Below are 144,179 nucleotides of genomic sequence, written 5' to 3' on the forward strand. Positions count from 1 at the left end.
GTGGATTAACACGGCTGAATAATATTTATATCTGCGTTGACAATACAAGTTTATATTAAAGGATTTCGTTTCAATCTAAAATCAAGTTCGAGGTGAAAATTACAATATAATGTTAATAACCTTATTTTCGTTTTATTTCATCATACACTTATGATAGAAGAAAGAATGGTGGTCTTTCTCAGTTAGCTGCTTAATTCAAGATATTTATTTACCTGAAAATAAAAATCCCTATATTAATAAAATAAAAAATGTGTGACACTAAATATTTTTGAGCAAGTAGCTCGAAAAGTAAAAAAGTATACAAAGCACAAAATTAAGCATACAAAAGAATCAAAATTACATTCAAGATAATTTGCATAACAGGGAGGCTTGCGTACCAAGCCGAGAGTTGGGAGACAGTGCGGGGTGTGGAAGGAAGGGTGAGATAGGGGAGGCAAACTTGGAGGTAAATCAACTTTAAAAGTTAATGCAATGATTTAAATCATTCAATTAGATGCGTAGCTAAATATAGTTCGCTTCTTGTTGAGAGCATTTCTTACAGAGGGGAGATAAATTTTTTGATTCAACTTAATTTGGTTACACTGTGTTTGGCTAATTGTTTAGGTGTTAGCTGAATCTGTTCTCCATAAGGGAGATCATAATCTCCTTTGAGATCGTTAACAATGAGAAAATTAATTTTTGTGAAGAAGAGGAAACGTGTCTCTTTGCAGGGATCGTCGGAGAGAGAAAATTTGCGTCTCAGAAATGTTCTCTCTTCGGTGATTTAATTCAATCGATTGTATAAAGAGGGCTTACAGGAGACTTAAATTGTTCTACTTTTCGGTGGATTCGAATAAAAGAACAATCGTAAGGCTAGGATGTGATTTTGACCGTGGTTGCATTTGGTTACACCCTGGCTAATGACAAAAGTTTCTAAGACGCTCGAGAAAGCGGTTAGAGCTACAAGAATCACTTACATGATTCATATAAGCTCTAATCACTTTTCTCCGTGAAAACACTAACTATGTAGCCCAAAACATCAAATGGCGAAGCGCCAACACTTTCAGGTGAGGTTTGAATATGTGAAAATTCGAACTTCACGTCAAAATGACCCATTCAAACAGAAAAAATCTTAAAATCTATTCAAAAGGGGGGAACTAACACAAAACAAGAAGAATCATAACTTGCTTTAACCACTTAAAGTTTAGAGCATAGGTGTTTGAAACGGAAATGAATAAATGTGCTTATTTGCTCCATTAAATAATTTCTTTAATCGCGTTTACGAGGGTCTCCAATGCTTTTCATGCGTGCGCATAGAATTTTAATTTTTTTAACCTCTCTCTGAAAAAATATCTCCCACGATAAATACCGCTCAGCACATTTAGCCACGCTCTTACTCGAACTCTGCATACCAAAGAAACCCCTACATTATTAGGATCCAAATTAGCTTTTGACTCGCGTTGAATTCCTGGTAAAATCATTTTTTTCCTATTGACGCATAGTCCATGATTAAAGTTTCATTTTTTGGGCGTCTTATACAAATTGTATCAAATCGAAAAAAATAAATTTACTAATTTTTGTAATAAGGATTTTAGATCGTTAGGTGGAACTGATTTCAAAATTATTTTTTTTCCTTCAGTAATTCTATCGTCGTCTGCATTTGACTTGAAAGTGTGTAACGGTAGAGATAAAACAATTCTAAATCTGTGAGATTGAAAAACATTAATTATATATTAGTATTAGTCTACCTATCAGGGTTGGTGAACCCAGAATTATGACTGGGACAAAACCGAGATTTCTTAGGGATGAGAAATTCTACGCTTACAGTTGTATATAGATGAATAAGCCCCTGTATAAGCCCCACCCAGAACTAAACTACACCCGAGGAGTTAACGTTACGATAAACGATTTTTCATCACCTTATACTTTCTACAAGCCTCTATTCCTCCCATGATGCATAAAACTTTTCTCCCTCTACCACGCTTTCCCAACATTCTCCCATCTAAAATTAACACAGCATCTCCCCTTTCTCAACATCTGCCCTCAAATTAATTTTCCTGCCGTCTTAGAATTTCATCCAACAACCTTCCCTTTTCCCTTTCTACCATGTCTTGCACTTCATTCGCTTTCCTTTCCGTCATTACAAATTTTGTTCGTTCATCTCCTGAAAATCTCATCTAAATATCCTCTAATATACTTTGGGATGATTCCCTCAGTTTTTAAAACCATACAGCACTAAGCTATGTATAAAAATCATTATCATTCTGTTCTTTAGGGCTTGAGTTAAAATTTCTTCAAAACTTAGGCTTAAGTTAAATTTGTTAGGTATTATTGAAAATAAGCATAGCTATTTTAAATTCGGGAAATTGATGGTCAAGCCACGATGTCGACCAAGTGGATTTAACCATGAGGGAAATCAGAGGATACCATTCATCTATATATAATACCGTACAAGACACCATTAAGATGTGCAAGCAAGGATTATCAGGTCCCAATAAATGAATTGCATTCCGAAAGTTCGAATTGTCTTGCTTTATGGCTGCGTAGGTTTTCGCGGCGGTGGTTTGAAGTACTCTGCATTGTCGGGTTTCACCGCGTACCACCGTTGTCTGAATCAAACAACGACGCGGTAAAACCCGACAATGCAGAGTACTTGTCTTGCTTTATGTTTCTTACTGTTGTAACCTCCGAATTGTGAGATTTTGAGGTGATTAGGGTAGGAAAACAAACTTTGCATTTCCATATTAAGATTTAATACTTCACACGACCATGGTTTCGATGTTGACCATCCTCATCAGGTGGCATACGTACTCATGTCAGTATGTCAGACGATGCGCAGCATCGAAACCATGGTCATGTGAAGTATTAAATCTTTATGTGGAAGTGCAAAATTTCTTTTTCTACCCTCATCATGTAGGAATTCCACAAAGTTAAACCTGAAACTGTTAAGTTTACATAAGATTTTGAAGTGTTTTCCATCAGAGTAGGCAGAGTAACAAGAATATTAAAAGGAGAATTTAATTGGCTAAAGACGCTTTACGAAGATGTGGGAGTTTCTGAAAGGCACCATACAGGTATGTAAGAACGTAAAGAAAGGACAAGTAAAAACTTTAATTTGGAAGATAGTTTTGTGTGAACCGAAACCGGATGTTAGTTAGGGCTTAGAATTATTACAGTGCTATTTTGTACTAGATTTCATGTAAAATCTACCAAAAGCCGGTAGATTCCTACTAATAAGAATAATAAGGAAACCAATCGTTTCGGCAATCAAGTTTCCGTGATTTTTCGTCGTGCTTTCCCTCGCCAATGTAAACATAAGAAGAGTGATGCCCTGGCACTGCCGCCACGTGCCCTTGAGGGGACCTGCGATGTATATTGTAGCTGTAAGTAACTTTGGTGTTGCATTTTTTTTGTGTGAAAACACCCCCTGCCTCATTTCCTGGCGGTTGTTTGAAGGGATCGTGTACATGTAGACGCATCATTTTTAAATTTCGATTAAAGATCCTCCTCGGAAGGGTTCAAAACCCTCGTCCCGTTTTCTTAATTTAATAATTTGAAAATTGATGTATTCAGCTATATATATATATATATATATATATATATATATATATATATATATATATATATATATATACATACATAGGTGCCTGTATAGTCGTGCAGTTGACTTCGGATGTCGGTCGCTTCTTAACCGATTCCACGCCAATCCAATTCACTTCTTTTCCTTCTACAATTATCGCAAATACCATTCAGCTTCAAATCCAAGTTTCTGTAAGTCATTAGTCTCAAATAAATATGTCAAATTATTCAAATTATGGATAACATGTCAAGTACAGGCACTATGGTGAACGCATGCAAAACGAGCAGCTAGTAACAAGAACTAAAATAAAATAAAGGTCACATGAAATAATGAGATAATACTAGGCTACTTGAGAATGAGAAAAGAAAATTAATTTTCCATCTAGTACGTTCTTTTACAGTTCAATTTACTCATATTATACACGAAACGAAAGTTATAAAGCGATGTTCTACGTCTACGCCGTACCACGCAAGTCGCCAAGGAGGCGTGTGACAGGGTTGCCCTCCTTCGGTAACTGAATGGATAAGTGGGGTATAAGGTTAGCGGTTCGCAGCAAGGTTCATCGGCCACATATCATTCGTTCTTTATCCTTGTCTTTGCTGTGATCGTACTTTATACGTGGACAGAGGGAGCCTCTCATCTTTTAAATGAATATTTCCTCAGATGCTCGTATTCAACATTAAACATCGCCATATTAATAATCTTCAAACAGATAAAAATATTCGATTTAACACAAGTTTTTTTAACCCAAAAAATAATAAAATTTCTCTTATTTATAAATACACATTCATTTTATCATTTCACTACCCCCATTTCCAGAATTTTCACAAAAAATGAATTATTATTCAGAATATAATTGCAGCTTTATATTGAGAACGTGAATGCTTCTGAATAATCATGTAGGTGCTGCAGAATATCCATTTATTTAACCAGAATTGTCGAATCTGCGGATTAAATGAGGGGTCAAGGTGGTTCATACAATGTCATATATTAAATCGATGTCCTGTTTCATTCTAATAGCCTTCCTTAGTCTCGCCTCCTCCTTTTGTCTTGGAATTCCATCCGAATCTCCTCTATTAGCCATGTGAATCGCGATGCTAAAATTATTCCTCCGTTTTGCTTCACCTTTCAACTCGAATGATATGTGCAACTTTATCTTGTAGTCAAAAGTCGTACACGTAATCTTCGCTCTCCCCATTGCCTTCAAGACCCAGACCATTCCAATGATAACGCGGTTCCTTCTGTTCTTTCATCACGACGTGGGTTGCCATTGAGTGCGGGACCTCATCGCGGCTGACCTGTTTCTAGGGCGGAAGTTGGCTCAAAACCCCGGCGCACAGCCCGGCAATACGTTCGTTTTCCTTCGGGCAAACGGCTTTTCGTCCCGAGAGATATAAATTCCTCCCTGGGAGTCGAAAGTGAACTGCCCTGCATTCGCCTTGCAAGGATGGAGAGCGGCGGGCGATGGGGAAACACCTTCGGTGACTGGCCGTGCTTCGTGGCCGGGGATGGCGAGCATTCCTTTCCCCCAACCAGTGTCCCCCAACTTGCAAGTTGTGCGGACGAGGAGTGCAAGATGATCCTCAACCACCCCGAAAACTTCCACGAAGGGGATGTGGCAGAGGATGCCAGTTCACCAGTAATGATGTGAAGGACAATTGGTTATTGGTGGCACTCCGCATTATTTTATTTCTGCTTCCCGAATATTATGCCTGCCGATTTTTGTAAGTATTGTTAATATTTACTTATACGCTGTAATCGCGAATATGATAACACATACGATGTAAACTTTTAGATGAATAACAAGTTATTCAAAGTTTATGCAGACACGAAAGGAAAATCCTGAGCGCTCTATTACATGGACAGGCGAGACCACTCGGTGAGAAAGGTAAGGAGAAGTTTACTGCAGTATCATTCTTATTAAGCACAGTTTGAGATCACATCAGGAGAAAAGATGGCATACGACACCATGAAACTAATTCATTTGAATTTTTCACAAATATTTATTGATAGCTTAAACTCAATTTTTGATACTGCACACCTGGCGTTGAACCACCCCATTTATTACAATCCAGCAGGGACAAATGATCATAAAATGAGAAATTCCACAAGTTAATTATATATTGTGGCTTAGGTTTCGTTTATTACAGCATAATCAGGTAAGTACAGCATATTTTCACCAGAAGCAATAGAGTAGTGTTTGGAATGAGAGGAAGGGGGAGTGGATTGTCATTAATGGTCGACGGAAGGGTGACCACCAATGACAACAATATTCAACCAAAGGAAATCCACCTTCAAATCTCACCCTTCCTCTCATTTGCAACATTTCACAATGTATATTCTGGTGAATACATGCCATACTTACTTGATGACGTTTTAAATTTCGAATCTTTGGTCTAACCTCTAGTAAAGGTCTAAACTTAGCGTTAACTTTCGAAGCGAACGGCTACGTCGCTTCGAAATCATCCTGTCCATTTCATGAATTTGGCCTTTCTGTAGAGGGTCCCAAACACCCTACGAGTATTTCTGACATGGTCTAATGAACAAGAAATTGCAAAATGTGTTTAAATTTTTTATCTGAATAATTTCCCTTAACGTTATCATTTAAGAAAGGTATAATACAGTTCGTGTACTATATTGGAATTTAGAAAGGTACAGGACACTTGCGTTTTTCTTACCATACCAAAGGAACTGGTATGGCACCGCATTGTGTTGGTGGATCAACTATAGAGATGAAATAAGAAAGATAGACGCCGTCACCGACAGATACAAATACTCGTTTTATCCTAGCACGATACATAATCTATGGAAATCGAACCCAAGCACCCGAATATACTAACTTAAAAGAAAAATTTATTAAATGATTTTTTCATCTATTGCATTGTGTGTGCATATTAGTGTATATATATATATGTGTGTATATATATATATATATATATATATATAAATAGAAATTATATATATATATAGAAATAGAAATTATATATATATATATATATATATATATATATATATATAATAAATTGGACAGCAACAAACAATATAGAAACACATAAAAAGATCACTCACACGTTATTTCTTGATCATTTCGACGGAATTCTGCCCCGTCTTCATTGGAAGATATATATGTGTTTCTATATTGCTTGTTGCTGTCCAATTTATTATTCAACACTTCCGTGTTACGTCAACGAAATCATCTATATATATACACACACACACATATATATATATTATATATATATATATATATATATATATATATATATATATATATATATATATATATATATATAAACACGGATGTAGATTTGTAGAATATAGAGACACAAAGAAAGGACACTCACAATATGTTATTTGACGTTTCGACAGCTCGGCTGTCGTCTTCAGAATCAGCCGAGCCTTCTGAAGACGACAGCGGAGCTGTCGAAACGTCAAATAACATATTGTGAGTGTCCTTTCTTTGTGTCTCTATATTCTACAAATCTACATCCGTGTTTTTATATATTTGTGCGTCGCCGAAGAGCGTTCCATTTCGAAGATATACATATACATACATATATATATATATATATATATATATATATATATATATATATATATATATATATATATATATATATATATATATTCATATATATGATTTTATACCATATATGTTTATATATATATATACACATATATGATTATATACCATATATGTATGTATATATATATATATATAATTATAAAATATGTATTGTTTTTTAATGGCATTTGGCATTGATATTAGTATTTGCATACATGTATGAGCATGTTTGTGCGTACATGGCTGCTGTCCTAGAACCCGTCGCCTCACGCACTTGCGGTGAATTGAGGGTATGATGCAGGTATTTGATAAACACCTTTTTTCAAATACCGCTTCGCACACGTTCCTGTTTAACACTTTTAAGGTTTTATGTTGACTTTATTCCTAGTTATTTTACTTGGTCCGCATTTCTACCCCTACGAATCTGTTGGTGTAAGCGAGTAAATATTTCCTCTCCGAGAATTTAGGCACATTTTAAAGATTTTAATGGACACCCAATCCACCAAGCACCCACTAATACTGTTTATTTCGTTAGAAATTTTTCGAATTCTTAACTCTGTAGATAACCGCATCAATCCGCAAATAATACGAATTCCCTGACAATTACACAATGAATACGATTTATGAACGGATCTATCATTTATGTGAAGACTTGAAAAAGCCGTTTACCATAGATGAGAAACTTGAAATCATGCATCAAAGCACAAGAATATATTTTTACTTAAAGATAAGAGTTTACTGATTTAGTTAATTTTTGCATGATTTCCACTTGCTTCTATATTTACATATGTACGTTTTTTTGTACGCGAGGTACAAAAGGTTATGTACTTGTGTCCAAATACATGCACGAACTAATATCGTATTTGAGCATTTCTGGTACTTCTCCTAGCAACCCCCGCCACTCGCCCTTGCGACAACTTGCTGTGTATTCTGTAGACGTAAATATAGGTGTAGAAATGTGTTTGGGTCTTAAAAGAAGTTTTCAGGAATTCGCATCTTTTATCTTCACTCCTCTGCTTCTTCCGGTAATAACTGGTTTAATTCTAGGTCGTGGAAATTCAAGAACCGTTCTCGAGCTTTAGATAAATATGTCACGGTAAGTGAATTTTTTGTCACTAAACACCCTTAGTGTTTCACATTTTTCACTTGCACTCCTAAAACAAAATATAGTATATCAATGTGTACAAAATATTTTCAGCTTGCGTAACCGAACGTTAAAATTTTATTAGTCCAACATAAAGAATCAAAAAACCATTATTGTATACTCACAGAACTTGAGCAATCATGCTTTCTCTATGCACAGAAATTTCAATCGAACTTTAAGGTTTAGGTAATGTTTGCGTCACCGAAAAAGGTATTAAAAAATAATTTTCAAGAGAAAAAATACTTTTCCAGAGAGAGAAATTATCATGAAATGAAACATTTTTTTACTTATAGGGAACAATATTATGATTATTAACGTCATAGACACTCTTTGGCAACCGCATTAAAACTACGTATTCAATGCCAACATGGTCTCTTAAGGTGCAAAAATCAAATAGAATACAGATAGATCTACATGATCTTGGCACATTTTGTTTTCTGAGAGATCTGAAATTTAATGATACATCAAAATAAACAGTTCTCGAACTTGGGTGAAAATTAAATTTATATTTTTAAAAATAATTAATGGATTATTAGAAAGACTTGAAAATATTGTCCCTAGACTATCATCGTCTGTTTGGATCCAGGGAAACAAGTTGAAAAAATAACGTAATTTTTCAATCATAAAATCCATGCTACCATAAAGTAAAGAAATTTCATTACTCTTATTATGCCACTCTTTCATTCTCATTATTTCCTCTCTCTCTCTCCAACGGTCGTCCAAATCTACACAATACTCCGCAAGCAACCTAAAGGCCATGTGGCGGTGGATCGTTAGGAACCAGTCTTCCATGACAACTATTAGTTCAAGCATACCTTTGAATACGAGGGTGGTCTGAAAAGTTTCCGACCTCAGGAAATTTCAGAAAAAATGTCTTGTATCTTTGTTAGGTACTGAACTTAAGGTATGACTGATAGATACTTTGTTAGGTTAGGTGTAATGAACATAAACACTCGTACACACACGCATATACAAGAATACATATATATATATATATATATATATATATATATATATATATATATATATATATATGGTTTCGTCGACGTAACACGGAAGTGCCGAATAATAAATTAGACAGCAACAAACAATATAGAAACACAAAAAAAGATCACTCACGCGTTATTTCTTGATCATTTCGACGGAATTCTGCTCCGTGTTCTTCGGAAGAGAGAGAAGTAATGCTGTAAAAATGCTTTACTTCTCTATCTTCCGATGAAGACGGAACAGAATTCCGACGAAATGATCAAGAAATAACGTGTGAGTGATCTTTTTTTGTGTTTTTATATTGTTTGTTGCTGTGTAATTTATATATATATATATATTTATATTTATATATATATATATATATATATATATATATATATATATATATATATATCATGCATTACTTGTGTAAATTTGTTTCAATTGACTATTCATATACATGAATATGCTATTTTGAAAATTCTATAATTTTTCGTTCATCATGAGAGACCCTTGGAATACCTTCACCCACAGATTCCTCGATCAATCACCTACTCTCCCTCAAACCATATATCTCTTCTCAGTTTGGTCATTCGACTCTCATCCATTCACTCAGCATTACCAAACGAGCGTTACCCACTTCTTTTCATGCTGTTTATGAAAAAAAAACACATTACTGCTCAGAGAATCATTCAACCATTGCGTCACTCATTGCATGCCGCTCTAGTCTAAAACGAGTAAAAAAAATAGCTCCGTAATAAATATCCTCATTATTTACCAATCGAAACAGTCGAACTGCAGAGGAATTCCTGCGATCTTCCCCCCTCCCCCTCCCTCTCTCTCTCTCTTTTACCCTTCTTGCTCAAATGGACTAGAAAGACTGCACCATCGGCCTCCATCGATCATCAGTTCCCACGCACTGAGACGTATATGTAGCGCAAGAAATTGCTTATAAATCACAGAAGGGTGAATTATGAAACTAAAGAGTTCCAGTAGAAAGGTCGCTGTGCTCCTCTCTGTGGATTTCCATTCAACCGAATGAGTGAGAACGTGGATTGTTGCAAACACCAAACGTATCCAATTCTCATCAACTTCGAAGTTTTTGAAACGTAAATAACAATTGACTTCGACTGATGGGTTCGAGGTCTACATTACATTATTCGAATGAGTCTATTTTATCCTTTTCGTTTGCCATTGAAGCCAGGATAACAACTAGCATCTGACCATAAAAAAATGATTGTTAGACAAATATTTCGAAAACGAGGAGCGTTATCAGCCATTATCGCATTTTTAGCAATTTTATTGCATATGCAAAACTTATCTACATCCATACAATGCCGCGTAAACTTCCAACAAAGAAAGTGGCAGGGGGTGTCAGGGCACCAGTTACACGTGCACTACTGTTAGTCCATAAATGCATTCGAAAATACAATAGTTGATATCTTAAAATACTCGTACACGCAGGTGTATACATGCACGTAATAATTGACTTACGCATTGATAATATACTTCTAAGTAAATATATTCGTGTGCTTTGGATAGATGTTATTATTATGAGGTACCGCGTCATCAAGGAGCTCCTGACATAATACCTCCATTCGGCTATCTCTCATCTCGTGTCAATCTTTAAAAAAAATCTGTCGGAATATCTCGAAACATTATGCCATTCCTAAATTAAAGTTTTCTTCCCTAGATCCCAAATATATTCACATTACCTTTCACATTAATATATATAATATTTTCATAATGCCCATTACTGCGTTTTGCCATCATCAGGACCACTGACTAAAGAGTAAGTTAGGAGTTATCAGTCACTACGTGCGTTCAAGTTCTAAAATCACCCAATTTATTTTCTTGGGGTTGGAAGTAGATAGATTTTGTAGGGTTTAAAATACATTGGTACTATTTTTAATTATAAAAAAACGACTGCATCGTAGGATTCACGGGGTTTGCATAGCTACCGAGAGATTGAGAAGCGTTTTCAGCACTTTAAATGGGGTCATTGTGGCGTACAAGAACAGAATGTAATCAACCGTTTTCTCCGCTTGAGTCGTTTGTAATACCCATCGAAAATCATCTTCAATTGAGTAAGACATGCTGTAGTGGGGTTAGGGATGTGTATTAAATGTGGGTGACAGTTCAAAGCAGGTCGAACATCGTGGCGTGACAATAAACCCAAGAGACCTCGATCACGGCACCAAACAAGAATATGATGCACACTAGGAGAAATACATACATGTACCATATTCGTATATTCTTGCATGACTGGCTTCTTTAATCCATATACTTCCTGAATCACTTTTGCCGAACCGAACTCAAACGCCCAAAAAAATTAAGTTAAATACTGGAATTATAATGAATTAATGAAGCAACTTATAAATGTTACGTGATGTATATTGGAATGTATGTCTGTATATGCACGAGTGTTTTTGTATATTAGCTAATTTATGTATTCAAATCATGAATGAACTAATATTTCTGCATGTATGACTGGTTTTCTGACATACCCCCCCACATACCCTTGCAGGGGCTGAGGCATATTGAATAGATGTAGTCAAACAAGTTGGAATTAACAAATATATGTAATACCCATTACATTAATATTGATTGATACTTCATACTCTTTCGAAATAATTAATCCATTTCCTTTTTGTAAAAAAAAGGACCACATCGCACGTTATTTCTATTCGTGGCGCCTGTTCGTTACCTGATGGTTTTAGCACGGAAAATATTGAGCAGAAAGCTTAAGCACGGTTTTCGTAAAAAATAAAACCACCATAAGTTACACGAAGGCGTGTTGGATACTCAATCGACATCAACAATTCCTCGAACTAAAAGGGCGTGAATCTGTGAAGTTCAAATAGACTTTTGCATATTTTAAAATCTCTTCAAAAATGAATCGTCATCCATGGGAAACGGCATCGCGAGAATTCGGAAATCTGTTCATTCGATGGAAGAGAAGAAGAAATTTTAAAAAAAATGGGGACGGTTTATTCGGTGACACATTGCAGGGTTGGAGATCTCTCTGAATTCCATTAATTTAAAATGGCACAGATATCACGGGTGTTGATCTGCGACTACAGAATACCCCGAGGGTCACCTCAATGGCGTGAGGCTGGGGAAGCAATACATGCACAACTATCAGTGCATACATTAATTTGAATACATAAATTATCTAATATACAAAAACACCCGTACATGCATATACACACATACATTCCAATAAACATCATACATTGTGTTGTGTGTGAGTTAAAAATACAGAAAAAATTTCACATGAATATATTCTGCTGTGTGGGTTTGTTTTGAATTTAGTTGTATTCCATGTTACGGATGGTGTCCAAATACCCCGCGCCACGCGCTAATGCGGCGGCCTGTGGGATACTGTGTAGATGTAGTCTAGCGGGCGTCTTATAAAACGCCTGAAGAACGAATTCATTATTTTCAAACAAATTTCTGGTCCTTCTCGAATAACAGATTAGGTCATACTTTACACGAAGGGGAAACATGGGCAAAACAGCTCCTGGTAAGAGTAGAAGGGGAGATTGGTTCGAGGGAGGGTGGAAGGCATCCTCCCCTTCTCACGAATAGGCTAGTCTGCTTTCGTCTGAATTCGAATGCGTACCTCTGCGATATGCACTCCCCTCTACAAAGTAGCATTCTACTAAAGTTGGACTCGCCCGAAACAACAATCACTCAATCCACATGACGTATCTGCACAGACAGCCCTCAAAATATATCCCCTCCCGCCCTCCTTCCTCCTTTCACTCCATTTCTCTAGCTCGCGTCACTTCATGGGCTTCATGTTACCGCGCAGGGTCCCGAGGTGCAGTCAAAACTCGAAACCGTGGTCAGTCAATAATAAATTTGCTACAGAAAATTGCAAATTTCATTTAAATATGAGATGTTTCCACCAAAGAGGTATTGACTGAAATGACTTATTCACTGATAGCAAATTTGAGCGGCTCCCCCCCCCCCCAGGCACTTAAAAAAATATATGGACCGACCGAGGACGAAAAAAAAATTAATATTCCTAAGGGTTGCAAACTCATGGGGTCGTCCTTCGACGACTGTTCGACTAAACACTTAGGCACGTGCTCTCATGTGATTTCATCTTCGTCGAACAACTCAACCTTTCCGCCCGCGATTCGAAAAATCGCACGCATTTGAGTTACATTTCCAACCTCTTTCCCACTCTCCCTATCCGCCGTGATCGCCTGACGGGACAGCGAACCGGTGAGCTAAGAAACAATGACTAGAACTCTCCCCTTCCTCCCCCTCGCTCCGCACATATCCATCCCTTCGATTGTTGCGCAACGCGAAAGGCGCTTGGAGCGCAAGTGAATGCGGCGTGGGAGAGGGAACGGGGGTAAGGGGGGGGTGGGGTGGGTCAAACCAGAGCAGGGGTTGATGTGGGCGAGGGAAGGGCACGACGACCGCTCTCGAGACCTCGCCTAGAGAGAGAAGTCGTGGGTGGGTTGCCCACCCTAACGAGGGGAAGGGGTTGAGGATTTAAGGGGGTGTGGGAAGGGAGGGAGAGAAGGAGAGAAAGGAAGAGGAGAGGGTGACGGGGTGAGGCCACGTGAACGCAAAAACGGTCGCGGGAAAGGTGGAGAAATAATAATAAGAAAAAGGAAACGGACGTTGAGCAATGCCTTTCGAGATTTTGTTAAGTTCTCTTTTCCCGGGCGATTTTCTGGTCACTCCTTGAAACTGATGCGACAGCCGTCCGGAGAATTGGAGCTGACTCGGCTCTGAACCCTTCCCTTCCCGGATTTCGTGACGTGAATGCGCCGACCCACACACAGCCCGAGAATGCGCGCGACTACCTCATCACGTCCACACCGTCAACGTGAAAGCTGGTCCGTTTTCAGATGGCGCGAAAGACATGACTGAAAATGTCCTATCCTCTTCCGCAGCTTGGGCCATAACTGGAGAATGAGATAGAATGACAGTGGATCACAGATATATATAGGTCGGTTTTGACAATCAATCATCGATCCTCGATCATTTGATCGGCAATCAGAATTATCAATAATGAACCAAAGGCCATTGTTATAATTACGGCGTAATTACCAAAGCTTTTTTACTACACTTTGGCTTCATTAAATTACAGTGTGGTACACACCCTTAATTTTGTTAGCCTAACGGAGAGTCCAGCAGAACCAAGAAATAGATTTCCGCATAGAAGAGAGTCCGGGGACTTAGAAAATGAGGCCAACGTCCTGACGTCGTAAGTCTCCTGACGCTTTTGTTGTATTCTAGTTCTTCATTTGTTATTAACGATTAGTAACAATAGTCAATTAATTGTGAATACTCATTAATGTGACAATTAGGCGACTGAATACTGTTAAATGCCATTGATGAAAGGAAAACAATGATTAAATCTGGAACTGATTGGTGTTAATAGCACTAATTAGACACGAATATGGAATCAACCAAAAATTTCTTGATATCTAGATTTGTGCTGAAACCTGAGCCTTAATGTATGGCATGTGTGAAATAAAGTTGAGAAAACTCCAATGAATAAATGGCGACCAACGTGCAAAATATGTACCAACTACCAAATGCAGCACCTATGCCGCAGTGCCGCAGTTGTAAAGTGCTCCTATCTCCAAAATTGTAGTATGGGTTTGGATATATCATTGGTTCATCCAATTGATTTTGCCAAAACTAGATCGTAAAGAGAGAGGAAAGAGAGAAAATTTTCCGCAAATGAATCGGCGTCAAGTTAGAAAAACTTCCCGGATATGTAGAATATATCGCATATAGGTCTTATTCTGGACACTGATCATTAACTTCATTTAGGTCATAACCCATTCTCAGATTCTTACATCTACGTTTTTCATGGTTATCAGATGCGTCGGTCACATTTAATTTAATTTCCATGAATTTCGCCTGATTATCATTTTTCCTAACAAACTTACCATGGAAATTGGCTCAAAAGGACTACTAAGGAATGCAGAGAGGGTGGATAGGAGCAGGATGATTTGGAGGGTTGCTAAAAACCAATTCTGTGAGTGATCCCATGAATTAATTCAAACTTAATTTTTCTTCTCCTTGTTGAATTCGGGTAGGAAAACACCCTCCCCCCCCCCCCCCCCCCCCCCAACCGAGACGCTATCATTAGGCAGCTTTCAGGGCATGTTCAGGACGTAATTGTCGAATGGTTTGGAAACTATCAGGTCTAAATGAGTTAAATTACACTTTGTGTTTCCGTATAAAAACGCGGAATGTGTAGAAACTAAAAGTGTTATTCCACCTATTTAGAATCTTTAGGAAGTTCCACAACGGGCAGTTACTTGCATGACCCTCACATACTATTCAAGTTATATATATATATATATATATATATATATATATATATATATATATATATATATATATATATATGTATATATATGTATGTATATATATATATATGTATATATATATATGTATATATATATGTATATATATATATGTATATATATATGTATATATATATATATGTATATATATATAATATATAAACTGTGGTTCTCCCGCTGTTAAAGCTACACAATTAATATTGGAATCCTTTGCATAAAAAATAGGCAGGAATAAATTATTTACGAGCAAATAAAATGCCTATGCTCACAATCAATTACACTGATGCCCACATTTACAGAATTGTCGACGAAAATTGGCAAAATACCACCAAAAGAGAGATACCCCTAAAATGAATCAAACACGTACTAGGAACTCAATAAGGGCTTACGATTTAAGATAATTATCGCTCCATCCCAATTCTTCTGCGTATAATAATAAATAGCCCTGACATTTTTTCCCATACTTAATGACTCAATAATCAATAAATGGGGATTAACACTTAATATAGATAAATGTGCAGTTTTGAAATTTTGGAATAAAGGAAGCGAGGAAGAGGATATAAAATACAAAATAGAGGGTTCAGTATTGACTACGGCAAATCAAGTAAAATATTTGGGGGTTGTTCTAACACCACACCTTTCATGGGGAGCACATATCAGGACAATATGCGGATCAGCTTTAAAGAAACTTGGCTTCATAAAACGGGTGGTGGAAAATGTAATGAAAAAGTTAAAGAGAGGTGTTATTTGGCTCTAGTTAGACCTCATTTGGAATATGCCGCAAGTATTTGGGATCCGGGGGAGAAAATTTGGCAAAAAGAATTAGATAAAGTCCAGAGAAAATCCGCTAGATTCGTTAAAAATTGTTATGATAAAAACACAAGTGTGACAGGTCTCTTAGGGGATTTAGGCTGGGAACCACTTGAAGTGCGGAGAGAACAAGCGAGGCTCAGACTTTTAGAAAGGTTCAGAACAAACGAGTTTAAATATGACACTGAAGGAATTATAATGGCCCCACACTACTTAGGTAGATCAGACCACAAAGATAAACTAAGGGAGATAGATTCCAAGACAGATAGGTACAAATACTCATTCTTTCCCCGAACAATCAGTAATTATAATAGCAAGAAACCGAAGTCACTTTAGAAATATTAAAAACGTTGAATTTACAAGTCGGAACAAAATTAAACACTATAGAGATGTTAGGTATACTATCAGGTGCATGTGTATGTTAGTTGGTAGTTTGAGTGTTTGCATGTGTGTGGGGTGTAAATGTTCATGCATGAATGTATGCCATTTTTTTTTATATATGATTTTGTCGTTATTGCATGCGGTTTTTTTTTTCTTTTTCTTTTCTAAATTACGGGTGGTGTCCTAGCACCCCCCGCCACACGCCCTTGCGGCGGCTTGCGGGGTATTAAGTAGATGTAGATGTAGATGACTAGGTAATCCATGTTTACAGCAAAACATAGACGCACCAAAAATTATCAAGGGATTTCAAAATGTTCTGTTTTTATATCGATGTCAACATTCACCGGTTCTTTATCGTTAAATGTTTATTTTATGACAAAAATAAATGTTTGTAGAAAGTGAAAAGACCAGTATCTACCAAGTTACCTCATGTCATATATAAAATTTTCAGCGAGCTGCTATGTTACTTCAACATTTAGAAGCTCCATTACCAGCCAGGGCTTTCCAATCTCTCTGCGATTTTTAAAGTATTTTTCCGACACTAGACTTAAAGTAACCTCAGGACTTATATTAAAAAATATGCATCTTCAATCAGGGCAATATTGGTCGTGGAGGAAATGAACGAAAGACTTTTAAATCTATAACAGTATACACTCCAATATAAATATCCTTTAGGTCCAGTGCCTTCTAGTGTGTGCTTGAAGCTATAACGTAATCTGGATGGGAACTTGTTTCTTGCCAGAGCGTTTTAGCGCCCCTTAATGCTGAGGGACAGAGAGACGAACCCGACGACTCTAAAGATGTGTTAAGGTCTGAAGGATTTACCAGATAATAATGAGATTAATTAGGAAACTTCTACATCTACTTAATACCCCGCAAGCCGCCGCAAGGGTTCGTGGCGGGAGGTGTCAGTGTACCACCCGTAATTAAGAAAAAAACCGCATGCAAAAACCACAACTTTATATAGCCCACAAACAAAACATGGTATACATTCATGCAAAAATCCTTACACCCCACACACATGCAAACACACAAACTATCAACTAACATACACATTCACCTACAAATATACCAGATATCTTTGCAAATGTTTAATTTTGTTCCGAATTGTAAATTAAATGTTTCTAATATTTCTAAAGTGATTTCGGTTTCTAACTATTATGATTCCTGATTATTCGGGGAAAGAATGAGTATTTGTATCTATTTGTACTGGAAAAAGTATAACTTTGTCAAGTTCATCGGAAATGACATTACATAGTAGTCCCTCATGCAGTTATCACTCCGGCAAATGATTGACACAAGGGTTATCGTGTAAAATCGTTTTCTCGTCCCTTTTCAATTTTCATTGTTTCAAAGCCACTCCGTTGATGGGAAGTCGTCTGGTCACAGGTAATCACATTTTATCATCAGTTGGTTCCACTCGCCGCTGAATCCAAGTGGAGCGATCAGCAGAATAAAGCTCGGACACTTCTTTGAAAAAAAATTCCCCGTTTCGCAACCGACAATAAGGAAGAGAAATTTAAGACGCAATTGTAGTGTACGACAAAAGTTAACAAAAGTATCCGTTCTGAAATGAAATAGAGGCGGTGAAAAAGTAATCGCCATAAAATCCCAACATGTTTCACAGTAGGTCGGGTCACTTTGTTGTTTACGACCCTTTCTGTAGAATTTAAATTATGGTCTGCCACGTGAATATCGAGAAGAGAGAGAAAAAAAACCCCACTCGCATTACTCACACTCTATTTGGGGATGGTCGGTCGAAAGTGTGAGATATAGTATCATCATTATTATTAACATCCACGCTTTAGTAAGCAAGCCGCAGGATAATGTTTGCCACACCACGGGTCGTCATTCCTTCCCGCACTCGCTGTGAATTATTTCAACGCCACTTGGTGGGAGGGGCGGAGGATAAAACCTATTGACCTAATTTCCTTCGTGACCAAAAGTTAGAATGAAGCGGAACGGGGCCCCAGTGGGACCCTGTTCCCTTTGAGGGGAAACGGGGGGAAGTCCCAAGGCCGGGTGACGCGTCCACACAGCACACACACACACTTCTTCCCCCGATTCACATCTAGGGCCTAGCCTCGCTCCGGCCAAGATCAGAAGCCGCGACTAGTATTATTCTTGAGGAAATGTCCCGGGGTGCCGATGGCCTACTTGCGCGCAAGATGCATTCCACGGATGATGATGAGTTGTGCGATATCCGTTATCCGATATTGACAGTCGACAAAAAAATATCGAACGTCGACGAGGATGTAGTAATGATGTAACATGTAGGAATGTAAATCTGTAGTTTCAGTAAGATGACAATCAACGGGTAATATAGCAAATCCTCGGTTATTTTTAATTCATATGTTAATGCAGTAACTACTGCTATTTTAACATTTTTGAATGCACTTAATGGAAGGAAAAGTGCCGCTTTTTTCTTTAAAAAAATTCGGAATGTCAGCGGAAATGCAAGTTTTGAGGTCCAGTGAATACGTTTTGGATCGTATCTTTTAATGTTGCCTGTTTACGCGTACGTGGTAATTTCTTTGTTGCTAGGATAAATAAGAAAACTATTAACTCGAAATTTAATATTTTTATCAATAGGAAATGGATTGATTGGAATTGGACCAAAATCGTTACCCCTGGAAGCGATCTTTTCGGCTTGTTCAATCGTGTGACGATTGTCCACCAAAAAATACAATTAACAGAGTAAGAGATCAGAAAACTATTTCTTTGAAGACTGCTAAGCCTAACAGAGGCACAAAGGCAAAATTTAAGAGATCACAGCAATGCAAAATATTAAGGTGAAAGGATGAAATAATCTCCTGGTCTTTGGTTGTAAAAAGAAAAATTGTTCCTATGGAAACATGAAAAACATAGTGCGCTGGATGAATAAGATTTTTTAAGTCCCAGGTTTCCGGCGTCATGCTATTCAGGTACACTGATAGAAAATTATTATATCCTGTGGAATACCCTTCGAATATTTTAAGAGAATATTCCGAGTTTGTGAAACCAAAAGTATGTAAAAATAATTTCTGAATATGACTTGTAACTATTAAAAAATCACATCCTATTTATTTTAATACTCAATAAAAACCGTGGCGAAATAAGTGCGCAGACAAAGACAGAGCCGAGTGTAAGACATTAACAGAGGGAGACAATTCTAACTTGTTTTTAACGAAAACCAAATTTTTCGTATCACTGCCTATTCCGAAAAAGGAATGCTGTGATTTTATTCGAATGCCTGAATACTTGCACGAGGTGTAAAGTTCTAATAATCACCCACTTTTGTTCATCACAGTTAGGAGTAGATGGAAGGATTTGGTTAAGTAAGCGAGCATTCGTTTTGGGCGCAGTAAATAGATTATGGCTACACAGTACAGCTGCGAAGCGTAATCGATGCTTTAAATGGCGTATTTTAGTGTTGAGAACAAGAGTGTGAAGCCTGTTTACTCCATAACTGAATGAGGTGTTCTCATTTATAGATTTGAAAATTAGCGCTCGTGAGTGTGACCGTTTAAAGGACGATCGTCTTATGACAACCAAACCAAGAATCCTCGACCACGAACTATTTTCTATTGTGCAAAAGAGACCCTATGCATAATGGTCCTCGGAGGCCCCGAAATCATGGCGTCGACGTTATGCAAAAATGTGTACTAATATAGGAGGATTGCCTTGATAATAAACAGAATTTACAACTTTCTGAGCCAAGTAATTTGGCAGAAACGAATTGTAAGACCTCAGAATTAGAATTCATCTGGTGAGTTTACGTAGATGTTTACACAAGTAGGTACACATTATGTATGCGTGAGTTTATTGAACTCGTAATTCATAGTTTCATTCGCTCGTTCGTTATGAATTCGACCTAAAGTACTTACTCTACGCAAGCATTGCCTTAGTTTCGAACTTTAATCAGCAACGGAGACAAAAGACAGATGAAATCCGATTGATCCATTTTACTCCAAAAATATCGTCACTCTAAACTTGATCCGAGGTCCACGTACCGTCTTTTGAAATCACTCTTCCTTGGGGACAAGCGAAATGGGAACAGACTTAACTTCATTTGATGAATCACATTTGTCAAACTTCTTAACAATCTCCTGGCTTCATAACTCCATTCCGCTTCCAAAATCAGCTCCTAAAACTACGTCAGACTCGAGCGCAAATGTTAATTCATGCTAATTTACCATCCAGAGAAATCTAATGCAAAATGATTGGTGGAAGGACCCTTAAGACTTCTTGTAAACCCTTAAATTAGGGACCTCGCCCTGGCGGATAGGTTGGCGGAGAAATATGGGAACATACCCGAGGCCAGCCGAATGTTGACGTCAGTTCGCTAACTCGTGGCTTAGAAAACGCGAATAACACCCCTCGATTAAAAGAGTTTCCTTATTTGGAAGGTAATTAAGCAGTAATCTGCAGTATTTCAGAATCCTATAATAATGAATTATGGGTAAGAGAAAACTGGAAAAGGGCATATTGATTTTTTTTCCATTTCCAATGTCCTTTTTGCACAATCTCAGTCCAATTTATTTGAGGTTACAGAAATGTAAAGGTTTTCCAGTATTTTCTCATATAACAAGAACAAAGGTTAATTTTACAAATTTCATCCATTCATAAAGTAAATTGTGTAATGCCGGGTTATTGTTTTTTATTCTGGATAGTAAAGTCCAACTTTTTGCATGATTTCGAGTTCATAACTAGAGAGTATTTTCACAAGTTTAGGAAAAACAACTTGACCACGCCATCTTTCATTGGAAAGAGATTTAGTCAGTGAATGGTGCCGGATTTGCATAGTCCCAAAGAGATTTTACAGATAGGACGATTTTTGTCCCTGCTATATAGGAAATTGTGCATTTTTTGGGCGTTGAAATAACGTTTAGACATTTTGTTAGGCGAGGTGTGTTTCAGTTTTAGGAGTTCGTAGTTTATTTTGGCCAAACACCAAAAAGTTGAAACTTCTGTTTCTAATTAACAAAATGACACATAGACACGTGTTGTTTACACGTCGACGCCATGGTTCCGTATCCGTCGATATCACTTCAGTAGAATAAGTCCTTTCGCCCACTGGAAAAAGTAGCTGATCTGTGACCGAGGCTAATTGGATTCGTTGTCACGTTTAACCACGTTCGGCCTTCTTCGAACTGTCTAAAACCCACACGAACGCGCATTTTACGCATATGTCTTACTCAATAGAGGATGAATTTCGATGGGCCACGTATGTTGAGAAATTGAAAAAAACCACACGCTATTGTTTTACTTTCAATGATGCAATTCTAAGCATTGAAAAAGCTTCTCTATCAAGCGGTAGCTATACAATCCCTTTGCACTGTACAGTGCAGCCATCTATGTCTTGCATTTATAAAGAGTTTCCGCGTATTGTTGGCGAAACCACACCTTTCTATCTTTTCCTAGTCCAGAGGACAAAATGTGGGTCACCTCTGAACTTGAATATAATTCCTGCTTAGTACATAGATCAACAAAAGGAATCACCGAAAAGAATAAATATTGAGCTTTTTATATTTTTATATTGGGTTGAATTTAGTGCCAGGGTAAGTGCATTCTTTACTGATCAATTTTAATGTAAGATTTGTCCCTTTTTTTGTAAATTTAGGCATGAAATTACAATCTGAGAAGCTTATTTCAAGAGTTCACTATTTTTATCCGGCAACACTTTGGCATATGCAGTGGACAGAGTAACAAAATTTAATTGCTATTGGATATTCTCGACCGTGAGAACAGTTCTTGAAGTTGTGACTTTTAAAAAAAAGTTAATTTGGCCCAAAAAATTCCATTTGAGACAGCTTTAACTAATCAGAGAGGCTAATTTAGATAAATTTTCGAATTAATATTCATATAAAAAACATATTTGTTGTTTACCATAAGGACCGACGCCGTATAGAACTCAGAAACACTTTATGAGCCAATCATTAATTTAAATGCATTTCTGTTCTGGATTTCAATCGAGTCTAATGCTTTTAAACAATGTTTCGTCGGCGTAAAGTCCGCTTTTTTATAACATTACTTAGAGCTAACAAACTTCGCCTTTATTTTATTATTATGTACTTTTCTTGCTACTGAAACAAAATTGTACAGAGTAGGTCTACTTAGGACAGTATCATCAACCCTTATTATAAAAATGGCACATTCACTAATGTTGGTGGTCAGTTACTGTGGGTATCAGGTACCTACTGCGCTCCCTTTATATTGACTGCACATACCTCTCACGTGGACACATCGCCCTCATTCTTCGGGGTCATCCATCACTTTCCTGCCCCTTCTTCCTATCCTTGGCTTTCAATTTGTTACCACGTGCTTTCGAGTTTTGAGATCTTGTATATTTTCCTGACTAACTACTTGAATCAGAGAGTTGTAACTTCTGTTACCTCTTAAATTAATCTCCCAGTTGACGTATCCGCACGTTATTATACTATGGCCGCCGAGGGCGCGCTTAAGCGCAGTACCTTTTACCCACTGGAAAAACAAGCTGATCCGTGAGGCTTACTGGATTCCTTTCCATACGACTTTTGAGGATTATTTGAACCGTGGCACCCATGAACGCCCATTTTCACACATCTATTACACCATTACATCACTCAATTGACGATGAATACTTGTGAGTGGTTGTATGAAATCACTTAAATGGAGAAAATGGATGATTACAAGCTTTTCTTGTACACTAAAATACGCCATTTTTAAGAATTGAAATTACATTTTTGTAGCTGGACAACTGTACCATTACAACTTCTCCGGTCATTCTGATTTTTACATAGATATACATTTCCTTTTTCTTATGATTTCCCAACATTAACTCCATTGAACTCATTTACTAATTTCAAATATATATTGTTCTCGTTCTTTTTCTGGACGATTTATCATTTTATGTAAATTATTCTAGAATATAATAGATACCTACCACAATATACGAGATACCTACCAAAATTGGTTTGAATTTTTTTATGAAATACATGATTCATTTTACCCATCATACTAATATTATACGGTAGGTATAAATATTAAGTAAATATATATACAAATATTATTTATTAATTTATTATTTTAATTTCACAATAGGATTAAATAAACACGTATTGATCATGTGCTAAATACTGAACCTCATCCTTGATTTTTTAACGCAATTAAAATATACGTGCGTTATACTTGTATTGTGATCAATGGATTTATACGGGGAAAACATTTATAACAGTTTCGCCTCATTGGGTTCAAAATGTGAAGTAGTTTTTTTTCAGCTGACTTTCAGATATTCAATGAACGTGGAACTTTGCATGCAAACGAAGGTAGCATTTCAACACTTCATCAAATTTACGTTGAGCCCATTTCTTATCCCAACCCAACGTCTCCCTCTCTAACCCGTAAATCCGGATAAACCCGGCAATATCGCCAGAAAACCACGATGACATGAGTATGGATCCAAAGGTTTTAGTGCTGGGAGTTCATACCTTAGTTGATTCTCCACGGTATCTTAAACTAAATTTTCACAATGTCACAAATGAAATATTTTCTGGCGCTGACTAAGAAAGGCTACCGTTGAAAGCATTATTATTATTATTTTGTAATAAACTTCTGAAATCAAGTTTTTTTTATCATCCTATCTATGATCCAGTAATACAGAGTATATTCTCCGATTAAAACGCAGTTAGCATCCTCTCACAACACTAATTGATAATTATTTTTGGCCATTGAATAGAAATCGTATGCACTTTAGTACAGTTTGAATTAAGGTTGTGTTTTAAGTAACTATTTTTTTATAATTCTTTCCTGCACTTATAGTGAAATAAATGTGCTCTCATTACAATACCACTATCTTCTTCTTATAAAATAAATCGAGAGCACCCCTCCCGGGACATTAAAGGGGGATTTGAATTTATCCAAATGCGCCATCGGGTTTCCTCTAGCTCAGCATCCCTGAAATCGGGATATGGCCATCTTCTGAAGAGACATGAAGACGCAAGTGTCAGAGAAAAACGGATTTCGGGCAATAAAAGAGTCCCGAGGAGAATTGGTAGTTGCCAATCTTTCGTTCATTCCGAATATCCGTCGAACAGATAAAAAATTCGGTATCCATCATTTTTTTTCGCTTGTTTACGCATTTAATGGGAAAAAGACTTGGGCGGAGAGAAAAAGAGAGCCGCGTTGACGCGCTGAGAGATGGAGCAGCACTTTCCAATAAATCAAGCAATCCATGCGCACAGCTTTTATAAGCAGTTGATGAAAAATCCCCTTCTCCCTTCACACCCCTCCTGCGGAACAGAGAGGGAAGGAGAAAAACGAACAAGAAGGGGGGTCGGGCGAAAGCGGTGTCGGAGCATTTATCCTAGTATTCTCATCCCTTCGCGCGGAAGACGTCATTCTTGTTTTTTTTTGGAAAGATATGAGAATGTAGTCTGGGGCAGACGGTGGCGCTGTGGGAATGTGCTCAAAAAAACGTTCGGGTGGAAAAAAATAGAAGTACGAATAGCGATATTGCGAATGTCTTTTTGGCGATGGGATGAAAAAAATAATCACAAAAAAAACAAACACAAACACATCACCAATCGCTTCAGTTTCTCATCTCCCTTGGCAACGTAAACGCTTTGCGAAAACGTATTTTCGTCACTTGATAATCGCCTGAACTCTAGATAAAGATTTCTTCTCGTTTTCCTGCAGGAAAAAAATGAAATAAACGATCATTCACCATTCGCGCGGGAATAAACAGGACGGATTCATTTTATTTTTTTGCCTGTGTTTGCTCAGAAGCCGTAACCGACTCTGGGAAAAAATAGAAAGATTTGTTATCCTTGCTAAAAGGGTTTGGAGACGGCTATGAAAAAAAATACCTCTTCATTTCACGACTGCAAGTTTTTGGTGTTTTTTTCCATCTGACGCGAAACCTTATTTTCCGAACAACTCGTAATGTATATTCAAAATTTTTTTCCGCTCCTAAAACGAATCACTTTTTCCCTCAAGCGAGCGACATGTAATCAAATAAGAGTCCCTGAATTATTAAAAAAAGGTTTTAACATTTACTAAGGGCGCTTCCCCATGGAAAAAATGCAAATACTCTCATTCTCACATTTAAATAAAGTTTTCATTAATTGAACGAGAGGAAAGAAAAGCAGAAATAGTTTCTTCGTGTTGTAGTTCATTCTTAAAAAAATCGTTCCTTTACAAATCGGAAATATATTTAAAGGAAGAATTCCTCTAAAGACCATTTTGTTTCAAAGAGAGACATGTTATCATATTTGCAATGGGATGTGAACATGTTAAATTCACATGTCTATAAAATTCCTAATTTTCATTTTTGACCTGAATGTTTTAAAATAAATAATTCCAAGAAACTGCGGGAGATGCCTCAACAGTAACTTATAACGGAATTATCCGCTAATATGCATTTCAATGCAAAAATTTCAGAGTGTAAAAATCCCGGGCAAGGCGAATGATTTTTACACTCTGAAATTGTAGCATTGAAAATAAGTAATATTACATAGTTTAACTCCTTGATACTTTCTTGCAAGCTAGCATGAATTACAGAGGCCTAAGGACCGTACTTTGAAGAATTTTAAGTGTTTGCGCAAATCTATTCAATAAATTACTTTTTAAAAAAATTACTTTTCGAACGCACCATTTATATGCTACGAAACACGGCATGTACTTATGATTCATGCGTAGCTCTTAATTGAGAAGTCTGAAATCGGTTGATTTTTATTATCCATCGAAAATCGATAAAATATTTTCCCGTTTCTAAGACCACATTTATCTAAATGTTTCAGCAAATTTCTTTAACTCAAAATCGGACTTGAACTGCCTAATTTCTTGACCGGAGGGAAAAAATTGATTAACTTGAAAAATAATTCCTTTCTAAAATGGTCAAAAACTGAATGTATAAAAGTTGCTGCTGAAGAAAAGTTCTATTTCAGAACATCTTCTAAATTAGATCGATATTTTCATATCCAGCTGTTATCTGCAAATCCGTAGCGAAATATATTTTCCCTCAAAGAAGAAATCACCGATAGATAATTACATTTGCAAGGTAGAACCTCCGTTGATCTTAACATTGCACAATAAATAGGAAGTTCGTCCGTCCCAAATTAATTTGGAAAAATATAATCATATTCAATTCATATAAATGCATCTTTAAACATTTTTAACTTAAGCACTAAAATTCTTATCGATTTTTGTGACATTGTATCAGCTTAAATTAAGTAATTAAGATTTATGACGAGCAAATAAATGCGATGAAATTGACATTACTGAAATCAAATTTAAATGAATCTGATTAAAATGCTCACTTTCAAATTTCATTACGTACGAAAGATATTGAAAAAAAAAGATATCATATTCTCTCTTGTATGAATATTTATGATAAGAAGTAAATAATGTTTAAATATTTGTATTTTATTTTAATTTAATAAAATTTTATTAATTATTATTGATTGTTTCCTCCGTAAGATTCCATCAAAATGATTATTTTCAAGTACTTGCGTTAAAGGAAAACGAGGAGGTTTAGGTTTATTTTTCAAAATGTGAAACAAAAGATAATATTTCCAAATATCTCAACAACAAGTTTGGTGAAACAAACGCATTATTTTTAAAACAGATTCAAGACCTTAAAAGACAACGATAGCTATAAAAGCGAATCTGCAGAGTAGCGTGTCTTTTACGCGTCACTTATTTCGACCTAAAAATGGATAAGTAAATAATATTCAGAAGATCGAATGATCTTTGAATTTTGAATTGCTCTAATGGTCGTTTTTCATTCTTTGAAAAAAAAGTCATCGTTATTAATCGATCAAAACCTAGGTCCTTAATATTTTGGTCTGGACTTAATTTCAACTAACCTTCCCACAGCCATTAAGGATATTTATAACTCGCAAGCATATAATATTTATCACAATTTTTGTATAGATATTATTTTTGAGTAATCATCGTCCTCCATGTTATCTAATTTGATCATCTAATTTGATCACAGGGTAGTTTTACACACGTGATAATATTTGATTGGCGAATGCAAATTCTTTTTTTTTTTGCTCACCGCTGCTTCAACCCCTTTACAAATGGTTAAGCCAAAACCAAATGATGATTTTTTGGTACTGTTTTGATTGCTGAAAGTTAGCAATGAAACCGTGGATTGCAAATTAATCAAATATACCTGTACATAGTAGAACGGTACCAAGGTTTTTCATTAACGCGCATCAATACTTCAACAGTCGATCCTTCCCTTTCATCTCTGAATAATAATTCGCGACGCTCATTAAGTTAAGCATGAAGACTGAAACATAACTGAAAGTTAAGCCTCCGCTCCAACAGCTAATGAAAATATTCCACTTGGAAATGATTATTCTTGACAATTCCTTTACGCCCCACTTTGAAGTCCAAAACAGTCATTTTGTTATAAAGAACTGGTGCAAAAGTCTAAAAACACTATTTATAGGTAAACCGTATTTTGTATGGTAGCTTATTCCGCACTCCAAGCGAAAGAAAGTTCCGACTTCCCGCCATCGTCTAAGGAAGTCGTCTCTTACTCTCAAAAGAAGTTTTGACTCAATTACCAGTTAACCAATGTGAGGTAGTGAGAGATTGCCGCATGAAAAAACTCTTAAAAGCCCGTCAACTCTTTGTAAAGTCTTTCTTTATTCCTTATTCTTTTTCTAAAGCCGAAGTACAACAGTAAAAAAGCTATTTATTCCTTTTATCAACAACCCTTGCTTATTCTTTATTTCCTACATCGAAGTAAAAAAATCAATATAAATGTCTATATAGTCTGTGTGTACGTGTAATTATATTATTATTATTATTAGTTAATCTATCGATTAAGGCAGGTTTTTGGATAGACACAGCTCCTAAATAAATATTTTGTGACTCCTAGAAAAACATCTACATCCAGCATCCTACCCCACATCAGGTCGCTCTTCAGCTCTGAGTACTTTCTTTCCTCCCTTCATCCCGTCCATTATTCCTATCCTGTTCCTTCCCTTTCCTCTTTTGCCCAACATTCTCCTTAAATATATTTCCATGTGAATGAATATTTGTTCGCCGTATGGCGGGTTTTCGTGTTTGAATGTGTATAATGTGATTGTAATGATGTGTGTGAATGTAATAATGTGTTGGAAATTCAGCGCGACAGGTATGGGATGAGAATCAATATTGATAAAACAAAGGTCATGCGATTTTCTAGAAAGAAAAAGGCTAAGCTTAACATTAAAATAAGAGGGCAAAAACTAGAGCAGATAGAACAGTTTACGTATCTCGGAAGTTATTCTCTATTACCGTCTTCAACATCCAACTGCCGGTCAATACCCCCTTCATCCACCTCTCCTGCCTCCTGCCTAGGATTTCTCTCAACAAACCCCTCTCTTCGCCCACAATACCAAGTACTTCCTCATTTGTTTTCTTCTCTGTCCATTTCACCTATATATATATAATATATATATATATTATTATTATTATTATTAGGTAATCTACCGGTTAAGGTTGGATTTTGGATGGAAACAATCACTAATTCAACAATTTGTAACCCCCAGCAAAACATAACATCCCACTCTACATCAGGTCCCTCTTCATCTCTAAGTACTTTCCTCCTCCCTTCATCCCGTCCAACATCCCTATCCTGTTCCTTCCCTTTCCTCTTTTGCTCAACATTCTACCCTCTATCACAGTCTTCAACATCCCGCTGCCGGTCAATACCCCCTTCAGCCACTTTTCCTGCCTCCATAAGATTGCTCCCAAGAAACCCCTCTCTTTGCCCACCATACCAAGTACTTCCTCATTTGTTTTCTTCTCAGTCCATTTCACCTTCTCCATTCTTCTCCACACCCACATTTCAAAAGCCTCCAGTCTACGTCTATCCTCCTGTTTCAAGGACCACGTTTCCGCGCCGTACATAACTATGATCCATATCAAATTTTTTACGAGTCTTTTCTTAACATCCTTACTCAACGTCCCTGTCATCACCTCCCTCCTCCTTGTGAAAGCCTCTTTGCCTAGCGCAATTCTTCTCCTTACGTCCCTACTACTTTGACCGTGTTGGTCCAAAACACTTCCGAGATACGTAAACTGTTCTATCTGCTCTAGTTTTTGCCCTCCTATTTTAATATTAAGCTTAGCCTTTTTCTTTCTAGAAAATCGCGTGACCTTTGTTTTATCAATATTGATTCTCATCCCATACCTGTCGCACTAAATTCCCAACACATTATTACATTCACACACGTCATTACAATCATATTATACACATTCAAACACGAAAACCCGCCATACGGCGAACAAATATTCATTCGCATGGAAATATATTTAAGGAAAGAGATAGAAATACATATAAAGGACGAACGCAGTAGATGTGTGGAAGGCTGAATCGAGCAGATCACAAGTGTAAAAATGTTTCCTTGGCCGGGACTCGAACCACTGAAGTGGTAAGAGCATCGGCCCGGCAATTCGAAAGATCCGTAGTTCAAGTCCCGGTCAAGTAAATATTTTTACACTAGCGATCTGCTCGATTCCGCCTTCCCCACCTCTCCTATGTTCGTCTATTATATGTGCGCCTATCAAAATATCAAAACTCCAAAAGAGAAAAACATTTACTTTTCTGTGGTATAACCGCCTTTCTCACCGGAAGGAAGAAGACTGAAAGCTTAAGAAAAAGGTGGTAATACCACAGAAATGTTAAAAAAAACAAAGCATTGTGTTTTTGAGATGATTGTTTTTTGTATTTTTTTGCATGTGAATACATTTATCCTTACCTAAACATTTTGACGTGAACGTTTATCCATTATTCACCAACATTCATGTTCATAAGAAAAATTGCTTCCTACATGTAAACATTACAGTTACGCCACTGCTACCAACAAAGAATGTGAAAAGAAATGAGTACTACCGAATTATAATTAGTTGAGTACTTAAAGTTCTTGATCCTATCAATGAAAACATTTGGGATTACAGCGTTTTTACATGGATCTATGTACTTAATCTAGAGTCATTCATACAATTGCAGGTTTCCCTTCAAAAATAATTACATTTTATTCTTTTATACTATTATTTTATATGAATGCAAAAAAATAATAATTGGCAAATATTTTGACCGTTGAATCACGAGGGTCAACAAAGACTACGCTTTTTTGCAAAAAGTGCACGGCGGCCAAATCTATGAAAAATTTATTACTCACTATTTAAATGATGAGGGTCGTCATCAGTTTGAACGCCATGACATCTTCTCCCCTATTTTAATTGAATGGGGCATTTAAAGCTGTTGGATTTCTCCCCCTCAATGTTGATGTTGTCTCTCATCTCACCTACCCAATGTTCTCCCCTCTATGTAGCACTACCATATTTTCAACTTCCTACTCCCAATCAAAACGCTCTCCGTCCATCTTTCCTGCCTCTTTTGAATTTCTCCCAACAATCCACTCTCCTCAACCACCATGTCTAGCACTTCCTCGTTTGCTAGCCTTTCTGTCCATTTCATTGGCCATTCTTTTTCACACTTACAAATCTCAAAAGACTTCAAACCTTCGCCTAATAACTTTTCTCAATGGCCATGCTTCCGCGCAGTACATAACTACGCTCCGCATAAAAATTTTTAACGAGCCTTTTCTTAACATCCTTGCTCTCAACACTCCCGCCATCATTTCCCTCCTCGCGAAAACTTCATTGCCCAACGCAATTCGGTCTCATACGACCCTATTACAGGGTCTGACCCAAAAAATAAGTCGAATGATTTTTCCCTCATAAACGATGATTCCTAAGTGAAAATGATGATACTTGCCTCTCAGGCACAAAAAGTGAACAGCAAGTTGTAAATGAAAGTCCTCGAAAGGCTAAGGAAAAGAGTGGTTTCGCGTCATGAAGGAGATCTTTGCCAACTGGAGGATGCAATATGCTTCTTTTTTCTTCCCGAGAATAAAAAGGAGCTTGAAAGGCAACCATTTTGGAACACTGGATACGGTCAAAAAAGCCGTGACGAGGTGCCGGAACGAAGTTTCCTGCGACGTATTCCAGAAAGCATACCGTGACACGCAGAGACGCAGGCATCGGTGTGCCGAAGCACAAGGGTGCTAGTATTTTGAAGAATCAAAATCAAAAGGCGGGACACGTATTCATAGACACCTGTGACTTGAGGTTCACCAATTCTCCTGGAAATTTGTAGTTATTCTAGAACGTACAACTCACGTCTGTTTCTAGTATAATGTAAAATTTTCGAATTGAAATCACTGCTGTAGCGTGGGGGTTTTTCTTGCAAAATTGTTTTTAAGCTCACGATCATTGTTAAAAGCGCTAAACCATTTTTTTAGTCTTTGCATTAAAGCTTCTGGCAGTCTTTCCGACAAATGCCCCTTCACAAATGCCGCACATCAGTTTATAAATTCCACTCTTTTCTCGGAATCCACAGCGTCTTTGCACTTAAAAAAGAGTCAACTTAATGTGTTTTGTGAAAATTTTCTCATTAATAAATTGCAATCGATAACGATGAAGTTTTAAAGTAGCGAGTTTTACTTCCTGATGGAGATAGTGTCTTTGAATAATGATGATGATGTAAAAGTTTTCAAGTGATTAAATAGTCCCAAGATATAAATGGATCCAAGAAACGACAGTTGTAAGAATAGGGGATGAGTGAGGCGCAAAAGGACTACCGAGAATCGGAGTGAAAATTCCACTCCAACTTTAAACTCAAACGCTTGTGTTAAGGCGGTCTGTCTTGTGAGTGAGAGGAATATTCCCAATATATTTTATTGAAGCACTCCCAAAGAGTATACTTCGTCCTTTGTAATAATAATTAATTAAGCTTCCCACTCTATTTTTATTCATAAAATTTCCTTTAAGTGAGTATCGCTAACACGGGTTCTAATGAGCAGTTATTACATTTCATCGAAACAACTGTTATTTATTCAAGAATACTCACGTATCCTCAAAAATATTAAACAAAATGAAGTGGTATTATCGTCTTTGTTAACTTTGGGGATATTAATGTTTTTCGAACTCTTCGTAGAGGAAACGAAAATGGCGACGTGAGTGAAATACGTTGGGGATTATTGGTGCGTTTTTGTGTCAAAATTTAAAGCGATATGTTCGCTACCAGCTATCATAGAAGCACATTATTGATATTTTAATTACATAAATAAAAAAAATAGAATACATTTTCTGCCATAAGTTCCTTGTTATATAAAATAATTTATGATTTCTACGATGAAAAATATTTTGGTATATTCACGAAATGCTGCCATAGTAAACATGACTCAATCTTCACAATACGTATACCATCAACTGAACGGTATTTTATACAATATATTTCATCAGCATATGCAGTTTCTTTGATAAGAATAATACAAAATATATTAATTAAACATTTTAATATTACATATCAATTTCATTTATAAACACAAAGTCATTGAAAAAGGGTATTTATATTCCGAAAGCACTTAAAGGGAAGGGTTTGTACTTCGGTGAAAAAGTATAATTTAAAGATTTTCAATCATGTTATGAATTGATTGGGTGTGATTATCCAATTAAAGCATTTTCTGTTGACGCACGTTTGTACTTCAGATTTTCAAACTATTATGGCCAGTTGATGAGTGTTAACTTTAAAAATATATGTCCTATTAAAATTTTTATCGCATTAATTTACTTATGAAAAAGTAATTAGTGCTCACCCGTCCTCTTTACATCGCATTTAGATGGAGGAGCCACTGAAATAAGTTAGAAAAATGATCCAATTTACAACTTCTGTAAGTAAGGAACTTTGGACAAAAATACTTAATGATTAAGTTATGTATGAAATTTCGCCAGGCCAATATTAATTTAAATTATCGCCACAGAAATTCAACACTCCACAAAAATGTTCTCAAGGTACCTCAAAATTTACATTTACGTAGAACGCCCATAATAGAATTTTTTCCATAAAAGCGATACTTTCCCCTAAAAGTTCTGACGTCCAAAAGGAAAAAGTATAAAAGCTGACGTGACCCTTAAAAGTTATTCACATTACGGCGCGTCGATGTTGAGACAATATGTAAAGGCGATTTTTCAAACCTGTGCCATATCGTTTTCAAAAGCAAGCTCGTGCGTGTTGTAGGAATATAGCTGGTACTGTACTATTTGGAGTCTCATTAATGACGCCATAACATTGCGATATACATCAGCAAGTTGGCTATTTAACCTTCCCATGGCCTGCGACGTCAGGTAATTCCCAACGCTGGTCTATTTTGCGTACTAACTTGCATGCGATACCCTTACTTACAGAAGGTGCTATCTCTCACTGGAACGGACGTGTATATCGGTCGCATCCGCTGGAGTGGTTTTGAATAAATAGCCCCGTGGAACCAGAGATAAGTTTCGGATAATCATTTTTCTCGGCGATAGAAACAACGCTCTTTATCGAGTGCAACGCAAATGAAGCGGACCGAAGTTATTGTATAATGATACGGCATAACTTAGTAGAGTGTGTGTGTGTATATATATATATATATGTATATATATATACATATTATATATATATATACATATTATATATATATATATATATATACATATTATATATAAATATATATATATATACACACACAAACACACGATATTTCACTAAATTTTCGTAAATTAAAAAAACCTAAAAACGATATTATTTTTGTGTTCCCAAAAATTTTGGTTCCACCACTCGGATCGTAGAAACGAGTTGAGAAAGTCCGCGCGTAAATAATCTCAGAAAAAGCACTTGTTGGGAAAACTATCATTATGAGAAGGTGAAAGACACGATCCCTCTGAACGTTGATATATGCATTCGATGAACGATGAATAAGGTAATGGGGTTAAGGAACTACAGGCCAACTGAGAGGTGGGTGCTTGGGTGCAGTAGGTTTCCCGTTAGTGGGATTTATCAAAGTTTAAAATGGCCCACACTTGGGACTCTTGTGGAAGTGTTCAATTTCGAAAATATCATAATTGGCAGAGTTCTTTTTGAGTCGGTGAGGGTTCAGAATATAAATATGCATAAAGACTACATTAAAATGTTTTTTGGCAATGCAAAACAGCTCTCTGCGGTGGAAAGGACCATTCAATAGAGAAGAAATTCGAGACCACCAGTTAAGAGGTCCGTTGAAATTATAAGATTACACAATTCTTTTCTCAGAGTTGGGAGTAGATAGAGAGTATGGTTTAGAGCGTGGTTGAGAAATATAAACATAGATGGCTGCATCGTACTGTGCACAGGGTTCTTATAATTGCCACTAGACTGCGAAGCGTTTTCAATTCAGTTCAGTGTTACAACAGTCGTTTGCTATCGTCCGTTCACTCTGCTTATCTGGTTTAACACCCTTTGAAATTCACCACCAATTGAAAAAGGTAATGGTGTTATGGATGAACGCAAAATGTGAGATAACGGACAATTCAAAAGAGGCCGAGCATCGTGTGGGTACGAATCCAAGATGACGCAATCACGGAGCTGGAGCAATTTTCCAGTGTTCAAAATGGACCCGAAGCAGAATAGTACACGATAGCTTTGGCATCAAACCGCAAAGTTATGTCTACAGGGAGATTCTTTTGAGAATTTCAACTTTTGGGTCGAAGCAGCTTACGAGGACAAATATTTTGAGATCTCAGAATTTGAACGCAGCACGTAAGAGAGTAAATAAGCAAATTATTACATCATTTTTTCATGCATACGTCAATTGATTTATTACGATAGGAAGATATCTGGTTTTGGAAGAAGGGTTAAGACAAAACACGAATTATTTCGCTCTTAAAAATATGCCAAAGGTTAAATTTCAGTAGAAATGTGCCAAATATAGTTAGAAATATGCCAAAGGTTAAGGATATGTTTCTTAGCTGGTTTACTGTTAACTGCATCCGAAAATGTTTGTTACACGCTAATCAGGTAGTTACGAAAATTTAAAAGATAAAATTCACCTCGTGGAATCAATGAAAAAAACGGTGTTTTCAGCGTATAAAGCCGATTCACCGCGTTACATTAGCGAACTTAAATCCCTTAAGCCAGCGTTCCATCACGATGCCAAAAGGAAAGGGATTATACCTTATCTATGATGTGAAGTTTTGCCTAAGACAGCAAAAAGACAGCGAATATAGTGAACTAACTCCTTTCCACATTGTTCAAAGGAAATAAAACTTGGGTATGTGCCAGATTAAACGAAAATGACGACTAAATGTGATGGGTGTATGGCGTATTCAAGGAGCGCTTGTCCTTAAAATAGGATGAATTCAGTGAATAATTCGAGAAAGAGAAAAGTCTGGGCCGAGAAATTTAATGGGTGAATGCAGTCAAATAGACTCGCGACGAGTAATATTAGAAGTCTCTGCGAAATGATGAGGGTTGCTAAAATAATCATATATTTCAAACAATCTCTCCGAGCAGTGTGCTAATTCCTACTTACAGGAAACCAATCCCTCCTAATAGATCAACAATTCCTACCAACTGTCCAACGGTCCCTACCAATAAAGTAAAAACCCCACCTAACTGAACCAAACCTTCCTAATTGAGCCAATCCCTCCTATTAGAGCTACAATTCCTTCCAATAGTCCAACATAGGTCCCTAATAATCATACAACTCCCTCTAATCTTTAACCAATCCATCTTTTAGCCAATAGAGATGGATTGGTTCACTGCTACCATACAGCTCACAGTGAACTATACCCCTAACATGATGTAAGAGAATTGATACTTGAGTTGAGACGTTTTCTGGAAAGGTAAAAGGACTCGATAGCCATAGGGTTCAATTAAACTCACCGATTGATAGAACAATATTACGCCCCAGCCAACAATAAAATGCATGCACGGAAATGACCCGAAAAAACAAATCGTCCAAGGATTCGCCACAGGATAAAAATCATCTCAATCTTGAGGAGAACGATATAAATCCCGTAGGAAAAAAATTTCAAGTGATTATCACAACACGGGTTTCAATTTTTCCGCTCCCGATCGTCCGCCGATAAGCCCGCGCAGGTACATCATACGTATCATTCCCCCAAGGAGGAGTACCTACTTATTAAGGATAAGGCTTTCAGGGAAGCCCTGTGGGAGAAGAGGAAAGGGATCGATGAATCCTCTCGAGAAATTACGAGTGACAGCGCGGAAAATGGAGGGGAGAGAGACGAATTAAGATTGGACGAGAAAAGAGATGTCCTCGAGGAAATAAATCTGGAGTGTGATGGGGGTAGGAGACTGAAGAGGGGGGAAGGCGCGCATACAAAAGGTCAGAGGGCGTGGGATATTTGAAGTGGAAGTCAAGGGATAAGGAGGCGAAAGGGTGGGGAGAGAGAAGAGGAGCCATGATGGATTTAATTAGGCGCGCGATCAAGAGAACACAATGCATAAATAGAGAGAGAGAGAGAGATAAGGCACGTGGTGGCTGCGGCTCGTTAAAGTATTTTCGCGGGAAATTAGATGACAATCACGCGGACGCAAACCAAGAGAGCGCGGCTTTAATGTGGTTCTGGCGCCAAGTGGAGTTACCGCAGACATCGTGAAAATTTCACCTTCAGAAAGGAAGTTTCATCCATTGGAGGCGCTTCCTGCTTTAGTTTTTCTGCAATTCTTCCTTAGAAATACGAGATTCCTTCCTCAATGCGCACCCTTATGGATGAAGATTTAGTCTTAGAGCACTGGTCGCAATGACAGTTATAAAGTAAAGAGTAATTAGCTATTGGTAAAGAGTAATATTTTCGCATTCGTGAGGAAATAGAACATTATAAACTGAGTCACGTACCAAAATCATTAGAGGGTTTAGGTTGGAAATTACTCACGGAGCGAGGGTTAAATTACAGATTTAATCTCTTGCATCAAGTGAAGGGATATCTCTTAAGCAATGATGATGAAAATGTTTCATTAGCCTCATTGTACTACGGTAAGGGAGATATTTTAAATAACATGAAAGGGATTAAGAGTAGACCAGATGGATTTAAGATCTCATTTTTCTTTATTTTTCGACATAATTGGGGCGAGAGCGGGCATTTTTCGCACGAGCAATAAGGAATCAGAATACGGTTATCTGCCCGCGCTAGGGGGAAAAATATTTTTGGTCAAAAATAGTCGGGCTCGTAATCAGCCCCTGCCACACACCCTATCTGTGACATGCAGGGTATCATATGCGTATGTATTTAGAAAGTATAACTCCAAGGAAGTAACGTTAGAAGCCCTATTACTTTCGAATTACTAATCTCATTGAGGAGGAAATGACGATTTGACTAAAATATGATTGTCAATTGTTAATGCGATCATCAGTTTAAAGTAAACAAAAATGTTGATGACTATCTTACAAAAAGCAATTTTAATACTTTTATAATTAATTAAACGAAACTGTATTTTTTAGTACAAACTTAAGTCAAACAACATATATTTATGCAACTAAATATTCATTAGTAATTGACTTTTTACAAGCAATCAGTATCTCCAATTTCTTCTCAAAACATTAAAACTTCCTTGGCTACGCAATGTCAAGTTCCACAATACGCCATCAATATACGCGATTTCATGCTTACATTTCATTCTTTCATTAGTATGTTTGATAACGTTTATTGTTATCATTATAAACACACTACTGCAACTTTTAATGACAATAAATGAATTTAAATTGTATGTGTATATATATATATATATATATACACTTATATATATATAAGTATATTACATTACATATAATATATATAGAAATAACGTGTGAGTGATCTTTTATGTGTTCTTATATTGTTTTTTGCTGTCCAAGTTATATATATATATATATATATATATATATACACACACACATATATATATATATATATATGCATATATATATATACATATATCTTCCGCGTGGGACCTTCCTCGCCTCTAAAACAACTCCCACCCGAATTTCCACCTCTCTTTCTTTAAAACCGGATCTTGTCACCCTTTGCAGCCTACTCTATCCTCCGTGCAAAACCCCCGTTTTCCCCTAATGTCAACCAAAAGAACTACCACTCCAGCACCCCATACCTAAAGCCAAAAACGAAGTAGTGAACCTTTTGTCCTTGCCTCTAGGAAAAAACAAGTGCTCGCCACTAAGCGAAGGCCTATCCTTCTGCCCCACCCCTAGAACCAACCACGTTGACATCGTCACCGATACTTCAAACTTCTGCCGCAATTTATGCTGGCAGTCTCATTGGAAATCGGAGCCGTTCCCTCCGAACCATTAGACCATTAATTCAGCACTTACCCGATTCCGTCCAGCCTAAAAAAATAAACCCAAACCACTCCTATTCAACCATCCAAAAGAAATCTTTATCAACCTCCTTCATACAAAGATTTTTGATAAAAAATGCAGCTCCACCCAAGCTACGTGATTTTTCCGGTACCAGATCTTCCTAGGACACCATAACCGGCACAGAGAAAGGAACTGCCCCCCTGCCCTGATGTGTGAATTTCACACGCCGTCGAGCTTAGTACTGGGTGAACTCTACCATCACCTACTAAACCGACCTTCGGGTTGATTACTGTGTTTATGGTTATGGTTATATATATATATATATATATATATATATATATATATATATATATATATATATACATACATACATACACACAGTTCAAACAATACACTCGTATCTTTAGAGAATCACGTATAAGTCCGAAAAAGCGTTTCAATATTCTCCCTTCCGAAATGTTTCACGTTCAGGAATGCTTATGCCTACAAAAAACAGTTTAAAAGTATTAGTTAGCACACGGCATTCTCCCTCGACGTAAAATAAAATTCCACGCGTGGGTAAATGAAAAACTTCGTAAGCACACCGTGGCATACGATTTCATTATGACAGATTGTTCGAAATCCCTCGGCGTCAAGTTGGAAATTAAGTAGCTTGAAGATGCAGTTTATTCATGCTTCTTTAATTTTTGAGCGCTCGAGAGCCCTCTTTCCATGGGGGAAGACGTGCTTAAGAAAATGCATGCTTTCTTTTCTTCGTAACTTCTTAACAGTAAATTGCCCACCATCCCATCTCTGCAGGTCATTTATTCATCCTGCTTTTAAAGTGTTGTAATTATAATTCACATACTTTGAACAGCTGCGAGGACCAGTTTATTATGGTGAAAAAATGTAAACTATTTTTCGAGAAGAGAGATACCGAATTTCAAGAGTTGCGTTATGGCAATAGAAACATAAGTACCCAATTAAAACCCAAAAATACCTTCACTTGAAACTAGACATTTTGTACATGTCGCATTTCCCAAATAGAAGACCATCGGCGGACCATTAATTAGTTTTTTAATTAACATAACATTAATGCAAACGTAGCGGCAACTTAACTATTAGTAAATATTAGAAAAATAAATTAGATTATATCAGAAAAAAATAAAAACATACGAAGAAGGGCCTTTTGTACGGTAATTACATTTTAATTTGACAAACTAGGATACATTTTCCCAAATAAAATCACACAGGACCTTTTTCTGGTGGTATTATTTCAAAATTCCAAGAAAATATAAAACTTTCAATAATAGGTGCAAACGCCAGGGGTTACCACAGCGAGTAAGTTACTTATTTAACTATACCATGAAGGACTTTGGTAAGGGTTGTGGTCGAAGAAAAAGAAATTCACCCAAAAGATTCTAGGGGAAAGAATATCTGATTACTGTCACAGCATCTGCCTAATTGAAGTGGTCGAAGGATATTGTTTACTAATTATCATATTTCACATTTGCACATACAAACATTATTTATATCTTTGATCATAAGCCTATAGGTTGAAATACTAAAATAATGCCGCTACGTACAATTAACCTTAAGTTTAACAATTTTTAATTCATTCAAAGAATGACCAAATGTAATTGTAAAAATATTAGATAAATAATATGAATGAATCTGAGGATTTTTTTATCAGAGTGGATTGGTTTTATGGAGTGATTTTTCGGGGGTAAGTACCCCTGCAAAAACTCATCATCATGTTCAAAAGAGAATGATGATGGGAGAGACAATTATATTTGACCGCATTAGACCATATTGGATTCTATTGGAACCCTTTAGACAATATTGGACCCTATTAGACCATTTTAGAATAAATTCGACTCCATATGCGTGGGACATAGATATTTTCTATTTGCCAAATTCTTACAATTCCGAATACGTAATCTCCGCGGGTATAATTAAAATTGCAAGCGAAGCAATTATTCCCCTTATTTCGTCTAAATATACCCATCTCCCACTACTCATGGAAATTGCTCCACAAATAACAACCTTGGAACCCATTACAACGCTATTCTAACAACAGTTCCGGTCCACGAAGATTGCTGGAGCACCCTTAGTTTTCATGGCAACAACAACATTATAAGAATTTATTAAGACACATAGCAGCAATGTGCTTAAAGGTGACTTTTTCGAATTATGGCCATTATTTGTCCGTTTTTTTCCATTTCTGGGTATGAGAAAAAGGCAAAATTTTACTTCCATTCAACTCGAATTGGCTTCATACTTCTTTCCTTACAGTCGGAGATATCCTCCTGAGAAAGAATGAAACACGTATCTTTTTGCCCGGCGAGGCCACTTATTGCATCCTTCTTGGGATTTCCACTCCTATCTGTGCTTTTATTGTGTCACTACCGAGAGCCCGAAAACTTTCGTACATTTAGCATTGCTAGATACTAGATGGTGATGACGATTAACGGATTTAAGGGATATACAAATTTAACCTAGTACAATATTTATTCCATCATTCAAAGGAATATAGTATACCGAATAAAGGGGGGGATCGAGATGGTGCGGGGGCTAACGTACTGGCTTCCCACCCTGAGGGCGCGGGTTCAAATCCCGGCGGTGTTGAATATTTTTCAGAGGTATCTCGATCCCTACTTGAGGTGTTTTGTGGAGGGCACTTTGAGTGAGTACGCCGTCCGTCGGACGGGACGTTAAGCCGCGGACCCCTTGGCGCCTTTCGTAAAGAGTAGGCTAATGCCGACGCCGGGTTTCTCTCCACCCTTCATCCTTTCCTGTCCTTCCCCTATGGCGCAAATGACCTTAGCTGTCGGTCGCCTCCCCTCAAAACTACTACTACTACCGAATATAGGGGACCAACCGAATAAAGTCGAATGCTAAGGAGAATAAAATTTGCAGGCTTGATGGGGTTAATCGATAGAATAACAAAGTGATAAGCTGAGACAAACTAATTTTAAGTTAATGATCATGATAATTTATCCCGACTATCATAGAAAGGCGTAACTCACTCATGAAAATTAAATAAGGTTTCAACTTCAGGTCGAGATATTCTGAAGATTTCATCTAAGGTATCTACATACATAGCTATAATCCATTGGAACTTGCGATGAACACTTTCTCTGCGGTGATCAAATGACTACGTTCAGCATGGAATCTTAAAATTGACGCCGATGCATTCAACAAAACTTCTTTTTGATGAAAATATAACCCATTCTTTGTAAAAAAAAATACAACACAGATTTTTGTTACACTTTCATTTGAGTGAAAAAAACTCGCCTTCTCACGCTCCCTCAGGATATGTGTTTATGAACTCTCAATGTTTCCGAAATACTCGTCATAGATGAGGGAAATGTCGACTCGACCCAAATTCGTTTGAAAATTGTTGATACGTTTCTCAGTTTGAATTTAAACCAAACTGATAGCTAGTATGTAACAAAGAACTATTACAGATGTTGACAAGCTTAAAAACGTAAAAGATGTAGATTTTTAGGGGTGCCTTTTTCGTGTATCAATAAATTATAATAGATTTGATGTTTATTACTCAAAACTGATCAGGATTAACGATATTACAGATCTTGATCAAAGATAATTCATAAGATGGATGAAGTAGATATCCTACTTTGAAACTCGGGAAGACGGCCACTGAGACCCTCGATATGATCAAGCAGGCTTATGGGGACACTGCCTTAAGCCGTTCCACAGTATTTGAGAGGCACAAGTTGTTTAAAGAGGGTAGGGAGCTCGTTGAAGACGACCATCGCCCCGGACGGCCGTCGACGGCAAGAACCGACACGAATGTGGACAGAGTGAGGACACTGCTAAACGCAGGCCGACGCTTAACCAGTGAAGAAATTGCAGACCAGTTGGGTCTGTCTGCATCCAACGTCCAACGCATTATTTCACAGTATTTGGCCATGCGCAAGGTGTGCGCCAAGATGGTGCCGAAAATTCTGCCATGGCGCGCTCGTCGTCAGACAGCTCCTGGCCAAATACGGCGTTGCCACGTTGCCGCACCCGCCCTATTCTCCCGATCTGGCACCACCGGACTTCTTCTTCTTCCCCCTGATGAAAAGACAGCTCAAGGGACGACGTTTTGACTCGATAAAGGCCGTTCAAGAGGCTTCGACGAGGGTCATCAACGGCATCCCCAAAGAAAATTTCCAGCGGGCGTACGGGGAATGGGAGCAACGTTATACTAAGTGTGTAGCAGCTCAAGGAGCATACTTTGAAGATTATTAAGTCGATGTAAGTATATCGTCAATAAAATTCTTGTAAAAAAATCAGTCCTGCCACTTTTGGGTACGACCCTGTAGGTCCTAGTTCCATGAAAACTGCTTATGCAATGACCAAGTATTGGGCCACTTCTGGGGTGCTGAATTCTATCTCAGCTATTTTGTTATGAGCACCTAATTCCTCTTCAGGTGAGACAGTCTGACCTGAAGAAGGCCTCAGAGAAGGTCGAAAGCGTAAACTTTCTGAAATGTGAGTGCCCTTTTACGCATTATCTATTCATATTTTTGCGTTCTATTGTGACGTCCAAATGTTTCCCTGCAGGAACACACGCGATCATGTCCTCTAACTGATCGTATATCCTATCGACCTCTTCCTCCGTATGGTTTCTCGGTGGCATGTATACCTGAATAATAACCAAGTTCGTCGGTTCTGCTTTTATCTCTACTAGTAGTTTTCTATCCATTGCCTGTTCTATGTTGAATACGCTTCTTCCTACCCCTTTATTTAATACTATAGCAACCCCTCGTTGGCTCTCATCCCCGCCGCTGTATATTATTCTATAATTATCACTCCAGTAATCCCCGCTATCCTTCCATCTCACCTCTCATAGACCTAAAATATATTTACAAATAGTATACAAATTATATTTCCCCTTTCCATCTCTCGCTTAATATTCTACAATTTTCCAGCCCTCATCATTGTCCTAACATTCCACTTTCCTATTCTAACTTATTTGGTCTTCTTCTCCTGCGTCTTCTGTCCTGCTGCTGCCGGTTTCCCCTTGCAAGGGTTTCGTGGGATGACGACCGCGGAAGCCTTGCCTCCCCCGCTGCCGGGCACGGCAAACGGTCGATTGGGCCGAGCCCCGTAGTTGCCAGGACTCAAAATCTCTGTATAGTCCATCATGTTAATCTTAGGAATGATAATTGAGGTGGTTTCCCGTTGCCTTCTTCAATAGTGTTTTTAACGTGACACCATCATTTATTGGCCGCCCCACTGGGGTAAGACGCAATTGCAGCCGCCTGACTGAGGAACAGACGCTGCGTGGACTACCTTTCGTCTGGCTCCTAACCTTCGACCTATCTGGCATGGGTGACCCTACCAGGAGCAATTACTATTACTCCCGCCGAACAGCTCTAGGGGTCATCGGAACGCACAAGCCCTTCCAACACGTCAAGTTTATAGTCCGGGGAGGGATATATATATATATATATACATATCTATATATATTTATATATGCATATATATATATATACATCCATATCCCTCCTCGATATATATATATATATATATATATATAAAGAGAGAGAGAGAAAGAATCACTATCGTTAAGCACTTCCTTATTCCATAACTCGCATGACGATAACACACGTCCACTCCTACGGATTTCGAAAGCGTGTTTTAGGAAGATCAAGCAAAAAATATAACTGACTTTGGGTGGAAGGGGAATGCAGAGAGGGAAGACCTGAATGGGATCGATCCTTCTCGCCCCTCCCTGCATCCATTTACTACCCGTCTTCAAAAGGGGATGAAGTGAAATGAGATCGAGAGTGGGGAAAGAAAAGAGTTCCCCCCTATCGACCAAACCGAACTCACCACTCCCCATTTACATTCCCCCCTGCCGCCACCCAGACTCACTCTCCAAAGTACATGCACCATCTCCGCTGGTGATCTCAGCTCCTTCTTTGGTGATGCGCCAATTTTTTTCTTTTTGCCGTGAGGTCAACACTCCCAAGGATGGACTGTCTTAGTCGCTTTCACGCACATTTCCCAGTCCTAATGCTGCACTCTGAGGATTATTGCAGGGGATGTTAGATGACCAGTAATTTACAGAAAACTCGTGAGTTAATCAATAGTTTCAGGAAGCATTTCCAAAATTTTATGTCGCGTATGACATATTACACGAAAACTTTGTTATCTAGCGTTGTGACCAAGAGGTAGAGGTGAGAGAGGGCAAAAAGGATCCATTTAATCTGTCTTAAGAAAACAGATAACCTACTTGAGTAGATAGATTCTTAAGGTTCTTAAATTAGGTTCTGTAGTGCTTACCTAGGTAAGTATCTTCCCAGAGGAATATGTGGACAAGCTAACAAAAAATTAGGATTTTTTTTAGGGTAATCTACCGGTTAAGGTAGGTTTTTGGATGGACACAACTACCAAACAAACATTTTATTACTCCTAACAAAACACAAAATCCATCATCCTACTCTATATCAGGTCCCTCTTCATCTCTGAGTACTTTCTTCCTCCCTTCATCCCGTCCAACATCCCTATCCTTTTCCTTCCCTTTCCTCCTTTGCCTAACATTCTCCCCTCTAAATAAGTCTTCAACATCCCACTGCCGGTAAATAACCCCTTCATCCACTTTTCCTGCCTCCATAGGATTTCTCCCAACAAACCCCTCTCTTCGCCCACCATACCAAGTACTTCCTCATTTGTTTTCTTCTTTGTCCATTTCACCTTATCCGTCCTTCTCCACACCCACATTTCAAAAGCCTCAGTCTACGTCTATCCTCCTGCTTCAATTACCACGTTTCCGCGCCGTGAATAGCTACGCTCCATTTCAAAGTTTTTACGAGTCTTTTCTTAATGTCCTTACTCAACGTCCCTGTCATCAACTCCCTCCTACTTGTGAAAGCCTCTTTGCCTAGCGCAATTCGTCTCCTTACGTCCCTACTACTTTGTCCGTGTTGGTCCAAAACACTACCGAGATACGTAAACTGTTCTACCCGCTCTAGTTTTTGCCCTCCTAATTTAATGTTAAGGTTAGCCTTTTTCTTTCTAGAAAATCGCATAACCTTTGTTTTATTAATATTGATTCTCATCCCATACCTGTCGCACCGAATTTCCAATCCACTCAGCAATGCTTGCAACCCCTTGGCTGACTGACAAACTAAAGCCTGGAATTAGGATTTATAAACCGGATTAAAAATAAAACCATAAACATAGTAATCAACCCGAAGGTCGGTTTAGTAGGTGATGGTAGAGATCACCCAGTACTAAGCCCTATACGGCGTGTGAAAATTCACACATGAGGGTAGGGGGGCCAGTTCCTTTCCCTGTGCCGGTTATGGTTTCCCAGGAAGACCTGGTACCCGAAAAATCACTTTAGCTTGATAAACCGGATATATATATATATATATATATATATATATATATATATATATATATATATATATATAAATACATATATCCGGTATGTATGTATGTGTGTCCGGTATGTGTGTGTATAGTATGTATGTGGGTATATATATTATATGTGTTCTTGTATACTTACAATAATTTTACCAAATTTTATAAAAAACAGTGCTGTACACAACCACTTCACAAGAAGTTCTGATGACCTTCATATCCCATATGTACGCACTACAAGTTCATTGTGTGGTCCAAACTCAATGGGTTTAAAACTTTAGAACGTATTACCCAATGAGTTAAAGGGTATCAATAGTTTTTCCGTTTTTAAATCCAAAATTAAAGCAATGTTACTCCAGAAAATGTATTACAAGGTTGTGGATTTCATTAATGATTGAGTGTAATCAATATTTTTATAGTGTGCTCTGTTCTAGTAATTTGTATATTATTCTACCATCTTCTGACTTGCCCTATATCATGTACTTGATCGCTGGACCAATAACATTATCATTATTTTTATTATATCCGGTATGTATGTATGTATATGTATACATATTTATTTATATATATATATATATATATATATATATATATATATATATATATATATATATATATATAATTATGTATACATATACATACATACATACCGGATATAATAAAAATAATGTATATATATATATATATATATATATATATATATATATATATATATACATAAGAGTGTTGAGAAATGTGATGAAAAGGTTAAAGAAAAATGTTATCTTTCGCTCGTTAGACCTCATTTAGAATATGCTGCAAGTATATGGAATTCTCATGAAGTTGGATTGATTGCCGAATTGGATAGCGTGCAGCGTAGAGGAGCTAGATTTGTAAAACGTTTTTATGACAAACTGAGCAGCGTATCAAAATTATTAGAGGAGCTAGGCTGAATCACTCACGGAGCGAAGGCTAAATTACAGATTAAATCTCTTGCTTAAATTGGATGTCTCTTTAGCGATCATGTGGAAAATTCGTTGTTGGCCCCATCGTTTTACGGTAGGAGAGATAATGTCAATAAAATTAGAGAGATAAAGTGCAGAACAGATAGATTAAAAATTTCATTTTTCCCACGAACTATAAGGGATCAGAATAAAATAACGTTTGTCTGACCGCGCTACGAGGGAAAGGTGTTTTGGGTCTAGGGTAATCTGGTGTGTAAGCACACCCTAGTGGTTGATTTACACAGGGATTATCTTGCAAAATTTTTGTTGTTGTCCTCTGAAATCTTAGAGATTTTTGTTGATTTCCTCAATGGGTTTGGCAAATAAACTTTACTTTGCTTTTCGTAGATTCTTCAGTACCCACCGGATTTCTTGGACTTGATTTGGAAAAACGAAATAGCCAAGGCCGTGAACTTGATTGTCACGGGGTTTTTTTAGGTTGTAGGTAAAAACAAGGTGATAACTTAGGGGAAATTGAAAATCACACATTCAGGTCACTTGGGCGTGTTTGGAAAACAGTGGACCTCAATCAGATACAAATAATACAAATATAAATAAAAGGAAACATACTCACAACCACTATATTACCAACCCTCCAACACAAACCGAGTGCCAATCAAGTTTACGGCCTTGGCTATTTCGTTTTTCCATTATTTCACAGCCGTAGGTACGGTCGTTTTACGTTTGCATGTGCTCGGTGTATTTTAGTGCGGAACTTGACCGAAAGTTAAAATAAAAATATTAAGGAAACTCTTCAAAGTAAACATTTGCTATTTCTGTGTTTGTTGAGGAGACCAGTATGGTGAGGTGGCTATTGCACTGACTCCACCCCGAGGATTCGGGTCCGAATCCTGGAGTTGTTAGAATTTTTGCAGTGGTGTCCCGATCCCTCCTCGGGGCACTGTGTGGAGAATACTTCGAGTGGAATACGCTTACGGTCGGATGGGACGTAAAACTGTGAGCCATTTGACGCCTTTAGTTAAGAGTAGGCTAAGGCCGACACTGGGTTTCTCTCCACCCTACCCCAATTCCCTGATCATCCAACCTCTACCAAATGTTCCTCCTCTCTCTTATGGTAAAAATGATCTCAGCTGTCGGTCGTCTCCTAAAATAAATACTATTACGTATTTTTGCCTAGTTTGAGAGAGAAAAGGTAACGCTACACACATTAAACGCCGTACACCTGGGCTCAGGGAAATGAAATAGCCTCCGAAACCTCAGTCCCAGCTGCGTGTGGATTCCACACACAGCTGGGTTAAAGTATTAAATAAGCTCTATCACCACCAGATATCATGAACTCCTTTTACCATCCAACTGCTCTCAAATACGAATGTACAATGAGAAGCAGATAAAAATAAATGTACGAGAAAACATCGATGAGGTATTTAAGACAATGGCGAGGAACAGGACAGTTTGTAGAACTGCTACAAACTATTCCTCTAATTGAAAACCCATTATAATGACAACCCGAAGCGTCTACCAATCCCACCCAAACACGTGGGTCGTTTACTGCTGTTTAAACGGTACTCGGTAGTGATCCGAAACTCTGCTGAAATAATCCAATCTAATTGACCCTAAAATGTGCCCTATTCGTTGTCCTCAGTTTTCCGCGCAGCCAACAAACGACCCAGCGAGAGGTGAAAGAGCCCCCACTCTTTAAATAGGTAAAGGATCTAATTATAAGGGTATCGAGCGTAACCCTCCGACGAACCTCAGCGCCAGAGGGCTACCCCTCGTTAGCCCTCCAAACCCGATAGGAAAGGGAGGCTCACTTGCCGAGTGAAGAACTTTAACGCCCTCGATAAAAATTCAAAACAGGGACTTTTGAAAAACGCTGTAAAATTTCCTTCTCTATCGGTAACCGAATCAAGGTTTTGCCAAGGGATAGCCTCTTCCAACTAGAAGCGTTAATCCTATCTGCAACACATAATTGAACGCCGCAGTTGATTTCGGCGATGAAGTCCTGCCTTCGATTGGATTTAGAGGAAAGGTTTGTTTCCAAATCTTATACGTATTCATAATACAAACAACATGAGTATCAATGAATGGGGCGTTAAATTCAGAGTCAACTATTGGGAATGCCTGTAATAGTGATATCCTCTTTAAATATAAGATTTAATAGAGTCAGAAGATATGCACTGGAAATCAAATAGAGAATTTCAATCTGCAAAAAAAAATAATCACCATGATCGGGATTCGAACTCGGATGCATCGGTAGATAAACCGAAAATCGAGTGATCTGGCTTCGCGGATAAAATATTTTTTTAAAGAAATATGTCTCTGTATGCTTAGTTGTCATCTACGGGAATATGTTGATGAGGAGCCAAAGTATGAGCGGTTGGTACGTGTTTTTCAAGGCCAGCCAATACACACAATGTTTTCCGCAAGCAGATATCTGCACGCCGAGTTTTAAGGAAAGGTGGCAACAAACTTTATGTTGGCAACAAATGGTTAGCAGGTGCTCCGACTTCTCAGAACGACGTCAAGCTATCACTACCCAAGTTCCCGCCAATCTTTGAATGCCAACATAACAAACCTTTTCCTCTTACCCCGGTTCTCGGGCAACTGACTCACACCTACATGCTTTTGTAAATGATACTGTCATCAGGATGACGCTAGGTGTCGAAAATAGTCGTAAATGAACAGCATATTTTTAAACAGTGAAAAGTCCCTAAAAAATTTGCCTTTCAGATTTTTCTGTCCATGAAATGATTTGAAATGACTTTCAAGATCGATTCACACTACTTCAAGAAATAAACACTTTGTGTTGGTAGTCGGACTAACGAGAATGGTGGCAACGTGCCAAGATAGAAGAGAAAAAACCAGACACTTAACATCACAGAAAGAAATCGCTGTCCATAAAATTTGTTCTTGGCGAGGAGGCAAGCTTAGAGGACTAGTATGATAAAGGTTAATGAGGATAAGTCGGCTGCTTTCATTTCCTCGTAGTTGGTTCACGCTTAGGGGATTAACCCTCCTAAGTGTGTGCAGCTGACCCCAATCCTTTACGGTCTTCGGATCGAGAAAAAACTAGTCAGTTTACCCATATTTACACGGCCATCGATTTTCTGACTGTAATGAATGTTAAATATGACTATTTTACTTGGTTGTTGACATCACCATGGCGAGTAACCATGCGGTTGTTTGGGGGATTGTTGTGGGGGAGGACATATTGGAGAGATGTATCTGTATGAAGCTGATATCCATATTTTGTGAAGAAATTGTTTTTTATTCGAATTTTGTTTTCCCGATGAATCCCTAGGTATCTTAATTATTGACAATTATTTTATTAAGTGGGATTCCTTAAAGTTTACAAGAGGAAAATTGGAACAAGTTTTGGAATAAGGGAACGAAATGCAGTTGTCAATAGGAGCTGTAGTGGACACAAACTCAGCAGGTGTGGCGATAGTAAAGGAAGGTATGGAATTTAAATTACTTTCTGTTGGAAAATAAATAAATTAAATCGCAGATAAATGTTCAGGAGCATATACTATTTCATATAGAAGCCAAATATAAGTTTATAAGGGAGTTCAATGAGCAGTGACACGCAATTTTTCGAAGAATACCTCGAGGGAAAATAATTTTGAGAATCAATACGTTCCGAAAGATGAGGTGGATGGGACGGCATTCATTTAACGCTCATGACTGGGGATCACACCACTGACGCACCACGACGGAAGCGTTTTTTCCTCGCCCCATACGGCTCAAATAACTTAGAGGTTATAATCGATGGTTTCAGGCGTTATTTTATGGAATCGGTTCATTCTTAAGCGGATAAAATAATACTTTGTAATTCCACAGATTTATTTCACAAACACACGACCCGGGTTTCGACGTACAACGTCACCTGAAGATGACGTTGTACGTCGAAACCCGGGTCGTGTGTTTGTGAAATAAATCTGTGGAATTACAAAGTATTATTTTATCCGCTTAAGAACTTAGAGGTTGTTCTAATTAATTTTTTGCTACGATTAACACCCTCATAGCATCTATATTTAAGGCGTGGTGCGTCAGTCAACAAATTGAAACTTTCGCGCATATTGTGTTTTCCCCCCCCACATTGCTTCTGGTGCGAAGTGCGCGAATGCTCTCCATTCATCCTCTCTCCCAGGCATCCCTCTCCCCGAAGCCACCCTTTTCACCGGCTTAAAATGACGCGGGGCTTTGCGAGACCCGAATGGGGAGCGAGAAAGGGCGAGCGAAGTGAGAGTGAAAGTGGAAGCAACGAGTCTCTTTCCCCCACCCCACCCCCTTACTCCATTAATCCACCAACCAGCGTCAACATACCGGCACTCCCCTTTAAAAAAAATACCCACCTTTATCCACCCCCGCACTCGCCGCGCTGCTACAATTCTATCTCTCGGTAGGGAGGGGTGAGTGTGAGGTGATGTAGTCCAAACAACACTCACTCCCTCACATCCCCCATGGGTTTAGAGTCGAGTATTTTTAAGGCAATTCCTCGTAGTTTTGAAAATAATCAAACGAACAATTAAAAATACCACTCACGACTAAACAAAGCAACTGGCCAAGATTCTTCATAAATATGACGCGCACGCCGGCTGATCTAATATGTTGCTGGGGCAACTAACACAAACCATAAATAACAGACTGAGACTAAAAAAAAGAGGCTAACAAACTGTGTCTAACAAACTGCGACTAACAAACTGTGACTAACAAACTGTGACTAACAAACTGCGATTAAACATCCGCGACTAAAAAACCACGGATGGCCAGCTGCGCATGTCAAACTGCAATTCACAAATTGCAATTAAACAAACTGTGACTGACTAAATGCAAAAAACTAACTACAATACTCCCTGGCAACACAATCCATTCCCATATGAATTACAATCCGTCGACTCCAAAAATCCATGTAAGGTATACTCATTCAGAATACTGAGCAACTGCGGAGAAGTGCCAAATTTAGGCAAAGACCAAAGGGGCACTGCAAAGCAACAGTTAGACTCTTATTTGAGCGAGTAAATGTGGAGACGAGGGAAACAGGATGTTTTCAACGGGACTATTAAGGTAATAATTGTGACGTTCTCTCCTAAACAAGATGAAATAGCTATATTTTTAGTTCTTTATATTCGAACTTTTTAGGGTGAGTATGGCCGATTAAAAGTCAAGTAAAAACAAAACCGAACGTTGCAAACTACAGTAAACAAACTAAAAATGAAAAACTCGTCCATCACTCTTCAAATAAATATCCACAACAAACAAACTAAAACTAGCAAATATTGGAAAATTGGTCGATTTCTGTCTGCATTCTGTTTCTTTAAATCTTCAAATTATGAATAGGAATTCCACAGCGTGGAAACCATTCATCCCCAACCTCTGAGACTGTCATGTTTCAAATCTATACTATTATAAATACTATAGACTTAAGAGTACATTGGCCACTGAAAACTATCACCAAGTTCGAGAATAATTCAATTTATTATTTATCATTTTGATTCAGATCCTAAATATAATGTCAACCAAAATGTAATATACTGTAAATCAAGTTAGACCATGCTATAATTCACAATCCAACATTACATTCCTTTAATATTGTGAATTACCTCTCCTTAAATGCGGCAGAAATTACTTTTTATGTTGAAACTCCAACAAACCATTTTTTTCAGTTTTCATAACAGAATAGTTAATATCTTTTAACAATTTACATTAATTTTCATCTAATAACAATGCCACGGATGTTAGAACGCAAAACTGAATTCTATCTGTCACACTGTGTGTTGTTCTCTAGGAAATTTTGTTTTAACTATTAAGATTTGTCCAATTGCGAGAAAACTATCTCTTATGGACATGCCACATCGTGTGGATCTCACACAACTAATCAGAAATAAAAGGAAAGATTATTTTTTATAACATATTATGTGTGGACTATGAGAGAATGTGAACCGGATGCAGCGGCGATAGAAAAAGTTGGAGGTAGGTGTGTCACGCTGGCTCTTGGCCACGGTAAAAGAGAATGGAAGAAAAGTCCAATCGACAACCAGGAAAACATAACGGAAAGTACGGACGGGGTGAATGGTTTGGCAGATAGGAAGGGGTGGACCGAGGCTGTCATGTGCGAATGTGATGTGTCTAAGGGACGAGAGATGTTAGAAGTATCATAATCAGAAGATCGTGTATGCAAAAATGGCAACTATTTTAGAGTTCCAGATTAACATTATGGCGGGTTTCAGAAAAGGCATTTCGTATACATGCATATTTAAATTATCAAGTGATGTGAAATTAAACGTATACAAACTTCCCATAAATTCGGTTAATTCGTTTCATTTGGGGAATGAAAGTTGTTTATCCATTTACAAATCCTTTTTCCGAAATGACTAGAATTGCTACCAGGCATATCCATGGCAACCATGTCAACAAATATACGATTCCAAATAAACAAGATGGCCTGTTTCAGGAACGGCATTTTCTATATATTTATGGATGTTACTGAGGCTAATCTAAATGTACTACCCCCGGTATCTGTTGCATGGACCTGTGGCCGGGAATATTATGTCATCAGCCATACTAATTCTTCACCACCACTTCCACATTCGGTATAGTAGAATATATATAATGATACTATTTCATGCTATTACTTATATTGCTGGAATTAAATGAACAAAATGAGGCCAAATTGAGGGCGTATATTAAAAATTAACTCGCCATTGCTAAGATAGCTATCGGTTTAATGGATTAAAAGCAGCATTCACAGATCTTACAAATAAATTCCAAAATATATTTTATTGATGTAGGGGAAAAGAAGTCTTAAACTATGTACCTTCTGCTTATATAATTGTGAAAATACACAATGATTATTTGTCAGCTAATAACTAGCAGAGCATTTTAATTTTATACTGAGAAAAGCACCAAAATCCTCCCAGCAAATTTAGAGCAAGGCGCGATTTTCCTATTTGTGAGACGATCAATTCGAAAGTATTTGTATTTTTTTTTAAATTAACCTGCCGGTTAAGATAGATTTTGGATGGATATAACTGCCAAATAAATAATTGGTGACACCTAACAAAACACAAACCACCAACCTACTCTACCTCAGGTCCCTCTTCATCTCTGAGTACTTTCTTCCTCCCTTCATCCCGTCCAACACCTCTATCCTGTTCCTTCCCTTTCCTCGTTTGCCTAACATTCTCCCCTCTAATACAGTCTTCAACATCCCACTGCCGGTCAATACCCCCTTCATTCATTTTTCCTGCCTCCTTAGGATTTTTCCCAACAAACCCCTCTCTTCGCCCATCATACCAAGTACTTCCTCATCTGTTTTCCTTTCGGTCCATTTCACCTTCTCCATCCTTCTCCACACCCACATTTCAAAAGCCTCCAATCTACTTCTATCATCCTGCTTTAGTGACTACGTTTCTGCGCCGTACATAACTACGCTCCATATCACAGTTTTAACAAGTCATATTAGTAATATAGTCATTTTTATCTCTCGAGATAGCTTATGGGAACATGCATAATTTTCCAGGAAAAAGAAAATATTACAATAAATTTTTTTAATATTAATTTTCAAAACAAACATGGACTTTATTATATGTCGAAGATGTCAGCATTTCTCATAACGAGTCAATACTAAACATCCTATCTAGAAGCATAAATAAACGGATATCTAGCATGGTAAGGTGCCAGATATGAAAACATTTCATGGATAAGAGCTGCCTTCAGTGATGCTACGGTGAAATGTACAGAATATTTTTGGGTTATTCGACGTGAAAACAGGACCTCATATAAGACTTTCATGCTCCGTCTCCCCCCCCCCTCTATGTTAGAGGGGGAGAAGAGTGAGGGTCTCGGAAGGCTAGGGTGGCGGAACAGAGGGATGGGCGAACTGGGCAGGAGAATGGGAAGAGGGTCGGGGGTGGAGGGGGGAGAAATTGTATCGCGGATCGATGCGGGGGACACGCGCTCCCTCGCGAAGCGGAACACCGCAAAATAGAAAAGGAAACAAGAAAAAACAGCACGAAGCACCGCCGCTACCGAAGGAGTCAGAACTAATCAATTGCATGGTGATGGTTGGGGGAGTGGAAAGTGCAGAAAGGACGAAAGTAGGGGTGTACATAGGTGGAAGGGGAATACAGCGATTCAAAAGTGGCCGTTTTGCGCGACCATCCCCTCACATCCCCACCCCTCTGGCAGGAGCACCCGAAATGTGAGGTACGGGGAAGGGAGAGATAGGGTAAGGGGAGAGGACCCTCAAAACTTTCGGTCAACAGCGATTACGTTGGAGAGAGATACTCGCTATCACCGTTCCACGTATGCAACATGCCTCACGGAAGTCGCGCCCGCCAGGATGGACACGCGGGATAACCATTCGCGTTTCATTCGGGGATCAAACAGTAAAATTATTTATTTTTTCCTTTCGCCTGCCTGTCAACTGCCCGTCTCCGGATATGATAGTTAGGTCGTGGCAAAAAATGATGCCAATGTGCACACGTATGTGTATGAATATATATATATATATATCTATATATATATATATATATATATATATATATATATATATATATATATATATATATATGTGTGTGTGTGTATTTATATTTTATGTTCACATACGTATACGTATATACACGTGTGTGTATACATATATATATATATATATATATATATATATATGTATACACAAATACATACTTATAAATATTAATTTTTATTTATATGATATACGTATGTGTGTGTGTTTGTGCATGCGTGTGTAAAATGTAGCACTAATAAATGGAAGAGACAAATAAAAAAGGCATTCATATATTTCCACGTTTCGGTGAACATGCTCTAATGACCAAGTTCGTTGGTTCAGCTTTTCCTTCTCCTAATAATATTCTATCAATCGGTTTCTTGCAATGTTTACCACATTGCGTCTCACATTTTTGTTCAGTACTACCCCCACTAATCGCTTGCTCTTTTCCCTTTACTGTGTAACTATTACTCCAGTCGTCCTCACATGAACCTAAGATATCTATATCTCCCCTGTCCATCTCCCGGTATATATTTTCTAATTTTTTGTCCTCAACGTCTAATTTCAATATTCTCAACATCGCCATAAAATTCTTGATCCCATTGTAACTAGTTCAGGACCTATCTGTGTCTTCTCTACTGCTGCTGTCAATTGTCGCTTTGAGAGTACTTCGTGAGATGACGTCCGTGCAAGCCTTGCCTCTCCCGCTGCCGGGCAAGGCACACGGTCCATAGGGCAGAGTCTCTTAGTTGTCAGGACTCATTCCAATAATTTTGTGCACCACATTTTCTTGGCATACTGTTGTTAAATTGAGGTTTTTCCCGTAGCCTTCCTCATTAGTGTTTTTAGCACGGCACCATCACTTAAATGGCCGCCCCATTTGAGTAACTATTTTGTAGCCACCTAACCGAGGAACTGACGCTGAGCGAACTACGCTCCCACCTCTCTGAGTATGAGTAATTATCATTGCTCCCGCCAGAACAGATGAATGGGTCATCATAATGAACAAGTCCTTCCACCACGTCAATATTGTAGTCCATGGCGAGGGTTAAAAATTATGGCCTCAGCTCACTTGTAATTATCAGGATGTTGATAACAGGGAGTGAATTCCGTTTTCCGGTAACGAAAAGCGATGCAATGATGTCCCAATATATACATTTTGAAATCGTGAAAATAATCGTTACTTTTTGTTTAGTAAATAAACAAACATAGGAATGGCATTGTTGTGTTGCTATTCTGAGTATATTTGCAGGTTTTGAAAAAGATGGTGATGATTAAAGAAAATTTAGGAGCGCATATTCTTCTGGGTACCAGAAATGGGGGACGCCCAGCGAAACATCGAATTTTCAAATTTAAACAAAAGAACACGGCCTAGCGTTTGGAGAAGAACTACTCGAACAATTGAATGTGGAATACTCAATGGGTATGCATGCATATTAAAGAGCAGCATCAATGCATATGCCTTTCACTTGGATGGAGAAAGCATCGTAAATCTAATCCCCTAATACAATGATGCACAACCTTATTTCGAGTGTCCTTTTTTTTGAGGCAATCCTTTCGCTAATTTTTTTCCCCTAGGGACCGGTGGAGGACCAGCTTTTTTTCATCGGCTGCTAAAAATCTCTCCCTTAAAGAACTCAGCAGACTGGAAAAACGACGCAATCTGTTCATACATAACGAAAGTGGCTTTATTGCTCGATGAAGCACGCCCGATTAATGACGAAACGACCGACAAATGTATCATATTATGACAACGCACGAGAAGACCGATACCGACCCTTTCTATTCTCTCTATTTTCCGCCTTTCCACTTGGTATACTAAAGGAGAACACGCAGAAATTTTATTTTTTTCAATTCTTCCTCTCGTGATCAATCCACCAGGCCTTGGACTCCTTTCTCTTCTATTTCCCCAATTTTAAATGCTTATATCTCGTCATTATGTATTTTATTATCCCACCTATGTTCACTCACGAAAGTATTACAACGCAATAATTTCAAAGTGAAAAAAATCATTCGCCTCGATCGGGATTCGAACCCAGATCCCTCGATGTCCAGCCGAGGGCTTTAGCCAGCTAAGCTGTTGAGAGCTCTTACACTCCGAAATTTTTGAGGCTTTTAAAGGAACATGATGTTGTGACGAAATACCGTTCATACAATGTCACAGGCAGTCGTAGTCGTGTGCGATGTGCCATAGTCCACGAGGCTAAAGCCAACTTTAAACACTAAGGGTGTTTCACCTTTGACAAATTCCAAGAAACTGCGGGAAATACCGCGACAGTAAGTTTGGACGAAGTCATCCGCTACATTTTCATTACAATTCAACAATTTCAGAGTGTAAAAATCATTAGCCTTGACCGAGATTCGAACCTGGATCCTTCGATGTCCGGCCGGGCTTCGATGTCCGGGAGTGCTGGGATAGTAGCCAGTTAAGCTATCGCGGCGTCCTCTTACACTCCGAAATTTTTGGGGTTTTGAAGGAACAAGATTTTGTATCTTAAGCACTTGGCCGGATATCGAGGGATCCGGGTTCGATTTAAGGTGAATGATTTTACACTATGAAATGGTTGCATTGTAATGCACATGTAGCGGATAACTCCGTCAAAAGTTACTGTCACGGCATCTCCCGCAGTTTCTTGAAATATTCAACGGACTCTGACAAATATCAACGATGTGGTACAAGTATGTTGTTCTGATTTTATTGCTTGAGATTCAAGGGACATTCATGCAATTTTAATTTGTTTAATACAAGTATATTCATTTCAAGTATACTACCTAGAGTAATAGTAGATCAAGTAGATCGGCAACCCTTATCAGTCGGGGATCTTTCTAAAACATTTTTCTTCAAGATTCATCATGACAAAGTTGATGCTGCGTGCGACTCCTTATTCGATCTAACTGTTTTTGCAACCACCAAAAAGAGCAATGCACTATAACTTTCAAAGATACAGTTTGTATACACATGGGTTTTGTTGAGTGACGTCATTTTCGGCCTGAAGATATATTTGGCCAATTATGGCATCGCTCATTACGTTTACTGTGCTTCCTCATCTGGAGCTTTTATTATATACAGGCACATCTTTTTCGGATTAGGAATCCCCGAAAGATCATCATTATAATAACAGGAAAATTATGTGTATTTACTCCATTTTCCTAGTTCCCTCCATACCGCCCTCTCTTTGCTGAATTCATACGCATGTCAAATTCATACTTATGGATATTTTTTCATTTTTCACTGTGGCTAAATAATTGTAGTTGAGGTACTGATCTGATAGCAGGATAATTTGACGGGCACCCGATTTTTTATCGCTTTATGTACGTGATAGCAAGAGAGGCATTTTTTTCAGTGGCACACACGATACTTGGTTTTCTGTTATCTTACTTCCGCCATATCTTTCTAATTCTTTCGCAATGTGACTTGGAAGACCAAATGAGGGACCAGATCATTCGGCTGGTGGCTGGAGGTAACGGTTTGAAATACGCGTGATGCCCATAAGGCTTCTCTCAAAATCAACTGAAATGCGCGCGCAAGGAAAAGAACTTTACGGAACATAGCTGGCGGAACGAGGAAAAGAACTGGAGCTGGATACTCTCCTGGATGCGTTAATTTCTCTCGCCGTCAGGCTTAGTAAAAGGTGATCTCCAATCTCGCCCTTCCGGGTTTATGGATGTCGGTTCGTTCTTCAATCATATTCTCTCCCTTCTCTTGCTCCCTTCCAAATGCAAATGTCCTTTCCAATCTACCTGTTACCCCGCTTCTGTAACCATAAGTATCCTGACGCAACCACTATCAATATACGCGAATTTAATCCTGATTTCTGCATCAGATTTTGCGATTGAAAAAATGCGATACGACTTCACAGCGAAGAAAATGAAAGAAAGCAATATTTCAATCGGATGAAACGTTCTTCTATGAGGTATGGAAATTTATAATGGTCTTACCGTCACTCACCCGCAGTTTCGTATCAACCGATTAATTTTTTCCACTGTAAATTAATGAACAAGCCGTAGAAATTAAGGAATTTAAGGATGGGTTTGCTTATTCAGCAGATTCGTCAAACTTTGCATCTAAAAAAGTCACCGAGGATTACTTAGGTCCTGCATGAATTCTATTCCTACTTCCATTCGAGATGAAAAAAAAACAAGAAAACTAAAAATTTAATTCTTCCAAGTTTGTTTGTGGAAAAATATTCGAGCGTACCAAGGGGACGATTAAGGCTATAAATAGTCAAGATTTTGCATAGAAGTTGACTGGCGGTTTCACCATACAACGCAGAGCACATACGATTAATCTTTCCAATGAATTGAAACGGAAACCTCTGCTCTAAGGAAATAATGGTAACTGTTGCACCATGGCAATGGCGTATTCGTGACAACACAGCCTCGACAAAGATCAATTATTGCAAAGAAACATCGGATGATGATCGGATGGTCTTCGTCATTGTCGACAGCTTATAAATTTCCGAGTCTTTCGGGAATAAACAACCCCTCTCGGAGGAGGGCGACGCGATAGAACCCTGACCCGAAGGTCGCGGGTTGAAATCGTCCTTCGGGCAAGGAGGAATATTTACAAAGAACTCGTGTTTACGTTGCTTAAATGGGCACATCCTCGATCTGAGCTCCTTAAAAACCGGAATGCACGCCATTACAAACTTTCCCCTTCCCGTGTGCTCAAATACGTGAACTTTGGCCCCTTAGAGAGAGAACTTGTGAGTGTCATTTTTCGCCAAGGTCCGCAGTATATCAACGCCGGGACTTCCACAATCTCAGGTTATTACGGTAAAGACCACCTGTGCGAAATTCCAAGGACTAGTTCACATTCAACCGCATGTATCATTCGGAGGTGGGTCCGAGAGAGGGGTTGATTAGCATTGTGAAGGAGGAGAGAGGATTATTAGGAAAAATTCTAAAAAAGAAGGGAAAATATATACTGGACATGTTCCAAATCTGCATCCATGCAATATTCCATTGTCGCAAAGGCGTGTGGCAGGAAATGTTAGGTCACCGGCCTTTCAGGTATAAATACTCAATTATTCATCAATAAAAATACACATTTGCTCATACGCATACGCCCACATTTAGTGGTGGCGGCGGTCGTTTTAAGACTGTCATTGAGAATATAATGTTGGGTAAGTAAGTTAGACGGAGGAATAGAAGTATGTTAGACGGTCTGATGGCATTGAAATTATTGAATACAAATAATAGTTTATTGTAATGTAGGGTGTTAGCGGTATTTGATGTAATGCTGAGAAGACCTTATAAATATAGCAATGAAAAAAAGGCTTCTAAACAGACTTTTGGAATGGTAGACGTGACTAGAATTTTCCTACGACTTCGGGGGAATTATTATGGCCCCAGAATATATTGAAAAATTATACTAAAGGGATGAAACAAGCGAGAGAGACAAGGTCATCGATAGAATCACAAGTCTTAGACTCCCCTCGCACGATACGTAATCATAAAAACCAAATCATACCAAAGTACTTGAATATAATGGGTGCGGCAGCATAACTTGTTGATTTGAATGACAAATGCTATGCGAATCAGGAAAATTATGTTTCCGTATCCTGTATTTACTTCAAGGCAAACATTTTAGGATTCAGTTAATTATTGTACGATGTATAAAGTAAAATGTACGATGGCTGTCCAGAAAGTAGAGAGTCAAAACGAACAATACAATTGAAATTCCCACCAAATGTTACGTTCGTTCAGTGATAAAGTTTTTAATGGTAAATAAATTTCAAACCTGCTGATATTCATCGGGAAATCTGTGCTCTGTTCGGACCAAATGTGATGAGTAAAAACAGTCGTGGTTCAGTGTGGTAGTTCGTTTAAGAGTGAACATAAATGTCCATTGATGATGATGATGACAGAAGTGACCGCCCCCGTCTGTGGTGAACGATGAACTGCACCGGAAAATTGACGAAAAAGTTCGTGAAAACCGGCGTTTTACGATACCTGAAATCTTTAGAAAGTTTTCCGAAAAATTCTACGACTCTGTTGCATGGAAAAACGACTGAAAAGTTAGGCTGCTGCATGCTTTGTGCTCGTCTCGAGGAGGAACTTCAAGATGATGACGTTGTCGGTTGGCTGCGATCTCAGGCGGCAGAATTTTATGCTGAAGAAATTTTAACACTAGTTCAGAGATATAATAAATTTTTAAATCCGTGTGGCGAATGTGTATAAAAAAGTAGAAATGTGTAGTTTTAAGATGAAAATAATAAATTTTCCGTACCTATTCCAGTGTACCGGAGGTTCCAGTGTAACGGAGGTTACTTTCAGAGCAGCCCTCGTATTTGTATAGGTGTGCAAGTGTTTCTCTGCATGAACCAATGAATATTCAAAAGATTGTATGGACTAATAGTAGCTTCGCATGTAAGGCTAGTACCCTACCATCCCCCGCCACAGGACACCTTTTCGCGACTCGCGGGGTATGATGTAGATTCCCCAGGGCTCATTAAAAACCAACAATGGCCTGCAATTCACACACAGTTAATGAGAAACGACCTTCAAAATGCTTAATAAAATCTACGATGTGGTTTTGAGGGATTGGCGAATCAAAGTTCGCGAAATACACGAATATTATTCTATTTATTTTTTAATTAGGAAATACAATTATTTTAACAAATATTTCGAGTCACTTCTTCCCACTCGTGATTAGTGATTAACCCCCTCATTCTTCCAAAATCAAAATTTTCTGGAAGCAAGGAAACGACGTCGTTTTTAAATTTCTGAGGCATTTCATTCATTCCTTCACAGATCCCTTTGTATCCAACGTATGTAAACAGACCCATATAGTGGCCAAAGCACCAAAAACCACTCATCAGTCTTTGTCATTCGAATTACGCAAATAAACGCGACAACTATGATTTTCCTTTCAACGGATTCGTTGCCACTAATCTCTCTCTCTCTCTCCTTCCCTTCTTCTTTTTTCGGAAACCCATAAGTCAGCATCCGTCATTCGCCCAATTCGAAAATAACCCCAAAAAAATAATGACTTTTCCGAAAAAGCACTTTCTACCGCAAGAGCTATTCTGTGCTCCGCGCCGAGCGCATGAGAATTTTCTGGAACCAGCAATTTCCAAAAATCCGGAGAAAATTCAAGCGAAAGTTTAAATGATTGATGGAATAACTCCGTTTAGACCGAAACCTAGTCACGGATGTCCCACCGGGAAATTGAATAATATCCAGTCTGGATCGCATAGCACCGAATTTTGAAAGTTAAAAAAAAGAAATAATAGCATATGTTGGTTTAAATCCATCGCTGTCACACTTGTTACGCCCCTTCGGGAACAATGCGTTCGACTCTCAAGGTCTTTGTTACGTAAACTCACCTAGTTGATGATGCATCCGCGAGTTGGAAATAAAAAAAGTGAAGGCCGCTCCCCGCATCTCTATGGGAACGGCGATATCGCGCCGTAATTCTTAACGGAAAACATTTCCTAAGATATCAGAAAGCACAACCCACAACTCGTCCCTCCGGAAATAAGTCAATGTCCGAGTTTCAGGCACGGAAAAATCGGCCTGCGATCAGAGCAATATTCTCGCGCGTCGCAGCCAACTCAAGGCCTTTTCAAAAATTCTCTCCAGATTCGATGTAATTTTAGGCACTTTCAAAAATATTAGCCAGCATTAAAGTGAGACACATAACTTGAACTCAAATTCTGCCTGTCATTGAAACTCTAACAAAGCAAAACTATTTCTTTCTGTCTGACCTTTTCGGTATGTTCCTCTTTTAAAAGTGAACAGCTCAAAGTTTCCTGCAGGTAAGGAATCGCTGTAATGCGCCATTCATGTGCTTGTAGATAAATCTATCCTCGTTTCATACGGACTGATATGGATCCGGTAACCGGATTGTTTCGAGATTTTGATAGTGACAACATTGTTTCATGCGTGATGGCAAAGTATTATTAATATATTTTTTGTCTTAACTGATCAAATTATAAAGTAAGCAAAATTAGTTTTGAATGTAGATTATAAGGTGCAACGTGCTTCAGATTCGTGAGTACGTTCAGGAAATCTCCTATATACAATACACCAAATACTATATGTTTACTTCGCCTTTAAAACAAAAAACAACTTTTATTTTTCGTGTATTCGTCTAATTGGCTTTTATATTTTCAGTTAGGTAGTTGTTTAATTATTTATTCATTACTCTTATACGAGGTCTCTAACATGTTTCAAATGATAATAAAATTCTGTATTTAAGAATATGTCAAATTGTTCTATGCGCTATTAATCCTCTGCTAAACCTAATTAAATGAATTCATTAAAAAATTATGTTGAAAAATATCTTCCTTCCTTATTCTTCAGTTAATTTTAAAATAATTCAAATTAAGAGTGGTATACTTTAATAAAACCTATGACAATAAACTCATGCAGTCCCTCTTCATTCCTCGCAATTTTCATTTCCTTCCAGAGACCTATTCCGCTGTGCACGAAATTATATTTATTTAATGATTAATCCACGCGTGTGTTTCTTTAGAATTCATACCCGGCTGAATATGTATTGTAACAGATATATCATTGATCGGAAAAGTTAAAAACAGGTATTCGTCTCCCTCCCTTGACGTCTCGTCGGTTTATCTCCCTACAAGAATTATTCCGAACGACGCCCATTTAATCGGAACTTGAGAATTTACGTGGAAAACGTTAATTATCACTATCTTCTAAAGGTAGAACATTTTCGTTGCCGCCCTATGGCTATCCTTATTGCCGTTCTTTTCAATTTCAGATAAGCTGTAACGACGATAATTCTATTTAAGTCACACAGGAATTTTTTTCTGTGATTTCCCCTTCCATTACTTCTAAATTCTTTTTCTTCAATTATATTTCCTAAAATGGTTTTCTGCTCCAGAAAATGTCAGACAAATTTGATTTTCTTTTCCTCCAAGGCTTCTAACAAATTTCTCCCCTTTTAAAATTCCCTTAGAGTTTCTATGTTGATTTTCTTATCTCTCCATCTTCTTCTTTCTTTTCTTTCACAAATCCATCCCACCATTTCTTCCAATCGAGACTTTTTTCACCTTTCAAAGTGTCCAAGTTTTACTTTTCCGTATCATAGCGTTTGAGATATGGGCGTATTGAAGTATGCAGAAGGTAAAATGGACGGAAAGGGGAGCAAATGAAGGAGTACTAGGCATAGGGGAGATGGAGAGAGAATTTGCGGGGAGATTCAAAACGTTAAGGGAAGATGAATGCAGGGCATTTTGATTGAGAATGGGATGTTGAAGCCTGTGATAAAGGGGAGAATGTTTGGAAAGCGAGGAAGGGTAGAAGGTTGTTGGACGAAATGAAGGGAAGAAGGTAGTATTTTGGAAGGGTTAATTGCAGTGTACGGTGTAAATTTGTCTTATTTAGTTAGACGGAGCTAGGAAATGTATCGATGTTCAGTCTATGTCCACCCTAAACCTTACCTTTAGCGGTAGACCGCCGATAAATGAAAATGAAGATTTATTTTAAATAAAGTTTTTTGTGAATGATTTTGTAATTTTCAAGTTCTTATTCGTGTTTCCGAAAACATCTTTTTACTGTCAAACGCGCCTTCTTTGCCAGAGCTATCCATTTCTCTGAACATCTTGTATGTCTTGTAATTTCGCTCCCCAAATAGAAGTATCCTTCTATTTGACTTATCCCTGATTCTCCTATCATTTCATCGACTCCATCGATTTCATGTGGTACGTTCTTCTTTCTTGGAACTACCATAGCTTTGGTTTGTTTCCAATGTATTCTCGATTCCCATTTGCCCACAGCTGTTGAAAAATTTATGAGAATTCTATTGATATCTTCAGCTGATTCTGCCAGGGTGACATTATCTTCTGCCATCTAAATGCAATTCCTTCCGTTTATATTTATGTCATTTATCTTCTCCTTCATTTTGCCCCAAAGCTTCTTCAATATATATAAAGTAAAATAGGTACGTTAAGTGGTAATGAAAGTTAAAAATCCAATTTTTTAAGTAACTTTCTACGATTGAAATGTGATGAAATAATTGACTTTGTAATTCCACATCACATTTCAATATGTTATGCAAATTCCACAAAGTTACGCCTGAGACAACAAACTTTCTACGAATTAATTTATTTTTCCGTTAATTTTGTTTCCGTTTGCTTCATTAGATAAAACTTAGGCATAAACTGAGATTTAAAAAACTGAAACTTGACATTCACACACACGGAGATCTTATTAAGAATACAAATACGAGATAATAGGAGCAAAAATGGGAAGGCTTCACAACAGGGTGCTTCTAACTATTTTTTTAGAGAAAAGCAAACAAAGTATCTATAATAATTCATTTTTCTTTGCGAAATGGTCACATTTTTTTTACAAGAGTTTTCGCGGGAGGTAAAAAAATATGTTTCTCAAATGTTCTCGATGACTGACTAAATTTAATTCTGATTTACATTAATTTTATCGTGCTATAAAGTTTAAATTAATCCGGTTTAAAAACATGTGGCAATTAACTTAATATGAGCTTAATTTTACAGCTAAGTCCCCGAGGTCGGATCAAATTTTTCTCTAAGCCTCTTTAATTTCATCAAATTAAAATTTACTCTGTTCGTAATCGCTCATCCGAGTGATGCTGCATAGTAACTGCAACCTCAGATATGATACTGAAAGAACACATTATTGCATACTATTTTAAAGGGCTTAACTTTGACATAATTTTACCTTAACTTCGACTCAACTCTACCTTCGACTGCTACAAGTCTGATTTAACGTCTCCCAATGGCACTCTATTGATTTCTTCAATTGATTGAAGTGCCCCCTTGATTGGTAATTGCAATCGCTCTTTGGAGTGACACAGCCCGACGGCCGCAAGCCCAACCAAGCCCGGCACCACGCAATTGCGATACTCCTGACTTCGATTTCCGCCCGTTCTCGTGGCTGCCACCATCCGCCACGTGGGGACCAACTGGGGTGAAATTTCCTCGTGTCTAAAACCTCCTTGCTTGCTCCCATCCCCCTTCCCCCAAATCCACCGTTTGTGGGGGAGAGGACGGGGCGGGGGGGGGGGTACGATCAGATGAGTAATCGCTCTGTCCCGAGCGGTTGACCTTGCGCGATTCGACGATCGTTGCTCCCCCCCAGACCGTCGGGTTATTGCACGATACGCAAGAGGCAATTGACCAGATCACGTTTCTCGATGTGGAGGATTATCCGGTCAAAAACCAATTGCTCCATCTGACCCAATTTCCCCCAACGTCAAGATATCTTCAATCTTTTACGTAATGACCAACCGTCGTTACGTTAACGCGCTTGCCGTACTTAAAGGACGACAGAGAAGTAGAAGTTGATCTAAAAAAAACATCTAAAGGGGGTTTCATTTACATATGTATGGACAGAAAGTTTTATTACATTTTTTCTAAAACTTAAATCGAAAGCTAGGTGAAATTTGAAACTACAGTCATTTAGAGAGCGCAGTAGATAAAATTTCATCAGGTCAGAATATGTATTCAAAATTAGTTTCGGGCATATTTTTGAAAAATTCATTTCATTCAAGGAGCTTAACCGATACAAAGATAAATTTTTGGATATTCCTTTGCCATTATCCTCCTATTTATTCATGATCATCATCATTAGTGTATTATTCGAGCATCTATTGCTTGAATTCTGGATTCGACATGCATTTAGCAGTCGTCGTGTCCGATTCCATCCATAGTTCTGACGAGAAAACGTCTGTGGCATTCGATACAATGCTAATTGCCAAACGTTTACAATAACCAAGACGAAAAAGAGAAATCTGGGCGAGGAATTGATACCGCAGAGGAACGTTGAGAAGTTGTGCGGGACTTTCGGCGATGTTGCGCAATAAACAACTGAATTAAGATATTGGCGGTTACAAGTTATTTGCGAATGTCCCCCAACTGTAGTAAAATTGTGTGATATTTAAACCTTCGCGAGGCTTCTTGTTTCAAGAGCATATTTTTACCGACTGATCACGAAAACTGGCTTCCAAAAAAAAACAATGTGGATTCAAGTCCTAAAAATCGGCAGTCGAAAAATCGAAACAACGCCCCTGTTCATACGTGATTGGTTGTTGGGTTCAAGAATCAAATGTAAAATGAAAGTTGTACTCATTTCTCTTTTCAGAATTGCGAATCGATTTTAACTCGCTCATCGATTACGTTTCCCCTATTAAAAACGATACGATTTTGAGTATCCTGAATTCGGTACTGAAAAAAGCATCGAGTAAGTTCACCTTTGGAGTTAGATGTATTTAAAGTTTTAATTGAAGGGAAAATTCTGGGTAATCTGGACAGGGAAAGGAAATAAATAAGCTTTTACGACGACAAGAAGGTGGGTAGAAAGTGTGAAACACTGAAGAAGACAGTAAAATAGGACAACAACAAGAAGATAACACGATATGTAGTTAGTATATGTTAGTAATCGAGAACCGTTCGAAACCCACCTTCAATGGGTAGAACACCAACGATTGAATTGATCACTAGTTACCGCCCAAACACAGGAACGACCGAACTGAAACCCATAGCGAGCCGTAATAGTTTACGAGCTCGCTGTTAAGTACCCTTGATCCAGTTCCATCGACAGAAAAAAACACTATTCATTTGCAACAAAAAAATTCCGCGAATACACTCGAGCTGCGCTTCGAACGTCACCCCGAAACAAATGACAGTCGCGCATAACATCTACGTTCATTCTATCGCTCTTCTGTTTCTTTTTTCCCAACTTCCCTGAGAGACAATTGTTGGGAAAAACTTAAGCGAGCATTAATCCCACACGGATGAAAACGACCTCCATGATGTGCATTGCATTCGCGAGTCGCGGAACTGGTTCCCTAGACTCACGTAATGACAAGGAGGTGGAGTAGAGGACGAAATGGGGGATGGGGGCTCTGATTTCACCGCAATAGCGGAACGAACGAGGTACAGGAATCGCCTACTGTTCGTCCTTTTCCGCACAGAATAAGCAACGTTAACAATTTTTCCTTTGATAAAAAATATCGACATAAGAATTGAGGCATGCTTTATGCATGGCCGCTGATGCTTACGTGTAACTTCTCCTGGTGAGGTAACAATTCCGATGTTCCCAAACTGGCATATCTTAACGTAATGTACTTCTCATTGTGATGCATAGCAGAGTCTCAGTACGTACGTGATGACCTGGCAAATTTTCTAGAGCAAGCACGTATTACCTCTAGGCGACAAAGCAAGGACCGTACTTCGTACTTCTTACGTAAAAACCTAGGTCCGCTGATATAATTTTAAAATTAATTGAAAAAATTCCGTTCCTACAAGACGCCATCTTGTTGATCTTCAACACTTTAAATGTTTTTGCAGTCACTATGGATACAACTGGGAGCTATTATAAGCAATTGAAGATTTAGTTTTGAAGAAACAGCTTCAAAACATTTATGAAAAAAAGAGGAAAACGAATTGTTGAATTAAATTATGGATTTCAACGAAAAAAGATCGCTTTATCTTTTTCCCGAGTAAGATGACCTAAAAATTCTAAGACTTTCACATTTCAAAAACACCTTAATCTAAGTTAATTTTACTTACCTAAAAATCAAGGGTTCGAATGTGTAGAAAAAATATAAAAAAATAGAATACGTTCAGGTGCATAGAAAATGATTATCTGGTAATTTTCTTCAAAGTAGTCATGAGCTTTATCTTTAACGAGATGTGACTCCCTTCGATAAAACGTTCGTTGTGTGAAGCAGTAAAACAAAATGCTGATATTTAATTAAACAGATGACGTTTCTCCCATCAACTATAATGGGGAGGAAATGAAATGCAGACATCTATCTATTGCGAGAGAATCGTCTACAAAAAAAAAGAAAATATTCCCTAATCGATAAAAAATTTTAATCCCATCTATTCATTATTAATAAACGGCTTAGATATAGAAAAAATTATAATGTCAATCCAACTTGAGGAAGAATCCTTCATTTTAAGAATTCCCTAGCCTTTATGTAGCATATAATATTGAATACTATGTTTTAAGCTATCGACTGTTCAACGTAAAAATATCGTTGGCTCAGTCACCTTTGAAACACGATATTTATGCTTGAGAAAGGCCAAATCGCACTTCGATTTACATTACCACAATGGGAGAACGATTACTTCGTATCATATATTGTTTTCTTGAGTGTGGCCCAACAAAATCTGTTCAAAAAGTAGTGTTAATTAAATTAGATGTCAGAGCATAAAATATATTTTTGTCGCCTGGGATATTTGGCATCATTACTTAGTTATTAAAGTTTAAAAAGCACATTTAAGGCGTATGCTTTGAGTCACTCGGTCGCCATGATGTGATAAATATGACAGCGTAGCCATAATATGATATCTTGAAGAGAAAATGTGAAGAGATGCTGGGGTGGGATCGTGTATTTTAATTCTTTAAGTGTTTTCAGATATTCAAGTCTTGAGTTTTTCAAATGGGTATTTTAACAATATTGCGTGAACGTGGACGTTTTCCATCACAGCCGCAGTGTACGGTGATCGTGGAGTAACTTATTTGCTCATTCACAAATTATTTTTTTCCCAATGTTACTCACGGTTGTAAACATTTTTTTTGGCACTCTTTTTGTGCTGGGTGATCGAAAAATGAAATTATTCTATCACAACCCTGAACCATTTCGCGATCTCTCGTACAGCATCCTAACTATAGCTAGCTAGGTATAATACAATATACACTAGATATAATTTCGATGCACACTAAATGTTAGTATACATATATAATGTACGAGGCGAATTAAAGCGAATACAATGAATGGAAGACGATTAAATCAATTCCATAAAATAGTACTAATAGATATTTAAAAAAAAACATGGTTGACGATAGTCGGATTATTTTGTTTGTTTACACGACGCTGTTGCCAGGAGTTTTTCCAATAACTGTAACCTATAATATAGTTCATATGGACCATGAATATATGTTTTTATATTTTTTCAACTTTTAAAAACTACTAAAACCTTTTTACCTGTACTTTATAATTCTTTTCATAAAATTTGACCGATCTAGCAATGAATACTGGATTCAACAAAACTATTACTTGATGAAAGGTACTAAAATTCATATTAAACATATATTTTATAAAATGTTACCAAAAATATCATTTTTTTAAGTATTAATCAAATATAAAAGGCAACAATAAACATTATTACATTCATTATTAGGAATAATGCAACAAACTTATCGTATATCGTTCATTGTCATCAGACATATATGATCCGCATTATCATAGAGTGCGCCAACAATAATATATTATTGCCAATATTACTAGCCTACGAAGCAAAATGACAATCCAATTATGAATTAAATTACATAGCATTTATTAATCATAGAAATAAAACGATGCATATGATATTAAGAAGATAAGTGGGATGATAAGGATAAAAATTTAGCGGACGCTTTCAGAAAGGTTGTTGGAAGTATATCGGCTAGACATAGAGAAATGAATTTTCATCTACAGCAATAAAATGAGGACAGTGTTTTAAAAACCAAGTCCTTCCAATATTATTTCATGGAAGTGAAACTTGACTGCGCAAGTGTAAGCTTATAAGTTGACTGAATGTAGTGGATATAGTGCATTTGTGGTAAACGCAATGTATATGACATGAGGACTGAGTGAGTAGTGAAATATTACGGAGTAAATGAACCGGTATTGAATTAAGTATGAATTCAGTGCGCTGCGCTGGTTTGGTCGTGTCGAGAGGGAATGGAAGAGAACAGAAATGAGTTAGTTTGACTGAAAGAAGGATGGACTGATCGAGAAAGCCATGGGTGGCTCTGTTCGAAGAATTTCTCAAGACCAAGAATATCCCTATCAGTAGTCGGTACCATCAGGAACAGAAGAGCAAGTATGAAAAAATGGCTTGGCTGTGACGGTGGCGAAATACGTATGGAGGGATAGTCCCTAGTTTGGAAAGTAATTAGTACCATGCAGTCAAATACTTTTTGTCCAAAAATGAGTCTCTTCTGTACGGAAAAACTCACACGAGCGGCACAATAATGGACTGACATAATATAACACAAATATCATAGAATAGCAACATTTAAAAGGACAATCACACGGTAAATTGTTCGAGCTTTCGGCCCTCTCAGAGGCATTCTTCAAGAGAGACAAGAGAGTCTCTCTTGAAGAAGGCCTCTGAGAGGGCCGAAAACTCGAACAATTTACCGTGTGAGTGTCCTTTTAAATGTTGCTATTCTATTGTATTTGTGTTATATTGTGTCAGCCCATTATATATATATATATATATGTATATATATATATATACACATATATATATACATATATATATACATATATATGAGTGTGTGTGTATATATATATATATATATATATATATATATATATATATGTGTGTGCATGTTTTTATGTGTGTTTGTATATATATATATATATATATATATATATATATATATATATATATATATATATATATATATATATATATATATATATATATATATATACGCACATATTCATAAATGAGAATTATGAAACGAAAGCGCGTGAAGGGTGCAATGTTGTGCGCTGCACATATTTGGTAGGTCTGGGCTATATTAAAAAAATATATCCATATATTGTTATTTAAAATACAAAAAATAAAAATACCATAAATCCGATATGACGGCATATAGATATTGGTTCATTAACCATTGATTTAAATAATAATAATAATAACTTATCTTACTTTAATTCTAAAAACTACTTAGTTTTAAATTTCGTTGACGCTTGTTTCACGCGAATTTTAGATGAAAATTAAGCAAAAGTAAGCACACATATTTTACTTCTCTCCAACGCTAGTGCAAGGAGAAAGTAAAGCCTACCTCTATTTCAATCAACGCCTTCACTTAAAGAATGAGAGGTTATTGCATCCGCAAAAAAGTATCATTAATAAAAAAACGAATAACGATATAGGGATTCAATGTCGAGGAAAGGCTCTCTTGAAAAACACCGATATATATTCACCGGGCAAATAACCGGATATTCCGATAGCTCGATACAATCGAGCTTGTTTATACCATTCCCATATCCTTTCGAACGTAATTTAAATGTGGAAAGTGACGTATTAATATTACATTGAGTGATTTCAATATTGCAGGAAATGATAAATAAAATTAAACTGATTTTCATTCTGAGAATGTGGCCAAGTTTTGATAAATTATATTTGGTGTTCTTGAGTATATTTTAGTTTAATAGAGTTATATATATACATATATATATCTATATATATATATATATATATATATAATATAATATACATTTCCCTCCCCGGACTACAACCTTGACGTGGTGGAAGGGCTTGTGCGTTCCGATGACCCCTAGAGCTGTGCTGGCGGGAGTAAAAATTATTGCTCCTGGTAGGGTCACCCATGCCAGATAGGTCGAAGGTTAGGAGCCAGACGAAAGGTAGTCCACGCAGCGTCTGTTCCTCAGTGAGGCAGCTGCAATGGCGTCTGACCCCAGTGGGGCGGCCAGTAAGTGATGGTGTCACGTTAAAAACACTATTGAGGAAGGCAACGGGAAACCACCTCAATTATCATTCCCTAGAAAAATATGATGGACAATAGATATAATTTGAGTCCTGGCAACCACGGGGCTCGGCCCAATCGGCCGCGTGTCGTGCCCGGCAGCGGGGGAGGCAAGGCTTCCGCGGTCGTCATCCCACGAAACCCTTGCAAGGGAAAACCAGCAGCAGCAGGACAGAAGACGCAGGAGAAGAAAACCAAATTAGTTAGAATAGGAACGTGGAATGTTAGGACAATGATGAGGACAGGGAAATTGGAGAATGTTAAGCGAGAGATGGAAAGGGGAAATATAGATATTTTAGGTCTATGCGAGGTGAGATGGAAAGATAGCGGGGATTACTGGAGTGATAAGTATAGAATAATATACAGCGGTGGGGACGAGAGCCAACGAGGGGTTGCCATAGTATTAAATGAAGAGGTAGGAAGAAGCGTAGTCAACATAGAGCAGGTAACGGATAGAATACTACTAGTGGAGATAAAAGCAGAACCGACGAACTTAGTTATTATTCAGGTATACATGCCACCGAGCAACCATAAGGAAGAAGAGGTCGATAAGATATACGATCAGTTAGAGGACATGATCGCGTGTGTTCCAGCAGGGAAACATTTGATAGTGATGGGGGATTGGAATGCGACGGTAGGCGAAGGAAGAGATGGTGATGAGGTGGGCGACTACGGTTTAGGCACGAGGAATGACCGCGGGGAGAAAGCAGTTGAGTTCTGCAGGAGACAGGGGTTAGTCATCACCAACACTTGGTTTAGACACCACAAAAGACGCAGGTATACATGGAAAATGCCAGGTGACTCAGGAAGATATCAGCTAGATTATATCCTGGTTAGACACAGGTTTAGGAATAGTGTGATAAATTCCCACAGCTTTCCGGGAGCGGATGCGGACTCAGACCACAATTTAGTTGTTATGAAATGTAGCGTACGTTTCAAAAAGATAAGGCAGGGGCGGCGAGTTATAAAATGGAATGTAGAAGCATTAAATGGGTTGAAAAGGAAGGAATACAAACAGGCGGTAGAGAAAATCATGGAGGATGGCATGGGGCTTAGTACTATCGAAGAAAAATGGGAAATGATCAAGAAAGGGTTGTCTAAAGCCGCAAAAGACACTATTGGAACCGTTAACGCTAAAAGGACTAGGAAACCATGGATCACGGATGAGATGATTACAAAGATGGATGAGCGGCGAAAATGGAAGAATATAAATAGAGAATTAGGCAAAATGAAGTACAAAGAATTGAACAATAAATTGAGGCGGGCAACAAATAAAGCAAAAGAAGCATGGTGGAAGACGCAGTGCGAGGACATGGAAAGTCTGCAGAGCAAGGGTGAAATCGGTGCGCTGTACAGCAAAGTTAAATCGTTATCGGGAAGTAAGAAAGGGAGATCAACGATAGCAGTTAGGGATAAGGCGGGTAAGGTAATAGTTGACGCAGGAAAGATCCAAGAGAGATGGAAGGAGTATCTAGAAGAACTGTATAGTAAAGAACTCAGACCTACAAAGTTAGACATTGAAAAAGAAAATGACGTAGAGGAAGACAGCTTAGGTCCAGGCATACTAGACAATGAGATAGAAAGGGCATTAAGGGAGATGAAACTAAATAAGGCCGTGGGGGTAGATAACATTCCCGTGGAACTTTTAAAATACTTAGGAAAATGTGGGAGGAAGAGGCTATATGGGCTGATCCGTAGCATTTATGAGGAGGGAATCTGGCCGGAAGACTTTGTGAGAGCAGTTTTAGTTCCGATTCCGAAAAAGGTAAAGGCCACGTCATGTGAGGACTATAGGACAATTAGTTTGATATCCCACGCAGCTAAAGTTGTTCTCAGGATCATAAACAAACGGATAGAGAGTAGGGCAAATGATTACTTAGGGGATGATCAGTTTGGGTTTAGGAAGGGGAGAGGTACGCGTGATGCCATTGCAGTAATGAGATTATTAATCGAGAGGAATATAGAACAAACCAGGAGGTATTTGCCTGTTTCGTAGATTTCGAAAAAGCATCTGACAGAGTGAATTGGGAAAAACTAATGAGTATATTGCAGAAAATAGGGATAGATTGGAGGGAAAGGAGGCTAATCCGCAACCTGTACATGTCTCAGACTGCTCAGGTGCGGTTGGGAAACGGGGAGTCCGGATGGGCAGTGTTAGGAAAAGATGTAAGACAGGGTTGCCCATTATCACCGTTTCTGTTCAAACTGTATGCAGAGGAAATGATCAAAGACTCATTGGAAGAACTCAAGGTAGGAATGAAAGTGGGCGGGGAATTCGTAAAATCAGTTAGGTTTGCTGATGACCAAGCTTTAGTTTGTCGGTCAGCCAAGGGGTTGCAAGCATTGCTGAGTGAATTGGAAATTCATTGCGAAAGGTATGGGATGAGAATCAATATTAAGAAAACAAAGGTTATGCGATTTTCAAGAAAGAAAAAGGCCAAGCTTAACATTAAAATAGGAGGGCAAAAACTAGAGCAGGTAGAACAGTTTACGTATCTCGGTAGTGTTTTGGACCAACACGGTCAAAGTAGTAGGGACGTAAGGAGAAGAATTGCGCTAGGCAAAGAGGCTTTCACGAGGAGGAGGGAGTTGATGACGGGGACTTTGAGTAAGGATGTTAAGAAAAGACTCGTAAAAACTTTGATATGGAGCGTAGCTATGTACGGCGCGGAAACGTGGTCATTGAAGCAGGAGGATAGACGTAGACTGGAGGCTTTTGAAATGTGGGTGTGGAGAAGAATGGAGAAGGTGAAATGGACAGAGAAGAAAACAAATGAGGAAGTACTTGGTATGGTGGGCGAAGAGAGGGGTTTGTTGGGAGCAATCCTATGGAGGCAGGAAAAGTGGATGAAGGGGGTGTTGACCGGCAGTGGGGTGTTGAAGACTGTGATAGAGGGTAGAATGTTGGGCAAAAGAGGAAAGGGAAGGAACAGGATAGGGATGTTGGACGGGATGAAGGGCGGAAGAAAGTACTCAGAGATGAAGAGGGACCTGGTGTAGAGTAGAATTTAGGGTTGTGTTCTGTTAGTAGTCACAAAATATTTGTTTGGTAGTTGTGTCCATCGAAAAACCTACCTTAACCGGTAGATTACCTTACTGACTGATAATATACATTTATATTTACATATATATATAATATAATATACATTTATATATATGCATATATATATATATATATTTCTATATATATATATATATATATATATATATATATATATATATATATATATAAATAGCTTGCTGAGTTCACAATTGATGATTGTTAAAGAGCGATTTTATTTCCTGTTCAATCATTTAAGAAAATCACATAATTGTAATAGTTTTTAGTAAGAACTCTTGTTCACATATATTTAAAAACAATTATCTAGTAAGCATCCCAAATTATTTACGACTTTATCAATAAATAAAACTTGTTTTGTTTAGTCGTTACCATGGGAGATTTTTGCTTCACGCACGAATCGGAGTGGAGGTGTTTGGTGCAAAGTAGCCCCAATTGGGGAGAACAGACAATTCCCGAAGCAGCGTTCACAAGAAGTTTGGTCAAATGGTTAAAATTCCATCTAAGGAGCGAAACGAGAATGTAAATTAACCCACCCTTCTGTGCGAAAACAAATGAGTCCGACTTCTATGCACTGTTCAATGAGCTTGTTCGTTGAGTATTTAAGGTTATGTAGAGCGGAGGTCTGTTGTAGCCGAGGCGAAAAAAGGCGTTGCAAGAGTGGCCAGCAGCGATGATGACGGCGAAGGTATTCGCGGGCAAATATCTGAGTTATTGGAGCGAACATTGGGTGGTTTGAGACGGGAGTGGTGGGGGTGGTGAAAGGCCCACGCCGCCAAACGATTCGTGTTTTCCGCGGACAAGAGCGCGCGCGCGCATAACGGAGGGGGAGGGAGGAGGAGACCCGGTTCTCGCGCGTAGTTCCGCCAACGACCGAGCGTGACGCGACTGCACACGGCAGGTTTCAACTTATACGCAAGTGGACGCTAATTGTTTTTATCGCAAACACAGTCAGGAAAAATTTTTTGTTCGAACCGTTTTTCAAATACGTTTTTTATGTAAGTTTATGTGTGTGTGCATAAAAATTAAAAAAAACATATATATATATATATATATATATATATATATATATATATATATATATATATATATATATATATATGTGTGTGTGTGTGTGTGTGTGTGTGTGTGTGTATATATATGTGTGTATATATATATATATACACACATATACACACACACAGACACGTGTGTGTGTATGCATTTATATGTATTTATTCCTGCATTTAGTAATTGTAAAAACGAAAAAAATGATCAAAACACAACTCACATAAATTATTCTGTGGTCTCAACCACCATCATCTGGACACATAATCGCAAGTAGTTACTGATGGGAATATCAGGAGGCGAGTGAATACTGGGGGGATGGGGGTCAAACAGAGGGGCATATAGTAATTGGTGATTGGTTGTTGAGAGGAAGTGTCAGCTAATGGGAACAATTTATTCTGGGGGTGGCAGGATTTAAAAAGTTAGATACAAGCTAATCCTTCTTCCTTCCGTTGAAAAAGGTAGTTATGCCACCGAAATATTAAAACAAAATTGCGAACTTTTTTGTATCGTTTTTTTTTACCATCTTTACACATGTGAATAACCATATATGTGTCTGCGCGTGCGTGTAGATACATGTGTGTGTGCGTATCTTGTAAGAAAGTCTCATGGATGTGAATAATAATTTAAACGAAGGATGGAGATATCGTTAGTCAACAAAAACATAAGGAAACACATACCAATGATACTCACACGTATTTCAAATTTTCGGTGGCCGAAACACCTTCCTCTGGGGAATAAACGAACTCATTATGTGTGTGTGTGTGCAATTACAACAAGAAAACACATTTTGGCAGGGGAGTTAAGTGAATATTCGAGGAAAATATTAGGAAACACTACTATGTAAGGGAACTATTACTGTGCTACATAGCACACAACGGATCCCAAGGGTGGTCTTTAAGAAAAGAGGTAAAAGCGTGGATTTGAGGCTTTTTGAGGATGAAGGGTGTGGCGGATACTGGAGGGAATAAGTTGGACAGATAGGAAGACAAATAATGAAGTTTTAAATAGGGCGGGCGAAGCAAGGAAGTCTCTGGGGGGAATCCCTAAATTAGCAGAGGAATAAGTGAAAGATATTTAGACGTTAAAAGACCTCAATGCGTGGAAAAACGTAGGGTTAGTGATGTAGAGGAAGGTAGAGAATAAGAACTTTGGACGATATGAAGGCATGTAGAAGGTACGAAGAACTGAAGGAAACATTGGAAGTCAAAAATGAGGTTTTCGCGATACGTAGACATGCAGAGCTACATTTATGTCTTTGGTAGAACAGAAAACATATAATCTTGAGTGAAGTTAAGTGAACTCCCCAAGCCAACCATAAGAAAACTTAAGAAAGCTCCAATAGCGTTATTTTGGTCAGCCGGTGACCAACAACGGGGAGGTAAGGACTACAGTACCCTAGCTCTGTTCGATGTCGAGTGAGCAATGAAGTTGGTAAGAGGAGAATTGTGGCAATGTGGGAGATGGGGATGGGAAAATTGGGAGGGGGGTGCATTGCTAGAAATGTCTGTTGGTGTATTTAGAATTTGAGCTAGTTTCAAATCTTTATGAAACTAATTTGATAAGTGTGCTGTTTATGATGCCAGGATCATTGTTCATAATGTTTTTTTTGTCGAATGTGTATGTGTACGCTTTCGATATGTCGTCGAGTTTGAAGTCAATAGTCTGTTTCATTAACGTTAAACCTTTGAGTGTGATGGCGTCACCTATTTCATAAATGTCATTTGCAACAGCTGATTGGTTAAAACGACCGCTTTTGTAATGAGCTAAGTGCTTTTGAACCTAACGTCTAATTTGTCCAACATACTATATGACGTACGTGCGTTGGCAAGTGGTGAATTTAACCTCGCAAATCCCTGATTTTTTCTAATGTGGGAGTTCGGTCTTTGGGGTTACCTAAGAGATTCTTAAGCGTGTTCGGGTTTACTTGTGTAGTGTTTGTGTCGACTTGTTTGAACACTTTTAGGAGTCCCTTGGAGAGGGTGGGGTAGTAGGGAATGGTGATGAATTTCTCTTTGGGAGTGTTTTTTAAAGTTGTGGTGTAAGCGTGGTGTGTTTATTGTTGAGTATATTCTTTTTGCTATGCAACATTTTGTCTATAGTTTGAGGTTGGCATCCGTTGCTTATGGCGATATATTTAAGAGCGAAACAATTAACCCCAGAGAAAATTAAAGAATACATAAGACTCACATAACACTGTATGGATACGACACATTTTCAACTCAATAACACATACTAGAAGCAAACAAGGCACGCCGATGGGAAGCACCTTATCTTGCTTCGTCGCCAACGTATTCTGACACTATTTTCAGAAAGAATAAAAAACACCTTCAGTTATTTCCTCAGCACATGTTTAACTTAACCTCACATTCTTAGTCAATGGCTCACACGTCTTCTTCATAAGATCTTGTGCTGACAGACAGTTTAATTTCCAGTCAATTTCAAATCAATTACTATTCTATAAATGCGACAGGGGGTACTATGTCCCAGGATATAATTGAAAATGTTTTTCTACAAGTATTCTCCCTTTAACTCTATCTATTTCTCTGTCTTTCTTTCCACCGCTTTTCTCTCAAATGCTCAGAGGAAGAAAATGAAGCCTCAAGAGAAATATTGAAAGTTATCATTACATTTCAAGTAAAATTTGTTCCCATATCATTTAAATTTTGTTCAAATAACTTTGAAATAATTTCCTGCTTTATCCTGAAAACATTCCCTGATATTTGCAGCAAAATTTCCCAGCCTCTTCCATAATCTTTTCCGAACTCGACGATATTCCGCCTTGCATGGTCTTGCTGACCGGCCGCCTTGCCATGATATTTTTCGATCGAGAGAGAATAAAATTCCACCCAAAAACCCAGACTATGAAAAAATTTCCATAAATCGTCTCGCAGCAAGTCAACCAAGAAAGTCTCTAAAACCATACGATAGAAGAAAATAATATGCATGCTAGAATATACTATATACCATTTCTGATTTATAGCGCTGAACAAGCTTACTTGCTTCATTTTATAGTGGAAAAAATAAACAACGGATTTGCCTCAAAGACGTTTCACCTGAACATGCGTAATTCTTTTTAACCCACGTGTGGATATGCTTATCAATGAACACTACTCTCTTTCTCCCACTTGATTTCTATCTGCTTATTTCAATATCCTTTCTCTCTAGACACTATTTCTTGGGATTATTTGCATAAACAATGCTTTCTAACTAAAGATCTTTCCACCTGATAGTTATTCGTCCTCGCTGCAATAGATGTAACATTATTACACACAGTAACATTAGTACACAATTTACTTATGTTACTGTAACGTAATTTAATCTTTGTAACACTCACCCCTCGTTCCCCAGCAACGTGAGACAAATATCAACTCTAAATCGGTTTAAATCTGTAAACTTCGAGCATCTCGGTTCAAATTCAAACTGATAAATCATTTCCTGGTTTTTTTGTTTGTCACCCATTTAAAAAAAGCGGAATACAAGCTATAAATATATTATGCTACACTCTTAATGCCCGACTACCCGTATTTTTGCTTGTTTATCACTTTCTTATCAAACTATTGGTAAAATAAGATTTAATCGCCAAAACTGCCATAACCATATAAATTATTAATTTAAAATGGCTTATATAAATTTTGTAATGCATTTGTTTCTCAGCGGAAAAAGCATGGGTCATGTATCATATATTTTGTTTTTTTTCCAAACGTGACTCTGGCACAGAACAATTTTAGTGGCAGTTTATGCGTGGGAGACGACCTACATGTAAGATCGTTTGAGCTATTAGAAATAGGTGGGTAATTCGGAAGCGGTAGGATATTCAGGGAATGGAGGAAGGAAAGGTGGAGAGAGGGAAACCCGGCGATTTAGGCATTAGCCAACCTTAATTAATAAGCGCCAAGGGGTCACAAAATCAAAACGTCCCATCCGACGGACGGCGTACTCTATTTGAAGAGCTCTGCAAATAGCAGTACCTCAAAGTAGGGATCAGGATACAAGGAAAAATTCGAGCCACCCAAGGCGAAGCCATTGCATTAGCCACGGTACCACCCTAATTCACACAGAACAGTAGTAAATATAATAATTATTCTTATCCCTTTCCCTCTCTCTTCCTTCCCTATTTACTCACCTCGCTATTTTCTATCATTCTCTTTCCCTTTCTCTCTATCCCTTTCCACCCTTATCCCTCCCTTTCTCTCTCTACTCGTCCCTCTACATCCCTATATCCATTTCTCTAACCCTCTCTTTCTCTCTCTTCCCTTTATTTCCCCCTCGCCCTTCACTTGTTCGGATACGTCTACCGGGGCGGGAGGGTGTGTGTGTGTGTGTGTGTGTGTGTGTGTGTGTATGCGTGTCTGTCCCTCTCTCTCTATCTCTTTATCTCTCCGCCCGTTTCCCTGAGAACAGCCAAAAGAGGATCGGGGGCAAACAGCCCTTGTCGGATGAGATTGGAAGTGAAAACGGTTGTATTGTGTTCGGAAAAAAAATAGAGAAGCGACTCGAATGGGGAAGCGGCGCCGAAATATCCATCCTCCGGACTGGAGAAGGGGGATGAAAAGGAGGAATGGGAAGAGGGGAAGGTTTTAAAGCCTTTTATGGATCAATGTTCGCTTTTCAGACGACGCAGCATAGTTAACCGAATCCAAACGAAACCATTACGTTTCGAATATCCTTCCCGAATTGCTTTCATTTGAGAATGTTTGGATTTCTTTGCGTTCTCAAGCATGTGGGGCATGTTCAAAGAATTTGAATTGGTGACAGCAGAAAAAAAAATGAAGAGGTCAACACCGTTCCAGTTGAACTTTAGAAAATGTTAAAACTACCGCAACAAAGCTCTTCAGTGCCGACGAAGCAAAATTTCGTACGAGCATCAACGTATAAATTTTCATTTACGACCGTCGATTTTCATTGAGGATTCATTTAAATTTCGACTTGATCTTTTTTGCGGAAGTAAAGGTTTTTTTACCAAGTGGGCACACAGATTTCAAATCGGAATATGTAAGAAGCCATATTTTTAATCCTGAAACGTATTTTAAAGTCCAAATTCATGATTTTCAAATGAACCACGATCCGGATTCTAACACAGCATAATAATTAGCATAAGGGAAAATAGCCCGTGGACTGCAAAGTAAAATGAGATCCCATAACCGGGATCCTATTGAAAGAAATCAATCTGGAAACCTCACCGACAAAATACTATTATTATTATTAATGGCAGTCTACCGCTTAAGCTAAGGTTTTGTATGGACACGGAGCGCGCACCGCTACATGTCTTTCCTTCGTCTAACCTGACACCCCTCACCACAATAAACCCTTCTCCAATTTCGCGTTCACTCTCTCCCCCTTAATTCCGTCCAATATCCCTATCCTTTCCCTCTCTCTACCACGTCTGCCTAATTTTCTCCACTCTATCAAAGCGTTAAACGTCCCATCACCCACCAAAATTATCAGCAACCAACTTTCCTACCTCCTCTGGATTTATCCCAACAATTCCCCTTCTAACATAAGGATAATATTAAGCTAACAAGAAATTGGCAGGAATAGGATAGATATTTTGGACGGAATAAAGGGAGGAAGGAAGTATACAGAATTGAGGAGGGGTTTATTGTAACGTTGATTGTAAGTTTATGTTCTGTAAAGAGAAGCAAAAGAATTTTCGCCGTACCGTTTGGTAACTTGTACCCATTAACTCCTACCTTCATGGTAAATTACCTTCACGTTAGATATTGATGGTGATGTCATCATCAATATCAGTTTAATAATTACGAATATGTAAATATTTCCCCGTCCATCTTTAGAAAAAATTAAAGATGAAAGATTCACAAATTTACAAATCAGCGAATTATTCATTACAAAATAATTACAGTTATTACTAACATTAATTAGTTAAAAGTAAACGAAAAATAACTAATAAATCCCAATATAATTTTATATCTCTTTCATTCCCTATGGGATAGATAGCAGCTTACGTGCTGCTAAAATCAATCATTATTTTTCACCCATTTCTCACGTGTGCTAAAAATAACCCGTGACTATTTTTTCGCGGATATGGTAGCAGCAGGTACCGCAAAAATCGATCACCGGGTGTTCCGAAGTATCTGGTCACTGCTAGCAAGGCGGCAGTACCGTTTTATCGTTTCAAATTAAGGCAGAACTGGCAGTGAATTCAGAAACATAAATCTCTACGGTTAACTAATAAAAAAATATGAGGAAAGCGGTAAACACATAGCAATAGTACATGTACTATTCCACAGCAAGTTCAACACTCCTTCCTTCTATTCACATGCCAGTACATTCGAGTCTTTTTTATTGCATACATGCTTCGTATCATACCTCTTCATTTCATAGTTTACATGTACACTCAAACCTCATCACGGTATAAAATGGCTGAACTTGTCGCATCATGAAATTTTCTCTGAAGTCATAAGATTGTTCTTTTTCATTGAATTTTCAAATCTCCCAGGAAGTGAAGGCTAGGCAAGGCTGTACTGGTAGAATTGAATCATGAGAGTAAATTTGATAAAAAATGAATGAAAAGCTAAGTTTCTTAAAAATAATTCTAATTTAATTGCGCAAAAAATTCTATATCACCGTATGCTGTAGATACACCTCCCTTCTCAGTCAATATCTAGGCTTTTGCCAATTTCTACAAGCCACCATCATGAATATAACATTAGGTTTTAGCTGAGAGTTTAAAGGGGCATCGCTCTGGTATTTTTAACCCGTGATATTCCGGTCAAGGGTCTGAGCGCCACATCCACCAGCTAAAAACTCGGCAAAAGACATTGTAAAAACTCCACACAAAAACGACTTATCTCCCATCCGCCTGTCTCTATCACTCTCGGATGCAGTCGATATTGGATACCAACTTTAGCCGGATACTTGATCGACCATATTGAGTAGAATATTAATAAGTGTGATCACTTTCAAGTACTATCTGGATAACTACCCACTATATAGCATGGTGCCGTAAAGTAAGAGCAGAACTGCGTTGCTTTTACTCCAAAAAAATAATCATAGAATCGAAAAAATCCATCTTTAAAAACTATAAATCTTAAGATGAAATTTGTTTTGCATAAAACCAACGATTAAAAAGTTTTCTCAAACCCCGTGAATGGCCATTCAAAATATAATGTTAGTTTTGTAAAATAAATATCGTAAGTGGTGTGTAAAAAGCAAGATAAGTTTCCTGCTTAACTTGTGAACGGCGCTTTTGAACGATATCTCATTTACACGATAATATTGAGTTGGCCAAGCTTCAAAGCGGGAAAATAACGATTGGGGGTCTTAGGGAAACAATTTGATCGATGATGATGATGAGGTTTACATGATCAGCATGTCATGAAGGTACCTATACGTACTTCATAACTACAAGTACAACCTGCCCAACCCCTGAAGCCTGAAAATGACGATCAAGCATTATGATTATTGAATCGGTAGAATTTTTGATTGCGACAGTTATTGAAGAGATCTCAATTACTTCATAACATGACAGATTAATCATTTTATAGTGAAACAATACGCAACGCTAGCAATATCAGGTCAGCTAGGCCAACGATTAACCCACGCGCTAGTGTCTGCCTTGCTTTGAGAAAGTAGTGAACTTTACCGGTACCAAGAGGGTCACGCGCCCCGCTGTGATTGACTGAATGAACGACGTCGACCGCGCCCCGTTTTCTTGTTTTGGAGCAAAAAAAAAACTCCGGTACCCGAAAATCTTTCTCCGCATGGGTTGAGCAAGGCGCAATGCTCCGATCTTAAAGCCTTAAAGGGAGGGGCTAATTAGAGACGAAGGGCAAAAAGGAAACAAAAAGGGACCGTTAAAAAGTTTTAATGCGCTCACTTTTGAAGGCGGAATCACAGTGGAGAGCGGAGTAAAATCATTCTGGTGGGGAGACAGAGACATTTGTCGGCAGTCTGGGAGGAGGCGGTAAGAGAGAGAGATAGAGGGGAGAGGGGAGGAGTAAGTGTTTCGGACGTCGGGAAAGGGTAAGGACCGCATTCACGACGGAGAAAGAGGTCAAACGTCTCTGCAGTCAGCGACCAAATGGCGAGGTTATACGGCCATCGAACCACATCACCACGATTGGCCCGGGGAAGAATTTTTTTTAAAACTACAAGTATTCGCCTTTGATGGAAATGTGCACAGGATAAATCGCAATCTAAGCAGGTACACTTCATTTTTTTCTTCAAAAAAACGCACATAATTTTGATCTTCGAAATATCAAACTTAAACCTTAATTATAGTATTATTATGAACTTGTTAAAAAACACTCCTACTCCGAATCTACGGGAAATAACGGGTTTCATTGCCGTCGTACTGGTCGGAGATTTTGGAAAGTTTGACTGGATTCTGCTGCCGTTGTAATAATATTTATGGGAGGCGACCGACAGCTAAGGTCATTTACGCCATTAGGGATGGACAGGAAAGGATGAAGGGTGGAGAGCATCTGCATTAGCCTAATCTTAACGAAAGCCGCCAAGGGGTTCACAGCTTAACGTTCCATCCGACGGACGGCGTACTCACTCAAAGTGCTCTCAACAAAGCTGCATTCTACTTCCCTTCATCCCGTCCAATATCCCTATTTTATTCCTACCCCTTTCTAGATTGCATTAAAAACTCCCCACTATCACAGTCTTCAACATACCATCGCCAATATATATGCCCTGCAATAGTTTTTCCTTCCTCCTTTGTATTTATACCAACAAATGCCTGTCCCCCCCTCACCCCCAAACACCATCCCTAGAACCGTAAAAAACCACTCTCAAAATCAAAGTTTTCATTTGCCTTTTCTTCCCACCCTTACTCAGCGCCACTGTCATTAATTTCATCCTCCTTTTGAAAGCGTCTTTGTCCTACGCAATTCTTATCTTCTTCTTATATCGCTACTACTTCGACTATTGGTTCAAAACATTTCCAAGATATGTAAACTGTTCCTTCTGTTCAAGATTTTGCCCTTTTGAATTTGAGCGTTTAACTTGGCCTTCTCAAAAAATTCATAATCTTTGTTTTCTTTCCAATTGATCTGAAACCCATTTAAATCACTAAGAAAAGATTGATATAAGAACTGTAGTCAACCGGTGTATCTGATGCTCTCACTTCCAATTTCCGCCGACTAAACTCCCCTCACAAAAATTATATTGCAGTGCAATTACTAATATAACACTCAGCAGCCATTGCGACATATGCTGCCGAAAACTATGATAGAAAAAAATAACATAATATAAAGGCTAAAAACCAAACAAAAACAATTGTTTCCATTGCTTTTTTTTATATTCCCAGACTACATCCCCGGTAATCCATGAGTATTAAATCCCAGGGAATATTTTCGTACTGTATGATACTAGAATATATACTCTCCAGGGTTTACTTCCCCGAGAGATGGCCACACCGAATTCCATGCACCCTGGGTTTTCCTACAAAAGATTCTCTGTATTACTTAGTTGAAGGAATATGTCTAAATTCATAAACAGAGATTATCGGTAATATTTAATTGAAGCAATATGTATAAATGCATTAACATTATATTTGATTTTCCTCACAATAATCTTCCTCCAATTTTCTTACTTAATCTTTCATTTATCACTTATTCTCTAACATCTGCAATCATAATTAATTGCCTCAAAAGTGAGCAAGTGGAGATACTTGAAACGTCTAACCCCAATTAGGGTAAATAAGTGATTTGGCAGCTAACGTAACGGCGCACACATTTGAAGAACCCGGTCACACCTAGAGGGCCTGGAGACAAGTATTTATCAGTGGTATCAGTGATCCCTACTTGAGGTGCTTTGTGGAGAGTGATAACAACGTCCATCGGATGGGACGTTAACCTGCGGACTCCTTATCGCCTTTCGACAAAAGGAGGCCAATAACGACACCGAGTTTCCCTCCACCCTTCCTTTCCCATCCATCCATAATAATCTATATCTACTCAATACCCCACAAGGGCGTGTGGCGGGGGGTGTTAGGACACAGATTATAATATCTCGTAATTTAGAAAGAAAAGAAAAAACCGCATGCAAGAGCCACAAATTCATTCTATCCACAAACAAATATGGCATACATTCATGCAAGAACACCTACACCCCACACACATGCAATCACTCAAACTACCAACTAACATACACATGTACCTGAAAGTATACCTAACATCTTTAAAATGTTTAATTTTGCTCCGACTTATGTTTTTAATATTTCTAAAGTGACTGCGGTTTCTTACTATTATGATTTCTGATTGTTCGGGGAAAGAATGAGTATTTGTATCTATCTGTACTGGAATCTATCTCCCTTATTTTATATATGTGGTCTGATCTACCTAAGTAGTGTGGGGCCATTATAATTTCTTCAATGTCATAGTTAAACTCGTTTGTTCTGAACCTTTCTAAAAATCTAAGTCTCCTATAGGATGGGAAGAATGTATGTTTTTGGTGAAATTCAGAGGAGGCAAAATATATTGAGTGGGAACGGAATGTGGTAGGCTCTGATACAGAGAGAGAAAATGCTGTTGAAGCCATGTAGATAGAGTAAAATAATAGGCTTCCAGGACGGGAGGGGGGTTGTTGGAAGTAAGTTGAGGTAAAAAAATTGTTCCACCTTGTTATCGGGTTTAAGATTTTACATTAAGTGTCACTGAGGGGAATTTAGCAGGCGTAAAGTTGTATGTGAGTGCATTATCCTTGTTTTATTTATTTTGATTATCAGCCCATGTCTACCTCAGAGAATTTCCAATTCACTTTGAAAATATTTTCAACCCCTTGGCTGAAAACCGAACTGATTTTACGGATTCCCCACCGACTTCCATACCTATCTCAAGTTCTTCCCAAGCTTCTTTAATCATTTCCTCTCTATATACGTTGAACAGCACCGGTGATAATGGGCATCCCGGCCTCAAACCTATTCCTAACATTGGTCATCCGGACTCCGCTCTCCACTCTCACCTGAGCAGTTTGAGATGTGTACAGGGATTGGATTAGGCTCCTCTCCCACCAATCTAGTTCTATTTCCTGCAATATACTTATTAGTTTTTCCCAATTTTTTCTATCAAATGTCTTTTCCAAATCTACTAAACAGGCAAAAACATTCTGATTGTGTCTTATATTCCTAGCGATTAGTGATCTCATTAATGCAATGCCATCGCGTGTGCCTCTCCCCTTCCTAAACCCAAACTGATCATAGTAATCATTTGCCGTATTCTCTATAGTAGTAGTAGTATTTTAGGGGAGTCGACCGACTGCTTAGGCCACTTGCGCCATAGGGGATGGACAGGAAAGGATGGAGGGTGGAGAGAAACCCGGCGTCGGCATCAGCCTGCTCCTTACGAAAGGCACCAAAGGGTCCGCAGCTTAACGTTCCATCCGACGGACAGCGTATTCACTCAAAGTGCCCTCCATAAAGCACCTCAAGTTGAAATCGAGATACCTATGAAAAATATTCAACACCGCCGGGATTCGTATTCTCTATCCTTTTGTTGATTGACCTGAGAAAAACCCCCACGGCCTTAATTAATTTCTCTTTCTTTTCTTATCGTCGAGAATACCTGGTCCTAAGCTATATTTGTCTACATCATGTTCTCTTTCCCTGTCTAACCTTGTTGGGCTAAGTTTTCACCATACAGTTCTTCTATATATTCCTTCCATCTCTCTTGGATCTTACAATCTACTTTAATAAATTCTGGAATTTATGGGTTCGATGCACGATTGTCAGTGAACAATTAGAGATGGAAAACATAGTAATCAGTAAAATAGAGCCGATTTCCTTTTGCTGCAAGGTATAGAGAGGTGCGTGATGTATAATCTAATATTTAATTATTATTGCGTGTTGTTGAACCTAATATTTGATAATTGATAGAACGTAGCACTTTTTTTAGGGGAGGCGACCGACAGCTGAGGTCATTTGCGCCATTATGTTAGGGAAATACAGGGTAAACGTCCAACTGTACATTCGGGGGAACAGATGAGCGATCTTACACTGACCAAGCAGGGAATAGTACATCTGCTCCGTAGTATCAAAGCACACAAGGCACCTGGTCCGGAAGAAATACCCGCTAGAATATTAAAGGAATTAGCTGAAGACATTGCCTCGTTTTTACATATTGTTTTTCTAAAATCGATAGAAGAAGGCTCAGCACCTTGCGGCTGGAAGCTAGCCCATATAACTCCCATCTATAAAGGTGGAGGTAGGGATAAACGAATCAATTACCGACCAATTTCTTTAACATCGATTTCCTGTAAAATATTAAAACATATTATTATCAGTAACACTATGAGATTCTTTGATAGGATGAAAATACTAATCCACAACCAGCACGGATTTAGGAAACGCAGATCTTGCGAAACACAACTTCGTCTCTTCATTCACGATATATTTAGATCGGGAGAAAACAACACACAAGTCGATGCAGTATTCCTGGATTTCAAAAAAAGCCTTCGACAAAGTCCCACACAGTAAACTGTTACATAAACTTAAATACTATGGAATCAATGAGAAAATTATTAATTGGATTAGAGACTTCTTGTCAAATCGCAAACAAATAGTAGTCATAGATTGGTTGTGCTCAACAGATATACGAGATGTAACTTCAGACGTCCCCCAGGGAAGTGTAATAGGGCCACTTCTGATTTTAATATACACTAATGACTTAAGCACACACGTTAGTAGCAATATGAGGTTATTTGCTGACGACACGGTGGTATACAGGGAAATAAGGTGCTAACTAGATCGCGAGCTACTCTCTAGAGACTTAGAAAATATCTCAGAATTGTGCGATAAATGGGGATTAACACGTAATATAGATAAATGCGCAGTTTTGAAAATTTGGAACAAAGGCAGCGGCGAAGAGTATATAAACTACGAAATAGAGGGTTCAGTACTGACTACGGCCAATCAAGTTAAATATTTGGTGGTTGTTCTAACACCACGCCTTTCATGGGGCTAAACTTTCATACTAGACCAAATTCTTCCCTTTTATTTCCCTTCCTCCATATTTTATTTTGAATTTTTTTCACGCGCAATTCTCAGAAGCCTCTACTCCATACTTATCCTGAAAGTAAACGTCACGGGTATGACGGAGGATTTAGGCTGGGAGTTCCTTGCTTGGCACTGGGTTGGCACTTCATTTTCAGTTGCTCTTCGACTTCAAAACCAGAAAACGATATTCTTATTGATTCGATTTTAAATTTTAATGCAACCGATGAAAGGTAGTTACAATTGGAATTTTCGATTACTCCATGCATGCCATGACAATGTACACTTTAAAAACAAAGTTAGAGATCCCACATTTGATGTTGTAGCGCCACGGACGCGGAGTTCTTATCAACAATCCTGATGACTCCGGTGTCTTAATGAGTTTTCTGAACGCCGGTCTCTCGTAGCATTCGGGGAAATAAGAAGGAATTCGGTTTTTTTTCTAGTTCATTCAACTTCCCTCTCAGTTTTTCGTGGGTTCCAAGGTTTATACAGATAACCTGTATAGATGTATTCAGCCACACATGAAGGCGTTCGGCCGTGTACACCTTCTCTACTGGAAAAAACAACGACTTTTTTTTCCTTTTTTTAAATTGGCCACTGCTATATCTCTTTTATCCACGTTGGCTCCAACAGCCTTCTTAAATCGCGCGTTTAGGACTTTATTACACTCGCTTCTACCTCCCTATCTATTGCTTTTACTCCTAATTTCCACGATCATATCTTCTCCCTTGGCGCACCGAGATCGAACACGAGCGCATACTGAATTTCGCTAACAGGAGTGGATAGGCATATCCCATGGATCGGAAATTTTTCTCCATTTTGATTCTAAGGAAACTTCCGCATTCATGGGAATATAACGCATTCACGGGTAGTCTGCGCGTTACAGTTACCATGAATGACATATCAGTAGACATCGTCCGGATTTTAACTATGAGCCATCCGCCAAGAGATTAAAGCTGAACCAGAAGACAGACCCTCCCATCCACAGAGAATAGAATATTCTCTGAAATTCCAACGTTTCCAATTATATCTGAAATTCAATGTTCCTTGTCATGGTTTTCAGACTAAAACTAAACAATGTATTCCTTTTACCTTTCCTTGTAATTTAACTCGAAAGCCATACAAATGCACCCACTGATAAGTACTATTCCCTGAAACACTGCGTCACATTCCATTTGCTATTCCAGCATAACGTTCGGAAATCAAAATATTCATTTGACCAAATGTTTTGCAGTAATTTCATTATTAAAAGTAAAAACATTGAAAAATTACTTATGTTAAGAAGTAATGCATTTACTTTTTTTACGGTATCCAGCAAAATTATACTACAGAGCATTCATTAATAGAAAATTGAACAGTTGCTGCCGACAACTATAACAGAAAAAATAACATGATATAAAGGCTAAAAACCAAAAACGATTATTTCCATTGATTTTTTTCTATATACCTAGACAGCATTCACCGTAGTCCTTACGTATTAAATCCCAGAGAATAATGTCGTACTGCATGGTAATATTTTAAATTCTTAATATTTTATATTCTTAATAACTTACGCTGTAAGAAAGATAGCCAAGAGAATATATACGTTTCAGGATCTATTTATTTCCCTGACAGATGGCAGCACCAAATTCCATACACCTTGGGTTCTCCTACAAGAGATTCTCTGTATTTTTGAATGTAAGCAATATGTATAAATTTATCAACATTATCTTTGATTTTCCTCGCAATAATCTTCCTACGAATTTCTAACTTCATCTTTCATATATCACTTAATCTGTAACATATTCAATCACTGTTAACTGCCTCAAAAGTGAGCAAGATTGGAGACATTTTGTGGAGATACTTGAAATGCCTCATCCCAATAGAGTTGACCTGATGGTTCGGAGGCTAACGTAAAGCCATACAATTTTTGAAGAACCCAGGCCCACCCAGAGGGCCTGGACACAATTATTTATTAGTGGTATCAGTGATCACTACTTGAGGTGCTTTGTGGAGAGAACTCCGAGTAAGTATAACGTCCATCGGGTGGGACGTTAAGCTGCGGACCCCTTGGTGCCTTTCGTTAAGAGTAGGCTATTCCGACGCCGGGTTTCCCTACACACTTTCTTTCCCAATCATCCCTAGAGGAGTAAATGACCTCAGCTGTTGGTCGACTCCCCTAAAATACAATACTCACGTTCTATCAATTCTCAAAATTTATATTTAATATTATACAGTAATAATTACATATTAGATTATACAGTACGCAACTCTCTATACCTTGCAGCAAAAGGAAATCGCCTCTATTTTACTGATTATTATGTTTTCCATCTCTAATTGTTCACTGACAATCGTACATCGAACCCATAAATTCCAGAATTTATTAAAGTAGATGGTGAGATCCAAGAGGAATAGAAGGAATATATAGAATAACTGTATGGTTAAAAGCTTAAGCCAATAGGGTTAGACAGGGAAAGAGACCATGACGTAGAGAAACATAGCTTAATTAAATGAATGAAAAACTCCAATAGCCGTAAACAGTTTACCTTCCTAAATTAAGTACAAATGAGAACAGTTGGCAAACGCTTAAGGTCAGGAAGGGGTAAGAAAGGTGAGTATGAATACGCGTTTCGGCCGCATAGTAGCCTTCTTCAGCATACTGAAGAGAACTACTTTGTGCTGCCTCACTTCGACTTGTGTTGTCATGACGATTGCCCTTCAGTACGCTGAAGAGGGTTACTTTGTGGCCGAAATACGCGTATTCGTATTCACCTTTCTTATGCCTTTCCTTTTTACCTTTTACCCCTTCCAGACTTGTGGCGTTTGCCAACTATTCTCATTTGTACTTTGTTTAGAAAGGTAAACTGTTTACGGCTATTGGAGTTTTTCATTCTTTTAATACTACTAGCCGTTAGAGCTCAATTCTATCAATAAAATACAGCTTAGGTCCTGGCATACTCGACGATGAGATAGGAAGGGCATTAAGAAAGAAGAAACCAAATAAGGTCGTGAGGGTTTTTCTCAGGTTTATCAACAAAAGGAAAGAGAGTACGGCAAATAATTACTAATGGTATGATCACTTGGTGTTTAAGAAGGGGAGAGGCACACGCGATTGCATTGCAGTGATGAGATCACTAATCGATAGGAATATAGGATACAATCAGAACGTTTTTGCCTGTTTCGTAGATTTTGAAAGGGCGTTCGATAGAAAAACTAACAAATATATTTCATAAAATAGGACTAGATTGGTGGGAACGGAGCCTAATCCAACCCCTGTATACGTCTCAAACTGCTCAAGTGAGAGTGGGGAACGGAGAGTCCAATGTTAGGAATAGGTTTGAGGCCGGGATGTCCATTATCACCGGTGCTGTTCAACGTACATGATGATAATCAAAATAACTAAAACAAGGATAATGCACTCACATACAACTTTACGCCTGCTAAATCCCCATCAGTGACACTTAATGTAAAATCTTAAACCCGATATCAAGGTGGAACATTTTTTTTACCTCACCTTACTTCCAACAACCCCACCTCCTGTCCTGGAAGCCTATTCTTTTACTCTATCTACATGGCTTCAACAACATTTTCTCTCTCTATATCAGAGTCTACTAAATTCCGTTCCCACTCAATATATTTTGCCTCCTCTGAATTTCACCAAAAACATACACTCTTCCCAAACTAGACCAAATTCTTCCCTTTTATTTCCCTTCCTCCACATTTTATTTTGAAATGTTTTCACGCGCAATTCTCGGAAGCCTCTAAACCACAGTCATCCCGAAAGTAAACGTCACGGGTATACTGGAGGATTTAGGCTGGGAGTCCCTTGCTTCTCTGAGAGAACAGTTAAGACTTGCACTTTCAATAGAAAGGTAAAGGATACACACGGTTGTCTAGTGACTCCGAGGAAATCATTATGACACCAACTAATAACGAGAGATCCGATGAGTGAGATCAAAGAAGAGAGACGGTTACCATCATCGCCTAATTCAATATTCAATTTGTTCTTCCTTCACATCGTACGGAATCATAAACAAAACGAACCTTAGTACCCTTAGTACTTAAAGACTAACATTTAATGATTTAGTCTAGAATAGCATTATGTATATAGACCTTAAGTGAGTACAGGTGTATTTGTCTAATATGTAATATTTCTGTAAATTTATGAACGAATAAAAATTTTGTACGTATGGCTAGTACCCTATCAACCCCCCCCCCCAACCACACGCCCTGGCAGCGGCTTGCGGGGCATTGTGCGCAACTTTTCTTTGGGTCATCACTGATAGTTTTTGTCATCGCTTCTCTTCTTTAATTTGGCAATACCTTTAGTTTCAAACTCAGAAAACTTCAACGCAAATTCTAAACGAAAAGAGGTATTTCAAATGATAGCATTGTTAAAGGTTTTGCAATATGAATTTTCGATCACTCCCTGTATGACATGACATGTTAACAATAAAGCTTTGAAGCGTCATGGATGCGGAGTTCTTATCAACAATTCTGATGAGTTCGGCGTCTTAATGAGTTTTCTGACGTCGGTTCTCGTAGCATTAGGGGAAATAAGCATAAATTCCGTTTTTCTTTCCAGTTCATTCCACCTCCCTCTCAGTTTTTCGTGGTTTCCTAAGTTTTTACAGATATGCTGTATAGGTGTCTACAGCCACACATTAAGGCGTTCGGCCATTTATACCTTCTCCACTGGAAAAAACAACGACTTTTTTCCTTTTTCTAACTCGCCTTTGCTATATCTCTTTTATCCACGTTGGCTCCAACAGCCTTCTTAAATCGCGCGTTTAGAACTTCATCACACTCGCTTCCAACTCCCAATTTATTGCTTTTACTCCTAATTTCCACATTCAAATCTTTTCCTTGGCGGACCGAGATCCAACACGAGCGCATACCGAATTTCGCTAACGGGAGTGGATACGCATATCCCATGGATCAGAAATTTTTCTCCATTTTGATTCTAGGGAAACTTGCGCGTAACGCATTCACGGGTAGTCTGCGCGGTACCGTTGCCATGAATAACACATGACCTCAATGTTAGCCAGGATTATCGGAAGACATCGTCCAGATTCAAAGTTGGAGCCATCCATCAAGAGATGAAAGCTTAAACCAGAAGACAGACCCTCCCATCCACAGAGAAAAGAATATTCTCTGAAATTCCAACTTTTCCAATTATATCTGAAATTCAATGTTCCTTGTCATGGTTTTCAGACTAAAATAAACCAAGTATTCCTTATACCTTTCCTTGAAATTTAACTCGAAAGCCATGCAAATGCACCCACTGATAAGTACTATTCCCTAAAATACTGCGTCACATTCCATATGCTCTTCCAGCATAACGTTCGACAATCAAAATATTAATTTGATACTTGAAACGCCTATTTCCAATAGAGTAAACCTGATGGTCCGGTGGCTAACGTAAAGGCATATAGTTTTGAAGAATCCGGGCCCATCTAGAGGGCCTGGAGACTACTTGGTATTAGTGGTATCAGTGATCCCTACTTGAGGAGCTCTGTGAAGAGAACTTTGAGTAAGGAAGACGTCCAACGGATGGTACGTTAACCTGCGGACTCCTTAGCGCCTTTCGACAAGAGTAGGCAAATACCTACACCGGGTTTACCTCCACCCTTCCTTTCCCATCCATTCATAATGACCTCAGCTGTCGGTCGCCTCCCCTAAAAATACAACTATCACGTTCCATCAATTCTCAAATATTAGATTCAGCAAATTATTGATGCAGTCACAACTTAATCACATCATCAGTGATCATATAACACTCCTCTCAAAACCTTGCATCAAAAGAAAATCGGCTCTCTTTTACTAATTACTATTATTTACATCTCTGGTTGTTCGCTGGCATCATGAATCGAATCCTTAAACTCCAGAAGCATAGCTTAGGTCCAGGCGTACTCGAAGTTGAAATAGAAAAGGCATTAATGGTGATGACATTAAATAAAGCCGAGGGGGTAGATAACATTCCTGCGGAACTACTAAAAGGTTCAGGAAAATATGGGAAGAAGATTCTAGGAGGGCTGACTCGTAGCATCTATGAGAAAGGAATCTTGACGGAAGACTTTGTGAGATCAGTGTTAGTTCCTATTCCAAAAGAAAGAAAGGCAATATCATGTGAGAATTACATAACAATAGGTTCGATTTCCCGCGCAGCTTAAGTTTTTCTCAGGAAAATCAACACAAGGACAGAGAGAAGGCCAAATGATTAATAATGGGATGATCGATTTAGGTTTAGGAAGGGGAGAGGCATTGCGGTGATGAGATCACTAATCGAGAGGAATATAGAATACAATCAAGATGTATTTTTTTCGTAGATTTCGAAAGGGTGTCTGATAGACTGAATTTGGAAAAACTAATGAGTATGTTGCAGTAAATAGGAATACATTAGAGGGATAGGACCCTAATCCACAACCTGTACATTTATCAAACCGCTCCGGTGTGAAAGGGAACGGGGAGTACGAATGGCGAGTGTTTGGAATAGGCGTAAGGCAGGGGTGTCCATTGTCACCGGTGCTGTTCAACGTATATATAGAGGAAATGATTAAAGAAGCTTGGGAAGAACTGGAGATAGGTATGGAAGTCGGCGGAGAATTTGTAAAATTAATTCGGTTGTATGATGACCAAGCTCTAGTTTGTCACTCAGCCAAGACGTTTCAAGCACTGCCAAGTGAATTAGAAATTCTCCACGAGATATATATATATATTGAGAATCAGAATAAATTAAAAAAGGTAATGCGAATTTCTAGAAAGACAAAGTCCATGGTTCACATTAAAATAGGAGGGAAAACACTAGAATAGTTGGAACAGTTTACTTGTTAAGGAAGTGTTTTGGACCAAAATGGTCAAAGTAGTAGGTACCTAAGGAGAAGAATTGCACAAAGCAAAGAGGCAGTACAGTAAATACTTCTCCAACTCTGCATGCATTCTACCTTCCTTCAGCCCGTCCAATACCCCTACTTTATACCAGGCCCTTCCTAGATTGCATTAAAACCTCCCCTCTATCACAGTCTTCAACATTCCATCGCCAATATATATACCCTGCAACCATCTTTCCTTCCTCCCTTGGATTTCTACCACCAATCGCCTCTATACCCCCCCACACACAGACACTATGCCTATAACCGTAAAAAACACGCTCCTTATCAAAGTTTTCACTGTCTTTTCTTAATACCCTTACTAATCCGTACGTCCCGGTCATCAATTTCATCTTTCTTGGGGAAAGCTTATATGTCTAACGCAATTTTTTTTTTCTTATATCGCTACTATTTTGACCATTGGTTCAATAAATTTGCAATATATGTACACTGTTCCACCTGCTCTAGCTTTTGCCCTCTAATTTTAGCGTTTAACTTAGCTTTCTCAAACAATTCATAATCTTTGTTTCCTTTCCATTGATCTCAAACCCATTTAAATCAGTAAGGAATATTTATAAAAGAACTGTAGTGTACGGGTGTATCTGATGCACTCACTTCCAACTTTCCACCTGCTAAGCCCCCCTCTTAAACCCGATATCACGGTAGAACATTTATTTACCTCAACTGACTTCCTACAACCCCAACTCCCGTCCAGGGAGCGTATTCTTTCACTCTCCATACATTGCTCCAACAGCATTTTCTCTCTCTATGTCAGAGTCTTCCACATTCCGTTGCCACTCTATGTATTTTGCCTCCTCTGAATTTCACCAAACAACATCCACTCTTCCCTTACTGCTACTAGACCTAATTCCTCCCGTTTATTTTCCTTCCTACAAAATATACTTTTGGAATTTTTTCACTCGCACTTCTCAGAAGCCTCTCCACCACAGTCATCCCGAAAGTAAACGTCATGGGTATCCTGGAGGATTTAGACTGAGAGTCCCTTCCTTCTCGGAGAGAAGAGGCAAGACATACACTTTCAGTAGAAAGGTAAAGGATACACACGGTTGTCTAGAGACTCCGAGGAAATCATTATGACACCAACTAATAACGAGAGATCCGATGAGCGAGATCAAGCAAGAGAGACGGATACCATCATCGACTAATTAAATATTCAATCCGTTCTTCACTCGCACGATACGGAATCGTGAAAACATCGAACCCAAGTACCCGAATCAATTTACTTAAACACAAACATTTAATGATTTAGTCTAGAATAGCATTATGTATATATACCCGTATGTGTGTATGAGTGCAAGTGTTTTTGCACATTAATTACGATTATTTGGGACTTGTGTGCCACCTGACAATGTCTATCAGCACATGTGTATTTTTAATAATAATAATAATAGTAATCATATTAAAGTCATTAAATATACATTCAAACGCATGAACTAATAATAATTGTGAACGTATGGCTGGTGACCTATCAACCCCCACCACACGCTCTGGCGGCGGCTTGCGGAGTATCGAATCTAATTAGCTAGTACTCGCTAGTAAGTGGATGCATTCTCTATCCTAAAGGTAAACGTATCAATATTAATGTTTGCACTAAACCTTTCTATGAGTCTTCACTGATAGTTTTTCTCTTCGCTTGTTTTCTTTAATTTGACAATACATTCAGTTTCCAACTGAGGAAAATTCAGCGCAGATTGTAAACGAAAAGATGTATTGAAAGTAGTAGCATTGTTAAAGATTTTGCAAAACACAACGTAATAAACAAATGCCGAGGGAATATAAATATTTACGAAATGTAAACCTGCACCTTAAGGAGTAAGAGCGATCAAAATTTCTAGTCCAATATTCTCGTTGAAACAATTTTACATAAATAAAAACAGAGTACTGTACCGTTCGCTCGCCATCGGCGGTTTGAAGCCATTAAAGGCAAGGAAGCAAATACTGGGACTTTACTTTCGGTTGCACTTCGACTTCAAAGCAAGAAAAACGATATTCTTATTAATTCGATTTTAATGCAACCGATGAAAGGTTGTTGCCATACGAATTTTCGATCACTCCCTGTATGACATGACAATGTACGCGTTAACAATAAAGCTTTGTTCTTGAAGCGTCACTGATGCGGAGTTCTTACCAACAAAGCTGACGAATTCGGCATCTTGATGAGCTTTCTGAACGTCGGTTTCTCCTAGCATTCGGGAAAATAAGGATAAATTCTGTTTTTTTTCCAGTTCATTCCATTCCTCTCTAGGTTTTCCTGATTTTTCAAAGGTTTAACGGACAAACTGTGTGTGTGGATGTATAGCCACACAGTAAGGGGTTCGGCCATGTATACCTTCTCTACGAGAAAAAAACAAGGTTTATTTTTTTCTCTTTTCCAACTCGCCATTGCCATATCAGTTATTTATCCATCGGGGCTCCACCAGCCTTCTTGCATCGCGTGTTTAGAAGTATATTACACTCGCTTCCAACTCCCTATCTATTGCTTTTAGTCCGCAAGTCATAATTTCCACATTCAAATATTCTCCCTTGCCACATCGAGTTCCAAAGGAAACACACACTGAAATTCGCAAACGAGAGTGGATACGCTTATTCCATGGATCGGAAATTTTTCTCCATTTTGATTCACGGTAAACTTGCGCATACATGGGAATGTAACGCATTCACGGGTAGTCTGCGCGGTACCGTTACCATGAATAACACATTACTTCAATGTTAGCCAGAGATATTAGAAGGCATCGTCAAGATTTTAAGTAGGAGCCATCCGTCAAGAGACGAAAGCTTAAACCATAAGATAGACCCACCACTCCACGCATAAAAGGACATTCTCTGAAATTCCAACGTTTCCAATTACATCTGAAATTCAATTTTCCTTGTCATTGCTTTCAGACTAAAACTAAACGAACTGTTCTTTATACATTTCTTGGAAATTTAAATTGAAAGCCGTGCAAAAATACCCACTGCTAAGTACTATTCCATAAAACACTGCATCACATACCATTTGCTTTACCAGCATAACGTTTGAAAATCAAAATATTTTTTTGGCCTAATGTTTTGCAGTAATTCCATTATGAAAAGTAAACACAGTGAAAAAGGACATAAGAAAAAAATTAATGATTTGACGCTTTTACAATTTCCAGCAGAATTATATTGCAGAGCATTCATTTATAGAAAATTGAACAGATATTTTGGACGCATGGTGCCAAAAACTATAATAGAAAAAATAAAAAAAACAAAAACAATTATTTCCATTGATTTTTCTACATTCCTAGAATGCATTCCCGGACAAGTATTAAATCCCAGGGAATATTTTCATACTGTGTCGTTAAATTTTATATTTTTAACATTTAACACTGTAGGAAAAATAGCCCAGAGAAAAAATTCTCTTCAGGATATATTCATTTCCCCGAAAGATGGCAGCACCAAATTCCTTACACCATGGGTTTTCCTACAAGAGATTCTCTGTATTATTTAATTGAAGCAATATGTATAAATTTATTAACATTATATTTGATTATCCTCGCAATAATCTTCCTACGAATTTCTAACTTCATCTTTCACATATCACTTAATCTGTAACATATTCAATCACAGTTAACTGCTTCAAAAGTGAGCAAGATTGGAGACATTTTGTGAAGAGACTTGAATCGCTACATTGCAATAGAGTTAACCTGATGGTTGGAAGGCTAACGTAAAAGCATACAATTTTGAAGAACCCGGGCCCACCCAGAGGGCCTGGACACAATTATTGATTAGTGGTATCACTGAGGTGATTTGAGGAGAGATTTTGAGTAAGAAAGACGTCCAACGGATGGGACGTTAACCTGCAGACTCCTCCTTAGTACTTTCTTCATCCCGTCCAACATCCCTATCCTGTTCCTTCCCTTTCCTCTTTTGCCCAACATTCTCCCCTCTATCACAGTCTTCAACATCCCGCTGCCGGTCAATACCCCCTTCAGCCACTTTTCCTGCCTCCATAGGATTGCTCCCAAGAAACCCCTCTCTTCGCCCACCATACCAAGTATTTCCTCATTTATTTTCTTCTCAGTCCATTTCACCTTCTCCATTCTTCTCCACACACACATTTCAAAAGCCTCCGTCTATCCTCCTACTTCAATGACCACGTTTCCGCACCGTACATAGCTACGCTCCATATCAAAGTTTTTAGTAGTCTTTTCTTTATATATATATATATATATATATATATATATATATATATATATATATATATATATACATACATATATCTAGGACATATATATATATATATATATATACATACATATATCTAGGACATATATATATATATATATATATATATATATATATATATACATATATATTTGCCATGCAGTATAGATGCCATTGCAGTAATGAGATTATTAATCGAGAGGAATATAGAACAAACCAGGAGGTATTTGCCTGTTTCGTAGATTTCGAAAAAGCATCTGACAGAGTGAATTGGGAAAAACTAATGAGTATATTGCAGAAAATAGGGATAGATTGGAGGGAAAGGAGGCTAATCCGCAACCTGTACATGTCTCAGACTGCTCAGGTGCGGTTGGGAAACGGGGAGTCCGGATGGGCAGTGTTAGGAAAAGATGTAAGACAGGGTTGCCCATTATCACCGTTTCTGTTCAAACTGTATGCAGAGGAAATGATCAAAGACTCATTGGAAGAACTCGAGGTAGGAATGAAAGTGGGCGGGGGATTCGTAAAATCAGTTAGGTTTGCTGATGACCAAGCTTTAGTTTGTCGGTCAGCCAAGGGGTTGCAAGCATTGCTGAGTGAATTGGAAATTCATTGCGAAAGGTATGGGATGAGAATCAATATTAATAAAACAAAGGTTATGCGATTTTCTAGAAAGAAAAAGGCTAAGCTTAACATTAAAAGAGGAGAGCAAAAACTAGAGCAGGTAGAACAGTTTACGTATCTCGGTAGTGTTTAGGACCAACACGGTCAAAGTAGTAGGGACGTAAGGAGAAGAATTGCGCTAGGCAAAGAGGCTTTCACAAGGAGGAGGGAGGTGATGACAGGGACGTTGAGTAAGGATGTTAAGAAAAGACTCGTAAAAACTTTGATATGGAGCGTAGCTATGTACGGTGCGGAAACGTGGTCATTGAAGCAGGAGGGTAGACGTAGACTGGAGGCTTTTGAAATGTGGGTGTGGAGAAGAATGGAGAAGGTGAAATGGACTGAGAAGAAAACAAATGAGGAAGTACTTGGTATGGTGGGCGAAGAGAGGGGTTTCTTGGGAGCAATCCTATGGAAGCAGGAAAAGTGGATGAAGGGGGTATTGACCGGCAGCGGGATGTTGAAGACTGTGATAGAAGGGAGAATGTTGAGCAAAAGAGGAAAGGGAAGGAACAGGATAGGGATGTTGGACGGGATGAAGGGAGGAGGAAAGTACTTAGAGATGAAGAGGGACCTGATGTAGAGTGGGATGTTATGTTTTGCTGGGGGTTACAAATTGTTGAATTAGTGATTGTTTCCATCCAAAAACCAACCTTAACCGGTAGATTACCTAATAATAATATATATTATATATACAGGGTTCGTCCGGAAAATAAGTGTATTGAGCTCAGGAAAAAAAATTTATTACACTTTTACATATCTTAAGCTAATATTCCTCAAAATAGGACCCTTGTGAGTCGATACACTTGTTCCAGCGGCGTTCCCATTCCTGGAACGCTCCCGCGAAGGCATCATCGGGAACCTCTCGAAGACACGTCGTCACGGCCTCTTTGACGGCGTCCAAAGTCCCGTATCGCGTTCCTTTCAAACTCCTCTTTATCTTCGGGAACAGAAAGAAGTCCGGTGGTGCCAAGTCCGGGCTGTAGGGCGGGTGCGGCAGCGTTGCCACGCCGTGCTTGGCCAAGAAGTCCGACACGACAAGCGCGGTGTGAGACGGCGCATTGTCGTGATGCAGCCGCCAGATGTTTTTGATCGCTGGCCGGACGCGGGCGACTCGTTTTCGAAGCCTGTCGAGCACTTGGACAACTTGAAATGCAGCATTTACAGTTTGTCGTTCAGGTACAAATTCGTAGTGGACGACTCCCCTTTTGTCAAAAAAGACAATGAACATCGCCTTGATCCGAGATTTGCTCATGCGAGCTTTCTTTTGACGGGGTGATGATGGGGTGTGCCACTCCGCACTTTGTCTCTTCGACTCCGGGTCGTACTCAAGGATCCACGTCTCGTCACCCGAAACAACGTTCTCTAAAAAATGTGGATCATTTTTGCAGTGATCCGCAAGTTGTGTCGCGATTTCCAAACGATTGAGTCTTTGATCATCACTGAGCACTTTCGGCACCAACTTTGCACAAATTTTTCTTATCTGTAATTGCTCCCTAATAATCTCATGCACTATTGTTTTTGGCACATTACACTGCTCTGCTATCATCCAAACACTAAGATGACGATCAGAGTTCAGTACATCGCGAACTTTTCGCACATTTTCGTCGGTGAGTGTCGTTGATGGGCGTCCAGGCCGTGGTTCGTCGTCGACCTCTTCTCTGCCCTCCACGAACATCTTGTGCCACCGAAAGATCATGTTTCTGGACATGGCTGACTCCCCGTAAGCCTGGTTAATCATACCGACAGTTTCGGTAGACGATTTCCCAAGCTTTACCGCAAATTTGATGGAATAACGCTGCTCCAAAAACTTCGGCATCGCGTTCCGTGACGTGGGTCGAGCGTGGAGGTTCGCGTTAACAGAGCTCCTCACTACACCACAGCTCAGAGCCGACTGCCTTTTTCAGCGTCGTTTGCCAACATACCCCCCTCCAATCGCAGCCCGTCAGAGCGGTGCTGGGCGCGCCTGGAGCGGTGGGAAAAAATCAGTACACTTATAGTATTTTCCGGACGAACCCTGTATATATATATATATATATATATATATATATATATATATATATATATATATATATATATATAGCATACTCGAAGATGAGATAGGAAGGGCATTAAGAGAGATGAAATGAAATATGGCCGTGGGGGTAGACAGCATTCCTATGGAACTACCAAAAGATTTGGGAAAATATGGGAGGAAGACTCCATATAGGCTGATTCTTAGCATCTATGTGGAAGGAATCGAGCCGGAAGATTTATTGAGATCAGTGTTAGTTCCTATTCCGAAGAAGGTAAAAGGCCTGCCTAACTGCTTCTTTAACGTAAGTAAATACCTGGATAAATGATTGCTACTTCCACCTTTATTGGAGAGGATCCTGAAGCAAAAAATGCTCTTTTTATTATTATTTTATTAATCTCGTTGCAATTAGGCAATCATCCTGGTTGCATAGGTCAAGTCTGATTAACGGTCACTCTTACAATGCACTTCAAGAGGTTACCAACCGCACTTTAACCATCAGACATGGGCTTGGTTCATACCATGGCTTGACCAGATCCTGTATACTTAAACTAGTCCCAAGTCCTTCTGGTCTTCTTTCTAGGGAGCATTATTTTTTATGCAGATTACTTTCTGAACCTAAACAATCAATCTAAATAATGATGTTTCACCAATATATTACGCACGTAAGCCAGCAGCAAGAGCTGCTTGCAAAATGATGTTCTTTATCATCGACAGGTGCTCATGGAAGTACGTTGCTAGAGAGAAGCATCAATATGCACTCTTTGCATGCAGCCGCGGAATTATATATTAGCTTTTCTTTGTTCATGGATCCTCAGGATCAGTCAATCATGATCCCATATTGTGTATCAAAGCCAATTGAATAATCATGGATAACATTTGTATGCATTCAGATCACATTTGGTATTGAATGCGCAGTTATGACCTTTGCCCAATGCGAATTTAGTCCGATTTATTAGTCAAAGAGTTAATTGCTAACTTAAAATTTGACTTTTTTTAATGGAAATTAAATAATATCTCAACTACTATGTATACATAATTTAAAAGGCGTCTACGAAGGCAAAATATTTGTTACATATTCTTTCAGAATAAAACTATAAACTCCACATTATGTATCCATACTAAAAAGAGAGACTCGTACTTTGCCACATATTTTATTATACGGTACAACGCGTTTCACCGACTTGCGGCATCATCAGGTACAAATTTGCAAAACAGACAGAACAAGAATATATACCCTCAGGACAGAGTGGGGACGGGGAGGGTTGGGTACATACTGTGGTACGCAAAAAGGGATTCTTTTGCACATTATTTGTTCTGTCTGCACCTAGAACTTTGCTCTAAGTTACATTTTGCGGAATGGATTACATTTGTGGATGGTGTAAAAGAACTAGTGAGTAAAATCTCTTCTCGCAAATATGTAACCCAGGGGAAAAAACTGAGTAACCTTATTAATAGTCCACCTCAAAATTACCAGTGCACTACTAAAGAAAACAGTCCCCGCACAGTATCGAAATTTGTTCCGGCCGCAAGAGTTGTCAACCTTAGTCACCATACGTTCACTGAGGAGGAGAGTAATATCTTAAAGAAAGGGTTGAAGTTTGCTCCCTCTAAGAAAGTTTCCGAAGCCGACATTAAAAATCTAGCCGCAGATTGCGAGGTTGCCCTTCGGAACCAATCTCTGGCTATTAAACACCAAGTTGCTGAAATCATCATGTCCTCATTGAAAGAAGCAGTGCCAACAACGACCCGCTCTTCCAGCCTTCAGCAACATACGTCCACCCTCCGACGCCTAAGGAAGACAATTGGCAAGGAAGACCTCATCATCCAGAGAGCTGACAAGGGATCTAGTGTCGTAGTGTTGGATAAACGAGTGTATGTGGAAAAGTGCCTTGAGTGTATCAACAACAATCCTATTACTCCGTTATCCAAAGACCCAACCGCGAGTTTCCAAAGTGAAGTGAAACGTGCAGTGTCCAAGTGTCAGTTTTTAAATGCTAGGGAAAAATTTAGTTTAATCCAAATTAACCCCTCCGCCCCCAGGTTGTACGGACTCCCCAAATTACACAAACAAGCCATACCTATTCGGCCTGTCATCTCAGCTGTGTCCGCTCCTTCACACCTTCTGGCACGGAAATTAGACGTAATGCTCCGAGATCTCACAGGTTTTAATCCTAAATATGGAGTTAAAAACTCTATTCGAGCTAGCCCGAAAATTGAAAGATATTAATGTCCCGGAAAAAGCGAGACTAGTCTCCTTTGATATTAGCAATTTATTTACTTCTCACAGTTCTATTTACCCATCATAGATCCTGACAGACGCAATCGACTTATCGACTCGAACTCTTATGAGAATCTTATGAACTATGTTCCAAAAGAATCTTTGTAGCACTGTGCTAGCTAGCAACCTCACCCAAGCGCAATTTGCTAGAGGACTTGTGGGTGTGTCATAAGATTCCATAGAGCGGTGTTCGTTCTATTCTTTTCAAAGGTGTTTTCTGTAGCGATTTTCAAAAAGAGTCGCGACTCATTCAATAAGAATCATGACTCGCTCCGTTCAATTTAATGAGCCGATCGTTCGAACTGACTGGCTAACTAATCGCCTACCACTTAAGTTATTTCGCCAAGGGCATTTCAAATGTCATCAAACCATTCACACACGGATGTGATATCGAAACATACGCGCAGAAAATGTATTCACATAAATTTACCAAAATAATTATATCGATACCAGCTAACGTATCGAAAGCTAAATCACGACATTAGTCAGCGACAAAGCAACAAATACTATATTCCCTGTCGATTTAAACCTCAATATCACCAAACAAATGGTTTTTGTTGAGTGATTTCCTAATAGAATAAAAAAATTCATTATTTTTTACACTGAAAATGACAAGTAAATCAATTAAAATGCTCGTATTCGATTTTCTTTCTGTTTCACCTAGCAACCTAACTCTCTTTCAACCAACTGTCATTAATTTCTTTGGCATTGTACAGAATTGTATGAGATTTTGACAGTATGGAATATACATAATAGAAACAATTGATATGATAAATTTTCAAATGGTAAGCCTTATTGTTGATACAAGCATAATATTAAGTAAAAGTGAAAAATATATTGAAACCAAAATCGTGCTGTCTCATTGCCATAAAAAAAGCATACTTACAGATGAACACGACCAAAAACCCACGTTTAGAAGACCAAAAACTAGGGCAAAATAAATATATTGAGGTTATTTCTATTTCAAGATGTTAGTATTGATTTGAGTAAACTATCGAAATAAAAGTATCCGTATCTAAAAACTATCTTAAAAAAGTATCAGTATACCAAAATAAAAATATCGACAATAGTAAAGTATTGATATTTTTTTCGCAGTTATGGTTTTCACAAATCCCTCCAATTCTACCGCCTCCGAAATGGTAACTATTCTACATCTGTTTCGTCATTTTGAAGTCATCTGTCATATGAAAACCTCTTCGTTATCGGCAAAAGTTTGACATAACATCGCAGCCAAATAGACCGGGAAAATCCATGCGTCTAGATGAGATTCCGATGTTTAGCCTCCCCTCCGATAGGGGTCAGTGACACTTTCCCAACGTTCGCGGGATCGAATTAAACTGCTGGCAGTGAGAAGCTTCCCTGCCTCGTTTTCCGTGAATAAATCTGGAGACCCAGATAAGGACGATTATACGAACACGAATGCGCTTCGTGACGTTCGCTTCCGTCGAACATTTCTTGTCCTCGCGTGCCTTAAGCATTCGGTGGATGAAAGGAGGAGCTAATTTCGGATTCCAAAACGATAGGACCGCGTTCTTTGAAGCACCGCGGACCATCACAATTTTTATGGCTGCCCGCTCTTAGGCAGACATAAAAATTGTCCGCTTATGGTACAGTACCAAATCTAGAAAACTTCTACGCATATAGAAAGAAGGAGTTGGAAGATGGTTTTTGATAAATGAACATAAATAATCGCTTAAACTTTTATTTCTTTCAAATTAAATTCAAACTGAGGTCAAAGTTGAAAATATCCCCAATAGTTCTGAGACAACAAGGCGTCTTCAAGTTCGGAGACCCCTTGGTTATTTTTCCTGACAAATCGCTTAAACCACTACGTTGAAACTTCTGTCATTTATCAAAGTAAATTCCCTGTGGAGGTATATATATTTTTCACAGCGTGGACCTATCATTCAATGGACGTCGAGAATACTTCTGTATGGAATGGCCCAATTTTTCACAACTTCGCGATATAAATTCCATGCAAACCTCCCGCTCTCCTTCTCTCTCTCTCTCTCTTATATTTGAATCTATCACAAATATAGTGAACTCACATGAGCTTAGACCCTTGTGCCCTTGCTATGTGCACAGAAAAGCCAATCAGCTGCATCAGTTCGTCAAGAGTTCACAAAGGTCCCTTATAGTTATGATGTCCACGAAATATTTCCAGACGCATGCGCACTTTGCCGCTGTTGGATTTTTTTCATTAAGTATTCATGAAACATTAACGAACAAATATACCCATGGGACCGCGGCTTAATACTTCACTCTCCACCAGAAGTGACGAGAGTAATAAACCTTCTAAGGTCCACGTTTCGGTCATTTTGAACCCGACAGTAACTTAGCACGTCGATCGCCCAACAACAGGATGGGTAATATCGGAGGAACGAGAAGGAAGCGAGCGGGAAGAGAGGCGGGGAAAATAAGAAAATATCAGGCGGATAAGAAGAAGAAAGAAGGAATGACGGAGAAAGAGGAACACGAAGGAAACGCTCCCGCCTTGATCTCCAGAGAGACAAGGGATCGGCAACGGTCTCTCAGCACGGACAACTGTCTGTGAGACTTGCGAAGGGGACCCCCTCCTGAAGTTTGTTCGTAGCAGTTACGTTTGAAATGTTCGTCAGACTTTGGCGGGTGGCTCGAAAATTCTCCCCCCCACCCCCTCCGCGGGGAACACAAGGGGACCCTGGGGAAATATGCAGCCCCCTTACCCATACTCGCATTGAATCGAGCGTTGTGACGTAAGTTTTTTGGGCTGCCGTATGGGTAAAACACAGCGTCTTCTCCTTAGCCTTCTGCTCTCATTCGAGCCCGACGAAGTCTTCGTCTGAGGAGAATAAACGATGTTTTACCAGTCAACAGGACAGATTCAAAATAGCTTAAGTCTCTAAATCGAGTCAAATTATTTAATTGGGTCATTTTTTTCACAAAAATGTCATTAGTTCAAAATGCAGATCTAGGGTAGTGTGCGCATATCAGAGTATGGTACCGCTAAAGTTAATTCTTGGAAACATACCGAAATTTCCTCGAATGTACCAATAGATAGGTGTACCTATATATACTTATTACGCGCACGCATGGAAAAGAAATGGCCACTGAAATATCAGTTGAGTTACGGAGAAAAGTTAATTTTCGGCGAAACTTCACAACTCCTTAATCGAACTCACTTACTTATATTTTTTATGCTTTATAAAAAAATCAGAGGCCAGAAAATGAATTCAATAGTCCAAAGTTCCACTTCTTTTTATTCTAAAAAGTCTAAAGAGTGAGAAAAATTTCTCGCATGATATGCAAGTATTATAAAAATTTTGAACGGAATCAGGACGGAATGAAGCGACGTAATGGAATAACGTAATAAAGAGGATTTGGAGGAATTTTGGAAAGGTTTATTGCAGCGCGGGGTGTCCGGTTATCAAGTTAGTAGAATAAAAAGAAATATGGTGATATCCACGCTGCGCAAATCCAAGACCTTAAATGCCAGAATTCCAAACAATTATTAATTTTAATTCCACGTATGCGCAACAATACGCATGCCGCATGGCCGCAATCAATTTAAGGAGCATTTTCTAACGCTCGCCATTTTGTTTCTACATCTTAAACATGGTATTCTGGAAGTCAACGCTAGGGTGTGTGGCAGGAGTTGATTCAACATCAAGCATGGAACATCGGAAATGAATTTTCTTCAACTGTTCGTCGCGAACAAATGTGCAAGGCATTAAAAATTATGGGAATAATTTCAACTACAGGTAGATGCACTACGGTGTCCAAGTGTGCTAAATATCCCTCTGCGCATGCGAGACGAGGCACCAACGACAAGAAGAATAATAAAAAAAAGGATAAATGAAATAATGACAACATACTAGGCTACTAAGAATGAAAAAATAGCAAAAAAATATGTTTTGCCCCAAGAAAAAAAATGATCTTTTACAGTTATTCTGATCCCTTATCATTCGTGGGAAAATTTTAAACTTCTGTTTTTAAAAATCTGTAAAATCTGTTTTTTCTACACTTAATCCCTATATTCTTCTTCTTTGTTTGCCCAAATATCGCAATGAGTGAATTTTAGGTCATGTCTTAAAATCAAAATCAGTGGACCCACCTTCAAGAACTTGGAACACCGATACGTATTTTCAAACGTAAAAAAGCATATTAGGTGGACCCTCGAGTTGATCAATCCTACTGGACATAGGAGAATAAATGTAGTCTACATTGATGATAAAATATACCCCTGATAATCTCCTTCAAAAGCGATTGATCGACTGTCCTTTTGGCGATGGCGTTCGTTTCGATTTCTTGGCGATCTTTCCGTCAGTTACCTTCAAAATTCCCGCCGCACTACAGGGGCGAGGAATAATCTCAGATGCCAAAGTAAATGAAAATCCGCCTAGTAAGAGGGAGAAAGTGAAGGAATGTAGACTGTTATTCGCCAATTATTCGATTTCAGATACTTTAATTCGATAACCTCGCAGGGAAGAGGGTAGGGTGGTAATGGCCAATATTTCCAGTATCTCTCCTTTATGAAATTGAACACTTAGAGTTTGAATAAAAGAATCATTCTAACGTAATCCCTGTTGCAATACAGGAAAGGTACCTGTATCCCCACGATTAGCCTTGCTTTTTCATCATCACTTCAAATAAGCATTTCCAAAGTAGGAATATATGCCAATTACAGGCAGGTAGCAACTTGGTTAACAACCTTCTTATGCATACTTCCTTCCAGGCATATTATGAAACGACGCCTATTATTATCGTTTTTTTCCCGTCATATAAGGCGAGGTTTGTATTCCTCAAAGAAGTTCATGAGAAATCACTCTGAGTCTTATTTATTCAGAGCCAGTTTTAGTCCATGGACCACTATAGCATTTGATGTTTATGCAGTGTACTCCAAAGTACAAGTAGTGCATCCTGACCACATACTAGGTGTAACTTTCATTACACATAGGATAGCAAGAAATAAAAAAAAATGCTGGCTCACATGAACATGTACAGCCGAACTCAGGATGTCGTATGCAGCCACGAGTAAATTATTGTTTTCTCTCAAATGATTTCAATATGGCGCTGTTTGTGTAATCATGCGTCTGCATTGTTGCAACTATTACGTAAGCAAACAAAATAAATAAACATACTGATTGGCTCGCTTGCGAAGGCATTTCACGAAATTATTCAATAGATGATAATAGACCTCATAGAAGATGAACACGTTGTACTTGTATTTTGTACAAGAAGAGGTCAAAAGGTAATGAACGCGTTGTTATAATGAAAAAAGTATAATGCGAGGCTGTCATAAGACATAGTACGAGGGTCATCCGGAAAGTAGTACCCGTTCGTGCCGCATGAAGTGCTGACGACGCGAGTAGCCGCTGGACGAGGTCAGATAGCTTCAGTGGCTTGTCTGCCTTCTCTGAGCCAAGTTGCGTGACGCTAGCATTGCCTGTGTTGTTTCTGTGATTGTTTACAATGTTTAAAAAAATTGAGAACGCCGCCAGTTGTGAAGTGAGGGCAGTGATTAAATTCCTCAATGCAAGAAACGTTCGCCCATGTGATATTCATCGCCAATTAAAGGAGGTGTATGGAGACAATGTAATGGACGAGTCGTCTGTTCGGCGGTGGTGTCGCAACTTCAACATGGGGAGGGGGAACACACACGACGATGAGCGTTCGGGGAGACCGTCTGTCATTACAGACCAACTGGTGAGCTCAGTTGACGAATTCGTGAGGAACGATCGGCGCGTCACAATTGATGACATCTGTGAGCATTTTCCCAATGTTTCTCGAACAATTGTTCATGAAATTGTTAAACACCATCTGCATTATGCAAAAATTTGTGCAAGATGGGTCCCTCGCGTATCTCAATGAGCTGGCGGCGAAGGACTATGCAGCAGGAATACAGAAACTTGTCACACGTTATGACAAATGCCTTAATTTGCTTGGAGATTATGTTGAGAAGTAGTTTAAAGTATCCTCTTTCAAATAAAATTTTTTATGTTTGTTAATATTTACTTTTGTGTCTTTATTTCACGAACGGGTACTACTTTCCGGATGACCCTCGTACATTAATAAACAGTATTAATTCATTTATATTATCATTCTTCTTTCGAAATTATTTTATTTACTATATTTGACAACCAACAACCTGTATATGGCATGCATATCGATTAAGTTTTACTGCGAATGATAATTTGCTATCAGTTTCCGAAACAATATGAAGATTATCATTGAGGAGAGGACGGAAGGCAAGCGTGAAAGGGGGAGGAATAGGACAGGCATTATAAACGGAATGTTGGAAGGAAGTAAGGGTGAGGAATTGAGGAAGAGTTTAATTTTGAGTCTAGTCAGGCGAAGCTAATAAATGTATCTCTGCTCAGTCTGTGTCCATCCAAAACCTACCTTATTAGACACCATACCATAGCAGACTACTGAATAATAAATTAATAAAGTTTGTGCACGATAATAACGCATTCTGCTAGCATGTAAACAGCTCACCCTTGCTCGTTTGAAGTATTTAAAAATAACTCCTAAATTTGGATAAATTCATCGCCGTGATCGTGACGGTCGTCATCATCCTAACATTTATGTACATGTTTGTGTGTATTTACGTATATTAAAAGGAGAAGCGAGATAGCACTAGCGAACAAAATCACAGAGAAACACGTACACATAATGATATATATATATATATATATATATATATATATATATATATATATATATATATATATACACACACACACACGCACACAATCAAGGAAACCGTGGATCACGGATGAGATGAACAATAAATTGAGGCGGGCAATAAATAAAGCAAAATATGCATATCTGCAAAAGACGCAGGCCGAGGATATGGAATGTTTGCAGAGGAAGGGTGAAATTGGTGCGCTCTACGGCAAAGTTAAATCTTTATCGGGAAGTAAGAAGGGAAGATCTGTGCTAACAGTTAGAGATAAGTCGGGTAAGATAATAGTTGACACAGAAAGGATCCAAGAGAGATGGAAGGAGTATATAGAAGAACTGTATAGTAAAGAACTTCGACCAACAAAGTAAGACATTGAAAAAGAATATGACGTAGAGTAAGATAGCTTAGGCCCAGGCATACTTGACGATGAGATAGAAAGGGCATTAAGGGAGATGAAACTAAGTAAGACCGTGGAGGTGGATAACATTCCCGCGGAACTGTTGAAATGTTTAGGAAAATGTGGGAGGAAGAGGCTATATGGGCTGATTCGTGGTATTTATAAGGAGGGAATCTGGCCGAAAGACTTTGTGAGATCAGTGAGTTCCTATGCGAAAAAGGTAAAGGCTACATCATGTGAGGACTACAGAACAATAAGTTTGATTTCCCTTGCAGCTAATGTGGTTCTCAGGATCATCAGCAAAAGGATGAAGAGCAAGGAAAATGATTACTTAAAGGATGATCAGTTGGGGTTTAGGAAGGGGAGAGGCACGCGCGATGCCATTGCAGTAATGAGATCGAGAGGAATATACGCCATAGCTCTGAAACAAAGACGTTTTGGAAATTTTGCCGAGAGAGAAAGATTTCTAAAAGTTGCAGATCGTAATGCCCCTTAAAATACATTCAACAGATTCAGGCGAGATGTAGTGGAAGTTCGTCATTATGAGAAAAGCAAATTTGTATTCTTCCACAAATTTAAATCTGTGGAGAAGTGCAAACCCCTTAAAATATTTACCATAACTTTTTTAACACCCAGTATATAATACTTTTTTTCATAATCGTAGCAAATGATTATTTTCATTTCCTTATATGAGGTGTGCCAAGAGTTGTCTCCCGTCTATTAGATACCTCCGAGGTGCTTCCAAGGCCTCTTAAATAGTATCTACCCGCCTTTTTAGCCTCGCCCGTTAGAATTAAATTTGCGATTTGGTGAGGCTTGATATCTTTTCGTCTTTATATAGGCCAGAAATCAAGCATCTGTCAAAAATTTTAGAGGAAGGTATGCTCCAGTTTGTTTACAAACACACGCACACACACAGGAACATTAGGGAATAATTCTGTCCTGTCGGACTCCCGGGTATAGTACATATATTGAAAAAATATTAATGAAATATTTTTTCAAAAATAAATACGGTATTTTCGGGGTGTTATTTCTAGTAATAATTCTAATTCTATCAATATTAAATAATATCTCTTCTATTTATGCTCGAGAATCGAATTCTATACCAAAATCGTTAGGGTTTTGATCGATCTGTTAGACCGTTTACCTAGAAATAGGTAGGAGTTGCGAGTGTCGCAAAAGGTTTCGGCTCAAAAACGTATTAACGCATTTATCCTCATCCAACATGTGACCTAATCGCTTCTTTAAACACCTCTGTGATTACGAATGCACTTTCCCCTTCCCAGCAGAAAACATTACGTCGACAGAAGTCTGGCGGCCATTTCCCAGTAAAACATTACCGCATCCATTGTTATCGAGTAAAATGGATCCCACTGTTGAACGAAGTACCTCATTGTTCCGCTCATTTGGGAAACAGATGGCGAGATTAAAAAGCAGAATTTTGCCACTCGAACGAAATCCACCATTATTCTGCTCATTGGGAAAACATTGCTATTTTAAAAAAGTAAAATACGGCATATAAACCCTTGCTTTTTACCCAAAACGAACTCGCCTCGAAATGTTACGCACGAGCAGTGTATTAAGGAGATTTTTTATTGAAAAATAAAAACCTTCCTTCTTCCTTGCGGGAGCACGGAAATCAAGTATACAGTCTTAGTTTGTCCGTAGCGACGAAGGGAAAATAAAAAGTACGTAACTAATGGCTAAAATAGTGGTTAAAGAGTGGGAGGGAGAAGCGATGGGGAGTGTGGGAGTGTAATCAGCCGAGGAAGACCATTCATGTGTACACTTGGATTCGAGAAATGGACGAATACCTACAATAAAAAAGAAAAGCAACTCGCGAAGGAGCAGAACGAACAAACACACGGAAACCTTCCCTTAACCTTTTACCCGACATCCGTTCACCCCTGGACCGATGGAGTGCGGAATCCCTCGGCTGTTATAAAGGAGCGAGCACCTAACCCACATTATCTCCGAACTTCATCAACATCAGGGGGAGAAGGGGAGGGTGTGGTGGTGACTACCAAATGGAGTAGGAGCGGGAAGACGGGTTGCGGACGACGGGGGAGGGATGGAGACGTTGGCTCAGGAGATTATACGGGAGGGGGAAGATTAAGTTTGACGGACGGATCTGGAGGGATGGATATACCAAGGAGAGTGGGGAATAACCTCCTGATGGGAAAGGTAAAGATCTCTCGAAAGGTGCATTGCGAAATCCATCAACTCAAAACTGCGGAGGAAACGCGATCCGGCATCGAGTCGGCGAAAATCTCCGAAAAAGTGTATCGGCATGAATTTAAACGAACAATGTCGTACGAATGCAGAAATGAAGGCCAGAGTTGGTGCGGTTACTTGAGTACCGAGAAATGGATTGAATCCTTCCCCTACGCACCGGTAGCCGAGGTATCAGTACCTAGTTTTCGTGTTCCAGATACCAGTGATGATCTTACACTCCCAACTAATTTCGCCAGTATAACAAAAGCACTATTTATTAATATTTTGTCCGGTGATGCCCCTTCAGCTCAGACGTCTTCCCAACCTCCCCAAGCAAAGGAAGAGGTCCTACCCAAACACACACTATCACGGACATTAAAAATTAGATAATATATATGATTGCTAAAAGAAATACTTGTACCTGGACGTAAGTACCGAGAAATGCCTATGATTCCTAAACCAACGAACTGTACTTAAGAACCGGTAAATAGCGTTATACCCCAAGGTACTTCCGTCTAGGAATCAATACATAATATGTGAAGCATAGGTAATAGTATCTAATTCGAGGTACCTAGTTTTCTGGTCCTATGCACTAAATCCCATGGCCATTGGTAGCATGTGGAGAATATGTACATAAAATTGAATGTTGGCATTAGGCAACACACACAAGGCAGTGTAAGCAAGTTTACTACTTTCACGCATTAACTTAGGTGTGTCAAAATGAGCAATACTGTCGATTCAGTGCGGCGTGCATGGTGTACACGGAAAGTTTTTGGTAAACATGGGAAGGATATGGTGAGGGATGCTTGGGCCATGACGAAATTTTAAATGGATGCATCTCATGATAGAAAAATACAAAAGAATTATGCTTGGGTGGTTGGGCCGCGTGTTGAGAGAAAATGGACGAGAGACGAACCACCAAACACGCATCCATAAGAGAGAATATTTAAATTATTGGATAGAGATAGATAAAAGGTTAGATCAAGGAAGTCACTGGCAAATGTAGCCAAAGATACTCTTAAAGCGAGGAACATAAGTAGTATCATCAGGAAGAGAAGGCCGCGTATGACTGTGTGAAGGTGATGAAAGAACAATGCAAGTATGGGGCAATTAGGTAGCAATTAGTATACGGGAGTAGTTTTCTTTCAGTGACCTTTTACAATATCTTTCCGGTGAGTATATCTACCCAGAATCGGAATGGCTTGAAAAAGACGTATGTATGGAAAGATATGCATGTTTATGAATGTACAAATGAATGAGTTCATATAAAAAATTCATTACACACTAATGGAATTAATCTTGTTGGAAGAGCCATGATAGTCACGAGTCAATTTCCAGGTACGTCTACTAATGGCGCCACGCGATAGATAAATAATACGAGTTGCCTCCTCTTAGTTCCAACTGTTAATTTCAGCTATCCAATCATTTTCCTCGGGGCTAGGAGAAGATAGAAGGATGTGGTTGAGCTAAAATAACTTGGGTACTCTTTACATGTTCAAGACATAGATGGCTGAACCACACAGCGCACCAGGTTAGTATAACTACAGCTAGAGAAAGGAGCGAATTCAATACTTAAAATGGCGTCGCTTAGTTTAGAAGAACAGCGTGTAAGCATCTGTTTTCTCAACTAGCGTGATTTAACGTCGATCTCAAGTCATCATCAATTGAATGAGGTGATGGTGTAGTGTATTAAATGTACTTTCGTGTATTTGGAAGAGTTCAAAGGGTCTGAATTTAACGAACCTTTAAAGCCTCGGTCACAAACCATCAGTGATTTTCCAGAGTGTAAAAGGGACCCATCACAGTCCATGGAATTATGGCGTCGACGTAGTGAAAAATACTGGGAAATTAAGGAAATGGAACGAATGCTTGAACCAGGGTATCGGGGAACATCGGTACATCGCCACCAACGGGGTAAAGTTGAAAATACTGTACGTACTCGGGGTGAAGAAAATACAGGAGAAAAAATAAATATTTAAACACCACAATTATAATTATGTGTGTATACACGCACCATTAGTAAACCCTGACCAACATGACATATAATGTATCCTTACACGGCGTGATACGATTACTCATTATCCATAATGCCTATTCTTTTCCTCCCTCTACTTTCAATTCCCATTATTCTCCCTTCCAATACTGCTGTCAGTATCCCATTGCCTTTCAGTGTCCCTTGCATCCACTTGTCCTGCCTATTTCGAATTTCCGTACCCCAACTACAGACATTCAATTTTATACTCATAAATTGGTATAAATTAAACCTGCAAAATACATTCCAGGCCCTGTTCACAAACTAGAATCGAGAAAAGTATTATTAAAAGATAAACGCTGTGTTTTTATGTATGCTTCGTCGTATTAAAAACGTTTTTGGTGGTAATATTTTATAAATCGAAGAGATCACGGGGCAAAGTGCCCGAAAAACGTTCCTGACTCAAACATTTGGGACGGCGGCGGTAGTCAGATTGGTGGCGAACCGGCCGGCCTAACACTCGACGAACCTAAGGGCCAAAAATTCAAATTTCGCCCCGGACTTGGATTAAGTGTTAGTTACGAGTGTTTGTAATTATGCTGTACGCACACCTCTTTGTAATTTGTCTGGAAAATCATACATTAAACTGATAAAATGGGGAAATGTATCAAACTTTTATAAGTATTAAAAGGTACTTTTAAGAAACCCAGTGACCTGACTTCTTGGTGTAATGTGCATGAATCAATGGTGAAATCATCATTTAATGCAAATACATAAAATAGGGCATTATATTGCTTCACAAATTTAAAAATTTCAGATCTGTGGATAAATGTTTCTGTTTTTGTAGAGCTCTGGTGATTTGTGTCTACTTTGAATGTGGTTGTAATTGTAAGGAAAATTTTCACTTCAATTCACCACTCATAATGTAATATCGGAGAATTAGTACTACGTATAGGTGGAGGAAAGGAGTTCTAAGCTTGACTGAGTATTATAGGGGGGGGACAGGAGTTCTAAGCTTTTAAAGTCATTCCTTACAACAATATTGTAAGCATTGTGGCAATCTTATCTTATCCTATCCTATCATTTTTGAAACAACTACCGCCATCCCTAGGTGAGGCCAGGTACTTATGGGGCCACCCTCGTAATTCTAGTACAGGCAGGTATTCGGGTTAAATACTTCGATATCCTTAGCCGTCAGGACATCTAAAATCAAATCTACTAAGTAATAGGAGTACATATGATAGGATGTCTCAGATCCCTAGCTCAATTCCTGCCGGCAATACGATCCAGGTTCGGACACTTTTTTTTTAAACAGATGTACTTCTTGGTTATTACTAGCGATCAATTCGAATCTCTGCTCGCCTTAGCATTTGCTATCAAATGGCACGAACTCTTGAAATCAGCGCAGTCAGATAAGTATCGGTTAATGAAAGTCCTCAGAACTGGAAAACGATGGGTTTTCACTGCGGAATCATGGATTTCTCTCCAAATGGATGATAACATTACCTCACAAAAAAAACACGAAGTCTAACTAATCATTCCGGGAGATTTTTTAAGCAGTGATTAAAAAATACTAATGATATCTTGTAATTCTACTTCGCCCGTGAATGCTGACATTATTCACCAATGTTCTTCACCGGAAATGTTACGCTCCCAAGGTTAAGAATGGCGATACGCATATCTCTTGACAAGAGCACTCTTTCGTTCCGAAAATAAAATACAAAGTAGTGACTTGCATTGCATGTCTTCAATTTCATGTTCCATCGCTAACAAGCTATACTCACATAGTCAAGATGACGACAGAGAAATTTTAAAAATTCACTATAAATTAACATAATACATCCTTAATTTCAATGTATAACCTTTTGGGTAATTTTCTAAATTATTTATGTAATTTTATGAATGAAAACTGCTGTTTAAAAATAAAAGAGTATTGAATCATAAGTACGATTAATTAGTTATCTTGAGGATTAGATGCTCGTGGAGATTGGGAAAGATGTTTGGGAATAATATTTCATAACGCCCTACACCTTTTAACCCGTGAATAATAAAGTAACCTCCCTTCTCGAACGTTAATTAATTCATTAAAAATCCATTTCGCACAAATTCTATCCTGAATTCCCATCTTGTCATCATGTCATTTAGGATCAAAGCGTCTCCCGCTCTCCAAACCAACCCAACGTAGATAAACGATTTTTGAAAAACTCAATTGCAATATATAAACAAACTGAAATAAATTAACGACTAGAAAACAAAAACAAAAGTACGAAGAAATTAAACATTGTATTAGTCTTAGAAAAACATCAAGTGCAACGATCACACGTAATGGGATTTTACCAATTAAAATACATTACATTGAATTTCACAAGCTCGTTATTATCGCGTTAATTGCGTCCGAAGGCGTGCTAGTTGTTTTCTCGCTCTGTAGTGCAGTTACTGAGAGCAAGTTTTAAAATACAGATGAAAAGAGTATAGTACGACCCCATCAAATTAGTCCCATCCTTAAAGTGGTGTCCCCTTTTTTTTACCCAAATGGTAGTATATACTACCTTGATCAAAAAGTTCCCGGAATAATCACCGTGTGGCGCTCCCATCGTTCCGATTTGAGTTCTGTTTTTTTTGTTAAATTGGTACATCTGTTGTTGATATTCCCTTTAAATCTTAGTGTCATAACTTGACATTTGCAAAAGTTACGTAGCCAAGAGTACATCTATCTCTGTGTGTGTTGGCGATTTTTTACAATTTCATATATATCCCTCCCCGGACTACAACCTTGACGTGGTGGAAGGGCTTGTGCGTTCCGATGACCCCTAGAGCTGTGCTGGCGGGAGTAATAAAAATTGCTCCTGGTAGGGCCACCCATGCCAGATAGGTCGAAGGTTAGGAGGCAGACGAAAGGTAGTCCACGCAGCGTCTGTTCCTCAGTGAGGCGGCTGCAATGGCGTCTGACCCCAGTGGGGCGGCCAGTAAGTGATGGTGTCACGTTAAAAACACTATTGAGGAAGGCAACGGGAAACCACCTCAATTATCATTCCCTAGAAAAATATGATGGACAATAGAGATAATTTGAGTCCTGGCAACCACGGGGCTCGGCCCAATTGGCCGTGTGTCGTGCCCGGCAGCGGGGGAGGCAAGGCTTCCGCGGTCGTCATCCCACGAAACCCTTGCAAGGGAAAACCAGCAGCAGCAGGACAGAAGACGCAGGAGAAGAAGACAAAATTAGTTAGAATAGGAACGTGGAATGTTAGGACAATGATGAGGACAGGGAAATTAGAGAATGTTAAGCGAGAGATGGAAAGGGGAAATATAGATATTTTAGGTCTATGCGAGGTGAGATGGAAAGATAGCGGGGATTACTGGAGTGATGAGTATAGAATAATATACAGCGGCGGGGACGAGAGCCAACGAGGGGTTGCCATAGTATTAAATGAAGAGGTAGGAAGAAGCGTAGTCAACATAGAGCAGGTAACGGATAGAATACTACTAGTGGAGATAAAAGCAGAACCGACGAACTTAGTTATTATTCAGGTATACATGCCACCGAGCAACCATAAGGAAGAAGAGGTCGATAGGATATACGATCAGTTAGAGGACATGATCGCGTGTGTTCCTGCAGGGAAACATTTGATAGTGATGGGGGATTGGAATGCGACGGTAGGCGAAGGAAGAGATGGTGATGAGGTGGGCGACTACGGTTTAGGCACGAGGAATGACCGCGGGGAGAAAGCAGTTGAGTTCTGCAGGAGACAGGGGTTAGTCATCACCAACACTTGGTTTAGACACCACAAAAGACGCAGGTATACATGGAAAATGCCAGGTGACTCAGGAAGATATCAGCTAGATTATATCCTGGTTAGACACAGGTTTAGGAACAGTGTGATAAATTCCCACAGCTTCCCGGGGGCGGATGCGGACTCAGACCACAATTTAGTTGTTATGAAATGTAGCGTACGTTTCAAAAAGATAAGGCAGGGGCGGCGAGTTAGAAAATGGAATGTAGAAGCATTAAATGGGTTGAAAAGGAAGGAATACAAACAGGCGGTAGAGAAAATCATGGAGGATGGCATGGGGCTTAGTACTATCGAAGAAAAATGGGAAATGATCAAGAAAGGGTTGTCTAAAGCCGCAAAAGACACTATTGGAACCGTTAACGCTAAAAGGACTAGGAAACCATGGAACACGGATGAGATGATTACAAAGATGGATGAGCGGCGAAAATGGAAGAATATAAATACAGAATTAGGCAAAATGAAGTACAAAGAATTGAACAATAAATTGAGGCGGGCAACAAATAAGGCAAAAGACGCATGGTGGAAGACGCAGTGCGAGGATATGGAAAGTCTGCAGAGGAAGGGTGAAATCGGTGCGCTGTACAGCAAAGTTAAATCGTTATCGGGAAGTAAGAAAGGAAGAGCTATGCTAACAGTTAGAGATAAGGCGGGTAAGGTAATAGTTGACGCAGGAAAGATCCAAGAGAGATGGAAGGAGTATATAGAAGAACTGTATAGTAAAGAACTCAGACCTACAAAGTTAGACATTGAAAAAGAAAATGACGTAGAGGAAGACAGCTTAGGTCCAGGCATACTAGACAATGAGATAGAAAGGGCATTAAGGGAGATGAAACTAAATAAGGCCGTGGGGGTAGATAACATTCCCGTGGAACTTTTAAAATACTTAGGAAAATGTGGGAGGAAGAGGCTATATGGGCTGATCCGTAGCATTTATGAGGAGGGAATCTGGCCGGAAGACTTTGTGAGAGCAGTTTTAGTTCCGATTCCGAAAAAGGTAAAGGCCACGTCATGTGAGGACTATAGCACAATTAGTTTGATATCCCACGCAGCTAAAGTTGTTCTCAGGATCATAAACAAAAGGATAGAGAGTAGGGCAAATGATTACTTAGGGGATGATCAGTTTGGGTTTAGGAAGGGGAGAGGTACGCGTGATGCCATTGCAGTAATGAGATTATTAATCGAGAGGAATATAGAACACAACCAGGAGGTATTTGCCTGTTTCGTAGATTTCGAAAAAGCGTTTGATAGAGTGAATTGGGAAAAACTAATGAGTATTCTGCAGAAAATAGGAATAGATTGGAGGGAAAGGAGGCTAATCCGCAACCTGTACATGTCTCAGACTGCTCAGGTGCGGGTGGGAAACGGGGAGTCAGGATGGGCAGTGCTAGGAAGGGGTGTAAGGCAGGGTTGCCCATTATCACCGTTGCTGTTCAACCTGTATGCAGAGGAAATGATCAAAGAGGCATGGGAAGAACTGGAGGTAGGAATGAAAGTGGGCGGGGGATTCGTAAAATCAGTTAGGTTTGCTGATGACCAAGCTTTAGTTTGTCAGTCAGCCAAGGGGCTGCAAGCATTGCTGAGTGAATTGGAAATTCAGTGCAACAGGTATGGGATGAGAATCAATATTAAGAAAACAAAGGTTATGCGATTTTCTAGAAAGAAAAAGGGCAAGCTTAACATTAAAATAGGAGGGCAAAAACTAGAGCAGGTAGAACAGTTTACGTATCTCGGTAGTGTTTAGGACCAACACGGTCAAAGTAGTAGGGACGTAAGGAGAAGAATTGCGCTAGGCAAAGAGGCTTTCACAAGGAGGAGGGAGTTGATGACGGGGACTTTGAGTAAGGATGTTAAGAAAAGACTCGTAAAAACTTTGATATGGAGCGTAGCTATGTACGGCGCGGAAACGTGGTCATTGGAGCAGGAGGATAGACGTAGACTGGAGGCTTTTGAAATGTGGGTGTGGAGAAGAATGGAGAAGGTGAAATGGACAGAGAAGAAAACAAATGAGGAAGTACTTGGTATGGTGGGCGAAGAGAGGGGTTTGTTGGGAGCAATCCTATGGAAGCAGGAAAAGTGGATGAAGGGGGTATTGACCGGCAGTGGGATGTTGAAGACTGTGATAGAGGGTAGAATGTTGGGCAAAAGAGGAAAGGGAAGGAACAGGATAGGGATGTTGGACGGGATGAAGGGAGGAAGAAAGTACTCGGAGATGAAGAGGGACCTGATATAGAGTAGGATGATGGATTTTGTGTTTTGTTAGGAGTAATAAAATATTTGTTTGGTAGTTGTGTCCATCCAAAAACCTACCTTAACCGGTAGATTACCTTAAAAAAAATATATATATATAATATATATACATATATATATTTATTTATATATATACATATATATATATATATATATTTATTTATTTATTTATTTATATTTTTATTTATATATATACCTGTATAAAACATACTTTGACAGCAACAAACAATATAAGAACACATAAAAAGATCACTCAAACGTTATTTCTTGATCATTTCGACGGAATTCAGCTCCGTCTTCATCGGAAGAAATAGAAGAGTAGTGATTACCCATTACTTCTATTTCTTCCGATGAAGACGGAGCAGAATTTCGTTGAAATGATCAAGAAATAACGTGTGAGTGATCTTTTAATGTGTTCTTATATTGTTTGTTGCTGTCAAAGTTTGTTATTCAACACTTCCGTGTTACTTCGACGAAATCATATATATTTATTTATTTATTTATTTATTTATATATATATATATTTATTTATTTATTTATTTTTATTTATATTTTTATGCATATATATATATACCTGTATATATATATATATATATATATATATATATATATATATATATATATATATATATATAAATCGCGTTTATGTAACAAACTATACTCACGTAGTCAAGATGGAACAGAAAACTCATGAACCAGGGAAGTCATCTCAAAGTTATATACATATATTATACTTTGAGTTGACTTTCTTCTATTAATTCAATCTCCTATTGTTAAAATTACGACATATAATTACTACTTGTGATTATTTAGATTAGCTGTAATTAGAATACCCATCCTAGCTGAAAGAAGAGTGGCTGAGCGTGAAATTTATGATCCATGAAAATAATATAGTTCGTTATATTATTTCAAAATAGCGTGAGACAAAATCAATAACTTAAGGCGAAAAAGATAACTATTAATATTTAACATCGAAACGAAAATGTGGCAGTGTAGAGTTCATGTTACGTTTGCAACCTTTGGAGCAATATTTCATTCGTTTCTCTACAAAAACACACTCGATTACTAACCAGTAACCGAACAATTGTATTCCTTAGTTTGCAAATCTAAACAAAACTTATCGTTTCCTTAAGTCGATGTAAAAACTTCCTTTTCCATGAATTTTCCCAAAGCCGAGATCAAGTTAAATCGCTTCTCGAGCCCGAAAACGATAGATTCCGCCCTTTGCGTCAAAATCTGTATCAAATAAAAATTATGAGCGCAATCGCACATAGTTTACGCATGATTCGTGTTTCTGACTTACGCAAAATGAACTATACTTCTCAACAGTCTCCGAACAAACAAACCACAGTACCTTGGAGGATCTTTCAAATATACTTGAATATTTCATAGATTTTTCATTGCTCACCCAGTAACCTACTGATCCAGGATTACGGATTCCGTCCACATTTTAAGCTAACAGCCTCTTTTTCTAATGGGACACTCCAAAAGTGTGAATTCCAGGAATACCAATGTTCCAGGGCGCCCCATCTACCAAATACCAGTCTCTTTAAGTTTTTTTCGTCATTATGAGAGTCGACCACCGGTGAAAATACTATAATATTCCAATTAAAAGGATACAATTTATAAAACCTAACTTCATTCCAATATAAGAAAAACATGTTTAACTGAAAATACTCCATCGATTTTGTTCATTGTATCAGAATAAATAGATCAATCGATTTTAAAATTATTTGATTGATTTCATTTCTTTTTTTTTTAACGTTATAACAATATTTATTCCGACAGTTTTTTAATTTTTATTCTTAATTCCGTAAGCATGTTTTTTCTCCTTCAGAAGTTGAGCAATATTCATAACAAACATTTTTCCATTCTAAATTACAGATTCAGGTGTGATGTGGTGGAATTATTCCATAGTAAGAGAGACGAAGACTATTACAATTTTCCACTTATGATAATTTTTAATTATCTTAATAAATAATCTTAATTTTCCACCATTTTTCTGTTTTAATATTTTAAAGATTTGTTACAATTCCTTCTTTTTTATCGTCAAAGTACCAATATTTTATTAATTATTGTTCATTTCTATGTCTTTTAGATTTGATTTTTTTTTAATTTAACTACTTGCGAAATATTTGTATGGGGATATTTTTTAAAGGTTGAACGCGCGGTGAATGGCCTCATCAACGGTAGGGAGGTCGCGCCGTCCGACGGCGTGGAATCGGCGAGCCATCGGTCGGGCGTCGCGGTCGGGTGACCCGGTGGTCACGCGAGGCGCTCCCCAAGTTCACGAAATTTGTACTCTACCACTCGCTGGAGAAAATTCGCAATCACGTGCGTCGGATAAGACCTGTACTCTTCGATTGGGGAATGCAGTCCATTTCGAGTCCGGCAATCGTCAGTGACCCAAAGTCATAGCCACCATTCTCTACATGCATGCATTGTCCGTTATGCATCGTAAAAAATATGACCAGCATTGAATCAAGGATGAACTGACTGTACAAAAGCGAGAAATTTTCCCCGGTGGAACATATATCCCCCCCGTCTCCTTCCCCTCTTTCAACTGCCCGACCAAATCATTAGAATATTTTTTCACCATATGGCGCGATTTTGTGTTTATATTATATATATATATATATATAATATTATATATACATGTATATATGTATAAATAATTTACCGTGTGAGTGTCCTTTTAAGTGTTACTATTTTATTTGTGTTATATTGTGCCGACCCAATATTATATATATATATATATATATATATATATATATATATATATATATATATATATATATATATATATATATATATACACTGCAGTTACTGTTTTTATTTAGTAGTCCTTTGCCTGTCGGTGAATGGAGATAACAACATCCGCGGAAATCGTTGCTCTCGCCAGTGGCGAAGTGCGTGATATGATTCGACTTTTGTGTGCAAAAGGATCTTCAGCTGCCCAAATACATCAGGAGTGTTGCCCTACTTTAAGGACCTAAGGTAATGAGCAAAGAAAAGTTGGTCGAGACTTCAAAAATGGCCGAACGAATGTGAATGATGAAGAGTGGAGCGGCAGTCCCAGTATCCAGAGCGATGAAATCGTTCAGCAAGTGATCCACGAACGGCGACGTGATCGACGATTGACGAATAGCACTCGCGATAAATTTTCTCTCGCTAGACCCACCACCATGTACACGATTGTAATGGAAAAGCTCGGATATAACATTTTCCGTGCAAGTTTTGGGTACCGAAAATCCTTCACATGCTCTGCGACCAACGCAAAGAGCAAAGAATGTTGTCGAGTGGACGAGTGTGTTTGGACTACTATCCCCGGTCCCATCCTTACATTTAGCCAATATTTCCTCTTCTTTGCACTCAAAACGATGGATTGGTGGACAATAGTTAAGAGATGACGAGAAACTCAAGACCACTGTTGTCAACTAGTTAAATTTTCAGGCGGCGAACTTCTATGCTTAGGGATTAAAGAAGCTGGTTACGGAAAGTGTTAGGGAGTGAACGGGGATTATGTAGAAAAGTCATGTAGGTTTGTAGTAAATTTAAACCGTCGATAAAACCTTCTAAAAATGTATTTTTTTATGCCAATAGGTTCTAAATTTTCGAATATGACTCGTAGATACATAATTTTGGCGTTCTGATTCTTTCCCGTTGACCCATTCTTCTTTTATATCATTACCAATCAACCGCTGCACTTCTTCTTTCATACTTATCAATAACCGGTGGATCCAATTCACATTCTTTCAATGCCTTGGCCTACCCCCCATTACCAAACGTCCACAACGTAATCAATATTTCAAAAACAAACATAGAGTTAGGAGTATCAATTAATTATCGGTTAACATGAACATATTAGGTCACCTTAGTGAGGGTCATTGTGATGAAACAACAACGCTTCATCTAAAATTCCCCACAGGTTATTTTTGCCAAGGAGATATAATATCATCTCTTCCCGGAGGCTAAATTGCTTTCGTGAGGCTTCTGTTTCCATTATGGTGTTTGAGTAAATAACGGAATTCAACGATAATGTATACTATAGATTTAAAGAATCAAAGCCAATATTCAGTCATTGTTTTAATTGTAATAGTGCATTATACCAACGGTAAACGACATCATATACACACCCTCGGTTGGTCGTTAATACGTCGTATTTGTTGACAAAGCTGACTCTCGCCAATTGTTGTCGCATGAGAATTTGTGTTGAGATAGAGTATACATAACTGAAGTTCTGATGATTTTGAAATACATTTTTGATTAAATGTTTTCCTTAAATCCATCCTTGACGCACTAGTAAATTATTTTACCAACTAGAAAATAATAGCCACGTACGTCACTCAACATGTAGCCTTAGGAGAGAGACGTTTGATTAACAGGCGAACCCACTGCAATATTTCCTGAGCTGTTTATTTTGACACAAATTGTGCTTTGCAAGAGTTATAAAAACGCATAAATCGATGTTTTTACAGTTCAAATGGAATTTTAATGGGAATTCAAAACTAAGTTTTACCGAAAACAAATAGTAAAATATTTCAATGAGCCACTCTAAAATTGCACTTCCACTGGATCAATATAGTCGCCACGAATCGTAAGCGCCGGTAAAGGAGGGCAAAGGATAATCTATATGCCCCTCCCTCCCAACGCTTTAGGATCCCTCATAAATTACAGATAAACTATGACTCATTTCCTTAACCAAACTATTTAAACGGACAAGATAAGGGGCTGGAATAAAATTAAATTTTCGTAAAATGAGTTATAAGGGGAACAGAACGTTGAGGATTAAAGAGAAATCTTCGTTTTCCTTTTCGCCCCGATCTTCCACCATTATCCTCCCTAGGATTCAAATTCCCGACGACAATCTAATCTAATCTCAGTATCTTATCAATTCGACTGGATAACTCTAATAAATATGCTAAATGCCAAATCTTGTGTTGACGAGAACAATGGCGCCCGGAAAACCAATAGCACACGGCTTGGGCTTGACATCTTAGGAAAAGGATCAAATCATTCATTTCCGCTGGAATTTTGGCATTGATTTCTTCAATTAACTATTTGATTTTCTCTAAGGTAACGTTTGGAGAAAGTGAAATATACGATTTTCCCTGCCGGCACAGAGAAATCCTGGTCACAAGGGGCAGGAGAGGCTAAACATCTCGCGTGCTGCTTCAACTATGGTCATCATATCTCAACGAAAGTCTTCTACTCTAGAAAATATACACTATTCGAATCGATATAATGACTATAACAATGGATTTACAAGCGAAAGGACCGGGATCAAAACTCTTGAGGTGGGTTTTTTATTTATACTCGATCCCCCATATGGGAGTCCACGCGAAAAGAACTTAAAAGTTTAGTACGTTTAGTGACATTTTAGTTCGTTTGGGACACTCCAGAAACCGAGCACCCTTTCTATAATCCCGTTAATATCGGCGCCGAGTTTCTCTTCACCATTCCTCCCTTTTATAAAATCCAACTTATTCCTCCAGGTCACTCAGGCCAAGTTTCTTTTCCATATAACTGAATGGGAATCGTACGCTAACCGTGCGAGAAGGAATTTAAGATAAATTTTTAATTCTCCCCTGCGAATGGTATGAAAACTAACAATCAGATGCGAGCATGGCGTGATCGTTGATAGCAAAATGGCGCCGCTGCGCGAGCTGGAAATAAGGGGATGAGGGGCGGCTATACTACAAAACATATAATAATAGAAAATAGAATTAAGACTTCAACGAAATGCTGATCTCTAAAAAGGAGACCTAGTAGTATATATTAAGAGGAAGGGAATGATAAGTAATTTTCGCCATTAGAGAGAGATGGGTGACTTGGTGGAGATAGCGTACTCAGAAAATGGGAGAAGAATGGCTGGAGAGAGATGCCCGGCGTCGGCATTAAGCCTATTCTTAGCGATAGGCGCTAAAGGGTTCCACAGTTTAACGTCCCTCCTGATATACGGTGATCCAAAGATGCCTGTAGCTCCCTCTTCCATTTTCTCGCATTTACAAAAATTCCTCCCATTCCCGACAGCCCCAAATCCTCCGACGTACCCCTCAACATCTCCTCCATCCACTTCTTCCACCTTTTCTTTGAATTGTTTCCCGCAGACGACTTCTTGTGCTTCTTTCCATCTAGCTTATATGTATCCTAAAATCTCAAATCCACATCTAAATGGCTCGTTATGATTCACAAAAGAAATATTCTTTTTGAATATGACTCATAAAAATGCGTTTCAATACGTCTCAACAAAAAAAGAGTGCAATTTTTCCACATTTCCTTCCGATTAAGAGAAGGCATACATGCATATTAATTGCTTTGAGAACCAAGCTGGGCCATTAAAACGCGGCGCATTTGGAGTTTGCTTCACTCGTACTCCCCAACAAAACAGGTCGCATCACATATAACTCGAACCAACAATTAATAACATTTTAACAATCAGGTCATCCGATGAATCTAAGGCAGTGACACTTTCCCATGCGATTATCTCCAAAAACGTAAATGATAGAAATTCACCAGCGCTGAATCAAATGGTAAACATTTTGAACACTGAATAAATGGCATTCCAAGTTTTCATGAAGCCCAAGGATATTGGGAAGCACCACCATTTCTGCCTAAATAATACGTAGCGGGGCTTTTCAATCCAATCGACTGCTCCGGAACCGCGTCACCACAGGTGCTATTGGAATTCCATCGCCCCCGGCCTTGTCTAGCATTATCTCCGGCCGCCATCTGTCTCCACCGCACGTTGGCGCAGTAACAGATTCCAATAAAGCGGTTTCTGATCGATTCCATTTCTCCTCTCTCATTTCGCTCAAGGAATTTTTTCCATTGCGGGTTACGTGAAAAGTTTCGCATTTCAGCGAAGTCGATCATATTTCATTATATATAATGCTTTCGCAGCGTGCGATTTATTAATTTAGTCTCTTCAATTCACATATGTCGATGGAAATATTTTTCAAGTGTAAGATAAACACAAGCGCCTGAGGGAGAAAACATGGTCGATTGCGTATAAATGTACACCCACTCCTACGAGTGCGAAAGAAACATACGTATGTCAGAGTAGATGTCAAATAAATGTGGTGGGTATGGGGTACACGAGGGGTGCTTAAGTGGCACTAAGTAAGACATAGCGTGAGGAATGAATAGGTGAAAATGATCTGGCTTATATGGACGGTACTGAATGAGTGTTAAACGAGAGTGCTTCGCTCATTTGGTCATGTTGGGGAGGTGTGAGAAGGAATTGATAACAATCGAACCGTCGACGCCAACATACATACGAGAGGATTGGTAGAGAAGAAGGTAGAAGCATACCGATCAAGTAATGGGTGAATTTGAAAGAAGAGACTTTCAAGACGAGGAGAACAAAGAGTCTCCCAACAACAGAAATGAATTCGTTGGATAAATTTTAGACTGTATTGATCGAAATACGTACGAAACGAAAGGATTTGCAGGATGTAAATGATGTACCTGTATTTCATGGAAGAAATCAGAGAAAGGGAATTTTTTCTGAAATAACTGAGGATATTTAGTTATTATGCCCACCTCAAAAATGAAATGCGCGAAGGGTTTGCAATTACATAATTAAACGCATGTGTTAGACGACCCAATATGTGTGTACTTTTAAAAACATTTTGATGAGGGGTGGTGAATATTTCAAACTGATAATAAGAAAAGAAAAGGTCCTGAGGAAATTGGGTAACTGGACATTTTGAATAAATACTCATTATATATGCTATATAAATAATTCATTTTTATGCTTATAATTTGCTAAAAATTCTTTGCTGTTAAAGAGTAAATTAACAAAAAAGAATTTTTATGTTGGTTAATTGATATACACTTACACCATTATGCTTTTCCCGTAGATTTCACTCGTTTTAAATAATTTTAATTTCATGCCATATATTCGGTAGGGATTCTTCTTTTAAATAATCATCTATGTTTGATTTTTTGCTATTTAACTGATTCCTCTGAACACGGTGCAGTTTCATGTGAACGTATCTGTACAGCAAATAATGCACAGGCTAATTTCTTCGATTCCACCAATCAAAATCAAACAGCATGTTCTCAACCGTCAAGTGTGCCGACGGTGTTCGTAAACCGATTGGCACACGCACACAGAGATGTGGGTTTCTTTTGGTCATAGAAATCCCCACCTAAGAAACGTTAGTGCAATTCAAATATTTATAAAAACTTTTCGTTCCACAGAATGATGAACCTACTCAACTTACGACTAAATGCACTGAACATCTTCAGGAATGTTCCTGAATACATTCCTGAAAGGAGCATTCCTGAAAGGAGCATTCCTGAAGATGCCACAGCGGAATGAGACTAGTTGAATGAATGATTTTTTCTGTGGAAAGCAGAGTCATTCATATTTTTTAAACATTTTAACTTTCATAATGGGATGCCACAGTTTCGCATTCTCAACCATCTCTCGGATCTCAGCTTTGGATTTAGCCGATTCAATTAACTTCACCAACAATTTGTAGATTATTTTCTTCCTAATATCCTTCTCTCTCTAGATAATCAGCAAAGAGTGGATAACATTTTAAGGACTAAGCAAGAAATCTGAAGTTGATTTAGTTGAGTGGGAAGTGGAGATAACCTACTTTTTTGACAGCTGACCTTTACCGGGCTAAAGAGCTTTTCCCTTGACACAGAATGGCACAAGGGATGCGAGTGGTTATCGGAAAACGATCAGATGTATAATAAGGCACGCACGACGGCAAAGCGGAGGCTCATTGGAATAAGGTACGAAATTATTTCATGTAGAGTGTGAAAATATATATATATATTTATATATATATATATATATATATATATATATTTATATATATATATATATATATATATATATATATATATATATAAGTAACACTTAAAAGGACACTCACATGGTAAATTGTTTAAGCTTTCGGCCTTCTCCGAGGCCTTCTTCAAATAAGACTGAAAATTTGCTGGAGACGGGTAAGGGGTCTGGGCGGGGGAGGTGAGGTGCAGGGAATGCTGGGAGGGAAATTAAAGATGATGGTTAAGGGTGGGAATTTTGAAAGATCGGAAAGGTAATATATACGTGGATTTTCGAGTTCTCACCTCTATATTGGTTGTTGAATCGGGTAGCTCTTAGCATCCTAGAATCCCTACCCGATTCAGCCACCAATATATCAAGAAACTAAAATAAAGTAACAGATTCCATGAACGTATGAATAACTATTTCCTAGCTATAACAGATATTTTAATTACCAAAACATGTCGTGAATCACATACTCACGGATAACCAATTTCAAAAAAAATTTTGGAGAAAGAAATCACTGAAGAGCAACCCAAAAGTTAAACGAAAATAGAAAAGGATAAGAATTTTAATTTAAAGGAAAGGAATATTGCATGAAAAGTTTCTTTATGATTGCAAAGTGGTTGTGAAAGAAAGAACAATTCCCTAAAAGTATAGGAACTTCTATGAAGTTGGGACGGCATCTCTCCATTCAGAACACATCAGTAATACGACTCAACGATCCTATGTTTGAGTAACATTGCTGCCATTTAGATTCAGGGTAAAACTCCAAAAAATGTTTCTTCTTTCATGAGAACAGATTTAATCATCCAAAAATGAGGTCAAAAATATTTTGTTTACTGTAATGAGTTTTCCGCAGGAAAACATTCGTCGTAAATGCGTCTTCCGCAATTCCGTTCTTATTCATTTCACCAAAAAAGAGTTTTTTCCCTAATTTGAAAATGTATCCAGAAGAACGTGTCTTCATTCCCGAAAATTCTTCAGGAAAAAATGAAATCGCTAAAATTTAATTGAAATGAACCCTAATTTCAAACTGTTTGCAACACTCTACTCATTCCCAGCATTTTTTTAAATACTGCCCAAGTTTCCTATGTAATCCATAAAAAAATAAAGTTACCATTGCATGTGAATTGTATAAGGTCGGCAAAATTCGTTTGCGGAAACAATTGCACATTTCCGACTGCGCGTTGTGTGTTATGCATAAGCCAAAGGATGATATCATTCTCTTGGATTATATATACATTAAAAGAAAATTTTGCTATGTCGTAGGTTATGGCCCCATGATTTTTCAAATAAATACCTAATCATGTCTTAAATATTTGTGGGAGACTCAATACGAGATATGCACAAATAGCATCGCAGAATTCAGTAATTAATAGCAATTCTTCATCTATGGCCATCAATGGTGGTAGGGTTGATGGCTGATGTCCTTAGTAAACCCACGAAACACGTAAATAAAGAGCATTTACACTAAATTTAACTATCGTATTTGACGGTTTATTGGATGCGCTCTCGTTTCAGTGCGGAACACATACAAAAAAGTTCAAAAGTTCGATCTTGAAGGCGCGACACCCCACCAAGTTAAGTTATAATTAGTTATAAAGTATATAAAACTATAAAAATATATTATAAGTTATATCTTTTAGTTCTTAAATGTCGGCAAATTCAAATAGATGGCATGGTAATTGATATAATTACCAAATAAATTCTGTCTAGAAGCGAGCGAGCAATACGATATGCATGTCACATAATTGCGATGACAATTATAATTATATCCTTAACAATTATAATCCAAAGTGCAACCTTCTTCAATTGAATAATTTACATATTATATATATATATATATATATATATATATATATATATATATATATATATATATATATATGTATATATTTCGGCAACGCACAAATATATAAAAACACAGATGTAGATTTTTAGAATATAGAGACACAAAGAAAGGACACTCACAATTTGTTATTTGACGTTTCCTCAGCTCGGCTGTCGTCTTCAGAATCGGTCGTCGTCGGATTAACGCGATAATAATGAGCTTGTGAAATTCAATGTAATGTATTTTAATTGGTACAATCCCATTACGTGTGATCGTTGCACTTGATGTTTTTCTAAGACTAATACAATGTTTAATTTCTTCGTACTTTTGTTTTTGTTTTCTAGTCGTTAATTTATTTCAGTTTGTTTATATATTGCAATTGAGTTTTTCAAAAATCGTTTATCTACGTTGGGTTGGTTTGGAGAGCGGGAGACGCTTTGATCCTAAATGACATGATGACAAGATGGGAATTCAGGATAGAATTTGTGCGAAATGGATTTTTAATGAATTAATTAACGTTCGAGAAGGGAGGTTACTTTATTATTCACGGGTTAAAAGGTGTAGGGCGTTATGAAATATTATTCCCAAACATCTTTCCCAATCTCCACGAGCATCTAATCCTCAAGATAACTAATTAATCGTACTTATGATTCAATACTCTTTTATTTTTAAACAGCAGTTTTCATTCATAAAATTACATAAATAATTTAGAAAATTACCCAAAAGGTTATACATTGAAATTAAGGATGTATTATGTTAATTTATAGTGAATTTTTAAAATTTCTCTGTCGTCATCTTGACTATGTGAGTATAGCTTGTTAGCGATGGAACATGAAATTGAAGACATGCAATGCAAGTCACTACTTTGTATTTTATTTTCGGAACGAAAGAGTGCTCTTGTCAAGAGATATGCGTATCGCCATTCTTAACCTTGGGAGCGTAACATTTCCGGTGAAGGACATTGGTGAATAGTGTCAGCATTCACTTGCTAAGTAGAATTACAAGATATCATTAGTATTTGTTAATCACTGCTTTAAAAATCTCCCGGAATGATTAGTTAGACTTCGTGTTTTTTTTGTGAGGTAATGTTATCATCCATTTGGAGAGAAATCCATGATTCCGCAGTGAAAACCCATCGTTTTCGAGTTCTAAGGACATTCATTAACCGATACTTATCTGACTGCGCTGATTTCAAGAGTTCGTGCCATTAGATAGCAAATGCTAAGGCGAGCAGAGATTCGGATTGATCGCTAGTAATAACCAAAAAGTACATCTGTTTTGAAAGTGTCCGAACCGGGATAGTATTGCTGGCAGGAATTGAGCTAGGGACCTGAGAAATCCTGGAGACAATGTAGTCATCCTAGACGCCCCGGCTGGGTCATGTCACGCAATAAATTACTTGAAATTAATGCTTTAAGTCAGCAACGGTGCATGTCGATATACGTGCGGTTGGATTTCGGAGGTTTGGAGAAAACTGCCCCCTCTTACTGCGGTTCCATACTTACACCAATCCTGATTATCGAATTAATGGTCTCCTGTCAACGTTACCATAATCCACTTTGTAAAAAATAAATATGACCGGAACAAAGTCATCCACGTCCACTGACTTTTTTATGAACAAATCTTTCCAAGCAAGTATGGCAGTCTCGAGTGGAGTATTAACGTTTCATAAGTCATAACACGTTACCGAGAATCCATAGACACGAGCGGTCATATTGCTCCTTTCATTTTTTTTACTGCAACGTGAGTTTTATTTTCTTTAGCCAATGCAGTTAGAAGGTATCCAAAATCAATATACTATCCAACAAAGAATGCAATGCGGCACTCACATCAACTTGGCTCTAGCGAGGAAGATGGTGCGCGGGCTCTAACCTTAAAGTTAGCCGGAAGCGAAATTCACTGGGGAGAGACTGCGATACTCTTAAAGCTGACTCGTACTTAAACGATGTGAAATTACTTGAGGAGAGCGCCCACCGATATCAAGTTTAATAAAACCTGTCTATTGGGGCTTCGGGTGGGAGATTATGCTCTGTTTTTGGTATAAACAGGTTTTCCTTCTTTGGCAGGTTGAAACAAAGGATATGGAATAATCTTGGATAATAAAAAATTCGAGCATAATATGATTATTTTCGTTTAATTCAGGAGGAAGAGCATCAAAATCATAATATTTTATACTTACTTGAAAATAAGCTTCAGATCGAGGTAGGCCATTCCTTTTTACAAATTCAGTCATCGATTTACAGTGGACTAAGGTCTTTTAAAAGAAAGAAAATTCCTACCAAAGGCAAATCGAAGCAGAAAACCCGAAAACATGTGTTTTTTCACGGTCTCAAATCGTAATATTTTCCACATAAAACACATAGCATAGATGCATTAAAAGTAAATGCAAAGGTATTTTGCATTTTGAATACCAGAAACTAAGTTTTATTCCGAAAAATTATCAATTTTTGCCGTCTGCTTCTGGAAGATTTTGCCTCACTGACGGCCGTTTTGAGAAAAATGTGATCGATATCCAATTCAATTTTGACATTTCCGGCATATGTTTTGCCTCTCGCAGTTTTCACAGCACCAACAAGGTGCGATTCAAGGGTTGTCTGACTAAGTATCACAACAGGGAATGCTTGAGCTGCAAGTAGATGGAAGAATGGAGCACCACAGTCTTAGCCATCGCGTATTATTCGTGGGAATAAATGAGTTCCCCAATCTATATCCGCGCTATCTTATATCTGAGTTTATATTTGCAAAACTATCGGGAAAGAACGAAATGTGCACTAACGGTTGCGAATGAATGATTACATTTCAGAATTGAGCCCGTTTGGGTGAAGGTTGAATAATTATAGTTTCATCAGGAGTGACTTTGTCCAAATTATGGATATCCATATTACAAATAACTTTTTCATTTACTTTTAAAAAGTAAAAGCAAAGGTATTTTGTATTATGGATACCGTAAACTTGAAGTATGACTGTTTTCATCGAAAAATTATTCTTTTTTTCTTCTCCTTTTTGAACAACTGCCCTCAGTACAGCTATCAACTTGGTACTCCAATCTTCTTTCTCCCTTGCATTCCTTTTCATCTGTTTATAACTCTCTGCCAATATGTTATACAACAAGCAAATTCTTCATTCGACTTCTTCCCTATTTCTCATTTTATTTCATTCATTCCATTCATCACCTTCCTCTACTTTTCTTTCGGTCTCCATAAACAGCAATCCCTCCTCGATACATTTCCAAACAATATCCTCCATATCTTTATCCTTTGTGTTACGCTTGCCAACGGACATACTTCTTTCCCATTAATTATTTCATAATTCCAGTATTATCTCTCTAATTATTCTCCAATTAGATCATAAATCATTGCCGTGAAGCTTCTCATGTAAAAAAAATTAAGTTTTTCAAAGAAACTGGATTCCCGAGCTTGAACTTTCTCTAAGTCATGAATGAAACTTCACCGAAATTTGACGCACTGGGCACGTCATCTGAATGAGATGACATATCCCACCAGAGCACGACTAGCGAAGCTATCTGACGTTTAAAAAGCACTAATGCAAATAGTACGCTTCATTTGGAAAGCCCTCTAATTTTGCATTAGTCTTATCAAACATATTCCGGACACAAGAGACTACGCTATAGGCTGTTAGTTGATTTGGGTTGAGGTGATATTATTATTCATTTATTCCAAATATACTTATATTATCAAATGCTGTACCGATTCGATGAATAATTCAGAAAAATCTACGGTTTCTTTGTCCAACAAAGATAAGAATTTCCACGAGAAAAACATACGGGCAAAATATGCCATCAGGTATTCATACCGCAAAATCGATTAGCATTATTTTTTTTCTAATTGGGTCGCACCCGAGTCAAGAAGTGGGTATAAATGGGACATCTGACCATGTATATCTGACCTTTATTCCAAATTGCCATTCACCTTACTCCCCCATCATGTACCCTACAGCAGCAATTATTTATTAAGCACCTCTATGCTAAGCGAACGAGTGAAAATTTTCTAAATCGAAGTTCCTGAAATAAATGCTGGGTTAAAGTACTCCAAGTTCCCGATCCTGACTCGTTTACACTTCCGGTAAACGACTCGTTCTTACGTGGAAAATTGGCCAAAATTTCAAACAAACATTCTCTGCTCTGACGGATGAGGCAATTTCAAATCAACGCTTAAAATTCAAGGAAACCCATCGAATTGAAAATTATCGCCCCCTGTTCGAAAAGGAATTCGAGCGCAATTTTTCGATTGGTCGATGAGAGCGGACTAACAAAAGATTTTAATCGCCAATTAAATTTAATCACCAATTTACTTCAGGTTTCGCGTTTGAAAAAAAATTGATTGGACTACGAAAATTTAATCTCGATTTCTCCTCGCTTCAAGGATTAAATACGAACATATAAATAATATTAGCAAAAGCTAAACGTGTCCTTGTTGATCAGAGCGGAAACAAAGATTGAAATCCCCCGCAAAATATCCAACCCGTCCACCTCCCCGCCCCCTCTCCTTTCCCAAAATGCACTAAGGGGATTTCTTCGCCCGGTCTGATTTCAGAATAAATACATTCGAGTTCTTCTCTTTGTTTGGTGTCCCCACGTGCGATTATTAGTGCGACGGAATAATTTGTGGGTCACTGGGTAAGGAGTTTGCCCTCGTAAACTCTGTTTGTGCGTGTGGCTGAGATTGACGAGGACAGAAAGATCCGATTTGGAGAGCTTGTGTAAATATAAGACAGTCATTTGAGGTAACATAGGAGTAAAAAGAGACGTTTCACGCGTGATATGGTGGTTGAGAAATAACTTTGCCTTGATTGCCATGCTAGCCTTGCGAATAAAAAAGACGTTTCAGGCGTGATATGGTGGACTCGGAGTGATGACTGTTACCTGACGATGATGTAGTTACATTGAAACCACTCGCATTAAATTTTATTTTGTGGAAAATTACCAATTTTCAATTACTCATCGTCACCCGTGTTTTTCAACATACACGTTGAGGAAATGTTAATAGAGGTATAAGAAAACCTAGAGTTGGGAATGAAGTCGGAGAGGAAATTATAAAACACTTAGGTTTACGAATGATCAATCTTTAGTTAGCCAGGCAGCCAAGGGGTTACAAGGATAACAATATTTGCAAAATCTAAACGTCGATCAGAGAAGAAACAGAGATTGAAACGTTACAATCATTGCTAAGCACTTTGGAAAGTCAGTGCGACTCGTATGGAATGAGAACATTTGTACAAAAATAAAGGCCTCGGGTGGTTTGGGAGAAAAATAAAGCCTAAGTTAAATTTAAAATTTGAGCTCATAAATTTGAGCAGGTGAGACAGTTTACCTATCTCGGGAACGTTTTGGACCAACATGGCAAAAGTAATAAGGACATAAGAAGAAGAATTGCGTCAAGCAAAGAAGCTTTCACAAGGATGAGAGAATTGATGACAGGGATATTGAGAAAGGATATTAAGATGAGGCTTGCCAAAACTTTGATGCGGAGCGTGGTTTTGCACGGCGCGGTAACATGGTCATTGAGGCAAAATAATAGGCATTGATTGGCGGCAATGTGGTGCATAGAATAAGTGGCTTCCATAATCCTCACGAAACAATCCTCTCAGGGTAGAACTTGAAGGATTAACATTTTTCAAAAACGACATCTCCTGCATCCACACCACGTGGCACAAGAGATTCCCTTCCCAGATGATCCAATTATACCTCGTGGTGCCCTCATTTCGTTCATAACACTATAAATACACTATTCTGGGTCTATTCCATAATATATCTACTGCAACAATAGACATTCTTTCCATACTTCTATCGGGGCCAACAGCCATAAATGAGATCTATCGCACTACGATGTAAATGTGGCATATGCCAGTAGGGACCAGCTAGGGACCAGCTAGGGACCACAACGGTTGGAAACAGAATGACGACAACTTGGATTTCCCGAATTTCATTAAAGAGGGTGAAGCAGAATGGACTCCCTAGTTTTGAAAAATCACTGAAAAGCGCGCAAATAAATTAGCGGAGTGGAAGTAGTGGCGTTAGCTGGAGAAAACAACGCTATTTTTAGTAATTACCATACAGTGGTCTGGTAAGCTTCGAGACTTTGTCGTAGAAACGTTCTTTAAGAACAATAACAGTGTGGTAGCGACGCAGAGGGCGCTGTGGTCTAGCGATGAAGCGTATTTTCACCTCTTTGGCTCAGTAAATAAGCAAAATTTTCGTTACTGAGCCAGTAAGAACCCTCAAAAACTTGACTCAAGACCTCTTAGCCACCCTAGCCCCAAAGTGAGAGTTAGGTGCGCTGTGTAGGCATTACTTGGCCTTAATTTTTTGAATCGCGAGATTCAACTGTTTCTGCGAACTCTGTGGGCTATTGTGAGATGCTGGAGAACTTTTTACCCCATAAAATGAAATATTATGGTGAGGAATATGATACAAAAGTCTTTTAGTTTCAACAGGGAGGTTCCACGGTTCATACTGCCCGTCGTTCACGCCAAATCCTGCAAAAACAATTTCTCGGCCGCCTGATCTACTTACGAGGGAATGTTCCATAGCCCTCTTGCTCCCCGGATTTGAGCTCATTTGAGGTTAACAAAGTTCTACCAAGGACCTTGAAAGCTCTTAAAGAGGTAATTACAGATGTTATCGATAGAATAACGCAAGATATGCAGAGAAGAGTTTTCGAAAACTTTTTTGAACGATTCAACATGTGCGTCCCTCACCAAGGTGGTCACCTGGGGGAAGTAATTTTCGAAAACTAATGCAAAAAAATTAATTTAGATGTAGTTTTCAAAAATAAAAATCTATTTAATTATCTTGGTTGTTTTTTTACAACTTACCAGTCAAATCAGAGAGTCCATTCTTCTCCACCCTGTACAACCACGTATCACTCTAATTGCAGAAGACCCCCCTGCCACACACCTCATTGCGGCTAGGTATGCAGATGAACATGTAGACCTGTCAAACCAACGTTCAGGTCCAAATCGTCAGTCATCAATCTATTCATACCCAACGTCACAGTTTAAGACGAATGCTCCCTTGTAGCCTTGATTACTTAAGGTTCACACCAACACTAAAGGCTTCTTGAATGTTAAGATGTGAACAGAAAAAACCTTCAGGACGTAAAGTTTAACGACTCGGCCCTGATGCGTTCATTTTTTATCTGCAAGAAGGGTTCACTTACACTTAAGTGACGACTAATGATAAGACCCTGAGGTTTATTATTTTTTGTGTAGATTTTCTTTAAGGCGATTGTCTCAGCTTGATTCAAATAAACTCCAGACTCTAGCGGTACGACAGTATGACTTAGGGCAAACTCAACTTCCAGAATGCCATTGATAGCCGATTACCAGTCATTCAAATGGAACGGTGACTAAACGGTGACACCACCAGCCACAGCGCCGTTTAGGTACATCCCATTCTTCCATAAGAGCAGGAATACACCCCCACCGAAGAGGGCTATGTACAGGTACGATGGCTATTGTACTGATTTTTAACCCCAGTTGCCCAGGTTCGATTCCAAGACGTAGCTGATTTTTTATACCCATATCTCAATTTGAATGCTATATAGAGAGTACTTTTACACCGTCCGTCGGATGGGACGTTGTATTGCGCGACCCCTTGACGTATTTCCTTAAGTAAGTAGGGTAATGCCAGCGCCGAGTTTCTCCCCCCTCATTCTTCTCCCAGTCTCTTAAAATACTACCCTTACCTATTTATCCACCCATCCCTAATGGCAAAAATGAATTTACCCATCGATCGCATACCCTAATAACTATCACCACTGCATCCCCGCCAGCCTAAAACCACTTCCTTCTCCCCACTCAGGGCATCTTCCGCGCACGTACTGAAGTAAGAAGTAAGGCAGAGCTCCCGTCACGCCCGTGGTCAAGTGTTATGTAAGACGACCCCGGACCCTTCCTCTTAATGACGGCCCTCTTTATTTTTTTAAGTTTCCTCCCTAACCTCGCCATGTGCGGGGGTGGGGGGAATGAAGAAATCATCACGCGGGATCTCCCCTTCAACTCCTCCGCCAACCAACACACCGACACCCGCCCGGAGAGACTTCCAATTAAATCCCATGGCCCACTTGGTCGATAACGTTATTACAAGACGTGCACATTGTTGGGGGAGGAAGTGTGGGATGCAAAGTGCATGGCGGTGCGGGGGAGAGAGGAAGGGGGAGGCCCCGTACAACCCCCTGCAGTTATTAACGTCCAAAACTTCCATAAGTCACGTCCAATTCCCTTTTTCGTTGCAATTTTTTTGTTCACGGCTGGGATGACCGACCCGGGCGGGGAGGTAGGGGGCGGGAAGCGACCATCAACTCTCAACAGTCGGCATCACACGTCGGCATCGTAGGGTCTTAATAGGGTCACGGGCACGGATTTATGCATTTCCGAACGGGAGGCGCGAGGAAGTGTCCTGGCGGAAGCGAGCGAGTTTCCGAGGGTAAACTAATTGCAAGAGGGAGTGGCGGGGGTTCACATGATTCTCTCTCTATTGACCCCTCCCCAGGCAGGGGAAACCAAGTTCAGGATCGCGAGATGTCCTCCCTAGGCATGGCGTATACCTTTAAGCACATAAGCTCGGACAACAATCGCTGTTGTGCGGAGACAATTCGAGATAGGGCCACGAGCAAGGTGGTGTTTTACTTTTCACAGATGCCACTAGAAGGCGACACCTCACTGATAGTGATCCGTTCAGCAGTTCATGTGTAGAAAGACCAGTCTCATCTTTTTTTTGTACAGAACTTGTACATCTTCACATGAGTATAGGTATTAGGAAAAGAAATAGAAAACACAAGAACACACAGAATACATAAACTAAGTTAATGGGGAAGGTGGAAAGATTCAGATTCAAAGCAGATAAAAAGTTTTTTTGGACTGGAACTTGAACTATAGACCTTCAGCTCGCTGAGTAGATGAGCACAATACCACGCCCTCTCATTGTATTCATCAGTTCTGATGTTGGGTGAAAACGCTACCGAGCGGTATCTCTGGACCAAAGAATCAGGGCATTTGGCAATATAAATCCCAACAGATATCAGTAGTTATTACCAATGTATTTCCTGATAGCACGGTGGTAGGTTGACTTATAGGAAGTTCTGGTACTTGAAAAATCACACAGCTTGGGTGGAGCTGAGGGTGCCTAGGTATTGAACCCGTGCCCTCAGTCAATAGTCCAACACTAGCACTAGACTACCACGAACCATCCATATATATAGTAATAAATAGTATATATATATATGTAATAAATAGTGTAGCTGGTGCCAACGAAAAAATGAGAATGACCTGTGAAGAAACTGTTTTTCAGGGTTTCAAATTAAATATCCCCCCCCCCAAATGCAAGTACCTGATTCTGCTGAAATATGTACTGCACAGGTAAGGGTATCTAACCGAGGATCAGGATAAGTAGTTATAGGCACAAGAGAAAGATAGAATTGTCAGTATCACCTGAACTTCTTAAGTTATAGGAAGAGGCCTGGGGAGAGACCTGGGAAGAGAGTTTCGTTTAGGAATGAAAATACAAGAGTGAGCTGATGAAATCATATTTTTGTGAATGACAAAGCTTTAGTTAGCCAACCAAGGCTGATCTAGTCAACCAAGGCTGATATATAAGCCAGGAGACTAAATTATAAGAAAACAATGATAATGAGATCCTTAATGAAGAGGAGGGCTATGTTAAATATTAAAGAGGACATTAATTAGAGCAGTTATTCATAACTTATTTAGGAATCGTTTTAGATGAAAATGAAAAAAGTAAGACAGACTTCATAAAATTTAAAAAAAAAATTTTCAAAGAGCTCAGGTCAAAGACAATTAATAAAAACATAAAAATATTAGAAAAAGCCTGGAGTCAGAGTGAATTACTGCATGATTCAGAAACTTGGTTGTTGAGAAAAAAAGGATGAGAATGAATTTGGAGGCTTACAAGACATGGACGTGAAG

Source organism: Hetaerina americana, unplaced genomic scaffold (genome assembly GCF_022747635.1).
Source record: "Hetaerina americana unplaced genomic scaffold, ioHetAmer1.1.p SCAF_1, whole genome shotgun sequence".
Taxonomy (NCBI): Eukaryota; Metazoa; Arthropoda; class Insecta; order Odonata; family Calopterygidae; genus Hetaerina; species Hetaerina americana.